Source organism: Bufo gargarizans, chromosome 3 (assembly GCF_014858855.1).
Source record: "Bufo gargarizans isolate SCDJY-AF-19 chromosome 3, ASM1485885v1, whole genome shotgun sequence".
NCBI lineage: Eukaryota > Metazoa > Chordata > Amphibia > Anura > Bufonidae > Bufo > Bufo gargarizans.
In genome coordinates, this window is record NC_058082.1 from 310,015,924 (window position 1) to 310,160,102 (window position 144,179).

General features: G+C 42.8%; 2 protein-coding genes across 5 annotated transcripts; both read right to left on the reverse strand.

The window, feature by feature from the left end:
* Positions 1–2,098: 2,098 nt before the first annotated feature.
* Positions 2,099–3,933, reverse strand: LOC122931166. Of its 2 annotated transcripts, XM_044285171.1 has the most exons (3): positions 3,503–3,933; positions 3,170–3,257; positions 2,099–2,954 (listed from the first exon to the last, which is right to left on the reverse strand). In XM_044285171.1, the coding sequence occupies exons 1-3, from the start codon at positions 3,600–3,602 to the stop codon at positions 2,147–2,149; spliced, it is 996 nt and encodes a 331-aa protein (XP_044141106.1). In that variant the 5' UTR covers positions 3,603–3,933; the 3' UTR covers positions 2,099–2,146. The 2 variants fall into 2 exon arrangements, with proteins under 2 accessions (XP_044141106.1, XP_044141107.1); XM_044285172.1 differs by having other exon boundaries at positions 3,175–3,933.
* Positions 3,934–20,355: 16,422 nt separating this feature from the next.
* On the reverse strand, positions 20,356–120,590 carry LOC122932433 (cytochrome P450 4F22). Of its 3 annotated transcripts, XM_044286826.1 has the most exons (13): positions 120,526–120,590; positions 74,191–74,418; positions 67,868–68,012; positions 58,376–58,429; positions 52,740–52,867; positions 52,171–52,292; positions 51,403–51,670; positions 48,236–48,302; positions 47,270–47,396; positions 39,087–39,220; positions 36,850–36,914; positions 36,677–36,759; positions 20,356–20,607 (listed from the first exon to the last, which is right to left on the reverse strand). In XM_044286826.1, the coding sequence occupies exons 2-13, from the start codon at positions 74,410–74,412 to the stop codon at positions 20,436–20,438; spliced, it is 1,587 nt and encodes a 528-aa protein (XP_044142761.1). In that variant the 5' UTR covers positions 74,413–74,418; positions 120,526–120,590; the 3' UTR covers positions 20,356–20,435. The 3 variants fall into 3 exon arrangements, with proteins under 3 accessions (XP_044142761.1, XP_044142762.1, XP_044142760.1); XM_044286827.1 differs by lacking the exons at positions 67,868–68,012; positions 120,526–120,590 and adding an exon at positions 77,133–77,179; XM_044286825.1 differs by lacking the exons at positions 67,868–68,012; positions 120,526–120,590 and adding an exon at positions 60,297–60,441.
* Positions 120,591–144,179: the final 23,589 nt, after the last annotated feature.

The following is a 144,179-nucleotide window of genomic DNA, read 5'->3' on the forward strand; positions in this document are numbered from 1 at the left end:
CAAGGGCCTGCTGCCGCTTTGGTGACTCTAGATAACCTGGGCCCGATCGCACATCCGCTTGACGGCGACAATCCATTCAGATGCCTGCCCTATCAACTTTCGATGTTATTTTCAGCGCGAACCACGGTGACCATGGGTAACGGGGAATCAGAGTTTGATTCCAGAGAGGGAGCCTGAGAAACAGCTACGGCTACCACTTCCAAGCAAGGCAGCATGTGCGCAAATTACCTATTAGGTATAATTAGGTGAGGGCCTGAAGGTGAGCTAACCCTGAAAAAGATTATCGGTGAGGGCCTGCTGGTGAGCTGACCCTGTAAAAGATTGTAGGTGAGGGCCTGCTGGTGAGCTGACCCTCTAAAAAATTATATGCGAGGGCCTGCAGATAACCTTACCCTGTAAAACATTATATGCGTGGACCTGCAGGTGAGCTGACCCTGTAAAAGGTTTTAGGTGAGGGCCTGCTGGTGAGCTGACCCTGTAAAACATTATATGCGAGGGCCTGCTAGTGAGCTGACCATTTAAAGGATTTTTGGGGCGGGCCTGCTGGTGAGCTGACCCTGTAAAACATTATATACAAGGGCCTGATGGTGAGCTGACCCGGTAAAACATTGTAGGTGAGGGCCTGCTGGTGAGCTGACCCTCCCAAAAATTATATGCGAGGTCCTGCTGGTGAGCTGACCCTGTAAAACATTGTAGGCGAGGGCCTTCTGGTGAGCTGACCCTCTAAAAAATTATATGTGATGGCCTGCTGGTGAGCTGATCCTGTAAAACACTGTAGGTTGTCGGGTATATAAAGCAAATGCTTTATATAAATATTTTTTAAAAAATTATCGGGTCAAAAGAAAAATTATGCAAACTATATTGACCCAGTTAGATGGACATAAACATCTTAAAGAGTTCAATCAAGAACCTGATTATTTTGTGCAATCAGTAAAACAGCGTACAAGCGTCTATGCAAAAATATAAATGGTTTATTATACAATAGGTTAAAATACAAACAAAAATGAATCAACCTAAATTTCAATAATATACAATGATATGCAGTACCCAGAATTCACCACTATATGATACCAACAAAACACTACTCAACCAACACAAGAATATTATGCAATACAGCTTTAAATTTGTGAGAGATATACAATCAATGGATTATGCGGAAAACTCAATCAAGAAGATGACAGATACGAGCCCTTGCTCCGCCCAAAAATGATGACCAATCTTTCAGATAATGGTAGTATTGCAACAAAACGTATAAATTATTGGCTTGATATAAAACTAGGGAATTCAAAGATTCCCAACAAAGAGTTTCTCCAATATTATCCCCTTGTTTCAGTTATATGCATCGTAACTGAAATCAGAGAAAATACGGATGTAGCAACTAACGTTACACGTCCGCAAGTGAGCGGGTATCTGGCTAAGTATCAAGCCAATTAATTTAGATCAATACTACATAAAACAAAATATACATTACCCAAGGGTCAAGTGATGTGCAGAGTCTTGGGGCAGCCAGCTCTCAAGAGTTTTTCCCGATAATCCAAATGATTTTCCAGAGATCTATAATCCAAATGTTTGTTTCTCTTTTTTTTTTTTCTTCTCCTTCCTCCTTTTTTTTTGGTAACTGGTTTCTTAACCCAAAACTTATCAGATGAACACGCCCTCCGAGTTTGGAACTTTCCAATCATTGTTGGAGGGGTGTGTGCATTGATAAGGAACATGACGTCATAATACTACCCAGAATGCAATTTTGCTACTGATGTAGTATTAACCGCTTATATCTAGATGGCACTGTTGTATAAGCAATAAGCATCATACCATTAAGGGTTAACTCATACATGCCTAATATTTTCACTACTTCACACCTCTGACATCTAGAGGCCTTGTCTCAGGGCTGAGGGACAAACTTTGATACATGAATATATACTTTGAGGAACATCTAGACCATTCTCACACTGTAGAATTCATGTTCAGATAGGAAAAACAATGAAGCCTCAGAATCTGCAGATGCGGTGTATCTTCTAACTTTCTAAATGTATAATATATTGTTACAATAACAGTAGCTTTTGAACAGTACAGTAATCTTCTCATGGACTTACTTTGGCCTACATGAAACTTCATACAAAACAGTGAATATAAATCAACATTGCTCTTAAAGGCAATGAATACCCATTATAACTAAAATAAGTAAATATAACTGTTTAAACTTATGAAAAAGCACAACAAAATCCCCCTTCATTACAATGTAATCCAATAGAGATGTTGGGTTACATTGGAATGTCACAATGGGGTTTTCATTCAGAGTCTTTAGAGACATTAGTTCTTGTTTAAACTGTTCGTGACTCTCATGAAGATTCATTGAATGAGTCAATAACTTTGAGTGAAAGTCGGTGGTGACGACAGTATCCTCTACAACGGAATATAAGTCCGATAAATGTTTTTTCTGGTTCTCCATCTCTGCATGAATACTCATTAGGTTCCTTTTCAGTGAACCGATCTCAAGTTCCAATGTCTTAACGGAGATGGAATTAACAGCTGATACACCGGTGGCAATGACAGTGCCCACTACGGCAAAGATTATGGCGGCTGTAATTGCAGAAATGAACCGCTTTGGTCGTCGACTTGTTGAAAACTGTTCTCTGGTCATGGTTTTCCTTGTCTGTTCCAGGATCTGTGTAACTCTTTCTTGGGAATAGCCGATGTGCATTTGATACCAAATCTTTATCTCCGGAGACGAAATCTCAGAAATGTTGAACTGTCTCTCGACGAAGACACGTGGGTCCAAACTGACGTAGATCTTTTGGGATAGAATCCTCTTATTCGTCAAGATGAATCCCGTGGTATCCTGTAGCATGATCCCAGATGAAGGGCCTGGTACAGCAATCGGCTCGGCCTGGAACTCCTTCCCCAAGATCAGGACGATGTAGATAACGGCAACAACCCTCCGTGCCATTTTGCACCTGTAATATATTGTATGACAAATATAAGTACATACATCTTCCACTTTTTATCACTCCTGCAAGAAAAGAGTTAATACTACCATACATCTTTGATTTGGTAACATTTCTTTTCTTGGACAGAGCAAGTTCTCGATACAAAAGTGAGTCAAGAGATAATTAGTTACAGAGGAAAATACATGAGGATAGGTTAGTTCATTTGTATGTTCATACTATACCAATCCTGGGTTTCCGTCTTTAGCTGGAACCTTGTTATCTCTTTACTCTTCATCATCCGGCAATCCTTCCATTTGGCGAAGTTGTGACCTAGGATGACAAACACGTAATTGATTAATGTGCACCCATTTCTCTATAAATTCATCCCCCTTAGGAATTTTGATCTTGTAGACCACAGGTGACAATTTGTCAGTGACGACATAGGGTCCCTTCCAGGAAGGCAGGAACTTCCTTTCCTTCACCTGATCCCGGGCGAAGTTATAGAGATAAACCTGATCAGAAATTTGGTACTCCTTTTGAGTAGTCTTCAGATCATAGTAGGTTTTGGCACTCACGGCTGCTTTCTCCAGATTCTTCTGGGCAAATAACTATATGACAATATAGTGGCTTGTGATCCTGTGTCAAGTAAACCCCTGATTGGTCCGATAAGTTCATCTTGGAGATAGGAATCAAGAAAATATCGGCCTTCTATCTGAAACAAATCACATAAAAAATTAGGGTGATCACTTATTTGACATTTGTTAAGGATTTGACCTTTCTGCAGCGTCGCGACCTCTGATGAATTCTTGGAATTCCTGCTGCTCGCGGTGGCAGCAGCAGCAGCCCCCACCTTCGGAGAACACTGGATCACATCACAGCTTACAGGCGGCAGCTCACAGGTGGACGCTGAGATGATAGGATCACTCACTGGCAGCAGCAGCAGCCCCCACCTTCGGAGAACACTGGATCACATCACAGCTTACAGACGGCAGCTCGCAGGTGGACGCTGAGATGATAGGATCACTCACTGGAGAAGACACATTAGTGCAGGAATCATCGTGATTAGACTGTAACATAGACAACATGTTAGACATCTCCTCCTTGGCCTCAATTTTAGGGTCAGGAACACTGCAAGGCAAAGTAGGATTAGAAATCACATCAGATTCTTTTACAACCATCTCAGTAGCCTTGCACCGGCCTGGGCTCTGACCCTGCCCTGCCTGCATTATGGGGCTGAGCTGGGTCCTGCAGTTGCCCCTAAAAAAGACTCAGGCTGTTTTCCAGTTGACACCTGGGACATTTTACTAACGATCTCCTGTAATTTGGCCACTTGATCTGCCAACTGATCCAAACGATTGTTTGGTTTGCGCACAGTTTGGACCTCTGGTGCGCCCTTATTAGAAGTGGGTGACCGACTTCTAGGTGAGGTAGGGGATTCAGGCCTATTTTCCTTCTGTTGTCTGGGCCTGTTGTTCCAGCGTCTGTATCCCCCCTGGGGACCCCTATTGTAATATTGGGGACGGTAGTTAAACCTGCCAGCACTGGAGTTATCCCCCTCTGGCCCATTGGGGCTCTGAGGTCTTGTTTGCTTGGGTCCTAACTGTTGTCGCTGGGTTTGTTGGACAGGTCCTGTAGACTGAGGGTGCTTACGTGGCTGCGTTTCAAATTTGAAGCTAGGGTTTACCTTAGCTTCTGCTATGCTTTGTTCTGGGGACTTTTTATATCTCCTCTCACCTGTAGCATGGCATTCACTGATGTTATACAGTGAGGTGGCAGCCGTCACCAACCTGTCCAAGGGAGCTTTGAGATCAAGGTCTCTAGCCAAGCTAAGTTTAATTTGCATGGGCATTGCATCATAAAACAACTGTTTGAACTCCTCAGACTCCCAGTTTGGGGATCTATACGCCAACCCATAGGTATTTTTAAGGATGGGGAGGAATTCCCGGGGACTCTGATTGGGTCTACATGTGAGTTTATAGATATCACGTTTTGCAGCAGTCACAGTACGGTAAGGTCCAAATTCTAATTTGACCTCATGCAAAACATCCTGCCAATCCTGAATTCCCCTCTCCCTAAATGAAATAAAGTAGTGGCGATATTTACCATCAAATGCCCATGGTAGGAACCTGATCCTGTCCGCATCAGAATACAATTTTAAAGAATCCATGGTGGACTGGTACAGTTCTAAGTGATTGGCAATTTCAGGAGAACCCTTTTTAGAGAATTTGGGCACAGTGACATTTAGAAACTTAATGATACTCGAGGAGTTCTGATCCTTTTCTGAACACTGGGTATTTTTCTTTCTAGAGACCACCTCAGCATATGTTGGTCGTCTGAAACTCTCATCCCCCTGATGGGCAATCTTATGCCTGCATGGTAGGGAATGGATCACACGCTTTCCCACATCACTGTCACAATCACTCACGCTCCGCTCACTTCCATCAGACCCACTTGGCACAGGTGACTTAACCCTAACATTCCTCTCTATAGGAGGAGGACGTGGAGGGGCACTTCTGCGGCCTTTTGCGTCGCTAGCGCCTAGTAAGGCGGTTACAGCTTGACACGCCTGACTGAAATGGGTTAAGACCTCCTGTGTAATCATGCCATCACCCTCAGGGGGCTTAAGGTCTCGGATGGATTGCGCTTTAAGAGCATGTGATGATGACATATCTATATTTTGGGGTGTGAGAATTGGAGGGTCTGGATATCCCTCATGATCAGACAGATCACCTTGAACATCAGCTACAGTTTGGCTTAGTTCATTTGTTTGCTGCAGGCTGCTATAATGGATGTGCAGCTCCTCTGCCTCACTTTTTAATTTGTGATAGGCAGCATGGCTGTGATCGAGCTCACATTTTAAGTCCTCGATCGATGCATTTGCAGATTCTAATCTTTCTTCCATATGGGATATATATGCTTTCATTTTCGTTATATGCATATGTCTACTCTCTGAGAAAATGCTGACCTCTAATAATGCATACAAAATTGATGGCAACATCTTTAAGAGGTGTTGGTTTTTACCTGCGGTATTTCTAAGCACATCAAGATAAGTTAGTTGTCTCCTGACTGTGCCAAGTGGCGTCCATACATCCACACATTCTCTCTTGGCTTCTGCCTGCAACTCACTTATCCATGCAGCCACATCATGATCCAAATCTAAATGTGAATTTACATATTCAACAACGTTATGGATTAACTGCTCCGGGCTAGATGGACAATCTCCTGTTGCAACATCACAACCGGCTTCACTACCGGCTGCACTCATTTTCTTACAATAAAGTTATACACAGATCTATGAATAATCTGGTTAGCCAAGAAACGTATGGAACGGTTTACTATTTGCACAAATAATCAAAGAATTAACTCGATCTCGCTACCGGGGCCTCCATTTTATGTCGGGTATATAAAGCAAACGCTTTATATAAATATTTTTAAAAAAATTATCGGGTCAAAAGAAAAATTATGCAAACTATATTGACCCAGTTAGATGGACATAAACATCTTAAAGAGTTCAATCAAGAACCTGATTATTTTGTGCAATCAGTAAAACAGCGTACAAGCGTCTATGCAAAAATATAAATGGTTTATTATACAATAGGTTAAAATACAAACAAAAATGAATCAACCTAAATTTCAATAATATACAATGATATGCAGTACCCAGAATTCACCACTATATGATACCAACAAAACACTACTCAACCAACACAAGAATATTATGCAATACAGCTTTAAATTTGTGAGAGATATACAATCAATGGATTATGCGGAAAACTCAATCAAGAAGATGACAGATACGAGCCCTTGCTCCGCCCAAAAATGATGACCAATCTTTCAGATAATGGTAGTATTGCAACAAAACGTATAAATTATTGGCTTGATATAAAACTAGGGAATTCAAAGATTCCCAACAAAGAGTTTCTCCAATATTATCCCCTTGTTTCAGTTATATGCATCGTAACTGAAATCAGAGAAAATACGGATGTAGCAACTAACGTTACACGTCCGCAAGTGAGCGGGTATCTGGCTAAGTATCAAGCCAATTAATTTAGATCAATACTACATAAAACAAAATATACATTACCCAAGGGTCAAGTGATGTGCAGAGTCTTGGGGCAGCCAGCTCTCAAGAGTTTTTCCCGATAATCCAAATGATTTTCCAGAGATCTATAATCCAAATGTTTGTTTCTCTTATTTTTTTTTTCTTCTCCTTCCTCCTTTTTTTTTGGTAACTGGTTTCTTAACCCAAAACTTATCAGATGAACACGCCCTCCGAGTTTGGAACTTTCCAATCATTGTTGGAGGGGTGTGTGCATTGATAAGGAACATGACGTCATAATACTACCCAGAATGCAATTTTGCTACTGATGTAGTATTAACCGCTTATATCTAGATGGCACTGTTGTATAAGCAATAAGCATCATACCATTAAGGGTTAACTCATACATGCCTAATATTTTCACTACTTCACACCTCTGACATCTAGAGGCCTTGTCTCAGGGCTGAGGGACAAACTTTGATACATGAATATATACTTTGAGGAACATCTAGACCATTCTCACACTGTAGAATTCATGTTCAGATAGGAAAAACAATGAAGCCTCAGAATCTGCAGGTGCGGTGTATCTTCTAACTTTCTAAATGTATAATATATTGTTACAATAACAGTAGCTTTTGAACAGTACAGTAATCTTCTCATGGACTTACTTTGGCCTACATGAAACTTCATACAAAACAGTGAATATAAATCAACATTGCTCTTAAAGGCAATGAATACCCATTATAACTAAAATAAGTAAATATAACTGTTTAAACTTATGAAAAAGCACAACAAGGTGAGGGCCTGCTGGTGAGCTGACCCACTAAAAAATTATATGCAAGGGCTTGCTGGTGAGCTGACCCTGTAAAACATTGTAGGTGAGGGCCTTCTGGTGAGCTGACCCTCTAAAGAATTATATGCAATGGCCTGCTGGTGAGCTGACCCTGTAAAACATTGTAGGTGAGGGCCTGCTGGTGAGCCGACCATCTAAAAAATTATATGCAAGGGCCTGCTGGTGAGCTGACCCTGTAAAACATTGTAGTTGAGAGCCTGCTGGTTAGCTGACCCTTTAAAAAATTATATGTGAGGGCCTGCAGCTCAGCTGACCCTGTAAAACATTATATGCGAAGGGCATATATGTGAGGGCATTATATGCGACGAATAAGCATGTTGATATGATGGAAGAGGAGGAGGAGGATGAGAAAAAGAATATTCAACCATATACCCTTGTTTCTGGTGGAAGGGGTGAGTGGGAATATAGTGTATTCAGTACATTATAAACAACACATTTAAAGTGCCTTTAAGTTAAGCCACTTTCCACTGGTGGAGTAGAGAAGTCATGGTAAATCCAGGCCTTGTTCATTTTTATAAGAGTCAACCTGTCAGCATTTTCAATTGACAGGCGGATACGCTTTTCTGTTTTAATGCCACCAGCAGCACTAAATACCCGCTTAGACAAAACGCTGGCGGCAGGGCAGTCCAGCACCTCCAAAGTGTAGAGCACCAGTTCGTGCCACATGTCCAGCTTGGACATCCAGTAGTTGTAAGTCACTGAGGGATCATTGAGGACGCTGACACTGTCTGCTATCAACTCCTTCACCATCTTCCCAAATTTTTCCCTCCTTGTGACACTAGGCCATGCATCAGGGTGAGGATGCTGGCGGGGTGTCATGAAACTATCCCAGGCTTTGGAAAGTGTTAACCTGCCTCTGTTGGAACTGCTGTGTGTTTCCCTGGTCTCCCCTCCTCGGTTGGCCAAGGAACTATGGGCTCTGCCGTCAGCGTTGTCAGATGGAAATTTCTGGAGCAATTTTTCAACAAGGATCTTGTGGTATTGCACCGTTTTGCTCGTCCTCTCCACCAGAGGAATGAGAGATGAGAAGTTTTCTTTTTAGCGGGGGTCGAGAAGGGTAAACAACCATTTAATCCGTGTTGTCTAAAATGCATAACGAGCGGGTCGCTGGAAAGGCGGCCTAACATGAAGTCAGCCATGTGTGCCAGAGTACCAACAGCCAAGACTTTGCTGTCATTATCAGGAGGATCATTCTCAATCTCCTCATCCTGTTCCTTCTCTTCTGCCCACCGTCGCTGAACAGATGAAATTAAACTTCCATGGGTACTACCCTCTGTAGCGGAGGCAACCGTCTCCTGCTCCTCCTCCTCCTCCAATTTGCGCTGAAAAGATGAACTGAGGGTGGTCTGGCTATCACCCTGTGTAATGTCTTCTCCCATTTCCACCTCTTCCACATGCAAAGTGTCGTCCTTAATTGTTAGCAGCGAGCCTTTGTGTAGACACAGAAGTGGGATGGTTACGCTAATAATAACGTTATTGCTGCTCACCATCTGAGTTGATTCCTCAAAGTTTCTTAAAACCTCACAGAGGTCAGACATCCATGCCCACTCCTCGCTTGTGAATAGCAGAAGCTGACTGAAAAGGCGACGACCATGTTGCAGCTGGTATTCCACTAGTGCCCTCTGCTGCTCAAAAAGCCTGGCCAACATGTGGAACATGGAGTTCGAGCGCGTGTTCACATCGCACAACAATTTCAAGTGCTGCTGCAGCATTGACAGACCGGCTGAAGCTGTTGATTACTTGCGGAAATGTGCACACACGCGACGCACCTTCACCAGTAGCTCAGGTAAATTGAGGTAGGTTTTGAGAAACCGCTGAACCACTAAGTTTAAGACGTGGGCTAGGCATGGGATGTGTCTGAGCTTGCTGAGCTCTAAAGCCGCCACCAAGTTACAGCCATACACAACCATGCCTGGTTCTAGGTTGAGTGGCAAGAGCCACAGCTCAGTCTGGTCTCTTATCCCCTGCCATAGCTCTACGGTGGTGTGCTGTTTGTCCCCTAAGCATATCAGCTTCAGTCCGGCCTGTTGCCGCTTCCCCACTGCAGTGCTACACTGCTTCCAGCTATCGACTGATGACTGACTGGTGCTGCACGTGGATAATTCAGAGGTGGAAGTGGAGGAGGCGGAGGAGGAGAAGTGGGGGTTAGAGCCACTAACGTAGGTGCTAGCGGAAACCCTGATCGACGTAGGGCCCGCAATCCTTGGCGTCGGTAGCACCTGTGCCATCCCAGGGTACGACTTACTCCCGGCCTCCACAACCCAGTGTTCCATCAGGGAAATGTATTATCCCTGGCCGAATGCACTTGTCCATGTGTCCGTGGTTAAGTAGACCTTCCCAGTAACTGCGTTGGTCAGGGCACGTGTAATGTTATGGGACACATGTTGGTGTAAGGCAGGCATGGCACACCTTGAATAATAGTGGAGGCTGGGGACTGCGTAACGTGGGACGGCCGCCGACATCAGGCTGCGGAAGGCCTCAGTGTCCACAAACCTAAATGGCAACGTTTCCAGGGCCAATAATTTTGAAAGCTGCGCATTTAGTGCTATGACCTGTGGGTGGGTGACTGGGTATTTGCGCTTGCGTTCAAATGCCTGGGGTAAGGACATTTGTACGGTGCGCTGGGACACGGAAGTGGATGTGGACTCTGATGGTGCTTGCGAAGGTCCATGTGCAGGGCGGGAGGTATCCCGGCCTGCGTCTTGGACAGGTGATTGGCCAGCATGTAATACCGGGGAAGAGGAAGCAGTGGTGTAACCCACAGACACAGATTGTGGACCCAGGCGTTCGGCCCACCTATTACGGTGCTTTGATGCCATGTGGCGGACCATGCTGGTGGTGGTGAGGTTGCTAGTGTTCATGCCCCTGCTCATTTTTGTATGGCACAGGTTGAAAATTACAATTATTTTGTTGTCTGCAGTTTCCTCAAAAAAAGCGCCAGACTGCAGAACACCTGCCCCTTGGCAAGGGAGATTTCCGCAAAGGAGTGCTCCGTGGAACAGTCGCGGGCCTGTTTGGTGTGGCCCGCCTTCTCCTTTTTGCCACCCCACTGCCTCTTCCAGCTTGTTGAGGTACTGCAGATCCCTCCCCCTCTGTACTGCTGTCCTTGCTTGGCTTTCCACCTTACCAGGTTGGATTAGTGACTTCATCGTCCGCCACCTCCTCTTCCACTTCCTCACTCTGCTCATCCTCCTGACTTGTTGACCTAACCACAACCTCAGTGATTGACAACTGTGTCTCATCTTCTTCCTCAACCTCTTGAGACAGTAATTGCCGTTTAAATATTGGCAACTGTGTCTGATCATCATCCACCTCATTAAACAGTAATTGCCGTTCCCCACTGTCATCTTCTTGTGACTGTGGATGCTCAAGAATTTGGGAATCAGGGCACAAGATCTGTCCTCTTCAAGTGTGCTTGGCGAAAGGGCCAAATCAAAGAATGGCAAGGAAAAGAGGTCCTCGGAATATCCGAGTGTGGCAAGACTCTCCATGGTGGGAGGAAGGAGTATCAAGACTGGAGTTGGTGGAAGACAGGGTGGTGCTTAACTGACTAGAAGCATTATATGCATTGGTCTGACTTCAAGAGTGGTGTCCTGCGCCACCCTGCAAACTGGGATATGAATCTAGGTATCGTGGATGACTGTTTTTCTTGTGCTCTAACAGCAGGCACAGTTTCAACGCACCAGGGCCACGACCCCTGCGTGCACCATCAGCATCACGGCCAATTCCCTGTCCCTTACTGCTCGCCTTATTCATTTTAAATGTAATATATGCTTAAAAATTATGTCACACGTACAGTAGCGTAGGATTTGGAAGTGTATGGCAAAATTTTTTTAAAAGGTATTTGGGATGTGGAAACATCACACAGGAGATATTCCGCAGATAATGTCAATGCTGTCACCAGCGGCTAATAAAAAATTACAGTGAATGTCACAGGTATTTGGGATGAGGAAACTTTATACATGAGAGGTATCACCGGTAATGTCACTGTCCAAAGCCTCTACGTAAAAACTACACTGTATGTCACAGATAAAAAATTTAGACGCACACCCTACACTGGAGATGTGGCACTGGTAATGTCACTGTCTGCAGCAGACACCGTCTATTGAAAAAGTACACTGGATGTCAGATTTTTGGGGATGCTCACACTTTACACTGGAGATGTGGCACAGCTAATCTCACTGTCTGCAGCGGACACCATCTATTGAAAAAGTACACTGGATGTCACAGATATTTTTGGGATGCGCACACTTTACACAGGAGATGTGGTGCGGATAATTTAACTGTCCGCAGCGGACACTGTCTACGGAAAAAGTACACTGGATGTCACTGATATTTTAGGGATGCGCACACTTTACACAGATTTGGCGTGGAAAATTTAACTGTCTGCAACGGCCTATTAGACGGTATTTAGCGCAGGATGCGCTAAAAATATATTTTGCTGCTGTCACACACAATAGTCCTTAAAAGGACTTTTGGGCCTCTGAAAAGTTTTTCTAATAAAAATCTTCCAATAATACTCCCTACACTTTGTCCCTTCCTATGCACAGCTCTCCCTAAGATTGATCAATTTAGTGCAGGTTGCGCTACAAACGTATATTGCTGCTGTCACACACAATAGTTTTTAAAGGACTTTTTGGTCTCTGAAAAGTTTTTGTAATAAAAAATCTTCTAATGACACTCCCTACACTGTCTTTCCCTTCCTATGCTCAGCTCTCCCTGACTAAGACTGAGCCGAACACGTGTCATCGGGTGCTTTATAGTACCCGATGACGCTTTCCGGCCAGCCAACCACTGTAATGCCAGTAGCCAACATGGCTACAGCATTACAGTGCATGACAGTGCATGACAGGTGTACGGCTGAGAATGCTCGATCATCACTAATGTAGAACAGAAGGTGGGCCAGTCCTTGAGCCTGTCAGTGTCTGCCAAAGTGCACAGCAGCACAGACATGTGGAGCTATAACTACGGTCAGGGAAAATACATGTCCTTTACTGCCCAGTGGGTGAATGTGGTTCCTGCACAGCCACACCAGCAACGTGGCTAGGTAACTCCGCTTCTGCCTCCACATTCTCATGCCGTTGGTCCTGCGACAATGTACGACTCTGCCTCCTCATCCTCCACCGTGTCTTTAGCCTCCACTGCAGGGACAATTCACAGTGCTCCTCCAGCATACCATATGTAAAGGGCATGGCGGTGTCACGCTGTTCTGCACCTCGTTTGCCTGGGCGAACGGAATCACACAGGGGAGGAACTGCTCCGTGTCCTTCATCAAGAAATCCCGACAACTCAAAATCGGAACCATCGTGACTGACAACAGGAAGAATATGGTGTTGGCGCTGCATCAAGGAGGGCTAAGCCATGCGCCCTGCAGGGCACACATGTTCAATCTGGTTGTCAAGCGGTTCCTGAAGTCTTCCACCCATCTGCAAGACATCCTAAAAATGGCCAGGAAATTTTGCATGCACTTCAGCCACTTGCACACCACAAAGCACACCCTCCTTGAGCTGCAGCGGCAGAAGGGCATCCCCCAACATAGGCTGATATGCGACGTTTCCACCCGTTGGAATTCCACCCTCCATATGTTGGACCGACTATACGAACAGACAAAGGCCATAAACGATTTCTTGATGATCCAAGCGGACAGGAGTACTCCCCTGCGTAACTTCGATGTCAGCCAGTGGCAGCTCATGCGTGACACCTGCTGTTTGCTCAGGCCCTTTGAGGATGAACAACGTAATTCCACTGCTTCATGTCCTGGAACAGATGCTGGTACATCTGGATGGTCAGAGGACTGGAGAAGTGGCACCTAGATCTCATGGCCACATTAGCCCTGTGGGGGGTGAACTGGAGGAGGAGGAGGACATTGGAGCATAAGCAATGTGTAGCGAAATTGGTGGTTTTTCTACACAGGTGACAGGAGAGGAGGAGCAGGAGCAGCCAGAGGAGCTACAGGGTGATGAGGAAGATGAGGCAGAGTACCCAGACACACCGTGCAGTATGCAGTGGAGATGGAAGCAGGGAGTCCCTCCAAGTCACTTGCACAAATGGCCAAACTGGCAGAGTTTGCCCTGGAAAAGCTGTCCTGCCCGGCCAGTAGTGTGGCATCAGAGAGGGTGTTTAGTGCGGCGGGACCATAGTTACCCCAAGAAGAACTTCCCTGTCCACCCAAAATGTGTAGAGACTGACTTTTGTCAATATGAATCAGGCGTGGATAAGCCAGGATTTCCACCCACCAATGCCTGATGCATCAGACTCGATCATCCATGGTGCCACACCAACACTTTGACAAAAGAGACCGGTTTCTTCTGGCTACCTGCCTCAGCTACTATTCTGATGCTGCCACCCGTCTGATGCCACACATCTGATGCCAAGTGCTCCTTCTTTCACCCACCATCTTCAGCTGGTACTGGTAATGCCACCCACCTCCCAACTCTGTCAACGGCTCACTCTGTGGTCTCCTGAAGCTGCTGTCACTTTACCACTCATGTCTCCTGATGCTGCTGCCACCACCACACTCTGTCATGGTGCCACCCTGTGGCCTACTCCTGATGCTGCTGCTGCCGCCACACTGTCATTGTGCCACCCTGTGGCCTCCCCCTGATGCTACTGCCACCTCCACACTCTGTCATTGTGCCACTTTGTAGCCTCCTACTTATGCTGCTGCCACCTCCAGACTCTGTCATTGGGCCACTCTGTGGTCTCCTCATGCTGCTTCCACCTCATCACTATGTCATAGGGCCACTCTGTGGCCTCCTCATTCTGTTCCCACCCTCCCCACTACAAGACTGGGCCACTATTTTGCCTTTCGGCCTGGCTGACATCATCATTAATTTGACCCTTCTTCTGTCATCTCCAGTTATAGTCAACAACAATGAAGAGCAATGTTTGGTAATGCTTTCTAAACTAAGCCATGACAAATGATTAGTTTGTTTTTCTCACACTCACGCTTTGTGCATTATAATATGGAGTCTTTTAGAAAAGTAAAATATCTCGCTTTCAAACCTTTTCCTTTCTACACAATATCTGCACCAGTTCAACTTGTGACATTTTCTGTCTTTAGCTTTTTTATACTATAAACATTTGAAAAGTTATTTAACCTCTTAGTAACCAGCTTGTTTGGGGCCTTTTTGTCACGTTCCAAGAGCTTTATTTTTCAGTCAATGTAGTCATATAAGACTTGTTTTTTGCGGGACAAGGTATAGTTTTTAATGGCACCATTTGGGGGGACATATAGCTTCCTGATTACTGGTAACTTACTGTTAACTTTTATTAACTATTTTTTGAGGGAGTGGGAAAAAAACAGTAATGCTGCCATTGAGTTTTTATACAATGCCAAATCTATAGTTTTTTTTTACTTTTTATTACTAAAACAAAAAATTTTTTGCATTGCCGCATCCCAAGACCCATAACTTTTTGTTCTACAGAGCTACATGAGGGCTTGATTTTTGCGGGACAACTTGTAGTTTTCATTGGTATCATTTTGGGATACATAGCATACTTACATACTTTGATCTCTTTTTATACCATTTATTTTTGTGGCAATAGGAATAAATATAGCTATTTTGGAATTATTTGTTTATTAACTTTTTTGGCGTTCACCATATGGGATAAATTACATGAAAATTGTGTAGTGCAAGTTATTAAGGACACGGCGATACCAAATATGTGGTGAAGATTTTACTTTTGTAATTTTTCCATCTAAATGCTTTTTTTTATATGGAAAAAGGTGTATTTTTTAACTTGGAGATTTGCTTTTATTTGATAACACTTCATTTAACTTTAATCAGCGATCTTTTGATCGCTTCTATAATACCCTGTACTGCTTATGCAGTAAATCGTATTATACTGTCAGTGCTATACAGATACAGTCACCAGCAGGCTGTATATCCTGTATATCCTTATATGGATATACTGCAGGCAGTCCTGGGGCCTAATTAGGCCCCAGGCTGCCATGCAACTACATTGGTATCCCATGATCTAAGCCACTTACATGCTATGGTCAGTATTGACTTCAGCATCTAAGGGGTTAAATGGCCCGGATCAGTGCTTCTGTCAATCTGGGCCATTAAAGCAATAGCCCAGCTCTCATGTGAGGGCTCAGCCCTGGATTTCCACTGTAGAAAGGCAGAGGCCTAGCCTAAGGCCCCTTAAGCTAGGACTCTGCCCACTATTGGTGGTTACTAAAGGGTTAAATAATTTGATACATTTCAACAAAATGACCATGGAAATGTGTAGTGAAGACCACTGGTAGACGGGTGAAGTTAAAGGCTATGTACACTTTTGGGGCAAATGTTTTTATGATTTATGATTGTATTTACTTGTTTTGGGCTAATAATATTAAAAGAAATTGGTCTTTATTAAAAATATTGAGCTGTTGTGTCATAGTAACATAGTACATAAGGCCGAAAAAAGACATTTGTCCATCCAGTTCGGCCTGTTATCCTGCAAGTTGATCCAGTGGGAGGAAAAAAAAAACCTGTGAGGTAGAAGCCAATTTTCCCCACTTTAGGGGAATAAAAAATTCCTTCCTGACTCCAATCAGGCAATCAGAATAACTCCCTGATTCAACGACCCCTCTTTAGTAGCTATAGCCTGTAATATTTTTACGCTCCAGAAATACATCCAGGCCCCTCTTGAATTCCTTTATTGTACTCACCATCGCCACCTCCTCAGGCAGAGAGTTCCATAGTCTCACTGCTCTTACTGTAAAGAATCCTCTTCTATGTTTGTGTACAAACCTTCTTTCCTCCAGACGCAGAGGATGTCCCCTCGTCACAGTCCTGGGGATAAATAGATGATGGGATAGATCTCTGTACTGACCCCTGATATATTTATACATATTAATTAGATCTCCCCTCAGTCGTCTTTTTTCTAAAGTGAATAACCTTAATTTTGATAATCTTTCAGGGTACTGTAGTTGCCCCATTCCAGTTATTACTTTAGTTGCCCTCCTCTGGACCATCTCCAGCTCTGCTATGTCTGCCTTGTTTACAGGAGCCCAGAACTGTACACAGTACTCCATGTGTGGTCTGACTAGCGATTTGTAAAGTGGTAGGACTATGTTCTTATCACGGGCATCTATGCCCCTTCTGATGCAACCCATTATCTTATTGGCCTTGGCAGCAGCTGCCTGTCACAAAGGGTTAACTGTTTTTTCTAGCTATGTGAATCCAACTTTCACTTTCACTTTGTGACGTTCATCTTATAACCCTTATCTCTAAATTACCAAAAGGTCATAAACACTTATTTAAGCCACATTCTTATGAGTAAGATAAGGATTGAGCTATATAATGAGTGTTTATAAGGTTAGAGATCAGAGATAAGGAGCCCATCAGGTGAGCTGGCTGACAGAACAGAGAAAATTCAGATCCTGCTAATAGAGCATCTCAGCCCTGTACAGAGAAAAGTGCTCCAAATTTTAAATAAAGACCAACTGAAAAAAATAATTTTAGCTCAAAATGAGTACAATGCAATAATAATAAAAATTGCCCCTAAAGGTGTACATAGATTTTAAATGCATTGGAATTTACTATCATCATTGCATAATAAAACAAGTGAAACAGAATTAATAGCAAATTTCATCTTTATTCCTATGCATTATACATAACAAATCATGCGTTTATTTGTTTTAGCATTTGCATTTGACACGGCAGAGCTTTCTAGAACTACATGCATATGTGATATAGACAAAGAAACTAAAGGCTCTTTAGTCTGAACCTTGTTTTGGGGATTTTAAGTTATCAGAACTAAATTTGAAACACCTTCCCACTAATATAAAATATAAAACTTTTAATATTTCCTTTAAAAATAAGCTCAGATCAAGCCCAGACCCCGTGGGTCATGAATACAGATACACCTGACATCCTAGAAGCCTGCATCCTATTATGTGGAGAAAGTTAATACAAGGCACTTACTAATGTATTGTTATTATCCATATTGCCTCCTTTGCTGGCTGGATTCATTTTTCCATTGCATTATACACTGCTTGTTTCCATGGTTACGACCACCCTGTAATCCAGCATCAGTGGCCATGCTTGCACACTATAGAAGAAAGCATCAGCCTATGTGCGCTCCCACGTTCCCGGCCACTTTTTCATATAGTGTGCAAGCATGGCCACAGCTGATGGATTGCAGGGTGGTCGTAACCATGGAAACTAGCAGTGTGACGCTAGTGATGGAAACATAAATCCAGCCAGCAAAGGAAGGAATATGGACAATCACAATACTTAGTAAGTGGCTTGTATTAACTTTCTCTATGATAAATGTCACTTGCTGAAGTGATACAACCCCTTTAAGGAGGTAGGATCAGGGATGACCATACACATTTTACTCCATATTGGCCATTGCAGTTGTTCAAACTCCATACATGTTCAGTGACACCTGGTGAAGGAAGAAAGATATTTCTGGGAATGTTCTTCCAAAGAAAGATCTTTCGTCCATGAATGATCTTTCTTTGACCAAAAGTTATTTCATCTGACTTTCTGCTGAAAATGTTAAACCAGACTGACTTCTTTTCAGATGATGATGGTGGTCTGTCATCGGTGGGCTACAGCGATCTTTGGTTTTTAAATATCACCAGACAAATGATCATTTTTATTGAAATTGATCATTTAGCTCAACTTTACACTAATGTCTATAGGTAACTTTAGGAGAGCAATAAGGGACTGAGGAAGTTTGGTGACATAGACACATATGGGGTGGTGAGTCAAGAAAAAACTAATGTGTATTAGGTGCTTTATGTGCAAATAGATGTTTACCTACTTGTTACATAGCATAGTACTGTAGTACTTGTCTGTTCTGATATTTGACGATCCTCTTAACAATACAGTACCTTTGGGGTGAGGCCTAATAGCATAATGGCAAAGGTGACATCACTTTTGATGTGGTACTAAATTTTCTGACATGCAAAGAATTGGAAAGGTCAGATAATATGACAGAAAACACAAATATGTAAAATATGTAACGGGCTGAACTTTCACAGATGGACTCGATATAAATGAACTAACAGTAGTACCATTGGCAATTTACTTATCAACTTTGTAGGCTCAGTCCATATGCAGTCTTTCAGTCTAATAGATACAAATAACTAGTGTTGGGCACGAATATTCGAATCGCAAATTTCAATCACGAATATCGCCACTTTGAGAATTTGCGATATATATATATATATATATATATATATATATATATATATATATAGTGCTATATATTCTTATTTGCGAATATTCAAATTTTTTTTTTCATCTGAACCCATGATCCCTCCCTGCTTCTTGTTAGTGGGAGATAGTCAGTGTAGGTTATATCCTGATATAGTGTAGCTGTTCTCCTGTCCATACATACATGTTACAGACACAGTGCTGTGATGTCACAAGTTCACCACAATACTTAGTGCACCAATCAGTAATATGTAGTCAGACCTGCTAAAATGTTTCAAGTATTGCACCAAAATATGCGCATCATTAATTTCTGATTCGCGCAATTGCAAATATATTGGAGCACTCTATCTGCATATAAAGCTATTGTAATGTTCTGCCATGCCAACCATTTTCTCCAGTCTCAGGAAACTTCTAGCAGCTTGAAAAATGTAGGAAAATTGACCCACGTCTGTATTGCGCGTGCAACACGCGCATATCACATTGCCGATTTTCACAATCAAGAAAATAATAGCGAATTCTTGAATTCGCTAATTTATCATGAATATTCGCCCAAATATTCGTGAAATATCGCAAATTCGAATATTGCCCCTGCCGCTCATCACTACAAATAGCACCTTACAAAATAAAGAGGTTTTATGAGATTAGAGAAAAACATATTTTGTCCACAGAAAGCGTGTCCCTCTTGAGGCTGTGTATGGCACTGCGGTCCAGCCCCACTCACTTGAAGGCTGAGCAGCAATACCAACTCCAGTGCATGGACAGGAAAGCAGAGCCTTGCTTTGTTGCTTTCTCTTCATATTAGTTATGTTCACAAACGATTTATGAGGGTGACAGATGATTCTAAGCGATACAGTTTAAGGCTACATTCACACGTCAGTATTTTTCTATAATCCGAATTTCGGTCCGTTTTTTGCGGATCCGTTGTTCCTGAAAATGTTTCCGTATGTCATCCGTATGTCATCCGTTTTTTGTGGATCCGCAAAAAACGGAAACATGTATACATTTCAATAATCAAATAAAGTTGTTTGGATTTCTTTGAAAAAAAATTTAAAAAATAAAAAATAAAAAATATTTGCTATGTGTTTCCAGGAACGGATTCCGCAAAAAACGGAAGACATACGGAATGACATCCGAATGTCTTCCGTTTTTTGCGGAACCATTGACTTTGCATTGTACCAGGATCCGATTTTTCAGGAACATAATAGGACATGTCTTATATTTAAACGGACATGCGGAACGGAACAATGGAAACGGACAGCACACATTGTGCTGTCCGATTTTTTCCAGGACCCATTGAAAATGAATGGGTCCTGATCTGGTCCTGATCTGTTCCGCAAAAAACGGAACAGATCAGGAAAGAAAAAACGGACGTGTGAATGGACCCTAATGCTGATTACAGTGTTAAAGCTATTGTTACAGTATAAAAGTCTAATCTGCAGATTTCTTCTTCTCTAACTTTAAGATTTTAGAGCTTCCACTTGAAGCCACAGTCCACCCTCTGCTCTTAAGATCAACTCCGGCTTCCTGCGGACTACTTTATTGGGATCCAAGGCCACCTTAAAGTTGAGAAGTGTAAGAGCAAGCACCACTTTCATTTCAGCCATGGCAAAGTTTTGGCCAATACAATTCCTACAAATTAAAAAGCGTAAGTTATATTAAGAAATTTTTGGGGGAAAATAGAGGACATTGTACTGTAGTCTTTTAATTATGTACATTTGTGCAAGTATAATGTTACCCTAAACACTGCAACTTTATGGTATTAAATTTGATGATCAATCTGATGTAGGAAGTATTTAATGATTTGCCACTGCACAAAAAATTGAGCATCTGGCACCCATATTCTAATCCAATACCTATCTAGTAATTCGTGAGAGCATATTCTAAACCGTATCTATAGGTTATAACTGGAAATCCTATGGAGTAGCCCATAACAAGCTGTACAAGGTAGCTAAGTAAGCTAATTTTGAGCACAAATAGGTAATATCATTGTAGCTTAGAAATGGTCATGATTAAATGTGTTTTCCAGGACTCCTATACTGTTGACCTATCCTCAGGTTAGGTCATCAATATCTCCTGGTACGGTTTCAATAGTCGAGGACTATAATTCCTGTTTCTGGCCTTTTCTCTAGTTTTTTTATTATTAAAATATAACTTTTATTTTTCTTTTAATAAACAATATAGCCACAAAAAACATATAAGTTTAAAACTCGATATGGAGGGCAAACTATTAGGGGCTGTAGGCTTAACACCCACTGCTCGTCTATGGATGAACTAAGAGTCTTAGTTATCTCTTGCAAGGGATTGCGAGGTGCGTGTCTGTAATGTCAGCCGACATCAGACACCTTGCAGCTATCGCTTTTGGGATTAATACCCTACCTAAAGTGCTTTATTTAACCAAGTGCGATATTTTTATCTAGCACTCACAGCGGCTCCTACCGCCCACACTTATACCTATTAGCTGACCCTATAGTATACGTATCTATGCGGCGTCTGCAGATCACCGTTCAGTTATCATTCTTTTGCCCTGTCATAATCATTTAAAAGCTATTGGTGCAGCTCCCCCGACATGTTTCACCGCGAGATGCGGCTTCTTCAGGGGGGTAAGGAGCTACTGACAACACGAGTGTTTCATTTGTAAGGACTTATATATCCATGGGGCGGGTTTCCGCTCAGTAGTATCCAATAGGATTATCTCTCATGTTGAAGAGCATGCAATTGGACCATTCAAATGCGGTTTCGTCAGTCAAGATGGTATGGTTGTCAGCTAATTACAATGTTACGTATGCGCTTGCGTTTGGTACTTAGTTGCTTTTTTATTGTAACTGTTAAGTGCGCTTGCGTCGGGACTTTGTGTGTTTTTATGTGACTGTTATGTGCGCTTGCGTCGGGACTTTGTGTGTTTTTATGTGACTGTTATGTGCGCTTGCGTCGGGACTTAGTGTGTTTTTGTGTAACTGTTATGTGCTCTTGCGTCGGGACTTAGTGTCTTTTTATTATAACTATTATATGCGCTTGCGTCATGACTTAGTATCTTTCATATATGACTGTTATGTGCGCTTGCGTCGGAACTTAGTATCATTTTTATAGCTATAATATGCGCTTGCGTTGGGGACTTGTGTATTTGTTATATACAGACGTGGACAAAATTGTTGGTACCCTTTGGTCAATGAAAGAAAAAGTCACAATGGTCACAGAAATAACTTTAATCTGACAAAAGTAATAATAAATTAAAATTCTATAAATGTTAACCAATGAAAGTCAGACATTGTTTTTCAACCATGCTTCAACAGAATTATGTAAAAAAATAAACTCATGAAACAGGCATGGACAAAAATGATGGTACCCCTAGAAAACACAGAACATAATGTGACCAAAGGGACATGTTAATTCAAGGTGTGTCCACTAATTAGCATCACAGGTGTCTACAACCTTGTAATCAGCCATTGGGCCTATATATATGGCTCCAGGTAATCACTGTGTTGTTTGGTGATATGGTGTGTACCACACTCGACATGGACCAGAGGAAGCAAAGGAAAGAGCTGTCTCAAGAGATCAGAAAGAAAATTATAGACAAGCATGTTAAAGGTAAAGGCTATAAGACCATCTCCAAGCAACTAGATGTTCCTGTGAGTACAGTTGCACATATTATTCATAAGTTTAAGATCCATGGGACTGTAGCCAACCTCCCTGGACGTGGCCGCAGGAGGAAAATTGATGACAAATCTAAGAGACGGATAATCCGAATGGTAACAAAAGAGCCTAGAAAGACTTCTAAAGAGATTCAAGGTGAACTTCATGCTCAAGGAACATCAGTGTCAGATCGCACCATCCGTCGTTGTTTGAGCCAAAGTGGACTACATGGGAGACGACCAAGGAGGACACCATTGTTGAAAACGAATCATAAAAAAGCAAGACTGGAATATGCCAAACTACATGTTGACAAGCCACAAAGCTTCTGGGAGAATGTCCTGTGGACAGATGAGACAAAAATCGAAGTTTTTGCCAAGGCACATCAGCTGTATGTTCACAGACGAAAAAATGAAGCATATCAAGAAAAGAACACTGTCCCTACTGTGAAACATGGAGGAGGCTCTGTTATGTTCTGGGGCTGCTTTGCTGCGTCTGGCACAGGGTGTCTTGAATCTGTGCAGGGTACAATGAAATCTCAAGACTATCAAGGAATTCTAGAGAGAAATGTACTAGCCAGTGTCAGAAAGCTTGGTCTCAGTCGCAGGTCATGGGTCTTGCAACAGGACAATGACCCAAAACACACCGCTAAAAACACCCAAGAATGGCTAAGAGGAAAAAATTGGACTATTCTAAAGTGGCCTTCTATGAGCCCTGACCTCAATCCTATTGAGCATCTTTGGAAGGAGCTGAAACATGCAGTCTGGAAAAGGCACCCTTCAAACCGGACACAACTGGAGCAGTTTGCTCATGAGGAGTGGGCCAAAATACCTGCTGAGAGGTGCAGATGTCTCATTGACAGTTACAGGAAGCGTTTGATTGCAGTGATTGCCTCAAAAGGTTGCGCAACAAAATATTAAGTTAGGGGTACCATCATTTTTGTCCATGCCTGTTTCATGAGTTTATTTTTTTACATAATTCTGTTGAAGCATGGTTGAAAAACAATGTCTGACTTTCATTGGTTAACATTTATAGAATTTTAATTTATTATTACTTTTGTCAGATTAAAGTTATTTCTGTGACCATTGTGACTTTTTCTTTCATTGACCAAAGGGTACCAACAATTTTGTCCACGTCTGTATATGCTATAGTGTGCGCTTACGTCGGGACTTGTGTCTTTTTTCTAGTGACTATTATGTGCACTTGCGTCTGAGCTTTGATTTGATACTTAATTTTAGTGTCATCAATGCGCATATATAGTTACTTTGGATTTTTTGCGCATATATAAGAACTTATAATTTTTCTTTTTTTCTCCTTTAGAGATCTATTTACATCTAGATGAGTGCACATGGAATTCTTTCCCGATCCCCAAAGCTTAAGTAACGTATGTCGGGGTTTAGATTTATTTATTTTTTTATTTTTTATTTTTAAATTTAATTATCTTTATTGATTAGTATATCAAAACATTACAGATAGAGGACAAAAAATACAGTTTCCCCCCAACCCCAATTCCCTAAAGAAGCCCTCCCCTCCCCCCCCTACCTGTGGTGCGTCAAAATAAGTCCTTTATCATTAAGAAAATTAAACACAACTAATCAAGCTCTCCAACCACCCCATATCTTAATCCACTTCTCCTCAGCCTCCCTCTGTTTGTACATGATTTTCTCATAATTTTTTACCTTAGCAATTAAATTCATCCATGTAATTATATCTGGAGTATATCGAGCAAACCAGGTTCGACTGAGCAACACTCTAGCCAACATCAATATCCTGCCCAGAAGGATCTTTTGATACTTATGATTATTTAATTTAGAGAGATCATTAAGCACGAATACTTGTGGTTCAAAAGGGATTCGTATTTTTAGTTTATGCCTAATACAATTATTTATAGTATTCCAGAAGTTTGTGAGTTCTGGACAAGTCCATATCATATGAAGAAAATCCGCTCCTACAGTATCGCATTTAGGGCAACTAGACTTGTCTCTTAATCCACATTTATTCATCCATAAAGGAGTAATATAGAATCTATGGCAAATATAAAATTGTATTAGAACATGATTGAAGTTCTGGGATAGTGAAACTAAGTTCCCAAAAATATTCTCCCATCCTTCTACCTGTAAATTCGGACAATCCACCTCCCACGCTTTTTGTTTTGGTGACTGTGTGTCACTAAACCGTGCCTTAAGTAATAACTTATATATATTTGAAATTTTTATTCTAGACCGTGTACCCCCTACCCAATCATTCAAAAAGGATGAATTATCTATATCTAGCACCAATTTATCATCCAAACTGGATAGGACTGATCGCAATTGAAAATACCTAAACCAAGAAAGGTTTGTTATACTGTGTGTCATCTCTATAAATGGTTTAATTTCTCTATCTTTAACTACCTGTGAAATATACAGAATTTTATTCTTCTGCCAAAATGTGTCAGCTGCAATATCATCTAGCTTTTGTAAGTACAGATTGTACCAAAGAGGTGTAAATGTAAGTGAACCCTTGACCTTCAACCATGTTCTAGTTGTAGCCCATACTTTCAGGAGTAATTTTATGGTCTCTCTGTAGCCCCACTCATAACTCTTTAATAGACCAGATTCCAACAAGGTAAAAATATTATTGTGGGCATGGCTAGTTACCAACTTCCCCAACAGTGCACTATTCTCTGATTCATAGCATCTCAATAACTGGGCTGCAATAAAATACCCTTTAAAATAGGGGAGATTTAAACCCCCGCACTCCACAGATTTATACAGATATTCCAGCTTTATTCGAACTCGCTTTCTTCCCCATATTAAATCATTGATTATTTTTTCAATGAGTTTAAAATATTTGTCTTGTATCCAGATAGGTGTATTCCTGAGGACATAAAGAAATTGTGGTAATATCACCATTTTAACTAGTGAAACTCGATCAGCTCTGGATAGGGGCAGTCTCAACCAGATCCCTATTTTAGCTCTAGTCCTTATCACTATGGGAATCAAATTAAGTTGTACGAAATTTTCAACCCGAGGTGATATAGTCAAACCCAGGTATTGAAAGGTGTCAACAATATCTAACTGTGTCCCGAGAACCTCTTCCTGTGGCAGGGGGTCTATTGGCATCAAGCTGGTCTTGGTCCAGTTTATAAGAAGACCAGACACCTCACCAAATGCTTTAACCATTTGAATAATCCTAGGAAGAGTGATTTCCGTATGGTCTATAAAAAACAGAACATCATCCGCATATAAGGAGATCCGGTCTTGTACTCCTAGCGTACCAAATCCTTTAACCTGATCATCCTGCCTAATGGCCATCGCAAGGGGTTCAATATAAATATCGAATATAGGGGAGACAGTGGACAGCCCTGCCGTGTGCCTCTTTTTAAATCAATACTACTACTCAAGATTCCATTAAGACTCAATTTTGCCCTTGGGGATCTATACAATAACTTAAGAGTACGTATAAACTTTTCCCCAACGCCCATCCTTGCCAGAACCTTCCAGAGGAAGCACCACTCCACCCTGTCAAAGGCCTTGGAGGCATCCAGCGACAGGATGGAGCGAGTGGTCCCCCCAGGGGCCTGAATATTAGAAAAAAGCCGATGTAAATTATGGTGTGTGCCCTTGTTTTGGACAAAGCCACTCTGATCCGGATGGACAATAGAAGAAATAACCCTAGAAAGCCTTGTAGCCAGGACCCTCGCAAGAAGCTTTACATCTGCATTAAGCAGTGAGATTGGTCTATAAGATTCTAAATCTAAAGGGTCCTTGCCTTTTTTTGGAATTAATATTATTGCAGCCTCCATCATTGAGTCTGGGAGCTTCCCATCCTCCATTGATTCAGAAAAGACCTCCAACAGTCTCGGGAGAATGCAATCCCTATATTTACTATAAAATTCATATGGGAGCCCATCTGAACCAGGAGTGGAATTGGCTGAACATAATTTAATAGCTCCCTCAAGTTCTTGAATTGAGACCTCTAGCTCAAGTGCTTTCTTTTGCGTCTCAGTAATAGTTGGAAAGATGATCTTATCAAGATAGGAATCTATCTTATTATCTGTGATGTTAGATTCGGCTTTATACAAATCAAGGAAATAATCAACAAAGGCCTTCTCTACCGGGCCCTGTCCAGTGACCATCCTACCATCAATCAATCGAACCTTATCTATATAAATTTTTAGATTGTTGACTTGAAATTACTCTAGACAGAAGTTTACCGGGTCGCCCTGACTCTGTAAAGTATTTTTGCCCTTTAAAGAAAAGGCTCTGTTGGGCCTTATCCAGTAAAAAATTAGAATATATTTGTGTGGCTCTTTGCATGTTTTCCCTATTCTGCTCCGACTTATTCCTGTAAAAGGATTCTGTCGCCTGTGCAGCACGTTCTTCTAGATTTTTCTGTTTTTTCCCATACTCCCTTCTGAGGTTCGCGATATTACTAACCATCAATCCCCTCATATACGCCTTAAACGTATCCCATACCACTTGAATTTTTGCTGAACCGTAATTATTATCCCAGAATCGGCCAATTTCATTTTGGATTATTTCATGTGTCTTTATAACTGATAGCCAGTAAGGATTTAGTCTAAAAGGGGGTTTTGATGTATATCCTTGCTGAGATAAGGAGAATTCAAGTAGTAACGGAGAATGATCCGATATTGACCTCGTTTCATATTTCATTCGCTTTAGTAATTTCACATGTTTACTACTGATCAATGCAAGATCTATTCTAGACATTGATTTACCTGCTTTACTAAAGCATGAAAAAGCCCTCTTCCCCTGTCCTAAATATTCCCAAGCATCTTCAAAACCAGCCTCCAGGCAGAACCGTGCCAGGGGAGACCCCTGGACCGGGCTGTCGCTCCTGACACTCGTAGAGACCCTATCACGTACGGGATCAATGACACAGTTAAAGTCGCCAATAATCAGTGTTGGACACTCTGGCCATTTATCCATAAATAATACCAAGGAATTAAGGACCGAAAAGGAAAATGGCGGTGGGATATAGACAAACGCCAAAATACATATCTTCCCCCTTAACCTGCAATATAAAAAGATAAATCTCCCCTGTTGGTCGACAGAGGATGCCTCGCAGACCAAATCAATAAGTCTATGTATCAAGACAGTAACACCTCTCGAGTAGTTAGAGAAAGTAGAATGATAAGTGTGCGCAGCCCATCCCCTGTCGACCACCCTAGAGGTCTCCTCAGTGAGGTGGGTCTCTAACAGGCATACTATTGCTGGTAGATGGACCTGAATCAAGTCAGAAATCGCTTGTCTCTTTCCTCTATCCCCCAAACCACGTATATTCCAGGCAATAATTCTAGTCAACATTATCAACAGCGGCTAAGTGGGAAAAAGGAGATGGAAAGAAAGAAGTACAACAAAGAAAGAACAAAAAGGAAAAAAGAGGAAAAAAACACACCCATTTTGACGCACCACAGCCCAACCCCAAACCCCCCCCCCCCCACCTACAGATAATCTACCACGTATTGTAGTAGATTTCCTTCCTATGACCATCCCTCCCACTCTCCCCCCACTCGGCCACCCTCATTAGGAAGCGAAGAGAAATAAATTTAGGGGGATAAGCCCCCTTATAGCAATTATTATTCCCGCCAGATCATAGGACAATTAAATCATAAATTGTTTCGATCAAGCCAATCCGCGGCTTCTTCCGATGTATCAAAAAAAAGAGTTTTGTCATTAAAAATAATCCGCAATTTTGCTGGGAATATGAGAGAATATTTAATGTCCTTTTCTCTTAGCTTCTTTTTGACCTTTTCTTGTATATCTTTTGAAAAATCCGGAAAAAAAGCCAATCTATTCCCGTTGTATACAACCGGTGAACATTCTCTCGCCCTTCTCAAAAGGATATCTTTATCCCCTGTAGTCAATAGCTTGACAAGAAATGTCCGAGGTTGTCTCCCTGGAATTGGTTTACCCCCTGGGACCCGGTGAGCTCTTTCAATCATAAAAAAAGAGGAAAACAAATCTTTCCCAAACTTCTCAAAGATTAACTTCTGTATATATTGAGTTGGGTTCTTCTCTTCCGCACCCTCTGGAATCCCTATTATTCTCACGTTGTATCTTCGTGACCTATCCTCGAGGTCCGCTACCTTTTTCTTCAAAAGGTTATACTCTAATTTGAATGTGGAGACTTCAGTATTTATTTTTTTGGATTCATTTTGTATCAGGGCAACGGAACTCTCAAGGTTATTAACTCTGTCTCGCATTTTTGACAAATCGTCTTTTATTAGTCCCACATCAACTTGGATAAACCCAAGTTGGGTTGTGACAGCCTGTATTAAATCCCCATTTTGTTTAACCGCTAGCAATATTTCTTCTAGCGGAGAGGAGTTGTCATTAGGGATAACTTCCCCCATTATACCATCTTCTTCTTCGGGGTATCTAGAGGCTTTTTGTGGTTCTAACTCAGTCATCTCCGGATCGTCAATTTTTTTTGTGACAGGTTCCTTTTGTGCGCCCCTCGTATTAACCCTCGGAGACCTCAGAAACTGATCTATTTTTGTTATTTCAGCGGCTTTAGACCCAGGTTTCTGGCTTGAGAGGTCAGCCGAGCGCCTACTGGCTTTGGGAGCCATACCTTGTTCCTGCACTCTATATATATATATATTTTTTTTTTTTTTCGTTATTCCGCCTCTTTCTTTCCTTTTGTATGTGTGTCACTTCTTCCTTCTTCTTCCTTTTTAGTTATTTATTATTGTTATATTTTTTTTTTTTTCCTTCCCTTTTTTTTTTTTACAAAAATTTTTTATTTTTTTTTTCCTCTCTCTTCTTATTTGTTCTTATTCTCTCTTAGAGATAAACCATGTAAAAAGGTAGATTACGTATACTCTGGTGGAGTGTAGTTCTTTTTACTTGGGTTCGTTAGTAGTTAGTGTAGTTAGTATAGTAGGAGAAGAAGTCATAGGAGAACCAATTGAGACAAGCAGGAACATAGATGCAGGAGCAAACAGGAACAATCTCACCAGCTTTTTTCCGTTCCTTCGGATGTCCACGAAGATCCCACCTGGATATCCAAAAGGAGACCCCTCGATCCCAGGAATCTCTGAAGGGGAGGCAGAGCAGAGGGGAGTAGTGGCCGCCAGAGAAAGACACTAATGTCCGGAGCAGACGAAGCAGCCAACCTCACTCCATAGCCAGGAATCTCTGAAGGGGAGGCAGAGCAGAGGGGAGTAGTGGCCGCCAGAGAAGACACTAATGTCCGGAGCAGACGAAGCAGCCAACCTCACTCCTTAGCCGCCACAATCGACTCCTACCACCGGAATCAAGGCCGGCACACAGAGCGGAGGAGAAGAAGCGCTATCACCAACAAAAACAGAAGAGTCCGAAAGCGCACCCGCAGTCGAGAAATCCAGGATCCCAGGTACACAAGAAGCCAGCCAGCCGACTGCGCTCCAGATAATCCCCACAAGCTGAGTCCCGGAGGCAAGCGAAAGAGGCAGACAGTCCAGGAAAGCCGGAGACACAAACAGCGCCGGGCAGCAAGCGGAGTCAGGAGTCAGAAGCTAGATGAATAGCGTGCCCCCCAGGTCCATGGAGGCAGGAACGGCCATAGAGACGCCAAAGGCAGCAGGATAGCGAGGTAGCCAAGCCACGGGGAGAGAGGAGAGCGTGACGTACTACGTCTACGTCATCACGTCATCACCGAGAATGTATGATAGATTTTTCTTAATAGTATCATTCCTTATATTTCCTACTCAGTGCAAAATCTAAATAGGAGGTTTATTCTGTCGATTCCACTATTAAGGGTCATCTTGACATCTACTCTACTAGAGCGTATTTATGTTATATTTGTACTAGAGGAATCTCCTTAAAGTTATCAGGAAGATATTATCATTGCAGTCCAAGCCGTACAGTTATAATTGATTTGGTTATCGTGCCCAAGTTTCAAAATATATAATATACTTCTGACCTTCTTCATTACCTCAATATAATTTAGGCACACATAATGCTGACTCTGATTAAACCTGCCAACTTGATTATGATTATTTACAATTATGACCGCATATTTTATATAGTCTAGATAGGTATGCTCTATTATATTTTTGCTGCTACATATTAGTTTATTAGTAGTTATTTTCTATATTATCTTATATAGAATTACTTTTGTTAACAAGAGTGATAATTTATCTTATACTAATTATTTATTTTCTTATAATAATTCAGTTTTATTCATATAAACGCTGTGAAGGTGAATCCTTCATTCAATCCATTGGGGCTCATGGTGTTTAGCCTCTGGATCCATCTCGCCTCACTCTGTAGGAGTTTTCTATCCAGGTTGCCTCCTCTGGGACCCATATTTAGTTTTTCTATGCCCCAGAAACGTAGGATTTTATTATTGTTGCCATGCATATATTTAACATGCCTGGCAATTGGTGTATCTTTCCCTGTTTCTATCAAGCTCATATGACCAGAGATACGGCGCCTCAATTCCTGGATAGTTTTGCCCACGTACAGTTTAGGACATGGGCACGATGCTATATATATCACTCCTTTGGTCTTACAGGTGATCAGTTGTCTAATTGTATATTCCTTTCCATCTGACGGGTTTGTACATTTTTTGATACGTGGGATATATCTGCAGAAGGAGCAATCCCCACACGGTGTGGATCCACAATATTTTCCTCTGATTAGATTTCTTTCTTTTCCTTTTTCTTTTAGGTGGCTATGTACTAGATGATCTTTTAGATTGGAGCTCCTTCTATATGTCACGCTTGGGTTAACGGTAAGTACTTCTCTAAGGTCTCTCTCCGTCTGTATGATATACCAGTATTTTTGAAGTATACTGTATATTTCCTTATCATATCCATCAAAAGTGCCAATGCACCGAATAGTCTAATTTTTCTTGGGAGGGATAGTTATAAGTAGTTCATCCCTACTTATAGCTTTTGCTCTATTATAAGCTCTTTTTAAGGGGGCTGCAGGATAGCCTCTTTTTTTTAAACTGGTGTAGAGGTGTCTACTCTCTTTTTCAAAGGTTATTACATCGGAGCAATTCCTACGGGCCCTCAAATATTGGCCCGTGGGTATGCCTCTCTTCAGTGGTAGAGGATGCCAACTCTCCCAATGTAAATAACTATTTGTGGAGGTTGGTTTTCTATATACCTTAGTACCAAGATGTCCATTGTCCATAATCCTAATTTTCAGATCTAAAAACACAATTTCTCTCTCCTGTAGTTCGTACGTAAATCTCATTCCTATGTTGTTTTCGTTTAGCGCCTGGGCGAATTCCCTGAAAAGTGTTTGTGCTCCATCCCATAGGATAAGGATGTCGTCGATATATCTGCCCCAATAGAGAATGTGTCAGGTATATCGCGACATACCCTCCGTAAATACAGTGTCATTTTCCCACCACCCCCAAAATAAATTAGCGTAAGTGGGGGCGCAAGATGTCCCCATAGCGGTACCATTAATCTGTTTATAGTATTTCCCTTGGAATATAAAATAATTGTGCTCTAAAACAAATTTTAACATAGATATTACAAAGTGATTGTGCTGGTGAAAAATACTACTTTTTGTACTAAGAAACTGGTGAACTGCATTTATTCCCAGTGTGTGTTGTATATTACTGTACAGGGATTCGACATCCAAGCTAGCTAGTATAGCATTTGGTGTCATCGTCATATCATTCATTTTTAGGAGGAGATCTTTTGTGTCTTTAATATAGGACGGTAAGGTGGTTACAAAAGGCCTCAGTATTTGGTCAACATACTGGCTTGCCCCCTGTGTCAGATTATTATTCCCAGAAACTATCGGTCTCCCTGGGATTGGAGTTTTCCCCTTGTGCACTTTTGGAAGTGCATAAAAGGTAGAGATGGTAGGATCTTTTTTAAGGAGATAGGTAAATTCGTATTTTGTTATTATTTCTCTGGACTTTGCCTCTTGCAGCAAAACCTTCAATTCAGTAGTATATTCACTGGTCGGGTCATTGGGGAGTATTTTGTAAGTCTTTTTATCTTTTAGAAGTCTCTGCACCATATCTACATAGTCATCTCTATCCTGAATGACTATGATCCCCCCCTTATCACTGGGCTTTATAACAATGTCCTCATTGTTCTTGAGTTCTTCCAGAGCTTTCAACTCCTGGATATCCATATTTTGATCTATGTGATCTTTTCTCATTTTTAGTGCTTTTATATCCTGAGTAACCAGGTTAACAAAGGTATCAATCTCTTTGAATTGTGCAAATGGCGGAGTGGTCTTTGATTTTGGTTTTAAAGTAGAGAACGGGGGGTCTGGGATAACGCCTTGTCCTTCATTCTCCTTCAGGAGATCCTCCAAGGTCTGGATACATTTTTCCTCGTTTTCTTGCGTTTTTCTCAGATCCCATTCTGCTTGTTTGTGTACTTTATGTAAAGATAATTTGCGCGCAAAGAGATTGATATCCTTTATCCACAAGAACTTGTCGCTCTGTGGAACTGGAGAGAAAGTAAGACCTCTATCCAAAAGTGTTCTCTGTGCCGTTGTTAGGGGGTATGTGGACAGATTTATAATCCGTCTATCATTATCTTCCTCTATTCGTGCATTTTCTCCTATTTGCTATATCCCCATTTCTCCCGATCCCGTAATTGTATCCCTGCCTGTCCTAAAAAAAGGGGGGCTATAGGTGTATTCATCTGGGTATTCATCTGTGTTGATGTTGTTTGGGAAGTAGGAGGGTTTACATTCCCAATAGTTGTCCCATTCACTGTCTGCCCAAAGGCAAATGGTTGTGCATAGGTAGAAGTGGAATAAGATCCACTAAATGGACCAGTGGTTGTATTGGTCATTGTTGTATTTAGACCTGTTTGGTACTGTTTTCCCATTGCCGATGGACATATTTTTGGCGTTTGTCTGGCTTCTTGAGTGACTTTTTTGGGGGGCTGATATCTCCCTTTCTTAATTTTTCGTTTTGTCCATGTTCTTGAATTGGAATAATTCCCACTGTATGTTGAACCCTCTGCTCCAGAGGTATCAGTATCAGAGTACTCAGTATTTCTTTGATAGATATTCCTGGTGATATTTCTATTTTTCCAGATGTATACCCTATCCGTCTCAAAATCCTGACGATCTCTGATATATTTTTTCTGTTTACGTTCCTTGATTTCCTTTTGTAACAAATCTGTTTTCTTAATTTGCTGTTCCAGATTATTAAATTCTGGATGTTGGTTAAAGTCCTGTATCTCTTTTATTTCCTTCTCCAGTTGTTGGTCTAATTTAGTAAAGGAGCTCTTCTCGTATTCTAGTAGATAACTTATTAATCTTTGTGAGCATTCGGTTAATAGTTGCTCCCAACCTTTAGTGAATACTATATCTTCCAAGTGTGTATTTGGTCGTAGGGGGATGCGTGACCCTCTGTATACTATTCCCTGCTGTAGATATGTATCCAGGCTCGCTATTTCCCACCAGGCTCTGATATGTTGACTGTATGTTTTGTTCAAATTCCTGAACTTAATGTTTATGTCAGTTTGATTTAATGGAATATTGGTATTAGAAAATACTTGGCTAGCCTCTAAAGTTAGATTTTCCAGACTAGGTTTCTGCTTGAGAAAACCTGCCATTACAGAACATTAGGCAAGGACAAATTAATGGATTGAACAAACTATGCAAATCTTGATGATTGGCACAGAAACACAGCTGAAAATCACTATAATTAGGGATCAAAATTTAGAGGGTTCCCCTAAATTTAAACAATAATATTTACAAGTGATCCTCTGGACCCAGGAGGTCAAAAGTACGGTTTCAATAGTCGAGGACTATAATTCCTGTTTCTGGCCTTTTCTCTAGTTTTTTTATTATTAAAATATAACTTTTATTTTTCTTTTAATAAACAATATAGCCACAAAAAACATATAAGTTTAAAACTCGATATGGAGGGCAAACTATTAGGGGGCTGTAGGCTTAACACCCACTGCTTGTCTATGTGTGAACTAAGAGTCTTAGTTATCTCTTGCAAGGGATTGCGAGGTGCGTGTCTGTAATGTCAGCCGACATCAGACACCTTGCAGCTATCGCTTTTGGGATTAATACCCTACCTAAAGTGCTTTATTTAACCAAGTGCGATATTTTTATCTAGCACTCACAGCGGCTCCTACCGCCCACACTTATACCTATTAGCTGACCCTATAGTATACGTATCTATGCGGCGTCTGCAGATCGCCGTTCAGTTATCATTCTTTTGCCCTGTCATAATCATATAAAAGCTATTGGTGCAGCTCCCCCGACATGTTTCACCGCGAGATGCGGCTTCTTCAGGGGGGTAAGGAGCTACTGACAACACGAGTGTTTCGTTTGTAAGGACTTATATATCCATGGGGCGGGTTTCCGCTCAGTAGTATCCAATAGGATTATCTCTCATGTTGAAGAGCATGCAATTGGACCATTCAAATGCGGTTTCGTCAGTCAAGATGGTATGGTTGTCAGCTAATTACAATGTTACTTATGCGCTTGCGTTTGGTACTTAGTTGCTTTTTTATTGTAACTGTTAAGTGCGCTTGCGTCGGGACTTTGTGTGTTTTTATGTGACTGTTATGTGCGCTTGCGTCGGGACTTAGTGTGTTTTTGTGTAACTGTTATGTGCGCTTGCGTCGGGACTTAGTGTCTTTTTATTATAACTATTATATGCGCTTGTGTCAGGATTTAGCGCACATAACAGTCATATATGAAAGATACTAAGTCCTGACGCAAGCGCATATAATAGTTATAATAAAAAGACACTAAGTCCCGACGCAAGCGCACATAACAGTTACACAAAAACACACTAAGTCCCGACGCAAGCGCACATAACAGTCACATAAAAACACACAAAGTCCCGACGCAAGCGCACTTAACAGTTACAATAAAAAAGCAACTAAGTACCGAACGCAAGCGCATAAGTAACATTGTAATTAGCTGACAACCATACTATCTTGACTGACGAAACCGCATTTGAATGGTCCAATTGGATGCTCTTCAACATGAGAGATAATCCTATTGGATACTACTGAGCGGAAACCCGCCCCATGGATATATAAGTCCTTACAAACGAAACACTCGTGTTGTCAGTAGCTCCTTACCCCCCTGAAGAAGCCGCATCTCGCGGTGAAACATGTCAGGGGAGCTACACCAATAGCTTTTAAATGATTATGACAGGGCAAAAGAATGATAACTGCAAGGGCGATCTGCAGACGCCGCATAGATACGTATACTATAGGGTCAGCTAATATGTATAAGTGTGGGCGGTAGGAGCCGCTGTGAGTGCTAGATAAAAATATCGCACTTGGTTAAATAAAGCACTTTTGGTAGTGCTATCAAAAGCGATAGCTGCAAGGTGTCTGATGTCGGCTGACATTACAGACACGCACCTCGCAATCCCTTGCAAGAGATAACTAAGACTCTTAGTTCACCCATAGACAAGCAGTGGGTATTAAGCCTACAGCCCCCTAATAGTTTGCCCTCCATATCGAGTTTTAAACTTATATGTTTTTTGTGGCTATATTGTTTATTAAAAGAAAAATAAAAGTTATATTTTAATAATAAAAAAACTAGAGAAAAGGCCAGAAACAAGAATTATAGTCCTCGACTATTGAAACCGTACTTTTGACCTCCTGGGTCCAGAGGATCACTTGTAAATATCAATATCTCCTGGCACTCCACCAATCAGTTGTTTGAAGAGGCAGTGGTGCTATGGTGAACGCTGCCGACTTCTCACGCTATGCCAAGCTCAGCACTGTCCATTGTATAGCGGCTGTGCTTGGTATTGCAGCCCAGATCTATTCACTTGAATGGGACTGTGCTGCAACTAGAACATTTGACCAATGAACGTGATGTCACTGACCTAGGTAGAGGCCTCAGAGCTCACTGGAGCACCACAACCTCTTCAAATGCCCAGAGTCGGACCCCCACCAATCAGATATTGACAACCTACCATATCCTGAGGATTGGTTCACCAGTATATGAATTTCAGAAAACCCCTTTAATAAATCAACATTGATGCCTAGAGATTATCACCATGAAAATTTGTGATAAACAGAAGAGCCATTTAAGGATAAACAGCAAAGGTCTTTAATTGCTACGAATAAAAAAAATATAATTCCTTGTATAATCCTTACCTAGGTCCAGCAGAGAAAGGTACAAAAGCATGTGAGGACCGCTGATCTGTGGAGCTGGGATCAAATCGATAAGGATCATAGACCTAAAAGAAGAGAGGTGGTAGTTCTGGTAAACGTTTTAATAAATGGTAGCAAAGTAATATGAATATGAATAAAAGCAAAAACATTTGTACCTCTGGATTCGGCCAAACTGCAGGGTTGTGGTGAGTTCCATAAATACTGATCAGGCTGATGTTCCCTGAATTTGACAAGCATTAGCAAGTAGTTGGTGAGATTAAAAACAAAAAATCTCCTTCCATATGAATGCATATATAATATTTGCACAAGTGGTATAAAAAGAGACAGACTTTTGTATTTTCTGCTATTTTTTTGATTAAATGGGTCAGAAGATCCCTGGCTGGCTTTTTTTGATTATTCTATTGATTTAATTAATTTTGTACAAGAGTTTTCTTGGTCACATCTTTACATGTGTTTTTTCCAGTCCTATAGAGAAGCCTATAAAAGCCACGCTGTGTTTTGAAAAAAATGCCACTTACCCAAAAAGTGAAGAAAACCCCTACAAAAAACCTTCGAATGCATTTTATATTCCCCTATTGACTTACAGATAACATCTGGCAGCAGCATTTTTTAACCCCCTTAAGAGCACCTGTTACCACTAAATGCAGTACAATCTGCAGGCAGCAGACTATAGAGCAGGAAAAGTTGAGGAGATTGATATATAGTTTTGTGGGAAAAGGTTCAGTAAAACCTGTATACATTAAACACCTGATCTTTCTATACTTAAAGGGGTTGTCACACTTCAGCAAGTGGCAGTTATCATGTAGAGAAAGTTAATAGGCACTAATATATTGTGATTGTCCATATTGCTTCCTTTGTTGGCTGAATTCATTTTTCCATCACATTATACACTGCTCATTTCATGGTTACTACCACCCAATCCAGCAGCAGTGGCCGTGCTTACACGCTATAGGAAAAAAGTGTCGGCCTCTCTGGTGGCCGGGACCATGGAAGCTCACAGCTGGTGCTTTTTTCTATAGTGTGCAATATTTTGGGGGAAATGGAGACCAGAAATTGAGAATTGTACATTTTTACTTTTTCAGCTACAGCATTCACCGCACAGGGAATGTATTTCTAAGTTTTAATAGTTCATAAATTTTTGGAAACAGCTATACTCATGTTTTTTTTTTATTGTTTATTTATTTTAAATGTAAAATTGGGAAAGGGGAGTAATTTGAATATTTATCTATATTTTTACTGTCTCTTTTAGTTCCCTTAGGGGACTTGCACATGTGATTTTCTGATCATTTGTACCATAGACTGCAATAGAATACTATTGTGCTCTATGGTATTTTTACAGGCTGCCTGTCAGGCTGTGTCTCCGATACCAGCCGAACGGAGCTCAGCAATTTCACCATTGGGGCTCCAGTCGCAGGACACAGGAAGCCCCTATCTAACCACTCATATGTCGCAGTTACTATTGACCGAGGCGTTAATTAACTTGGTTAAATGACTGGGAACAAAATTATATCCTATCCTGCTCATTACAGCTGTATTATACAGCTGGTACCTACTCCATATGGAGTGAGCTCAGCTTGTGAGCCTTCTGCATATATTCCCTTAAAGAAAATGACATACATGTACAACATTTTATATGAAGGGGTTAAATGCAAGGAAAAGCACTGCAAAAAAACCCTGCATTTTTCCTAAAAATTGTATATGTGAAATGACCCAAATTCAGGCTAATATTCTTGCAAATGCTGAATTAATGCATTGTTACAGTTGAATATCCACTCATAGGTTGAACAACCTACTGTGCTTACAGGAGTATTGTGCTGGTACCTATAAGATACTATGTGTTGAGCTTTTATCCACCTAAGGCCTAGTTCACACAATCATTTTTTTGCGAGTGTACGGGCCGTTTTTTGTGTTCCGTATACGAAACCATTCATTTCAAAGGTTCCGCATTAAAAACGGAATGTGTTCCGTAAGCATTCCATTTCCATATTTCAGTTTTTCCTATATCCTATTATTGCCCGCAAATCACGTTCCGTGGCTCCATTCAAGTCAATAGGTCCACAAAAAAACTGAACACATATGGAAATGCATCCGTATGTCTTCCGTAGCCGTTCCGTTTTTGCGGAACCATCTATTGAAAATGTTATGCCCAGCCCAATAATTTTCTATGTAATTACTGTATACTGTATATGCCATACTGAAAAACGGAACAGAAAAACAGAACGGAAACGGAAACACAACGGAACTCAAAAACGGAACAACGGATCCGTGAAAAACGGACCGTGAAAAACTATAAAAGCCATACGTTCATGTGAACTAGGCCTAACATTGTTGTAGATATCATAATTTGAAATGATTACTTCATGAACCTGTAGTGATACAAACTAGACTATACCTTTTGGAATTACTTTCCCATCAGGCATCGCAATATCCTCAGTACATCGTCTAGACACTGCTGTTACAGGGGGATGTAATCGGAGGCTTTCCTTGATGCACATGGTGGTAAATGGCAGCAGGGACAAGTCATCCCTAAAGAGCAAAATGAATGGCATAATTGATCAAGAGAACTACAAAACTCACAAATAAAATTGGGGTGTACTAGTAGCTCCTACATTTATATGAAGTTCTTTGTAGGGCACGAAAGAAACAATTAACACACAGATTTAGTCATGTATTACCCAGTGACATGACGCATGGGGGACACATCACCGCAGTGGCTAGTCATTGGCTGCAGCGGCCACGTGACCCACGTCAAACCAGATGTTGAAGCGGGGAGACCGGAGAGCCGTGAGGGAGCAAAGATACCTGAATCCACTGGCGGGGATCAGGTGAGTATGATTTCCTCCACAGGACCATGTTGTGGGGGTCCAAAGATGATGATAAAACGGGTGCTTACATAGAAGTATACATCAGTCTTTAGTTGAAGGTTCATTTTAGGTCCAATTACCTTCTTGGCATATCTTTATAGGGGTTGTGGTGTGACGTTGTTTGAGGTTCACGGTTTTTTTGAGGTTCACGGTTTTTTTATGTCCGGACCGTTGTTTGCGAAAATACAGGTCGTATGTGAGCTTTGGGGGGGGTGGAGCCCTTTTGAGGCACGAGAACGGGTCGTTCCTGTCGCGTTTCCAATTTGTGGCAGTTTTTAGGAAATGTTTATGAGCTTTGGGAATGGACTCTAGGGATTTTACGGGTCATTCGTTCCGGATTGGTGTGGCAACGGAGGCGGCCATGTTGGGCATGAGCGAGGAGGTAATTAAGAGAATTGGGAGGTGGGAATCTTCACGTTTTAAGTCTCATGCTTGGTTGGATGGGCGTTGACTGGTTGAGTCATTAATAATTTGCTGATTTGTTTTGTATTGCAGGTGCTGCGGTTTTGGTGTGGATTCTCGGGCACTCCTTCGTTTTTGGGGTGCTCTGCGTGCGGACAGGCGACCCAACGGGCGGCAGTTAGGTTTTAGTAGGGACATTGCGGTAATGCGGTGGCTCGAGTGCAGAGGTATGTTGTGGAGTAGTGCGTTGAGGGAAGTGCACGGTTTTGCACGCCTGGATCGTCCTTTAGACATCTTGGTGTTGCATGTTGGGGGTAATGACTTGGGGGTTAGGTCCTGCAGGCAATTGATTAAAGATATAAAATTAGATTTGTTGTGTCTGGGGTCCTTGTTTCTGGGTTTGATAACGGTCTGGTCCGATATAGTTCCTCGGTAAACTTGGCGGGAGGCACATTCGGTGAAGCGCCTTAATAAGGAGTGGATTAAGGTAAACAGGGCGAGATTTGTGGCTCGGAATGGCCAGTGGCGGTCAGGCATCCTGATTTGGAGTTGGGGTGTGGAGGATTTTGGAGGGCGGATGGTGTCCACTTGAACGCGGTGGGCATTGATTTGTGGTCCTTGGATTTGCAAGGAGGAATTGAAAGTGCGTTACAGTTGTGGAGGAACGCACAGGCTTGAGGGAGGAAGGGGTCAAGCTGCGCGTTGTTGGCGGTGGGAGATCCTAGAAGCTGGTGGTATAGGATGGTATTGAAAAATGGGAGGGCCTCAATGGTGGGGCTGGACTCTCATAGTTGAGGCACTTGGTTGGTCCGGAGAGGCGTCCATCAGTTGGTGCCTTCGAGCTGGTGTTTAACGGCTGGAGGCAAGATGGAAGTGCCATGTTGGGTTTTTATGGATGGTAAATTTTGGGGCTTCTACGATCTCCCTAGTCAGGGTTAATGTTATTTTATTTACAAGTTAGCGGAAAATGATGATTATTTATTTTTTATTTTTTTCTTACGAAGTCTCATATTCCACTAACTTGCGACAAAAAATAAAAAATTCTAGGAACTCGCCATGCCCCTCACAGAATACCTTGGGGTGTCTTCTTTCCAAAATGGGGTCACTTGTGGCGTAGTTATACTGCCCTGGCAATTTAGGGGCCCATATGTGTGAGAAGTAGTTTGCAATCAAAATGTGTAAAAAATATCTTGGCAAAAGACAACTTTTCCCATTTTTTATACAAAGTTGGCATTTGACTAAGATATTCTTCTCACCCAGCATGGGTATATGTAAAATGACACCCCAAAACACATTCCCCAACTTCTCCTGAGTACGGCGATACCAGATGTGTGACACTTTTTTGCTGCCAAGGTGGGCAAAGGGGCACATATTCCAAAGTGCACCTTTCGGATTTCGCAGGCCATTTTTTACACATTTTGATTGCAAAGTACTTCTCACACATATGGGCCCCTAAATTGCCAGGGCAGTATAACTACCCCACAAGTGACCCCATTTTGGAAAGAAGACACCCCAAGGTATTCCGTGAGGGGCACGGCGAGTTCCTAGAATTTTTTTTTTTGTCACAAGTTAGCGGAAAATGATGATTTTTTTTTCTCTTTTTTCCTTACAAAGTCTCATATTCCACTAACTTGCGACAAAAAATAAAAAATTCTAGGAACTCGCCATGCCCCTCACGGAATACCTTGGGGTGTCTTCTTTCCAAAATGGGGTCACTTGTGGCGTAGTTATACTGCCCTGGCAATTTAGGGGCCCATATGTGTGAGAAGTAGTTTGCAATCAAAATCTGTAAAAAATGACCGGTGAAATCCAAAAGGTGCACTTTGGAATGTGGGTCCCTTTGCCCACCTAGGCTGCAAAAAAGTGTCACACATCTGGTATCGCCGTACTCAGGAGAAGTAGGGGAATGTGTTTTGGGGTGTCATTTTACATATACCCATGCTGGGTGAGAGAAATATCTTGGCAAAAGACAACTTTTCCCATTTTTTTATACAAAGTTGGCATTTGACCAAGATATTTTTCTCACCCAGCATGGGTATATGTAAAATGACACCCCAAAACACATTCCCCAACTTCTACTGAGTAGGGCGATACCAGATGTGTGACACTTTTTTGCTGCCAAGGTGGGCAAAGGGGCACATATTCCAAAGTGCACCTTTCGGATTTCGCAGGCCATTTTTTACACATTTTGATTGCAAAGTACTTCTCACACATTAGGGCCCCTAAATTGCCAGGGAAGTATAACTACCCCACAAGTGACCCCATTTTGGAAAGAAGACACCCCAAGGTATTCCGTGAGGGGCACAGCGAGTTCCTAGAATTTTTTATTTTTTGTCACAAGTTAGCGGAAAATGATGATTTTTTTTATTTTTTATTTTTTTCCTTACAAAGTCTCATATTCCACTAACTTGCGACAAAAAATAAAAAATTCTAGGAACTCGCCATGCCCCTCACGGAATACCTTGGGGTGTCTTCTTTCCAAAATGGGGTCACTTGTGGCGTAGTTATACTGCCCTGGCAATTTAGGGGCCCTAATGTGTGAGAAGTACTTTGCAATCAAAATGTGTAAAAAATGGCCTGCGAAATCCGAAAGGTGCACTTTGGAATATGTGCCCCTTTGCCCACCTTGGCAGCAAAAAAGTGTCACACATCTGGTATCGCCGTACTCAGGAGAAGTTGGGGAATGTGTTTTGGGGTGTCATTTTACATATACCCATGCTGGGTAAGAGAAATATCTTGGCAAAAGACAACTTTTCCAATTTTTTTATACAAAGTTGGCATTTGACCAAGATATTTATCTCACCCAGCATGGGTATATGTAAAATGACACCCCAAAACACATTCCCCAACTTCTCCTGAGTACGGCGATACCAGATGTGTGACACTTTTTTGCAGCCTAGATGCGCAAAGGTGCCCAAATTCCTTTTAGGAGGGCATTTTTAGACATTTGGATCCCAGACTTCTTCTCACGCTTTAGGGCCCCTAAAAAGCCAGGGCAGTATAAATACCCCACATGTGACCCCACTTTGGAAAGAAGACACCCCAAGGTATCCAATGAGGGGCCTGGCAAGTTCATAGAAATATTTTTTTTGGCATAAGTTAGCGGAAATTTATTTATTTTTTTCTCACAAAGTCTCACTTTCCGCTAACTTAGGACAAAAATTGTAATCTTTCATGGACTCAATATGCCCCTCAGCAAATACCTTGGGGTGTCTTCTTTCCAAAATGGGGTCAGTTGTGGGGTTTTTGTACTGCCCTGGCATTTGAGGGTCTCCGCAATCATTACATGTATGGCCAGCATTAGGAGTTTCTGCTATTCTCCTTATATTGAGCATACAGGTAATGAGATTTTTTTTTCCGTTCAGCCTCTGGGCTGAAAGAAAAAAATGAACGGCACAAATTTCTTCATTCGCATCGATCAATGTGGATGAAAAAATCTCTGCCAAAAAAAAAAAAGGAGGGGAAAGGCGTCTGCCAGGACATAGGAGCTCCGCCCAACATCCATACCCACTTAGCTCGTATGCCCTGGCAAACCAGATTTCTCCATTCACATCAATCGATGTGGATGAATAAATCATTGCCGGGATTTTTTATTTTTTTTTTATATACAAAGTGTTTGCCAAAGCATAGGAACGCCGCCTCCTCCTCAGCTCGTATGCCTCGGCAAACGTATCTGTTACTGCAGAGGAGAAATCTCGTCTTGCAGCGCCGCATACACCGACTTGCGTGTAATCTGACAGCAGCGCAATGCTTCTGTCAGAATGCACATCAGTGCTGCAGCTAGTCGATCGGTTGGTCCACCTGGAAGGTAAAAAAAAAAACAGGCCGCAACGCAATAATTTTATTAACTTTGGAACAGAATATATAAACTTTAACTTTTTGAACTAAACATTAACCTTTTTGCTTACTGTTTTTTTTTTTACCTTTATGGAACAAACCTCTCCTTCCCCATGGGTCAATGTGCAAAGCGCAAATCGCCCAAAGATGTGGCGAAGTGCGTTATGCACTTTGTCCCAGGTGAAAGGAGAGGTTTGCAGCAGCTGTGTAAGTGAATGGGCCCTAATAGCCCTGTGTGCCTGTCCTGGTGAGATGATCCCTATGCTAATAGTGTACCTGTGAGTGGTACTTCCGGAAACACTCTCCAAAGCATAGGGCAGGGTGGTCAGGACAGTCAGGACAGAAATAGCGGGTGTCACGCCTTATTCCACTCCTGCTACAGACACGACATCTTTTTCGGGGTGACTGTTGGGTTGAGGTACCAGGAACGACATTGGGGAAATGTCGCTCGTGTAGACGGCTAACTACACTGGTGGATGGGGCCACGGAACCTCCTGGGTACAGGAGGTTCTCGATGATCTCTTCCTGAAATTTGAGGAAGGATCCAGTTCTCCCAGCCTTACTGTAAAGAACAAAACTATTATACAGAGCCAATTGAATTAAATATACAGACACCTTCTTATACCAGCGTCTGGTTCTGCGGGAAACTAAATACGGAGGCAACATCTGGTCATTGAAGTCCACCCCTCCCATGAGCAAATTATAGTCGTGGACTGAGAGGGGCTTTTCAATGACACGGGTTGCTCGCTCAATTTGTATTGTCGTGTCTGCGTGAATGGAGGAGAGCATGTAAACGTCACGCTTGTCTCTCCATTTCACCGCGAGCAGTTCTTCGTTACACAGTGCGGCCCTCTGCCCCCTTGCAAGACGGGTGGTAACGAGCCGTTGGGGGAAGCCCGCGTGACTAGTTCGCGCGGTGCCACAGGCGCCAATCCGTTCTAGAAACAAATGCCTAAAGAGGGCCACACTTGTGTAAAAATTGTCCACATAAAGATGGTACCCCTTGCCGAATAAGGGTGACACCAAGTCCCAAACTGTCTTCCCACTGCTCCCCAGGTAGTCAGGGCAACTGACCGGCTCCAAGGTCTGATCTTTTCCCTCATAGATCCGAAATTTGTGGGTATAGCCTGTGGCCCTTTCACAGAGCTTATACAATTTGACCCCATACCGGGCGCGCTTGCTTGGGATGTATTGTTTGAAGCCAAGGCGCCCGGTAAAATGTATCAGGGACTCGTCTACGCAGATGTTTTGCTCTGGGGTATACAAATCTGCAAATTTCAGTTTGAAATGGTCTATGAGGGGCCGAATTTTGTGGAGCCGGTCAAAAGCAGGGTGGCCTCTGGGACGGGAGGCGGTGTTGTCGCTAAAGTGCAGGAAACGCAGGATGGCCTCAAAACGTGCCCTGGACATAGCAGCAGAGAACATGGGCATGTGATGAATTGGGTTCGTGGACCAATATGACCGCAATTCATGCTTTTTAGTTAGACCCATGTTGAGGAGGAGGCCCAGAAAAGTTTTAATTTCGGAAACTTGGACTGGTTTCCACCGGAAAGGCTGGGCATAAAAGCTTCCCGGGTTAGCGGTTATAAATTTTGTGGCATACAGGTTTGTTTCGGCCACAACTATGTCTAAGAGCTCTGCAGTCAAGAACAGCTCAAAAAATCCCAGGGCCGAACTGATCTGAGCTGTCTCAACTCAAACTCCAGACTGGGCAGTAAAAGGGAAAACTACAGGTGCGGCTGAAGTTGGGGACTGCCAATCAGGGTTTGCCAGCACCTCAGGGATTCTAGGGGCTCTACGGGCACGTCTTTGCGGTGGCTGCGACGGGGTCACTACTGCACGTGCCACCGTACCAGCTTCAACTGCCCTTCTGGTGCTCGCTACTTCACCATGTTCTACGGCAGTGCTGGTACTAGGTCCAGGGAGGGCTGCGCTGCTGGTGTATGCCTCAATACGTAATCCGACAGCAGCAGCCCCACTCTGCTGCTCTTGAAGCGGATCCTGCGCAACCTGCGGTCTAGCGACACGGGACGGGGTACGCCTGGTGCTATCAGGGACCTCAGCCTCCTCGTCCGAACTTTGGGTCAGAGAGCCACTGCTTTCTACAGGTTCGTATTCTGACCCGCTAGATTCATCAGATGAGGGTTCCCATTCCTCATCCAACTGGGTCAGAAGCCTGTAGGCCTCTTCAGAAGAATAACCCCTGTTTGACATTTGGGCAACAAAATTTAGGGGTATTCCCTGAGACTACCCAAGAAAAAAAAGCAAGCCTGTCTTACAAAGGGGAGGCTAGCGAAGTACCGGAGGCCGCTGCGGTTGATAAAAAATATCAAAACTGATCTTTTTTTATCGCCGCAGCGCGTGTAAAGTGAATGTGCAGTGATAAAAAATAAAAAAAATTGTCACTGCGGTGGGGCGGGTGTTGGCGAACGCACGTGTGGGCGACCGATCAGGCTTGATCGGGCAAACACTGCGTTTTGGGTGGAGGGCGAACTAAAGTGACACTAATGCAATTATAGATCTGACCGTGATCAGTTTTGATCACTTCCAGATACTATAAAAGTACAAATGCTGATTAGCGATACACTAATCAGCGAATCAGTGACTGCGGTGCGGTGGGCTGGGCGCTAACTGATCCCTAAACTACCTAACCAAGGGGCCTAAACTATCCCTAAAACCTAACGGTCAATACCAGTGAAAAAAAAAAGTGACAGTTTACACTGATCACTTTTTTCCTTTCACTAGTGATTGACAGGGGCGATCAAAGGGGTGATCAAAGGGTTAATTGGGGTTCAGGGGGGTGATCTGGGGCTAGTATGAGGTGTTTGGTGTACTCACTGTGTAGCCTGCTCCTCTGCTGGATCCAACCGACGAAAAGGACCAGCAGAGGAGCAGGGCAGCCATATAACAGATCATATTTACTAATATGATCTGCTATATGGCTTCTGATTGGATTTTTAAAAAATCATCAGCTTGCCAGCCGCGATCATTGGCTGGCAAGCTGATGACGAAATACTCCTCGACGAAATGCTGGCCCGAACTGCGCATGCGCGGGACGGCAAAGCGCGTATATGCGTGACTGTGTGCAGCGCTGCCGCCTCCGGACCGCACATCTGCATTAGGCGGTCCGGAGGCGGTTAAGAAAGAAGTCCCTGTTTTATCTTTACTAAGAACATATTAGGAACCGGGTATGTTCAAAGTTGCGTTTCTAAATCTGGCAAGCTCTTCCAGTAGCCTGTTCTGGAATTCATGCTGGCTGTCAACCAGACAAAAAAACTGCACCAGCATTTATGCTGGAAAGCGGCCAGATCATCACCAGATCCCATTATAGTCAATGAGGATCCGCTGGTGAATGGTAGAATTTGGCAATGCTGGATCTGGTAAACTCCTGCCAGAACAGACTGCCGGATCAGGATACCCATGATGTGAACAAGCACTTACATGATATAAAAATATCATGAAAGGTACTCACCATTCCAAGTGTGTTGATTCTCCTTTTAATAACTGTGTTACCTCCTCTCTGCATTTTTCTTGATATTCGGGGTGAGAGGCCAAGTTATACAAGATCCAGGAGAGTCCACTGGCTGTGGTGTCATGTCCTAGGTGGAGAGAACACAACGTATGAATATACTGCAAGGTTACTGCTCATTAAAATTAAAAATCGAATTAAAGACCACCTTTTAGCAGGGCCAACCATACTAAAACAGACATACTATCTGGTAGGGTTGACATCTGTCTTGTGAAAATCAGTTGCTACATTTCTGAGGAAAAAAAATGAGTACACTGACCAGCATGGCAACCATTCAAAAGCTGAGGAGCTGAGATGTACAGAGGGTCTGAAGTCCTAATGTGCATAAAGAATAGAAGTGTTTTATTGGTATTGGCTCAACCAATTTTCACAAAATAGGTATCATAGTCTGCATGGATTAACCCTACCAGGTGGCATGTCTGGTGTAATTGAGTTGATTCTGCTGATGAATGTTCTTTAAATTATTGTCAAAGAAGGTTAATTTATTGCATCATACCATTGATGTCCATTGTTGCAATGTATTCATGTATATTAGAAAAATGATATGCAACATTAAAGGGGTTGTCCAGGTTCAGAGCTGAACCCAGAAATACCCCGATTTTCACGGCTAGGTCAGCTCTGAAGCCCGCCCATCAGAGCCGGTGACGTCACCGAACACACTGCCGGGCAGAAGTTTCCGCCCAGCAGTGTGTTATGATAAACAAAAGAGCCTTTTCCCTGCGTAATCTAGCGCAGGGCAAGGGAGCACATCGGAGCATGATATGCTACGATGCTAGCCTTAGGGATGCTGCCGGGGTGAAAATAAGGGTATGTCAGGGTTCAACTCTGAACCCGGACAACCTCTTTAATTTATGCCAAATAACCATTGACACAATAAGCGAAAGAGCAGTGCATTACGGTGTTTCATACCTTCAAACATGAATGTGTCTACTTCATCTCTCAACTCTTGATCTGATAATGTATTGCCATCTTCATCCTGAGCCAAAAGAAAAATTAAAGTAAGTGTAAATGACTTAAGTGATTATGTTTTAAATAGGGTAAGAATGTATGGATCCCACCCATGCACAATGGACATTATCCGAAATTACAATACATAATCCATCCTCCAGTAGTTTTTGTTTATTCAGCTTAAATCCTTTAAAATCAAGACTGGACATATAATTTTTACAACCTGTACAGTAATGGCTTCCCCTGTAGGCAAGGAGGATTCACCATCTTTATTTAAATAAAAATAAGTACTTTCTTCTAGATGGCACGTAAAGGACAATGCAAATTATTCCCATGATTTATGCTTTGCAGTCCACAGATGATGGTTTTGCAAGACTGCCAACAGGGTGTTGTAGACCAAAGGGCCCCAATACAGTTCTACACAGGGTGCCTTGCTGCTTTTGTCAGTAAACTGATTCTTATTACCGTCAATATGACCATTTATGTACATGTTTTGGCTTGGATATGCATACTAATCCCACTAAATGAGCAATTAAAAATCATATATCATAGATTAAACCTTCTGTCTGAGTGTAAAAGTCTGAGAATATCTGGTGGATTCCATATCGATCAACCTAATGTGTACTGTATGAGTAGTTTTACAAGTACTGTACAAAGTATTGCTTTGCCCCCAAGTGCACATGTTAATTATTTTCTGAAGCAGTGGAGGGATATTGTAAAATTAAATGGATAACCACAGATGGCATAAATCTGCATGGGGCATGTATGGAGAGGGCTCATGAGCTGAGCTTGCTCCATGCGCGGCAGGTGTTGGCTGTGTAATACAGCTGACACCAGTCCGCAATGACCAGGATTGGAGATAACTCAATAGACTGCAGGGTTCTAATCATTTACTATGGCAATCTGGGGCTTTGTGAAGGCTCCCAAGCCTGCCACAGTAAATCAGAAGATTGTATCCTCCCCAAAGGAAACTAAAATATAAAAAATTCAAATCACCCCACCCTTTCCCAATTTTACATATAAAAAATAAACATAATTCACATCACCACACCAAAAATGTTCAAACTATTAAAAGTGAGCGTTATAACAGAAAAAAATAAAAATGATTTGCTGCTTTTTTTAGTCACTACTCACCCCCAAAAAGAAAATGGAACAAATAAATTATCAAAAAGTCATATGTACTGTACGCTAAAACAGTGCATATAAAAAACAATCCCTCACCCAGCAAAAAAACAAATCCTCAAATAGCTCTGCAGATGCAAATGTAAAAATATAATCTGACAGTTATGACTGTCAGAATATGCAATGTAAAGAATTTGTTCTTCTAAGTTTAATATAAAAAGTAGCCAAACATAATAAAAGTATGGTATAGCTATAATTACACTAACGTGCAGAATAACGTGCCATGTAATTTTTAGTGCATAGTGAATGCCATAAAAACCCTAACAAATCCTATGTTTTCTTTTTTTCAGTTTCACCCTTCAAAGAATTGTTTCCCTTTTTACAATACATATGGTTAATTAAATTTGTCATTAAAAATTACTACTTTCCCGCAAAACATAAGCCCTCATATGACTATATGAGGAGCAAATAAAAAAAATGTATGGCTTTTGGAAGATGGAGAGGAAAAATCAAAAATGGAAAATCAAAATTTTGCTTGTACCTAGGGAACCTGTTACCTGGTTTGGGATCACTAAACCACTAGAATGTCATTATGCATCTGGGCTTTAGGGTCCCAAACCTGTCTGTAGCAGATCCATCCCCCCACAAAATAAAATAAATAAAATTACCGGGAGAAGAGTCTGGAACACTATTCCAGTGGTATCAGGTACATGCGCGCTGCTCTAATGAGACTGAGGATGTTAGACTATACCATCAGCTTCAATGGTGCAGTGTAAGTTTAAAGAGTAACTAAACTTTTTACAGTTTTCTTTTAAACTGTTTTAAATAGCTAAAAAAATCATTTTTTGTGATATACTTTATTAATTATGTTGTTTTCCATCTTAAAAAAGGACCCAAAGTTCTGGATTTTGCTGCTTCCTAAAATCATCATTCTGGCAAAGCGTTAGCTTGTCAGCGCTGTACTGGTGTATGGATTACTGGCTGCTGTGAAGAACACTGCCCAGGACGGAGCACAGATCACTGCTCCTGCCTGTGCTCCCCTCAAGCTAATTCTGGCACAATACATCGGTATCCTGTGTCGCTTCATGTAATGCTTCTTTCCCAACAATCGCCTTCTACATCTGCTGGTGTAATAGGGCCTTTAGCCCAAGTACAACGCTTCTGACATTGTCTCTGGGTTATGAGTGGCTTGACACAAGGAATGCAGCAGTTGTAGGGTATGTCCCACATATGTCTGTGTGTGGCGGCTCTTGAAGGAATGACTCCAGCCGCAGTCCACTCCTTGTGACAATCTTGACAATCCTTTCAAGGCTGCGGTTATCCCTGTTGCTTGTGCACCTTTTTCTACCACACTTTTTCCTTCCATTCAACTATTAATTAATATGCCAGATTCTTTAGCAATGACCTTTTGAGGCTTACACTCCTTGTGTCTATGACTGTCTTCTGGACAACTATCAAGTCAGCAGTCTTCCACATGATTGTGTAGCCTACTGAACAAGACTGAAGGACCATTTAAAGGATTAGCTGATGCCATGAGTCTACAATATTGAACTTTTTCACAATATTATAATTTTCTGAGATAGTGATTTTTAGTTTTTTCTTAGCTGTAAGCCATAATCAACATTAAAAGAAATAAATGCTTGAAATAGATCACTATGTGTGTAATGAATCTATATAATGTTTGAGTTTCACTTTTTAAATTGAATTACTGAAAATAATTAACTTTTCGATGAAACTATAATTTATTGAGAAGCACCTATAGACCGCAGCATTTAAAGGATTAGACAGTGGTCTGATTATTGCAGTTACAGTGAAAGCCCAGTGGTCAATCACCGATAGTCTACCACTGTTGATCAAAAAGACATGGCCACTATGTCCATGAAACCCCATGATGTACATGCATGGCATGGAGCCTTTAGCCAAAGCATTCCATTTCCGTTACAAATACACGTCATAATGCATTAGGGTTAATAAAATTCACATTGATAGATGACACTTGACCTGACCTTTGACAGTAGTAAAATGTCAATGAAATCCTGTGTTTTTCCTTTCTTGGACTTGATCCAGTTCTCTGACCCCTTCTGCTGTAAAGCCTTCTTTCTCTGTTGCACTACATTTGCAGTAAACTCATGCACAATTCCACAGGCACGTTGGAATTTTCTCCCATTGGAGGAAAAGCGGTAGATGAAATCAAAGTGATGAGGTAGGCAGTGTTCACGTTCTACAATCAATTGGCTCAAATCGTAAATTGCAGCAATATAATCACTTGGCTTCCTGTAAAGATAACATTTAACAAATGAGTACGAGTACTGTAGTCAATATTCTGATAGGTAGCATTGCTTGTGGGCCATAATGAATTTGATAAACTGCTTGAATGTGTTCATTACGCACCTACTGTGTCCTTCTCCCATACCATGTAGATTGTAAGCCCTCACGGGCAGGGCCCTCTCTCCTTCTGTACCAGTTTGTAACTCGTCTTGTTTATGATTAGTGCAATTGTCTGTATTATGTATGTGTACCCCTTATCATATGTACAGAGCTATGGAATGAATGGCGCTTTGATAATAAATAATAATTATCCATTGAAGGGTTTGTTTAAGATCAGAGAAAAGGGGTCAGCTTTATTTTCATAAATAGCTCCTCTCCTGTTCATGTTTGGTATTGCAGCTCATCACCATTTACCAATATCATTGTGAGTCTCTTGAAAGACTAATCTTATCTTGTTAGAGAAAGAAAATCATTTTAAAGCAAAGGATATATAGAAATTGACATACTCTTGGCAGTCACTGTCATAGCTAAATGTACATTTCAGCAAGCTGTCTAAAGTCATAAGGCTGATGTGTTCAAACATATCCAGGCATACCGGGCCTTTAGTACATAATCTGCGCCATTTAGCCTGTGAAAACATACACAAATACATGAATTAAATAAAATGTATATCTAAAATAAAAACAAATTTCTAGAAAAAATGAAATTTTCCTTATTTTGTGAGTTTAAATATTTTAATTAGCTTTGTATGAGCTACTTAAGGGTTGGCACTTGGCAACAATTACAGCACCCACACAGGTTGTCACCCAGACTTTCTCACATCCTGTGTTGCTTGCACATATAACTGTATTATAATTATAGTTATAGGGGCATTTATACCCCTCACAAATTTACTTCTCCAATGTTCTGCCAAAGTACCTTGTAAAAGAGTTCTGGTATTTCGTTAGTCAATACATTACATTCATGACCTAAAAGGTTTAGGCTGACTGTCCTGGGTGCCTCTCAGTTGCACTGCATGGCAATAGGAGGATGCAAAAAAATGGAAATTAAATACTAAGACCAAGCTTAAACTCACATGCATGATATCGGTGCTCTGGTTAAAAATCTTCACATAATGTTTTAAAATATCAAAGTGAAACGCAGGTGTCAATAGGCGTCGGTGCCTGACCCATTTCTCTCCACGGCTGAGCAAAAGGCCATCTCCTAAAAAGTAAAGATTATTCATTGTTAAAAAAGTTTTCTGAGATCTAAACACCAATGACCTATCCTCTCGATTGTCCGACACCTGGGATCCCTGCCAATCAGCTATTTGAGAAGGCACTGGCGCTCCTCTGAGCCCCGCATCCTTCTCCATGCTCACCAAGCACAGGCCAATACATTGTATAGCGGCTGTGCTTGGTATCAAGCCGGTGCCTTCTCAAACAACTGATTGGCGGGGGTCCCGGGTGACAGACTCCCAACGATCTGATACAAATCCAGAGGATAGGTCATCAGTATTTAAGTCTCGTAAAACCCCTTTAATGTAAAACATAATTTACTACCCAAAAAGCATCTGTCAGCAAGATCCACCCTGTTTAACCAACCATAATGCTTAGTAGGACTGACCCTGCTGATTAAAAAGTCTCTATAGCTCAAAATAATTAAATAATTTTATAATGTAACAAGATTCGCAGAGATGAAAAATCACACTAAAAAGAAGTGCTGTTCCCCTGAGGGATGGTATAATAATATAATAACAATTAATTATCTATAGGAGTAGCTATAAGTAGTAAAAATCTATTAGTCCAATGCAACATAAGCAAATAATTGCTAAATTACAATAAAGACAAGTGCCAGGTGATTAAAAGCATACCCTCCCCAATCCGTTGCTGTGTTTCAGAGAAATATGTGCTTTTAAAAGCATGCAAATTAGGGATTAAGTGCACTGAGGGCAGGTTGTAGGCACTAGGTGCACCTCAGCTCCTCCGCTCTGCTTCCCTGGACACTCCCTTTCCCCTTGAGTGACAGGGCCAGAAATCAGAAAGTGGAAAAGGGAAGTGTCCAGGGAAACAGAGCAGAAAAAGGCCAGAAATCCAAGTGGAAGAGGGAAGTGTCCAGGGAAACAGAGCAGAAAAGAGCAAGAAATCCAAGTGGAAGAGGGAAGTGTCCAGGGAAACAGAGCAAAAAAGCCAAGTGACTACGGCTCACGCTCAGTGTACTTACGCTGTAATTTGCATATTTAAAAAAAAAAAACATTTCTCCTAAACACAGAAACAAAGGGAAGAAAGGTATGATTTTAATAAACTTGGTCACCCTTTCCTGGTATTATACATGGGTTAATAGGCTGATCCTGGTAACAGATGCCCTATTTTATGACTTAAAGGGGTTTTCCAGTTTGTATCAACATCTTTTAAAATAATCATTTATGAAGCTGGCTATAGTTTTGTAATCCATTTATTTTACCTTTATTGCGTCTACCTTCCATTCTGGGCTGTGGACACATGACCATGTCCATGCAGCTCTTTCTTATTTCCTGTGATGTTATGTCCATGGGTGTGTCAAAGCAGCAACAGGGGCAGTGATAGGGGAGTGTTTATGTAAATAGCTGGATGGGAGAAGCTATAAAGTAGATGGGTATTGTTAGAATGGTGCTGTAGGTATGGCAGAAAAAGGAGAACTGCACCATGGGTTAGGTTGGATACAGCAACAGGAAGTGAACAAACCAGTGATTGGGTTACATGGTGAAAACTGGTCAGGAGAGATCAAATAATAAAAAACTAAAAAAACATGTACATGAGGTAAACAACCACATGAGAATATATCTGTAGAAAATCATAGTGATCCCAGAGAACCCCTTTAAGGTTCTAACATCATTTGGTTGAACTTGATGGACTTGTGCCTTTTTTTCAATCTTACTCTGTAACTCTGTAAGACCTCCCAGTACTTGTGTTTGCTTAATGTTTTTTTTTCTATTTGCTATTCATGTTTTTATTTTACATATGTTGTTATTTTTATAATTACATTTTTCTTGAATTTGTACTCTATAAATGTGGATGAATACATGCGGCCTTATGACATAAACCTTCTTTCATTAAATATTATGTGTGGGTTACTATTTTAAGGACATTGCTAATGCAAGTGAAATCCATACAGTGAGTACTTTTATTTGCCTTATTAAGTTTTACCTGTTTATGTTTAATTTTAAAAAGAAAAACTAACTGATTTAAAATCTGAAGAATAATCAAAACTATACAAGAAAAGTGACCTTGCTGCCCACATAAAGCATTCAGTGTTTTCATGTTTTGAATTAGTAAATAATGAAACAACTTTATTCTCCGATTCCTGTGGATAACAATTTTGATAAATAAGGTGTATTGTCTCCCCCTAGTGCCAATGTCTAGAAGCAAATGAACAATGATAGCAGATTTATATACTGTATATGTATACGTTTCTATATGTTTCATTACAATTTCAAGTGTCACAAACTTCTAGTGAAGTTGCTGAAAACTCAACTGTAAATTGTAGTTGTAATTTTCAGGATCAAAGTAGTGTGCAAGAGCAAAACATAAAGGAGCACACTTTTTAAGACCAGCGTTTTAATCGTCGATCTTAATAAAGCCCTAAGCTGGCGGTGGTTCCGCCGAAGTTATGAAGAGGTGCCGGGCTCTTCATAACTTCGGCAGACCCTCCACCAGTTCTAAATGTAAACTAGCTTCCGAGCTGTCTTACATTTAGACCTTTTCCTATGCCCTAAAAAAGGCCTAGAAAATGGTAAATGAGAAGGGCCTGTCCCCTTCCCCGTCCACGCCACTCCCAGAATTTTAGACCTGGCGTGAGCAGGGAGAAGTCGTAGATTGAGGCGCTACTAACCGCTGTGCCGCAATCTGCGTCTGAAATACGCCTAATTTAGGTGTATTTCAGATTAATAGATGACCCCCAAAGAATTGTAATTCTAGAACTCTGCCAAAGCAATTGATACAAAACATACATTGGGGTTCTAGGGTTGCTCATCTGCATTTAGTCAGCAAGTAGGCCGCACTGCCATTGCAATCTGTGTGCAGGTAAGACACCATCAGGAGGAATGTCTGTTTGCCATGACAATTAGAAACACGTCAATTTCTGTTGACCTCCTGACCTTTTCCTGAGTAGCCATCTGATCATGTGTTATGTATCTACACTCTGCCTCTTGTCTAGCCTTTGGCTTGTTGCCTTGACCTTTGGCTGAAATTTGACCTCTGACCTCTCCTGTTTGTCTCTCTAGTTTGACCTCTGGCTGGGACTTCTGATTCTTCTCCCCTGTGCTGACACAAATACTGATCTGTTTGTGTGATTTATTCTTCCTTCCCCAGCAGATTCTGCCATGGGTTTTCTTCTATGTCTACACTAATGTTGCCTGTGAGACCCCACCTCGTACAGACTTTGCTTGTACTCCATCTTCTCTAGTACAGTTTGCTCTGCTGTGCACAATCTCATCCCTGATATCTCAGACACTAAAAGAAGAGATGGGGAGGACTGATAAAGAATATGACTTCAGCTGTGAGTTTACAGCAATCAGGGGCAGTGTGCTGTCAGATCTATGTATGAAGCAGCATCACAGCGAGCTATGTAAAGGAGTTGCACATTCTCTACAGTAGCACAATAGTAGGACATTTTTAATCTAGAAAGTTGTCTTTAGCAGGCTGATGCGCTGATGCACTTTGATCTAGAGATCTGGCTGAAGGTCTCCGAGATATTTACAGGCCATGTCAGGCCTCATTAGCATTTTCTAGTCATGCTCTATATAATAAAGTTGCTTTTCATCTTTCTACTAAGGGGCACACTTTTGCCACACTTGCAGTTGCCATTGGCAACGTGTTGCTTGTTGGCTGGTGTGTGCACTTCCCCTTTTAGTGGTATCCTCCCTCTGTCTAGTGCTGAAAGGGTTAACTCCCTGACTGGGTGTGGCCACTAGGGTTTTATCCCCTGTGGCTCCCTGGCTGGAGTCAGTTGTACTTCAGCTGTCGTTGGTGCTGGAGCTCTGCTCCAGTCCAGGGTGTTCTATCTGCCTAGTCCTTAAGGGACACCTTGTAGGACATTGATGTCATCTGCAATGTAATTCCTTTGTACTTATGCACGGGTTCCAGTCGTGGTCGCTGCTGCAGGTAAGTGTGTTTCTGGCGTTCTTACCTGCCGACTCCTTTGCTGCATATGGTCTTTTCCTTTCCCTGCTGCTAGGCAATTTGAGACTCCTGTTCATCCATGTCTGGGAAGAACAGGTCGTCTCTTCCCTGCTCTTATGTGAGGGATTATCAGGGCGACTCAGGTCCAAAGGTATCCTGGTGTAAGCCGTCCTACCATCCAGGTCCGCTCATATGGTGAGGAGTTAGGGTGACGATTAGGGATGCTTTAGGAGGTGACCTGTTCCCTGATTTCGGCATCCTGGCCTAGCTGCTTCCCCTTTATACCTGACATTGTACGGTGGGGGGTTTTCCCCACTCCCCACCGTGACACTCGCTCAGCCGGCAAGTACAGACTGAACAGGATCAGCAACACAAGTACAGGAGGCGGGCAAACTACATAATGGAGGGAAGTCTGGGGGCAAAGTTAACTTGTGTGGGGGCAAAATTACTTGGTGGGGGGCAAATTACATATTGGAGGGAAGTGTGGGGGGTAAACAACATAATGTGGGGCAGTGTGGGGGGCAAATTAGTGTCCGGCAGTGTGGGGGACAAATTACATAATGTGGGGCAGTGTGGGGGGCAAATTACTTAATGTCAGGCAGTGTGGGGGCAAATTACATAATGTGAGCCAGTGTGGGGGGCAAATTACTTAATGTCAGGCAGTGTGGGGGCAAATTACATAATGTGAGCCAGTGTGGGGGGCAAATTACTTAATGTGGGGCATTGTGGGGGGCAAATTACATAATGTGGGGCAGTGTGGGGGACAAATTACATAATGTGGGGCAGTGTGGGGGGGGGGAATTATGTAATGCGAGGCAGTGAGGGGGGCATATTAGTGGCTCAGTGTAGGGGGCAGTATTACTAATGAAGGCATTCTAGAAGGGAATTACTATTGGTGGGACTATGAGGAGCACTATTTCTATGGGGGCACTATTATTTCTTCAGGATAGTATTTGTGGTATTGGGGCCGGGGCACAGCGAGCAGCAGGATAACACTGTGGGGACTCCAAGTTGGGGGATGATGATAGAAAAGTGAGACGAGGCGGCTGAGAGAAGTGTCCGGACCGAATGGAGAAGATGATGACAGAAAAGATCTACATTGGAGGAGACATCACCTGGAGGCCCTGGATGTGAGAGTTACGTGCTGCTGTATATGTGCAATGCTTCTATTTTATGTTTTGCATACGAGAAAATTTTACAATTAAAATGTTTTAATTAAATGTTCTATTTTACCATTTTTATTATTTGGGGAGGGGGGATTGTAACGGGACTGCTGTAGAATATCTAAAATTAGCTTGTCAAGTAAAATGTTGCATGCAACAATTATTAAATAGGTGTCCGACAAAAAAGGGACGGTCAAAAGGCGTGGTCAAAGGGTGGAGTCAAGGGGCGGCAAAATTATCTTTTGCCTAGGGTGGCAAAAATCCTTGCACCAGCCCTGGGTAAATATGATCCTTTTGGTAGGGGAGGCAGGCTGTCAGCACCTGCTAGAAATTATGTATTCCCAGACAACCCCTTTAACTTTATGAATCAAAATGAATCAACCTTATGAAAAACAAAAAATATAACTTACCCAACCATGGTTCAAGAAAGCCATAAAATAATTTATCTTTAGGTGCAATGGAAGCTGTGAACAGAAAAAAAATCTAATTACTAGAGCAAAATAAAACTGCAATCCACATATATTATAGTGAATATTTGTGCTGTACATGTGAGGGATGTTGAAGTTAAGAAAAAGTGAATAAAGAAAATTGTGTAGTATGTGACATGATAAGGCTCCTTTCACATCACCGTTTCTCCTTTCCGTTCTCCGGCTTCGTTGACGGATTCTGCAGATAACTGAGCGTAACGGAGCCTAAAGACCCCATAGACTATAATGGGGTCCTTTTGGTGTCCGCTCAGAACATGATTTTTGAGCGGAGACGAAAGTCATGCATGATGTGAAAGGAGCCTAATTGTGAGGGAGAAGTAACTGTGTCTATAATTGTACAATATGTTCTTCTTTTTTTAAAGATTTGCCTTTTTGTGTGTCCAGGTCCAGTTCATGCTCTTTGTAGAAAGGACCAGTCATGATGGGTATAATGTATATGGTAGTGTTATTTTAAATGTGAGCCAAGAGTAATACAAAGTATGAGGAGACATTTATAAGCATGGTATAGGACACAATACAGGAGAAACAAAAACACACAAATACAACTTTGAAGAACAAAAGGCAACATAAACAGTTGCAAATTATATTGCCATAGCACAGGGCAACATCACAAGCTATCATAGTCAAAGCACTGCCTCATCTCCCTCTACCCACAGGTGCTGTATGACAGCTTATAACCCCAAGAACAAGAGGATTGGGCATGTTGAAGTCTAGCTGTCTGATCCTTCTCTCCACCAGCTGCTGCCTCGGAGGAAAGCTCATTTGGGATGAAAGGTTGCATGTGTGAATAAAGCCGTTCATTAATTGTACAGCTGCTTCAACTTCTAATTGTAGGACAATTGGGAGATTTCCATAAACATTAGATGGTCTACTAATTCTACTAAAGTCAACCAGTCTGGCCAACATTAATGCGTATGGCCTGCATAAGATATAATGTGGCCATACACACTAGATAGGATGATGGTTGAATAACCATTGAATAAACAATCGTCTGGTCACTGATCCTTAGGCCAACAGAGCCATACACATTTAAGTCAATATTGGCTTTTTATTACATTGTACAAACTTCCCATACATGTTCACTACACTGGGAGAAGGATGAATAATCTTCCTGGGAATGTCCTTTGAATGTTCTTTAACGTAAACATCATTTGTGGAGGAATGACTGTTTTGCAATCAGACTGCTAAAACTATTGCTTATTGTTAAATTTCCCCCTATGAACAATCGGTTTGGTGGAAGTCATCTGTTTTAGACAGATATGTAGGCTGACTTAATAGGACACTTTATTTTAAATGTTCTTTTTTATATTTTATGTGATCATGTTTATTAAAATTGAGTATATGGTTTTATAGATATAATTTTTTTTAAATCACTCCACGTATTCTTTGGCATAGTACAGCCCAAATGGAAAACAACAACAAAAAAAAAAGATTTCCATGAATACTGTAGAGGGAAGTCAATATTCGCATAATATTGGTGATTAATATTCTCCCTTTACAAATACTGAGTTTAAAAAATTCCTCAGAATTTTTTTTATTGAATATATATTGTATATATTTAATTTGAACTGTATTCATAATACTTTTTGTGGGATAATCCCTTTATCCCTTTAACAGGATGTACATGACCAATAGATGTTTTGAATATAAACCCTACATCTCAAACACAAGCAAAACCCATTAGATATTATGGGAGTGATCACAACAAGTATTTTAATATTCAATAGCTAATGCTGTACATTAACATGAAGGTTTGTGGAAATACCTCTTTTATCCGCACATGTAAAGCAAAGCATACACATTCTTGAAGCTGAGAGCAGGAGCTTTAGAAAGAATAGACTACCTGGAAGCTGAAGTACAGGCTTAATGTAACTAGGATTGAAAAGCCTTACGATGGGATAATAAAGACTAAACCACCAGGAACAGCCATAGATGTACTGCTTCACCAACTCGTTTACCACCAGTAATCCTTCTTCTGTGTTCCTAATCTAGAGTGATGGGAAGTCACAGTCAGATAGTTGGACACATATGGTATTTGCTATCTGGAACCAATCAACCAGAAGGCCAACAAAGATAAGAAAACTTGGTGGAATGGTGTTATGTCAGAGCTCCAGAGTTACGTAAAGTTGTGATGGATGGCGGCAATATTAATGTATCTAATTATATCTCATGCTTCAGATTACCAAGATAAAAACCTAAAATCAAGCAATGCAGGTAACAGATCCCATACCTGAACATGAGTTGAAGTTGCAACATACAGTATACTGTAGATACTAGATGTAATTGTAAGATATATATCTTATAGAAATACATTTTGAACATATTTCCATGAGAGTAATTATAAAAGAAATACTGTACAATCTAATAATGAATGTACCAATTTTGCAAAGCAGGCTACAAATGCACCATGATCGATCCATAGTAAATGAAAATGACCAACTTTTTACAGACTGAAAATGGCTGCATTTCAGCTATGTATATGTTCATCTGGTTCTGTTCTTTGCTTAGTGCACAAATTTATGCTGATACAAAACGTGCAAGCCTTAAACATTGTAAAGGGAAAGGTTTGGGTTACTTCCAATAGTTTCCATAATGTTGGAAGATCTGTGTGAGCAATAACAAGCCCTACCAGTATAAAACCAGTTGTCATTACCAACATTGTCTGACAATATTTCGGTTTGCAAAAAACAGATCCACAAAATACTGTTAGCTTCTGTATGCACTCCGTATTTTTCTCACTCCTATCAATAAAAAGGACTATTCTAGTCTGCAAATACGGACAAGAATAAGTTCTTTAATTTATGTAGCGGCCGTGTGGATCCGCAAAAAAACAAAACAAAAAAAAACGTGCACATGGTCACGTACAAATGAATGGATCTATTCATAAAAAATGCGGATACCACACTGAAGAAAACTACAGTGGTGTGCATGTGGCCTAAGCCATAGAATAGAAAAAACAGATCCTTGATGAAAATTGCATCCATTTGTGCACATTTTAAATGCATTAGTTTTCCTGTAGCTTTACTGTAAATGTATCACAACAGGGAATATTCATTTTCAATGGCTATTACAGATGCTTTGATGTGGTATCTGATTTACAGTTGTCCCAAAGAGTGAAACATAGTCATTGTGCTGTTTGTTAACATAATGTGTTATACACTAAACATGAACCAAAGAAAGCTAAGAAGAGAGTTGTCCCAGGATATTAGAAAGAAAATTCTAGACAAACATGTTAAAGGTAAAGGCTATAAGACCATCTCCGAACAGCTTGAAGTTCCTGTTACTACAATTTCACATGTTATTCAAATGTTTAAGGTCTATAGGACTGTAGCCAACCTCCCTGAACATGGCCATAAGAGGAAAATTGATAGCAAATTGAAGAGATAAATTATATGAATGGTAACCAAAGAGCCTGGAATAACTTCCAAAGTGATTAGAGGTGAACTCCTACGTTGCTGTCTTATCCAAAATGGACTAAATGAAAGACGACAGAGGAAGAAACTACTGTTGAAAGCAAATTGTAAAAAAGAAAATGCATATTGAAAAGCCTCAAAGCTTCTGGGAGAATGTCATTTGGACAAATGAAACAAAACTGGAGCTTTTTGGCAAGTCACATGCATCTGGCATAGGATGTCTTGAATCTATGCAGGGTAAGATGAAATCTCAAGACTATCAAGGCATTCTGGGGATCGAAATGTGCTGCCAAGTGTGAGAAAGATTGGTCGCAAGTCGTGGGTTCTCCAACAGGATAATGACTCAAAACACACAGCTAAAAACATCCAAAAATGGCTAAGAGCAAAGTGCTGAAGTGGCCTTCTATGAGCCCTGATCTAAATTCAATTGAACATGTCTGGAAGGAGCTGAACTATGCAGTCTGGAGAAAGCATCCTTCAAACCTGAGACAGCTGGAGCAGTTTGCTCACGAGGAGTGGGCCAGAATTCCAGTGGACAGGTGCAGAAGTTTCATTGAGAGTTAGAGAAATCGTTTGATTGCAGTAATTGCCTCAAAAGGTTGTGCAATAAAATATTAGGGGTACCATCATTTTTATCCAGGCCAGTTTCATTGGTTTGCTTTATAATTTTTTCTGTTGAACCATAATTCAACAGCAATGTCTGGTTTTCATTTGTTAATTTTCGGCACATTTTTATTTATTACTAGCAGAATCTATTGCATTTAATGTTTGTGCATGTCATTAAAAGATATCGACAGTATCCACTATAACAGTAACATCTACAGTACTCCACCCCTTTACCAGTGACCTCCACAGCACCCTGCCCCTTTACCAGTGACCTCCACAACGGCCGCCCCTTCATTAGTGACCTCCACAATACCCCATCTCCTTAAGAGTGATTTCCACAACACCCTGTCCCCTTAACAGTGACCTCCACAGCAGCCTGCCCCTAGGGTGGCCAGAGGTCCGGTTTTAGGCCGGACAGTTCGGCTTTCAGACTTCCTATCCTCCGTCTGGCGCAGGGACTGGACGGACACAGGGATGTTCTTTTGAACAGCTCACTCTCAGACAGCAGCACTGTGCTGTCTGTGCATGAGCTTGAGGGAGAAAGTCACCCTTCCTTGATCCCCTGCAGCTGACAAAAGTAGATTTTTACCTTCATTTTTTCAATCCCTGATGGCTGCGAAGTGGGAGGGGGCATGGCTTAGCGGGACCTGGAGGCGGGGGTTTTAAGTCCATCTTTTGAGGGTGGCCTGAATGGCCACCCTACCTGCCCCCTGAACTGTCACCTCCACAGCACTCCGCTCCCTTAACAGTGTCATCCACAGCGCCCTGCCACTTTAAAGTTAACCTGCAGCAGTGAAAAAAAATGGCTGGGTTGTTATGGAAACCTGGTGTAAAACTGTGTGTATGTGAAGACTAAGGACCTGCGAGCTTCTATTGGCTGATAAGGGACATGTGACCAAGTGTCTGGCAGTTGGGATATGAAGAGAAAGACTTGCAGGCTTGTATTGGCTAATGTAGGTCATGTGATGTGCCATATTTGCATTTTTTGGGAATATCTCAGGAACGGTACGTCCTAGAGAGCTGTGACCCCCACAGGATTTCTTTCCAGGTAGCAAGGGATACGTATACCAAGTTTCATTGCAATTGATGGTTGCATTTTTGAGTGATTGCGGAACATACACACACACACATACATACAGTCATGTGAAAAAATTAGGACACCCTTTGAAAGCATGTGGTTTTTTGTAACATTTTTAATAAAAGGTTATTTCATCTCCGTTTCAACAATACAGAGAGATTAAAGTAATCCAACTAAACAAAGAAAACTGAAGAAAAGTCTTTTCAAGATCTTCTGTAAATGTCATTCTACAAAAATGCCTATTCTAACTGAGGAAAAAGATAGGACACCCTCACATGTATTCCCTCTTAAATTGGCTCAGATCTCACACAGGTATATCACACCAGGTGCACATAATTAGTAGATCGTTACTCTGCATGTTGAATGAGGCTTGCCCTATTTAAACCTCAGACATTTAGTTTGGTGTGCTCCTGACTGTTGAAGTGAGAGTGAGCACCATGGTGAGAGCAAAAGAGCTGTCAGAGGACTTCAGAAAAAAGATTGTAGCAGCCTATGAGTCTGGGAAGGGATTTAAAAAGATCTCAAAAGATTTTGAAATCAGCCATTCCACTGTCCGGAAGATAGTCTACAAGTGGAGGGCTTTCAAAACAACTGCCAACATGCCCAGGACTGGTCGCCCCAGAAAGTTCACCCCAAGAGCAGACCGCAAGATGCTAAAAGAGGTCTCCAAAAACCCTAAAGTGTCATCTCGAGAACTACAGCAGGCTCTGGCTACTGTTGATGTAGAAGTACATGCCTCTACAATCAGAAAGAGACTGTACAAGTTTAACTTGCATGGGAGGTGTGCAAGGAGGAAACCTTTGCTTTCCAAGAGAAACATCGAGGCCAGACTGACATTTGCCAGAGATAAAGTTGACAAAGACCAGGACTTCTGGAATAATGTTCTTTGGACAGATGAGTCCAAAATTGAATTATTTGGACACAACAGCAGAGGACATGTTTGGCGTAAACCAAACACAGCATTCCAAGAAAAGAACCTCATACCAACTGTGAAGCATGGAGGTGGAAGTGTCATGGTTTGGGGCTGCTTTGCTGCAGCAGGACCTGGTCAGCTCACCATCATAGAATCCACGATGAATTCTACTGTGTATCAGAAGGTGCTTGAAGAACATGTGAGACCATCAGTTAGAAAATTAAAGCTGAAGCGGAACTGGACCATGCAACATGACAATGACCCAAAACATACTAGTAAATCAACCAAAGATTGGCTGAAAAAGAAGAAATGGAGAGTCCTGGAATGGCCAAGTCAAAGTCCAGATTTGAATCCCATTGAGATGCTGTGGGGTGACTTGAAAAGGGCTGTACGTGCAAGAAACCCCTCAAACATCTCACAGCTGAAAAAGTTCTGCATTGAGGAGTGGGGTAAAATTTCCTCAGACCGATGTCGAAGACTGGTAGATGGCTACAAGAACCGTCTCACTGCAGTTATTTCAGCCAAAGGAGGTAACACTCGCTATTAGGGGCAAGGGTGTCCTATCTTTTTCCTCAGTTAGAATAGGCATTTTTGGAGAATGACATTTACAGAAGATCTTGAAAAGACTTTTCTTCAAGTATGTCATGAATGAATGGTCTGGGTCCTCCAAAATGTGAGATGCTTTTTTGTAGGATTTGAGTTCACATCTGCGTTGAGTTTTCCATAATTTTGAGCATCAATTGTGCTCAATTTGCATCAGTTTTGTTAGACATTAGTTATTTTTTTGACGGGAATAAATGCCCTGCGTGAAGGACTTTTTCTCCCGTCAAAAATAACTGATGCCTGACGGAACTGACAAAATCTGATGCAAACTGAGCACAACTGATTCCCAAAATAACATATCCGATTTTCTTTTCTTTTTTTCTCAGTTTTTCTGGCGGATCAGAAGAACAGAAAGCTCAACACAGATGTGAATTCGGTCTAACAGATAAGATTCCTGCGACACTTTTTTTCTATTCCCCAATCTTGTGTGTGTGTGTATATATATATATATATATATATATAATGTGGAAGGCAAATAGATTGTGTGAGGGGAGGCCCGTAGCCAAGGACGCACTGCTCATCGTATTTCCGGCCAGGTTCTCTTCCGGTTCGGTCATCTTCGGCAGCAGACAAGCGCAGCTGCAGCGTCAGCACCATTCAGGCTTCACGCTCCGGCTGCAGCTCCAGCTCTGAATTTCTCCCGCCACAAAACGTCCGACCAAGGTGACATGGTATTAGGTGGGGGGGGGGGGGTGGCGGGGGGGGATGCGATACAGGGCACAGGGGAGTCTTTGTTACGCATCAAACATGAGTGCTGCGGTCACGTATTTACCGCCAGGATCTTGCGAACTAACAGCCGATTCATCTCAGCCGCCGCCTCTGCTTCTCCTCAGGGTAAATGTCAGGTCGCGGAGTCTGTCATGCTCCATCACCTGTGGGTGCAGCCATGCTGCATGCGCCCTCCCTGGTCAGCATGTGGCCGACTGTCTAGGTGTACTTGGAGACTGGGGTTCTTGTGCTGGGGCCACAGTCACGCGGGTGCCTGGCAGGGCAGTGTCTATAGAACCGCCCAGTGCATCCAGTCTAAGGGTTCCTGATGCAGAGTGGTCGACAATGTGTCCTAACCATGCCACTTTTAAAATTTGAGTTTTTTAAATATAAATTTGATTATCCGCCTATTTTCCACGATTTGTGACATTTTAACGCCAACAGCACTGAAATGTGACCTTTTTAAACCGAAAGGTGCCATTTCAGCCACCCCTGCCAGATCACATTTTCGGCTTTTAAAGGGAACCTGTCACCGGGATTTTGTGTATAGAGCTGAGGACATAGGTTGCTAGATGGCCGCTAGCACATCTGCAATACCCAGTCCCCATAGCTCTGTGTGCTTTTATTGTGTAAAAAAAACTATTTGATACATATGCAAATTAACCTGAGATGAGTCCTGTCCCTGACTCATCTCACATACAGGACTCATCTCAGGTTAATTTGCATATGTATCAAATCGTTTTTTTTACACAATAAAAGCACACAGAGCTATGGGGACTGGGTATTGCGGATGTGCTAGCGGGGATCTAGCAACCCATGTCCTCAGCTCTATACACAAAATCCCGGTGACAGGTTCCCTTTAAATTATATTTGCCACTTTTAAAGCATATTTGTGACATTTCTAGTGGTAAATTGCAGCTTTTGTCTCAGACTTGGGACTTCTTTGCTATTGTTTTGTTTTTGTTAAATCTGAGTTTACTAACAGAACCCTGCTGATAAAAATAAATGCATCCTGTTTTAATACTTACCTGTCACTTGTTCCCACCACAAGTTAGTTTTTCTTTTCATAAATGCGTCTTTTTGACAAAAAGTTGCATCTTTATGCCTTAAAGGGACACTGACAGGCCGAATAAGCATAATTAGCTGTACATATGCATGCACAGGTCTTCTAATGTGCATTAAAAACATATAAGTCTAACCCCTGTCCACCTTATGAAGACTGTAAAATGATGTTTTATAACCTGATAGAATTGCTCGTCTTTCTGCCCAAGGGGCGGCGTTTCAGCTTTACTTCTGCCCAGGCAGCCGCCCCCCAACCGCCATTCTGAAGCACCGCCCAGCTCGTCAATATTCACTTCGCTGGGCGGCTTCTGCGCTGCTGAGAAAAGTGTCCGGCGCAGGCGCAAAACGCAGAGGCTGAAGCGGCCTCAAAGAAGCAGAGGGGACGCAGCCGCGATGTGATCCCGGCCAGTGAGGGTGTCGGGCGCCGGATCTCGGAACGTCGGGGACAGTAGAAGCCGCCCAGCGAAGTGAATATTGATGAGCTGGGCAGCGCTTCAGAACGGCAGTTGGGGGGAGGCTGCCTGGGCAGAAGTGAAGCAGAAACGCCGCCCCTTGGGCAGAAAGACGAGCAATTCTATCAGGTAATAAAACATCATTTTACAGTATTCATAAGGTGGACAGGGGTTAGACTTATATGTTTTTATTACACAATAGAAGACCTCTGCATACATATATACAGCTAATTATGCTTATTCGGCCTGTCAGTGTCCCTTTAAATTAAGCTTTTTACACAAAACACCACCACAAAAGCTGGCTTAATTGTCTGCAACAATCTGAATAATTTCTGACGATAAGAGAATGATAAATGAGGTGTAATATGCACCAATTTGATAGCCGCGCCAACTTTGACATTTATGACTCATTTCTGGCGTCATGCATTCTTAATGGTGAAAATTCTTGGGAAAAGAGTTTATATATTTGGCACAAATCAAAACACCATTCTTTTTGAGGCATTTTACGCCATAATTCTGATGCAACATGCTTAGTATATGTCCCCTTGTGTGTTTCTTCGAAGGCCCCTAATACAGTACCTGAAGCTGCAACAACAGGTTTGATGGTGTCTGGATGAATGAGTGATATTAAAGGGATGACTGGTCCCATCCATGTCTTCATATAGTGGGTAAACTTGCTGACTTGCTTGCTGATTTCCTGCATTCCCTCTTCATTTGGTAAAAACTACAAGTAATGATAGGCATAATGCAAAGTTACACTGCAGCAAGAGGCGGAAGTTGGTTAGGACTGAAGCATACAGAAAGCATTAGGAAAGTAACAAACAGAAACCATGTGCAACTTTGTGGCTTCTGTGCAAGAGCACTGAAAGCGTATTCCCAGTTATTTCTTTAGTATCTTGCAGAACTATAGCACATCTAGGGTTGCCATATTAAAATGCCAAAATTTGTATTTCAAACCAGCACCTGGATCTGAATACTTTTGTAACTGCATATAACTAATAAATTTAGTATAGCCCCTGTGCTATTCAATAAAATATATATGTATATCACCCCCTGCTGTTTGTTCTTTTGCTTATTTCTCTGTATGCCTTGCTGAGGTGGTCACACATGCTCAGTCCCATCCTTCAACTTTCACCAACTATATCTACTGTTAGAATTTGTGCCACTAAGGCTCCATTCACACGTCCATATAATGGGTCCGCATCCGTTACGCTAATTGCGGAACGGGTGCGGACCCATTTATTCTCTATGGGGACGGAATGGATGCGGAGAGCACACTATATGCTGTCCGCATCCGCATTTCTGGAGCGCGCTGCCGATCTTCTGCGGTTCCGGAAAAAAATAGAACATGTCCTATTCATGTCCGGAAGACAAGAATAGGCATTTCTATGGTGGTACCGGCCGGGTGTATTGCGGATCCGCAATTTGCGAATCCACAATGCACTACAATGCACTATGGACATCTCGCCCCTTTCACACGGGCGAGATTTCAGAGCGGGTGCAATGCGTGAGGTGAATGCATTGCACCCGCACCGAATCGGGACCCATTCAATTCTATGGGGCTGTGCAAGTGAGCGTTGGTTTTCACGCATCACTTGCATTGCATTAATGTTCTATATTCAGCGTTTTTGACGCAACGCAAGCCCCATAGAAATGAATGGGGCTGCGTGAAAATCGCAAGCATCCGCAAGCAAGTGCGGAAGTTGTGCGATTTTCATGCACGGTTGCTAGGAGACGATCGGGATGGAGACCCAATCATTATTATTTTCCCTTATAACATGGTTATAAGGGAAAATAATAGCATTCTTAATACAGAATGAATAGTACATACAATAGGATTTTAGGGGTTAAAAAAAATAAAAAATGTTTTAACTCAACTTAATCCACTTGCTCACGCAGCCCAGCTTCTCTTCTGTCTTCATCTTTGCTGTGCACAGGAAAAGGACCTTTGATGACGTCACTGCGCTCATCACATGGTCCATCACATGATCCATCACCATTGTGATGGATCATGTGATGGACCATGTGATGAGCACAGTGACGTCTTCAAAGGCCCTTTTCCTCAAAGAAGAAGACAGAAGAGAAGCCGGGCTGCGCAAGCAAGTGGATTAAGGTGAGTTAAATTATTATTATTATTATTATTTTAACCCCTCCAGCCCTATTGTACTATGCATTCTGTATTTAGAATGCTATTATTTTCCCTTATAACCATGTTATAAGGGAAAATAATACAGTCTATACAACACCGAACCCAAACCCGAACTTTTGTGAAGAAGTTCGGGTTTGGGTACCAAACATGCCGATTTTTCTCACGCCCGTTCAAAACGCATTACAATGTTTTGCACTCACGCAGAAAAATCACGCATGCTCCCACAACGCACCCGCATCTTTTTCCGCAACGCCTGTGTGAAACCATCCTAAGGGTGCATTCACATGACCGTATTTTGAGCCCGTGTCCGATCTGCGTTTTTTGCGGCTTGCACGTGGACCCATTCATTTCTATCAGTCTGCAAAAATCTGTGTGCTTTCTGCATCTGTGGGGCCAAGATGCAAATTATACATGGGTAAATGTGGACTGTCATGTGGATGTGCCTTTCTTATTGTAAGTCTGCCTATCAGTGTACTCATCCAAGTAGGTATAAAAAGAACTAAATTGTGACTATACATGACAACAGTGCAGAGAGAATGGAACTGTCTATGACACCATGGACCTCATTTACCAAAACAGTTTCTTGTTGCTGAAAGCAACCAATCACAATGCATATTTTATTTTTCCAGCGCACTTAGGGAAAAGAAAGACTAGCTATGATTGGCTGCTATGAGCAACTAGGACAGTTTTTCTGCTAAGGCTACTTTCACACTGCCGTTTTGGCTTTCCGTTTGTAAAATCCGTTCAGGGATCTCACAAGTGGTCCAGAGCGGATCAGCTTTGCCCTAATGCATTCTGAATGGAAAAGGATCCGCTCAGAATGCATCAGTTTAGCTCAGTTTGGCTCCGTTCCACCTCCATTCCGCTTTTGAGGCGGACACCAGCGTTTTGGTGTCCGTCTGACGAAACTGAGCCAAACGGATCTGTTCTGGCACACAATGTAAGTCAATGGGGACGGATCCGTTTTCACGGACACAATCTGGCAAAATAGAAAAAGGATCATTTCCCCATTGACTTTTAATGGTGTTCAAGACGGATCCGTTTTGGCAATGTTAAAGATAATACAAACGGATCCGTTCTTAACGGATGCATGCGGTTGTATTATCGGTGCGGATCCGTCTGTGCTGATCCATGACGGAAATGCACCAAATGGCAGTGTGAAAGTAGCCTAAGACAGTTTTGATAAGGCCTCCTGCACACGACCATATGGCTTTATCAGTGTTTTGCAGTTTGTTTTTTTACGGATCCGTAGACGGAAAAAAAAAACGGACATGTGAAAGAGGCCTAAGTGTTCCAAAGTAGCCTTCAAAATTACTCTGTTACTTTCTGTTCAACCTCACAAACTACTGCTTTAACACGTAAAATATTTTGCAGACAAATAGAAAATATACATTTATTGGCACATGAGTTACATTATTATTTGGGGTGAGATGCAGTATTAGCACATTTACACAAGCACAAATATATAGCATGATCTGCACATTGCCTTCACATGACTGGCTTTTTTTAGAAAGCAATATTAATATAAAGCAGAACTGCAGCTTCAGCAAGATCTGAATGTTATTCCTATGCAGAAGGGCGCTTGAAAGCAGAAATAGAAGGCATCTAATAATAATGGTTACCAGTATGGGACTGTTGGGAGAGCTGAAGGGGATTGGTCAGGGGCATGAATACTGATCTTAAGCAGCCTATATGCTTAAAGTGTGACTGGTGTTTTGGGTTTAAAGAGTCTTCTATCGCAGCTGTAACTGAGCACAAGAAGAGTCTGTCATCAGTTTTCAGTGTTTTACTGAGCACTAAAGATGCCTGTGTGTAACCTTTCAGATAGGCAGGAGACCGCGGTGGTGACAATAGGTGGCTGCATGTTACACCCAGGCATCTTCAGCACTCAGTAGAACTGAAGACTGAAGACAGATTCTCCTTAGTAACGCTGTTACAGCTTTGCTAAGAAGACTCTTTACACCCTGTTTTCTAGTAGAAAGTATAATACAAAAATGTTTAACACCACTGTCCTTACACTATATTAAAAATAAACCAAAACAACAGTTACGCTAAGATTTTTATTGGCCACGGCCGCGATATCGTTCATAGGCAACAAAGGTGACTTGGTAAAAATAAACTGACTTCCTGGGGCTTGAGCAAGGTGAAAAAAATGGTCTGCTAAATTTTCATCCAATCATGCCATACACTTACTTTTAGACAACTGAAATTATTACATTTTCCACCCTGGTCGATCACACTTCCAGCCGACCGAAATCTACCGTTGGCCATCAGGAACGATGGTTGGCCAAAATAACCAAAACCGTACATTTTGGCCAACTATTATCTTATGTGTATGAATTATTTGGTGGGTTCAGGAGCACTAACAAGCTTGTATTCGATAGACATCTTATTCTCCTTGGACTAGCATACCTAAAGTGTTTTTTTGGGGAATAATTAGCTAATAACTGAAGGCCTGCATGGCCTATTGAAAAATGCATACTTACCTGTTCCCCTCTGCTCTGGTCTTGAGTGCTGACTCTTGCGCCTCAATCTTTTGGTCGCAGCTTGTTTACTTCCAGCTCACAGATGGATATGGTTACCTGCATCACTGCAGCTGATGACTTCGTTAAGTGGTGACATGTTGCTTGGGGACACGTCACCACTGAAGCCAGTCATTGACTGCAGTGGCACACATGACTACATCCATGCCCCAGCTGGAAGAAATCAAGATGGAGGGATGAGAGTCACCACTCAGGACCAGAGCAGCGGAGAACAGATGCAAATGAATCTTTTAATAGGCAAAGCAGGCTAGGGGCCTTCATTTAATAGTTAATTATTCCCTTATAATTATGTCTTAATTACACAAATTGTAGGATAACATTAGAATTATAGCTACAAAAAAGACAAATGAAAAGCACAGGATTAGACTCATAATATATAACCTGCCAGCATGAACAACCAAAATGAGCATTAGGCTCCTGATTCATACATAGTAAATTGAGGGTAAAAAAAGGTGTTCCTCTGATCCAGTAGATTTTCTTTTTTACCGGAAACATACATGAGACCTTGAGAAAGAAGCCTGCGGTTTGAAGAATAGATGATTTCCTCTCCCACATGTCCATGCCAGTTTAGAGTTTACATGGATACATCTCTGCCCCAAGTGGCCGCAGATCCCACACCGCGCCAAGAAGGGACATGTCCCATGGTCATGTCTTTAAACTGCGGGCCTGCGAACTGTAGAGCTGCCTCTCATTGAAAACGATAAAAGGAACACACTACATGGCCCCCTCCAGAATTTTGACGTGTTGTGGCACCAAAATTCTGACAGCCATGTGAATGTCAATGTTGAAACATAACGTAATGACGCAAGCGTCAAGAAATGAGAAGCAACTCATTGCACCAGTTGGCGTTAAATAACTTTGAAAGATAATCGCCCATGCAGTAATTATCTAATAGGAGGTTCATAATTATTTGCTTAGTTAAATCCAGGTGGGAAAGGCAGTGTAGTTTGGCCAGCCATATATTAATTATGTAGCTCTCAGCCAGGAATTACAGAACCTAGATCAAAAACCTAAATTGCATGCCTAAAGTTTTGAAGAGGGAAAAGGAAAGGATACACTGTGTTTTATGCAGAATCCTCCATCGTTGCACCTACACTGCCTGCCTTGCACTCAGACCAACATTCAACACCAAGGGCACCCTAACTACAACCATGTAGGAGTCCCAACACCAGGGTGAGCCGCGTGGGAAGAAAGGGTGCATCCTCCTATCACTGCACGACTCTAAGGTATTGGTGTGAGGATTGTCACAGTGATCTTTGTATACAACCATCCTTGCCAGAGTAACAACCAGAGTAACAACCACCCTCATCTGCTGCCCGGCCCTCCTGGACTGCCACTGCACCTGCTGCGCAACCACAACACGACCATGCTGTGTGGTTGCACCCTTGTACAAAAATGTACAGCATGCAAAATGTACACACATACAGCTATGTAGTACATACTTTATACATACACAGCTATGCAGCACACATTATACAGCACACAGGCAGGCCCGTCTCATTCATCATTTTCTACGCCTGGTTTAGGCATAGAAAATGGTCTAAATGTAAGACAGTTAGGAAGCTGTCTTACATTTAGGAGCGGTGGTGGATATGCCGAAGTTATGTAGTGGCCTGCATAACTGTGGCAGATCCACCGCCAGCGCAGGGCCTTACTAAGTCAGGGCCTTTTCATAAAAGATATAGGGGCACATTTACCGGTCTACATCTTTTATAAAAATAACATTTATCAACTCTGTTACCCACTGAATTGTCTTCCTGGTCTTACTCTTCCTAGTAGGACCTTTCATTTTCCCGCTGACTCCTACCATAGTGACATTATTAAAAGTCTTTTAGCTACACTAAGCCAGATGCCTCCTGGGGACCTTCAGCATGAGGAGGTCTGTATTTCTCACAACCCTTTCTTTGAGCTGAATGATCACTTACCGTCCTCTTCTGCCTGAACTGATCACACAGATTGGTGTCGGACAGGGACAGAGAGAAGTGTATAGACTCATAGATCTCCGATCATGCATTGGGCAAAGCACTGTAGGAGGCTTTGTCGGATCATTAAGGAAGCATTTAGAGGTGTCTGGCACTGATGGACCACCCTGACTATGGACAATAAGACTCAGACACTTATAGTATGCGACTTATAGTTGGAAGAATACAGCATGTTTGCTTTCATGATCTTTTAGTTTGTTGAGATACCTTTATTTTTTTTGAGCTTACCAGTCCTAGGTGTCCAAAAATCCAGCTGCGCCTTGGAGGCTCTGGAAAACAGCGTAATCTTTTGGCATTTGCAGAATATTCGTGAATGTACAGCATAATCTTTATAAGAGCACGAACAATGATGCCAACAAAGAGCAGAAGTAAAGCAGTAACTGCATAGGTCCTGAAGGGTGTGTGCTCTAAATTGAGCACATCCAGCAGATGATCCACTATGGGCAGCATCCTGATCTAAAAAAGAAGGACACAGCAGTAATTAGTAGATAAAAAAAACATTTTATGCTTTAGAAATAACAACTAATACTGTACATATTGGGGGCCATTTACTAAAGACGGGTGTTTCACATGCTAGTGAAAACCACGCTGGATGAAGATCTGACCAATTTATCAAGAGGAGCACATCTCTTAATAAATTTGTCATATCTTTTGCTGTCCATGTGTCAGAACTGAAACCTACTCCAATCAGGAGCTGGAGCATTCTGAAAATATACATGTTGTTAAATAAGTTGAGTCAAGGAGGTCCTGCTGCTGACCACCTCCTCTTGCTGGAAAACTGGCGTACAGTTGTAATAAACAGGGGCGCACCGCCAAGGAGGAAATGTGAGACGACTGCCTCAGGAGGTACAACCTAGAGAAAAGTAAGGGCGGCGGCAGGGCCATGGGCAATGAGCGCTACCATTGAGGCAGTGCTCATCTCTTGATATTCAACTGTATCGCTGTGCTTAGGCAGCATACCATTAGGCCTTTATAAGGGAGTCATTATTATAACTGGGGGGGCACTATGGGGACATTGGTTCTACTGGGGACACTAAAAAGGGGCATTTTTTGTACTGCCACACATTATAAGCGGGAATTTTTTAACTGGCACACATAATGGGGCATTTTTGTACTGGCACACATAATGGGGCATTTTTGTACTGGCACACATATTGGGGCATTTTTGTATTTGCACACATAATGGGACATTTTTGTACTGGCGCACATAATGGGGCATTTTTGTACTGGCACTCATTATAAGGCGGTATATGAGAACATGATTACTAGAATGGGCACTATGGGGGCATTATTACTTTTAGGGCACAATGGGGGCATTATTACTATCGGGGGCACTGTTAACACTAAGGGCACTCTGGCAGAGAATTATTACTGTTGATGGGACTTGGCAGCAATATTACTGTGGGAACACATTGGCACATTATCAGCTTAGCACAATTATTTTTGGGGGCACTATGTTTACAACACTATTAGTGACAGGCTGGGTGCAGTTATCTTTGAGGGCACTGTGTGTCAAAAATTATTGAAGGGGGCACTATCTGTTAAATACTAGTATTTTCAGGGGTATTTTCTGTTTCTGCAGTATGGAGCACAGTATTAGGGGTGGCAAGATAGGGTGTTCAGATGGTGGGGAGGATTATGGAAAAGTAGGAAACTAATATGTCTGTGTGTCAAACTCTGCAGAGACAAGAAATGGCTAAAAGAAATCATCATTGCGGTATAGTGTGAATGGAGAAGATAAAGAAAGAGAACGTCTACATCAGAGGAGACAACACTGAATGAAAGAGTTATACAGTACTGTATTATCCTGTATGTTTTGTAGAGCTGTATGTAATGTATGTCTTTAACAGTAGGGTTAGAAGGAAGGGGTTAGGTTAAGAATTTGGCATGGGGGGCCGTCATTTCAATTTTTGCCTCAGGCAGCAGAAAGGCTAGGTGCACCCCTGGTCATAACCTCAATTTGTGTATCTATCTAGCTATTTATACTGTGTGAATATATGGTTATACACTGAATTCAGATTTCATTAGTGAAAAAGTTATTTTTTTGTAAATTCTTTATTTTTGAGAGAATTTTCATAGATAAAAGAACAATGATACATACACTCTTGTACTAATACAGAATTACTATAAAAGAATACAAGAAAATATTTCCAACATCTCATATTAAGGCACACATTGTGACTGCAGGCAGTTTATACAAGAATAGTCCTATCCTATGGATGTGAGAATAAAGGCCAATATAGACATAACCAGTATAGTTATTACAAGTCAGCGATGTAGTTGTATCTCTTGTAGTATTTATATATAGACAGTATAAGAATACATTTAAATGAGATCACACTTTTATGGTGGATGTCATGTTAGAGGCTTCTAAGAGAATCATGTATCAAGAAAGCAAGAAGAAATAAGGTAGTATAAGTTGAAACAGAAACAAAACAAGAACCAGGGTCATCAAATAGCATCTAAGGCCTTTCCTATAGAGGGCTATAATCATATCTGTTGTTCACTGGAAGGGTGAACAATTCGATAAGTTACGGGTTAGTGTTATTTGACAAATATGGGCACTGTATAGTGAGTTACGAAGGTAAAAGTGATTAACGCCTTGGGCGCTGATAAATGTATGTAGGTAGAAGTAAATGTAAAATAGTCATAAATAAGGAATACAATGAATCTGAGTCATCTGTATTTTTGGGGACAATCTTAGGTTTGTATTTCTATTTTATAAAAATCTAACCAAGGTTGCCACGTTGCTAAAAAAGCTCTTCTGCAACCTCTGTCCCATCCCACCATTTCTTCCATGAGACAAATTTGGTGAACTCTGTCCACCCACTCCCCTAGGGTAGGGGGTTCTAAATCCCGCCATTTGGTGGGTATGATATATTTTGCAGCTGCGATCAAGTGTGTAATTAGGCAGTTGGCTTTGGGTTTGAAATCTTTCTGCGGATTCCACAACAGAACAAGTTCCGGTGTGAGGGTTAAGTGCCTCTTCAACACTTTTCCAGAACACCTTGATTTTATTACATAGCCACCAAATGTGAGACATAGTTCCTGACTCATTCATGCACCTCCAGCACTCATCAGTAGGGGCGAGTTTAATGCTATGGAGAAAGCTAGGAGTCCTGTACCATCTTGAGATAATCTTGTATGAGTTTTCTTGTAGGCAGACACACCTAGAAAAACCATGTGAATGTCTAAGTATAAAGCTGCTATCTTCATCTGACAAGGATATCTGAAGTTCCCTTTCCCACATCCGAAGAAAATATGATCTAGTAGAAGAGAGGCCAAAAGTTAATTGAGAGTATAGATGAGATAACATCTTGGGCGGGGGAGAGGGAAGTAAAGTATAATTTTCTACCCATGTTGGATCTGGAAGATTTGCAAAAAGTTTCTTACATTTTCTACATGTGAGGCTGATATCTAGATCAACAAGGTCTGATCTTATATGTTTAGGAATATGCATTAAAGCATTCTGAAGGAATTCAGATATGTCTGTGGCTTTTTTAAATTCAGAGATTTTAATATTAGAGAGACAGAGCCAAGATTTATGGAATCCACTTATCTTTGGATTAAGGAAAAACGGGAGCACTGATAAAGAGGCTAAAGGGGATAATAAGTTAGCTGAGAGATTTAAGTCACTAGTTCCCACACAGTATTGTAGCATGCACCGGGTGATGTCACTAAGCGGATTTATTTTGCTAAGTGAAGGGGCTTTAACCCATAGAAGGTGTATGTTTTCTTCTCCCATTAAGGCCTTCTCTAAGTCAGCGTATAGAGAGTTATTGTTAGATCTAGCTAGGTCTATCCACCTTTCTAGTTGGATGGCATGCAAATAGGTTTTGATGTCTGGCAATGATAGACCTCCTCTTTTATTTTTCCTTATAATAAGGGAATAGGCCAAACGTGGCTTTTTATTTTGCCAGAGGTAAGTTGTGAAGAGACTTATGAGATCTGATAGGTATTTATTAGAGAGCTGGACAGGGAGGCATCTCAGTGTGTACAGTATTTGAGGTAATACGTATGTGGTGAGCAGATTTTTCCTGCCAATCCAGGAAAGGAAAGGGAGTTTAATTGAGTTCAGAAAGGATTTTACTTTGGAGAAAAGTGGTATATAGTTGAGCCTAAAAAGGTTTTTTGGATTCGCTGGTAACATAATACCTAGGTGTTTGATAGCTTCCGTTGGCCACTGGAATGAAGTGGAAGACTTAATCTCCGCCATGTGTTGTGTGTTGGCTGAGATATTCAATATCTCTGATTTGTCATAATTAACTTTGAAATTTGAGATTTCTCCATAATCCGTCAAAATCTTCAAAATTTCCGGGATAGCTTCTTTGGGATTAGTTATAAATAATAATAAATCGTCGGCAAAAGCTGCTAGAGAGTGAGTCCTCCCCTTGACTTGCAAACCTCTAATCACCTCAGAAGATCTGATTTTGCTTAGAAGCAATTCCAGAGTTAAGATGAATAAGGTCGGGGACAAAGGGCAGCCTTGTCTCATCCCATTTAATATACTAAATGGTGGAGACAATGTGCCATTAACTAAGACTCTGGCTGATGGGTTACGGTATAATGAGAAAACTGCAGTTATAAGCATTGGTGGGAAGCCAAAGTGTCGCAAAGCACCCTCCATAAAAGCCCAGTTGACCCTATCAAAGGCTTTTTCTGCGTCCGTTACCAAAAGTGTTAAGGGGGCGTTATGTTCTTTTGCGTAGTAAATAGCATGTAGGACTCTACTTACATTATGTTTACCCTCCCTGCCCTTGACAAAGCCAATCTGCTCTTCATTTATTAATTTAGGGAGGAGCCTTGCGACACGATGGCTTAACAGCTTAGCCCAAAGCTTAACATCTACGTTAAGTAGTGAGATTGGTCTATAGCTACTACATTTGGTGGGATCCTTCCCTTCTTTGGGGATAATTGAAATATGGGCAATAAGCGATTGTGGGGGGAGTGAGCCTCCCTTTAGTAGGAAGTTACACATACTTGTAAATTGCGGGATGAGAGATTTCTGGAATTTCCTGTAATAAATGACAGGGAGTCCGTCTGGGCCTGGGCATTTCCCGGGGGGGGGGGGGACACTCGCGAGTACCTCTGTTACCTCGTTTACAGTTATCGGTGAGAGCAATGCATTCCTATCAATTTCAGTTAGTTTTGGGACATGAACCGACTTAAGAAATGAATTTATTTTTTCGGTCAATTGGGAAGGGTCAATTTGTTTTAAATTGTATAGCTAAAAAGGTTTAAACATTTAGACATACAAAAATGGATGCATGAGCACAACATACATTAAAGGGAACCTAAACCTTTGTTGAAACCATGATTGTGCAGCAGCGGTTCTCAAAGCACTTTGCACTGTTGGGTTTCATCAGCTCAGTTTCCAGCATACGGAGCACGGATCCACAGAAAATATATGGGATCCATGCTCATATGCTGCAGGAACCAAGTAGAACAGATGAAACCCAATAGTGCAAAGTGCTCTGAAAAATGCTGCTGCACGATCCTGGTATCACCAAAGATTTAGGTCCCCTTTAAAGAGCTCCTCCCATCAAAAAGTCAGAACTCTGCAACGATTCTCCTTTTGATCTGTGAATACCTATAGGAGAACATACACTCACCTAAAGAATTATTAGGAACACCTGTTCTATTTCTCATTAATGCGATTATCTAGTCTAGTGTTTCCCAACCAGTGTGCCTCCAGCTGTTGCAAAACCACAACTCCCAGCATGCCCGCACAGACAAAGGCTGTCCAGGCATGCTGGGAGTTGTAGTTTTGCAACAGCTGGAGGCACACTGGTTGAGAAACACTGAGTCAACCAATCACATGGCAGTTGCTTCAATGCATGTAGGGTTGTGGTCCTGGTCAAGACAATCTCCTGAACTCCAAACTGAATGTCAGAATGGGAAAGAAAGGTGGGCTACAACAGCAGAAGACCCCACCGGGTACCACTGATCTCCACTACAATTAGGAAAAAGAGGCTACAATTTGCATAAGCTCACCAAAATTAGACTGTTGAAGACGGGGAAAATGTTGCCTGGTCTGATGAGTCTCGATTTCTGTTGAGACATTCTAGGCCCCTTAATGCCAATTGGCCATCGTTTAAATGCCACGGGCTACCTGAGCATTGTTTCTGACCATGTCCATCCTTTCATGACCACCATGTTCCCATCCTCTGATGGCTACTTCCAGCAGGATAATGCAACATGTCACAAAGCTCGAATCATTTCAAATTGGTTTCTTTCTTGAACATGACAATGAGTTCACTGTACCAAAATGGCCCCCACAGTCACCAGATCTCAACCCAATAGAGCATCTTTGGGATGTGGTGGAAAGGGAGCTTCGTGCCCTGGATGTGCATCCTCAAATCTCTATCAACTGCAAGATGCTATCCTATCAATATGGGCCAACATTTCTAAAGAATGCTATCAGCCTAAACTGATGGATCCGGTTTTAAGCAAAAATATGGACAAAAATAAGGACAAGATCAAAGGAAGAAATGTGTTTGCTCGATCTCTCCAAATAATTTTACACTGACAGGTGTACAAAAGGGGAGAGGACACAAATTTTTATTTTGAAGCCAAAAATATTTATGGTGTTACACTCATTGACAAAGAAATAATGCACCAAGTAGGAGTTTTTAGAATCAAATGAAACTTTCTATTTCTGAATGTAATGATGATATACTGTATGTAAGTGATTACAATATTAGTGAGTACGTTTATTGGGGAAAACTGTACAATTGACAGCAGGCTCTAGTACATTATTGGATTGTTGCAAGCCTAGATACAAAATGAGATATGGATGGGCATGGAGGTTGTGAAGGACTTTGATGCAATTGCCTATATGCTTCAGTTTAATTCTCTCCCTGCTATTTTAAGGTCTATATTGTTCGGTTCCAAATGTCAAGAATGAATGTATTTGTGTACCGAACAGGGAGGTTGAAATTATGTTTGTATGTGAGATAGAAAGTACTTTTCTGAAAGTGTTAAAAATTGTAAATGTTCTGGCCAGCAGACAATTGGAGCTGTGTGTATTGTTAAAACTCAATTATCTAGCCTGGCCCAGAGGAGGAGTTTTATGCTGCATAAATTGTGAGTTCTGTGTGCCAGTAAAGTGGAGTCTCGTTTTGTTCCAGCATTAAGTTTTGACTCATGTGTGGATTATTCGGCGATTCCAGGGATATTCCTACTCGTGGAATATTGGGTGATTTTCTTTTATGGGAAGAAGGGAATGCTTGACGGGGATATTTTCTACTACCGTCACAACTGGTTGGCAGCAGCGGGATTTTCCCTTCTACTTTCCTTTACACCAGGATTCCAAGCAGACGCTGGGAACAGAGAATGGAAGGATGCTACACCCTGCTTAAAAGAAATACACTGAAAGAACTACTGGAAGTCCGTGGAAGGATTGCTAGCAACAAAACCAAGCGGGTCATTATAGCAGAATTAATGGAGCTAGACCAGGAGAACTTGGTTGCAGCAACACCAGCAGTACAAGATATGGGGACACCAGTGATTCAGGAGGAGGAATCACCAGCCAACAAGGCAATGAGAGAGAAGCTAGCATGGTTCGGTCCGAACCCAACGGCGGATGTGGTACTGAAAGTGATGAACCTGTTAGCGGAGGAGGCTAAACAAATAAGAGACGCAGAGCTACAGTTAAAACTGGCAGCAGTCCAACAAGCAGCCGCACATTCTCCAAACAGTGAGTACAGTACAGCAGACACAAGGAAGATTCCGTTTAGCGCTTTTAAAGCTTTTGATGAAAAAGACTGTGAAATTGATAATTACTTGGCAGATTTTGAGCGACAATGTAACCTGCACCGAATAGATAGAGGAGAGTGGGTCTCAATATTGTCAGGCAAACTGTCAGGCAAAGCTTCTGATGCTTTCCGGACCGTGCCAGAGCAGGAGATCCATAGCTACGCCAGGGTTAAAGAAGTAACCCCGGAGTCCTACCGACAAAAATTCAGGACCTCACGCAAAACCACGAAAGACTCTTACGTGGAATGGGCATGCCAGTTATCCCTGTCGGCCTCTAACTGGGTCAACAGCAGCCAGGCCACCACTGCAGAGGACATTTTGCAACTAATGCTCCTGGAACAATTTTACGATCACATCTAGACGGATGTCAAAGACTGGGTGAGAGATCGCCGGCCCATGACTCTACCAGAGGCCGCTAAGTTGGCAGATAAATATGCGGATACTCGCAAGACGAACCCGGTCACACTACGGGTACAACCTCCACGACCAACGGTGCCCTCATACCCACCCTCCGCTAGATACCAACCTCCTAACAGACCGGTGACATCTAGCCCTCGCTATCCACGCCAGGAGGACAATGAATAACGCTGCTTCCGGTACAAACAGCTGGGTCACTACAAGCAGAATTGCCCCATGGACAACAACACCAGGTCAAATTGGTCTCGACCTGGGTACCGCCCCCCAGCAGCAGCCCATTGTGTAGACTCGGCTTGGGATCCCCAGGAACTGGGTCAGGAAGAACCATTGGGCACCCTTTACGAAGCCCTCATGGTACAATCTGTTATTACGGACAACAGGAAACACCATTGTCAGCTGGTCATGGTTAACGGAAAAACCGCCCGGGGATTAAGAGACAGTGGGGCAACCATCACGTTGGTACAAAGACACCTTATTAAGGCATCAGAGAAACCGGGGAAATCAAATGCTGTGAGAGTGGCAGGGGGGGCAGTATACCGTATTCCTACTGCACAGGTACACCTAGACTGGGAGGCGGGAGCTGGCAATGTTCATGTGGGCATCATGAAAGACTTACCTTCTGAAGTCATCTTGGGCAACGACATTGGCCCCCTGACTTCGGCGTTCGCCTCTACCCCCGCTCAGGAGGCCCACGCAGTAACCACCAGAGCACAAAGTCGCGCTGCCGAGAGCCATCCACTTCCTACTGAGACCCAGGTAAGCCAACCCAACCTACCCTTGACTGTAGAACCCCTACCCTGGGACACCCCAGAGGACTTTGGGCGGGAGGTGACCGGAGACCCTTCTCTCAGAAAGTATCGAGAGAAAGCCAGGAGGGGCCAAGGGGGATTAGAGAAGGAGCAATTTATCTGGGAGAAAGGCCGCTTGTACAGGCTCACCGAGACGCGGGGTAATGCACCAGGGCCTAAGCAAAAACGCCAGCTGGTAGTTCCCCGGAAATACCGGCAGAAGTTATTGAGGATTGGGCACAATGTACCCTTGGCAGGCCATTTGGGAATACGCAAGACAGGGTATCGGATAACCCAGAACTTCTTCTGGCCTGGGGTATCCGACGACGTCAGGGCGTATTGTCAAACGTGCGAGGTATGCCAACGTATAGGTAAAAAGGGAGACCACCCAAAGGCTAAACTAGTTTCCATGCCCATTATTGAAGAACAAGGGTAGCCGTGGACATTATAGGGCCCCTGGCCCAACCTAGCCGTTCCGGCAAGCGGTATATACTCACCATAGTAGACTACGCCACCCGTTACCCCGAAGCGGTAGCTCTCTCTAACATACAGGCTGAGACCGTAGCAGAGGCCCTAGTTAAAGTATTTTCCCGAGTAGGCTTTCCCAAGGAGGTTCTGTCCGACCAAGGTACCCAATTCACGGCCGAGGTAACCCAGCGAATATGGAAAACCTGTGGAGTTAAATCCCTGACTAGCTCCCCATACCATCCCCAGACTAACGGCCTGTGCGAGCGCTTCAACGGAACGCTAAAGCAAATGTTGAAGTCGTTCACGGGGGCATACAAGGATAGGGAGCGATTCCTGCCACACCTTCTCTTTGCCTACCGAGAGGTGCCACAGGAATCGACCGGATTCTCACCCTTCGAACTTCTCTATGGGAGGCGGGTGAGGGGGCCCTTAGATCTCATCAAGGATCACTGGGAGGGGCAGACAGAGATTGAGGGGACCCCGGTTGTATCTTATGTCCTGGGGGTGAGGGACCGCATGGAGGAATTAGCCCAGACAGTGCGAGAGAACCTCCGGGCGGCCCAGCAGCGCCAGAGGGTATGGTATGACTGACAGGCTAGGCACCGGAGCTTTCAGATAGGCCAAAAGGTCATGGTATTAAGGCCGGTCCGAACAGACAAGCTCCAGGCTGCCTGGCAGGGCCCCTATAAAGTTATAGGACAGATATGCGACACGACCTACACGATAGCCAGCTGCGAGGATGAAGATGTGAAACGAACCTTTCACATCAACATGCTCAAGGCCTATCAGGAACGGGCAGAGGAGGTAGCCGCTATCTGTGCACCAGCAGGAGAAGACACAGAGACCCTACCCCTTCCCGACCTATTGGGCAGTAATGAAGGGATGACCCAGATAAAGAAAGTCCAGCTAGGTGAACAGCTGGAGCCGCAAGAGCGGGCTCAAGCTGTCCGCTTACTAGAAACAAAACAGGCCACATTCTCTCAGGAGCCTGGATACACACTCCTAGCCATACACAAGGTAGAGACTCCAGGACAGGCACCCCTGAGACAGCCTCCCTACCGTATCCCCGAAGCAGTCCGGGAAGGGATACGGAAGGAAATAGATGAGATGCTTCGGCTAGGCGTAATCGAACCCTCAGAAAGTCCTTGGGCCTCGCCGGTAGTCTTAGTGCCAAAGAAGGATGGGACAACAAGCTTCTGTGTAGATTACCGGCGCCTCAACGACAAGACAGTTACGGACGCCTATCCGATGCCACGGATGGACGAGCTGCTTGACCGTATCTCTGCAGGGAAGTATCTGACCACAATAGACCTATGCAAGGGATATTGGCAGATTCCCCTAGCAGAAGATGCCATACCCAAGTCGGCCTTCATCACCCCGTTCGGCCTATACCAATTCCGGGTTATGCCGTTCGGGATGAAGAACGCCCCGGCCACCTTCCAACGGATGGTGGATCAGTTACTTGGGGGTCTCCAGAGCTTTGCATGCGCTTACCTGGATGACATTGCCATCCACAGCGATACCTGGGAAGCGCACCTAGAGCACATAGGGGTAGTATTAGATAGGATCAGGGGGGCCGGGCTGACCCTGAAACCCGACAAATGTCACTTGGGTATGGCGGAGGTACAATATTTGGGCCACCGAGTAGGATGTGGTAAGCAACGGCCGGAGCCGGCTAAGATCGAGGCCGTTGCCAATTGGCCCACTCCCCACACCAAGACACAAGTCATGGCTTTCTTAGGCACAGCCGGCTATTACAGACGCTTTGTACCCGACTATAGCGCCCTGGCCAAACCCCTGACCGACTTGACCAAAAAGAAGCTACCCCGACAAGTCCTGTGGTCCCCGGAATGCGAGGTGGCTTTCCGAGCACTAAAGACTGCTCTGGGTAATGCTCCGGTGTTGGTTACCCCAGATCCTAACAAAAGATTTATTGTCCACACAGACGCTTCAATGTTTGGACTGGGGGCAGTACTAAGCCAGATCGGGGAGGATGGAGGCGAGCACCCGGTGGCATACCTGAGTCGGAAGCTGTTGCCAAGGGAGGTCAGCTATGCCACCATTGAAAAAGAGTGTTTGGCCTTGGTATGGGCACTCAAAAAGCTCACACCTTACCTTTATGGCCGGGCGTTCATCACCGATCACAACCCCTTGGTGTGGCTTAACCGGGTTTCAGGGGACAACAGCCCTATGACTTTACGATTCATTATCGCCCAGGCAAGCAAAACGGGAATGCCGATGGATTGTCACGCCAAACGGATTTAACCTCGGACTAAAAGCTCTGAACCCGTCAACCCTACTGGACCAGGAAAGGTCTAACCGAGTTGCCGGAGCAGGGAGAAAAAGGGGGGCCATTGTGAAGGACTTTGATGCAATTGCCTATATGCTTCAGTTTAATTCTCTCCCTGCTATTTTAAGGTCTATATTGTACGGTTCCAAATGTCAAGAATGAATGTATTCGTGTACCAAACAGGAAGGTTGAAATTATGTTTGTATGTGGGATAGAAAGTACTTTTCTGAAAGTGTTAAAAATTGTAAATGTTCTGGCCAGCAGACAATTGAGCTGTGTGTATTCTGAAAGTGTTAAAAATTGTAAATGTTCTGGCCAGCAGACAATTGAGCTGTGTGTATTGTTAAAACTCAATTATCTAGCCTGGCCCAGAGGAGGAGTTTTATGCTGCATAAATTGTTCTGTGTGCCAGTAAAGTGGAGTCTCGTTTTGTTCCAGCATTAAGTTTTGACTCATGTGTGGATTATTCAGCGATTCCAGGGATATTCCTACTCGTGGAATATTGGGTGATTTTCTTTTATGGGAAGAAGGGAATGCTTGACGGGGATATTTTCTACTACCGTCACAGAGGTATTGAGGTTTCATATGGTATCTTGCAGTACATTTATCGACAGATATTGTAGCTGGGTCTGTAGATCCTACACATTCATAGGTTGCCCAAGCTGCATCACAGCTGGTCCCATGAATGCTCAATTGGCGATAAATCTGGTGACCGTGTAGGCCAAGGAAGTGTTGCATTCTGGTGGATACGTTTCTGGGAATCCTTTGCTGTCTGTGGGCGAGCATTATCCTGGCACTTGAACAAAGGCTATGGTGGCAGTGTCACAATCAGTGTGGGTGGGAAACTCCACACTGAACACAGGAGGGAAGGGGAACAGTAACTGGACCTGGAAACTAGGGAAGAAACAGGTCACCTCCTAGACAACCCTAATCCGGACCCTAACTATCTATCAATATGAATAGACCCTGAAGGTAGGAATATTTATATGCAGGATACCTAGGCCTTTATATCCCTATAAGGCCCTGGAAAAGGTTAGGACCAGAGACAACCCATTCCTCCCCAGATGGACGAATGGAAGTCTCTGTCTCAGGCCCAGATACAAACAGGGAATATAACAAACACAAACAAACGCGACACTTAACTTATGAAGAGACGGACGAGCAGGAACACCAGTGACAACCTCATACCAGCTCAGCCAAACCCAAATGAAGCTACCTACCGCATAGTCAGAAGGGTGGGGTCAGACTATAAAGGGTAGAATTGATGACCACTGAGCAACATCTGAGAAAAAGTGGTCATTAACTCTATCAACACTGAATCAAGAGAAATCAAGGAGGTTATTAGAGTCCTCCACACTCAGCCAATCTCCTTGATTTCCTGACATCAGTCACCTGAGGGATTGTGACAGGCAGCATTTTAATGGCAGGAAACAAAAGGGACAAAGTAATGCCAGATTTTCTATGGATAAGCACCTAGAAATGGTCCAGGTAGACACAGCAATGTGTAATTAAGGTACCACATTTGTCTGAATAGTGGACAGCAAAATTGTGGGAGCAGCTTGTTCTTGTTAGCAGATCAAACGATCCTCTCCCATTGTGGTCTGTCTAGGCCATTCGGAGCCTGTTCGCCGAGTGTGTACCCTCACGTAACCACTGCTCCCAACACATGCTAACAGCTTCGTCAGAACAGCCTAGACAGTGGGCATTTCATCAAAACTTCCTTCTTCTCTCAGTTCAATAATGTGCCACCTCTTAAAGTCTGTCAACTAGGCAAAATGTCTTTAACCACTTAAGGACCACAGGCTTATACCCCCCTAGTGACCAGGCCCTTTTTTACAAATCAGCACTCCACAACTTTAGCGGTTTATTGCTCGGTCATGCAACTTACCACCCAAATGAATTTTACCTCCTTTTCTTCTCACTAATAGAGCTTTCATTTGGTGGTATTTCATTGCTGCTGACATTTTTACTTTTTTTGTTATTAATCGAAATTTAACGATTTTTTTGCAAAAAAATGACATTTTTCACTTTCAGTTGTAAAATTTTGCAAAAAAAACGACATCCATATACAAATTTTTCGCTAAATTTATTGTTCTACATGTCTTTGATAAAAAAAATGTTTGGGTAAAAAAAATGGTTTGGGTAAAAGTTATAGCGTTTACAAACTATGGTACAAAAATGTGAATTTCCGCTTTTTAAAGCAGCTCTGACTTTCTGAGCACCTGTCATGTTTCCTGAGGTTCTACAATGCCCAAACAGTAGAAAACCCCCACAAATGACCCCATTTCGGAAAGTAGACACCCTAAGGTATTCACTGATGGGCATAGTGAGTTCATAAAACTTTTTATTTTTTGTCACAAGTTAGCGTAAAATGATGATTTTTTATTTATTTTTTTCCTTACAAAGTCTCATATTTTGTGACAAAAAATAAAAACTTCCATGAACTCACTATGCCCATCACAAAATACATTGGGGGGTCTTCTTTCCAAAATGGGGTCACTTGTGGGGTAGTTATACTGCCCTGGCATTTTAGGGGCCCAGATGCGTGAGAAGAAGTTTGAAATCAAAATCTGTAAAAAATGACCTGTGAAATCCTAAAGGTGCTCTTTGGAATGTGGGCCCCTTTGCCCACCTAGGCTGCAAAAAAGTGTCACACATCTGGTATCGCCGTACTCAGGAGAAGTTGGGCAATGTGTTTTGGGGTGTCAGTTTACATATACCCATGCTGGGTGAGAGAAATATCTCGGTCAAATGCCAACTTTTGTATAAAAAAATGGGAAAAGTTGTCTTTTGACGAGATATTTATCTCACCCAGCATGGGTATATGTAAAATGACACCCCAAAACACATTGCCCAACTTCTCCTGAGTACGGCGATACCAGATGAGTTCATGTGAGATTTTATTTTTTGACACAAGTTAGTGGAATATCAGACTTTGTAAGAAAAAAAAAGAAAAAAAAAAACAAAAAAAAAATATTTCCGCTAACTTGGGCCAAAAAAATGTCTGAATGGAGCCTTACAGGGGGGTGATCAATGACAGGGGGGTGATCAGGGAGTGTATATGGGGTGATCACCCCCCTGTCACTGATCACCCCTCTGTCATTGATCACCCCCCTGAAAGGCTCCATTCAGACGTCCATATGTTTTTTACGGATCCACGGATACATGGATCGGATCCGCAAAACACATACGGACGTCTGAATGGAGCCTTACAGGGGGGTGATCAATGACAGGAGGGTGATTAATGACAGGGGGTGATCAGGGAGTGTATATGGGGTGATCAGCCCCCTGTCATTGATCACCCCCCTGTAAGGCTCCATTCAGACGTCCGTATGCGTTTTGCGGATCCGAAAAACACATATGGGCGTCTGAATGGAGCCTTACAGGGGGGTGATCAATGACAGGGGGGTGATCAATGACAGGGGGGTGATCAATGACAGGGGGGTGATCAGGGAGTCTATATGGGGTGATCAGGGGTTCATAAGGGGTTAATAAGTGACAGGGGGGGTGTAGTGTAGTGGTGGTTGGTGCTACTTTACACAGCTACCTGTGTCCTCTGGTGGTCGATCCAAACAAAAGGGACCACCAGAGGACCAGGTAGCAGGTATATTAGACGCTGTTATCAAAACAGCGTCTAATATACCTGTTAGGGGTTAAAAAAATCGCATCTCCAGCCTGCCAGCGAACATCGCCGCTGGCAGGCTGGAGTTCCACTCGCTTACCTTCCGTTCCTGTGAACGCACGCGCCTGTGTGCGCGCGTTCACAGGAAATCTCGGCTCACGCGAGATGACGCCAATCGGCGTTAGTGTGACCTGGGAGAGCCGCCGCAATGACGCCTTTCGGCGTTAGCGCGGCGGCAGGTGGTTAAGTGCATCATAGAGGCATGTCTAGCAGTCAATAATGTCTCACCAAGAGGTACACTACCTCAATATAGCCTCTGAGAGCTTTTTTTTTGTGCCTTCACATGCGGCCGATTTTGTGGCAGAAAATTCTGCAACTTAAAATCAGTTCCATTCACCATAATGGAGCTTGCAGAAATCCATGTGCTTGCTGCCCCATTCAAATAAATGGAACTGATTTTCAGTTGCAGAATTATCTACCACAAAATGTGCCGCGTGTGAAGGTGTCCTTGTGCCCTCTTGTGGCAAAAGTCTTGTGTCTAATAAGATCACACCTGTAATCATTTACATATCTGCCTGAGACATAACTGCATGCCGAGCTTTGCAATAATCGGACATTTCTATCTGGGTGCATTATATAACACAACTGAAACTGTTTTAAGGACAGCCTTTCCAACTTGCAAAAACTGCTCCAGGCTTCAATACTGTTTCTAAAAGTATTTACTCCTACAGATGATGGTTACGCAAAATGCTAATGAAGTTCCAGTTATTCTTCCTCTTTCTGGTAAAAAATTACAAAACAAACTGTCTAACATGAAACACCTACCCAGCCACAAAAAAATCATTGCTAAATGTAAAAGTGGTGTGTGCAGAGGTTTGTTGTACCTATGCATGAAACTGGCTATGAAAAGTACAACAAAAAATCATAGAGCAATTATATTATTTAGGAAAGGCATGAGAAGGGGTTTTTGATGGGAAACTCCATAAAGATGTCCTCCCACTAAATCATAATAACATTGTAATATACTCTCCTTACAATTCTCCACACTGGCCTATATGGATCCCATCTGCTACATGTTATGACCATTTAACACAATGAAGTAACATGACAACGACGTCTAGTAGATGCCAGACATGTCATCTTTTTTTGTGTTGACGTCAATTGTTTGGTGACATCATTGTGGACACTACTTCATCATGTTTTCTCCATACCATGGAGCCAAAACTAAGAACAATACCAGCCATGGGGAAAATGGGGGAAAAGATGGAGAATTTGAAAAGTAAATAGCAGACAATTATGATTTATGTATATATATGGTTGCATGCAAAAACAAAAAAACAAATTCAGCATATCCTATAAAATAAATGCACGGGTGTGAGTGAAAATACAAAATCATAAACACAATGCAACAACACTGTAGATATAAAATATATGAACTAATGCTATGCTCACCATATATATGAATATGAGGTACTTAGCAAATGTATTTTGATCAAAATCAATTGTTTCCATCCACCACGGCAAGGTGACCTCTTTAGATGGGACCTTACACTATAATGATACCTGTCCTTGTGCTAACAAGCCTCAAATGAACAGCCTTTTGGAAAGACGGGTGGTTAAGAGTGCAAGACCAAAATGGAGGCAGCCACATGTTCACATGAACAATGTAAAAGCAACAAAATGCAGTTAGTAAGCAAATCCTATAAAACAAAACTAATGTGCAGCCGGGCACCGCTGTGGCTGATAATACAGAAGCACAGTATTGGCCATTGGCCATAGGACCATGTTAATATTACACTTCAGCAGTCAGCTTAGCAGGTGTTCAATGGTTTGGAGATCTGGACTAAAGTCCATCTTCCACACAGTAAACTATTTTAAGAGAAAACAAAACAAACCTTTCCTGAATTGCTGCTATTGTACCACGACAACAGGTAAAAGCACCCATACAGAATAGCTGTTGGATGAATACTTATTCAGCTGACGGCCATCTCACCAGGAGACCCCACCATCATGCACTCTTGGGTCATGAGCATGTATGAGTTTTCAATGAGAGAAACAAAACACCTATGGCGGAGGCTTATATCCTAGGAGGATATAAGGATTGAGCATTGAAATTCAATGCACTCGATCCTTCTCTTCCTGACATTAAGTTGTTGGCTTGCCCCGACAAAAAGTGGCAGTTGCCTAATCATAGCCTAATGTGTATGGGGACATTAATGAAGTATTCCATCACAATACAAAAGCTCTGCAAAGTTTAAACTCACTTCACCAATCTTCTGCCACCGATATTCTAATGGTGCATGGGTCCCCACTGGACCCACTTCTTGCTGCATCCCAACATGGCAGGAAATGGCTAGGAATGCCACACAATATTTTGCTTAGTTAGACCATGGCACAGTTGGAATGGCAGCAGTAGGGGATTGACGTGCTGACATTAGGCTTCTTTTTATTTGACCACTTGGAGGTCTTGAGAGAGGTTTTGTCCTGTGCTCGAGTTCCCCTTTAAGACTTTTTAAGACTGTTTTTAAGAATGGCAACACCCATTAAAGGGAACCTGTCACCAGTTTTATGGTGTCCTAACTAAGGGCAACATAAATAAGTGACTGATTCTCTTAGCAAAATGCTGAGTCACTTTCTTTAATTGACCCAGTCAATCTGCCAACATCTTGTATTAAAAAGCTCCAGCTGATAATGATAAGTCATAAATATTCATGAGCTCCTGACTCTTCCCGCCTACCTACTGCTGATTGACAGTTATTTTCCATATGAATCAGCAGCAGGTGGGCAGGGGAGTGGCTATAGCTGTTAATTAAATAAATGCTGGACTCAATGACATCACGCTGGACTCAAATCAGCTCATTAGCATGCAGCATGTGGCATCTTTGTGTGTATATTATGAGGTAACCATCTGTCACACCAGTAAGTGAATACATCTAAGGTACTTTTTAGTAGTTAATGATTGTATATAATTAGTTAGATTATAATCAAATATCCACATGACAGGTTCCCTTTAAAAGGATATTCTACTTGTAACAATTTATAACATCCACAGGATATGTTTTAACTGTTAGATTGGTAGGGATCTGACTTCTGGAACCCCCACAACCAGGAGAACTACAGTAGGACCCCATACCCTACAGGGCCAACCTCGCCCCCCCCCCCCCCCCACCACCGCCACCCAAAAAAATGGAGCGACAGACCAAGCATATCTCAAAGGTATCTCAATTTATTGGTCTTGGGTAATTTTTAGATTCATCGAGGACATTGTGTGTTAAATGTCAGAACTTCATATTTCTCAGCTTACAGTGTGTGTATGTATGTCCATGTATGAGTTCTACTGTATGTTATAAGAACAGTCCCTGAGTTTAAATAAAACATTTGACATTTACTAAGCTATGGCCGTGAGAAAACTTTAAGGCAGTGAGAAGGTATTTAATTTTTGAGGAACAGCAAGTATGGATGACAGTAAAAGAGAAAAGATGATGAATGACAACTGAGTGCCTGTTTTCTTCACCTTCCTTAGCTTGGAGTTAAGACTGAGTTCACACCAGTTATTTTGTCAGTTACTGTATTTTTATCAGTTATTGTGAGCCAAAACCACTAGTGAAGCCTATTTAGAGATAAGGTGTAATGATTTGATTTGCACCTCTTCTGTGTTTTTGACTTACAATAACTTATCGAAATAACTGTGTGAATTCAGCCTATACATCTAAGCAACTCTACAAGCCGCTGTACCCTTCCGTAATCATTAATGTCAGATAGGTTTTTCTGAGAAAGGATGTTGCACAACATATCATTACATGAATCAGCAAGCTGAAATATGACCTGGTTTGAGCATTTTGGGATGCAGCAGTGCATATTATCTTTATTTTTATTAATGTTTATTTATTTTTATCTTTATTATAAAGAAATGCGGGGGGGGGGGGATTTGGATCTTTTTTATTTTTATTTAATGTTAAAAATGTTCCTTGAAAGGGAATATGGTGTCATTGACAATGAATGGGGACAAAACAGATCTGCCAGATCTATAAACCGGAAAGCCACAATGCAAGTGTGAAACAGGCCTTAGTCTTAAGTCAATGGCTGAACAGAGAGCAGGATGGTAGACAAAATGAGGGCCGAGATGTAGGAGGTCCGGCACTGTGGATAGCTTTGTGGATGAGAATGAGCAGTTTAAATTGAAGCTTATACTGTATGGAGAATTAAGGTCCCTTTAGGCTACTTTCACACTAGGGTTTTTTGCTGGATCCGGCAGGGTTCAGCAAAAACGCTTCCGCAACTAATAATACAACCATCTGCATCCGTTATGAACGGATCTGGTTAAATTATTTTTAACATTGCCAAGACGGATCCGTCATGAACTCCATTGAAAGTCAATGGAGGACGGATCCGTTTTCGATTGTGGCAGATTGTGGCAGAGAAAACGAATACGTCCCCATTGACTTGCATTAGGGGTCATGCCGGATCCGTCTTGCTCAGCATCACATGACGGAAAGCAAACTACGGTATGGGAACGCAACTCAACAGAACGTAAGGTATTTTGGGGCATTCTGTTCTGTTCAGTTCAGTTTTGTCCCCATTGACAATGAATGGGGACAAAATTGAAGTTTTTTTTTCCAGTATTGAGCCCCTATGATGGATCTCATTACCGGAAAACTAAAACGGTAGTGTGAAAGTAGCCTTACTCGGGAAGACTATCTATCAGATTGTAGGCAAGGAAGCGTTCCTTCCCAACAATCTGCTGATCTCTAGCGGAGGAAACTGGTGCATTTAAATGCAGCGATCTCCTCCAGAGTATGGGGAGGAGCGATCGCTAATGTCACCGATCTTCCCCATACTGTCTTGTTGTTTCCCGGAAGCAGATCACGTTTACACAGCACGATTTGCCACTGGGAAACAATGATCTTTTTTGCTTCACAAAAGATCGAATTACCCATTGAGTGAGTGTTTCGCTCATTCATCCGGTAATCAACGGTGCATTTACACCACCAGATCACCGCTAACGAGCGTTACTAGTAACGCTTGTTAGCAATAATCTGTTCAATTAGCCCTTTAGTGAAGTTAGAAACAGAACAGAGCCTGAGGAAGACAAGGTCAAATATGCTACCATCTTTATGCGTCTGAGAATTAGAAGGTTGTGAAAGGCCAAGAGAGGAGGTTAGAGATGAAATAAAGCAAAGAGCACAGAAAATCAACAAAGACCATATTTGAAAGTGTGACATAGTTATCTTATATACACTTTGCTTAACAGTAGCCAAAAAGTACCCAGCCCCTTTAAATAACTAAACGTCATTATATTCTGGTAATAACCCCCCCCCCCCCTCCCTCTCCACCCATGTTTGTACAAGTGACAGTATAAGTATAATTACACTATGAGAAAAACTAGGCGAGTATGCGCTAGTGTGGGTGTAGGATAACTTGTACTTTAGGTATTTGGCAGCTTTCAGAATCAGATAACAGACATAAAACTCCTCAACCTTTATACTACAGACTATAAAAGTGCTATCGATGACAGTAATCTCGATCTTGCTTACCTTGTATTTTCATTGCACTCCAACGTTTAAAGCAGTTACAGTAGATTGGCTGCCTCAGGTTTACCTTAAGGGCTCACATATTTCATATCACTTTTGTATAATATTTATTATCATTTACTCCAGGAAATTATATATTTGGGAGCAATACAGCCCCGTGTATTACCATACAGGTCTCATGCCTGTGTGCAGAGTAGCTTTATACTCATCAGATCACTGGGCTATTACCATATTGCAAAAACTCATGGCTACAGGTATGAACATGTTTTGAATTTTTCCCCACATATTTCCCTTCAATGTAGGCAAAAAAAAAAGGTCCAAAAAAAAAGCCCACATGTACAGCACATACAGGTTGCCATTGCAGTTTAGTAATGTTAAAGCAAATTGCCGCATCATAAGTACAAAGTGTGAATATGCCCTAACAGTGCAGCATATCTTCACATCTCATTATATCCTACGGGGGCAGATTCACTCGAATACAAAATATGACTGCACCCAGATCCCTTGAAGAAGCCGTGAGGTGAAACTGGTCAGGCTGGCATCTTGCTATGTTTTAATAAAGGCCTATTCTAATCTTTTATTCTGTAGAAAATAAAAGCTGCGTTTATTGCACACCACGCAGACCTACCTATGGTGTTAGTTTTTCCCTCTTTCCTGGTGTTTCTGTCTATATATGAAGATATAGGAAGAAACAGCACGCTACAGGATTTCCATTAAGTAGTGGAGCATGTCTCTTACCTGTGAGCAAGACGTGTAAAGGAAGGAGAACTGGATCAGCTTTAGCCTAATCTGCTACTGCAATAAAGGCTCATTTGGTTAAGAGGAGTTCGCGGACCTGGAGGGTAGTGAGACCATAACACATAAAAGACACTACCTGTTTTAAGTCACTCCAAGTCCTTCTATTTGATTGAATACCGAATATGGCTGAAATCTCAGATCCATAGATATATTGCATTGGTGTTGCTTAGCTGAACTACGTTAGAAGCAGCACATACAATACATGCAATCAATCTGAACCAATGGCGGTAGACATTAGTCTGAATTAAAAAACAGCATACATAATATAAATATTTCATTTTTCTTGTGTGTGAGTTATCATCTTTGCTTTATTCTGTGTAGGCATCAGATATTTTTAATTACTCTTGCTAGGAAAGAAGATATGTATTATTTTTTCCAAAACTCCACATTGTCTTCTATCAATTTAGTCACTTCTGAAAGATTTTATGCAGGTTGGTGGAGTTAAGCCCTGATAAAAAGAGATGCTGGGGATAGATTTAAAAACTACCTATAATCTGGTTATGAGTAAGAGATCACATCTGTTGTTGCTATTCTTCAAGAAGGGGATTATCTAGCTACCATAGACTTGAATGACATTTATATCCATATTCCAGTTTTGAGATCTCATAGGTACTTCCTCAGAAATTTATTTTAGAAGAGTGGTTCAACATTTCTAGTTTGCATGCCTACCATTCATCCTCTCATCAGCTCACTGGGTGTTCATGAAGGTTTCCATCACATTTGCGGCAGCCCTCAGACTTCAAGTGGTTTTACTAATGCCATATTTAGATGACTGGCTGATCAAGTCTGCTTCAGAAGAGCCTGCATTTCACCATGTGGAGCTAACCATTTGGATGTTTCAGCAACATACAGTATCTCCCTAGTCAACCATATGAAGTCACTCCTAGAGCCTAACAGGGCTCGCCAGTTCCTGGGGTTTGTAAGCTATGACACTTTGAAAAGTCAGTCCGGATTATATCTATATATAACTTCTGTGCAACTGCTGTATCCCAATTTGGGTCTAATGATATGATCACTGGATGCAGTTATTTAGGCACAGCTTATATAAGGCTTCTTCTTCAGTAGATGATCTCCACCAATGAAACACATGTCCAGGGGACCTGGTCTGCCTCATGACTACTTCTTGACAGACAGCAAAACACCTCAGCTGGTGTTAATTTGGCACCTTAGTGGCTTCTAATGATGAATGTTTCAAGCTCAGGTTGGGGAGCCCACTTGGAAGACGTTTGTATCCAATGCAAGTGGTTCAGGAAGTAGTCTGTCATGAAATCTCAGAGAACTATGTGCCATTCACCTAGCCCTAGCATATTTTCAGGACAAACTGAAGGGTTTCAATGTCCTGGTCCAGTTGGACAACTTGATCTAAGTATTCTACCAAGAAAAATGAGGGAACCAGGTTATTTCAGTTGGCTGCAGAATGCCAGCAGATCATGGAATGGGCAGAAAATACCCTCTAAGACCTCAGAGCAGTGCAGATAAACGGATCATCCAATCTGCAAGTGGACTGATTTACCAGGAACTTGCTTTTGCCATCAGATTGAAGCATCCAGTTGGAGCAAATGGTTTTCCAGATTGGCAAAATACTCAGTCTTCCTTGAAAAGTTTTTCAAGAAAGACTATCCAGATCAACTAAACAGTCTGTCTCTGCCATGAAGAAGGATCAAGGTGTATGTGTTCCCTCCACTTCCTTTAATTGAATAAAGTCATAGAGGACCAAGCCACAGTCTCATTTTCTTTATTTTGTGGCACCATCGGGTCTATCCTCCTGCTCCGAAGCTCTTGACAGGAGTCTTCTGGAGAATTTCTGTCCGTTCGGGCGTGATGATCCAGAAGGGTCCGAATCCAGGGTGTTTCATTTGTCAGTTTGGAGACTGGTCAGAGCTTCCTAGAAGACCTAGGTTAAGGAATGATGTGATACAGATTCTGCTTTCCTCAAGAAGACGTTTCACTGTTCACATATATAGTCAGATTCTGAAATGTTTTTCATTTTGGTGTGTGCAGCATCAGGTCTATTCTATGGTTCTAGATGTGCTGAAATTAGAGGAAGGTTTTTCTATGGTTTGAAGTTTAATACCCTGAAAGATCAACTGCTATAAACTCCTCCTCTGATGGTAGATTCTCCAACTATTATAGGGCCATTCAGATTCTATACCCTAGTCTAGTTCCTTCCTGGGGGTCGTCATACAGCTTTAGAAGGTCTCACACAGGCCCCTTTCGCACCCCTGGCTGGGGTGGATTTCAAGTGCTTGTCCTTTTTTTCTGGTGGCCATAGCTTCTGCCAAAAGTATTGGGGAAATTTAAGCCTTCTCTTGCAGAGGACCTTTCTTCAGAATCTCCATGGATACACTGGTCTTCAGATTTGTTGCAAAGATGTGTGCCTAAGGTCCCTTCTTCTTGATGAAGTATACTTACCCAGATTTTATCCTGTACCTGCATGCACGACTTTTGTCTCCACGTAAAAAAATCTTCCTCTGAGCAGAAACCATTATAGCCTAGGAGGTCCATATGCTCCGTTTGGCTTAGTTATGAGGTGAAACAGTCTTTTCCGTTTTTTTGTTCCTATAACGGAGCAGAAGAACGGAAAGGCTGAATGCTGATGTACCTGGAAACAATACAAAACACTACTGTCATCCTAAAATTCTACATCTATTATACTATAGTATACAGCTCTCATAGCTGTGTGGGTAAATGCCTTGCCTCTGATGTGAAAGGTCGCGAGTTTGAATCCCAGGAAAAACTGATACAGCTCTCATAGCTGTGTGGGTAAATGCCTTGCCTCTGATGTGAAAGGTTGCGAGTTCGAATCTATTATACTAGTAGATAACATATTTCCCTCACAGCAGACAAAATTTACAATGGGACCCCTATCTATATAGAAGGATTATCATTTTGTGCAGACTGCTATAGGATAATATTTTCTATTTAATTTTCATGAACATAGTGCTAAAATAAAAAAGAAAATCTTTTTAAAATTCTTAAAATAATTTGATATTATTGAATTAAAAAATATACCACTATCTGACTAAAGTGTTCCTTTAAACTTGCTGCTTTAAACTTGTGTACAGGGGGCCTAAAGGGTACAGCTACATGATCAGCTTTCCTAATGTTGCTTTGGAAGCCAAAATCACCCCATTTTAGAAACTACACCCCTCAAGCTTTGCAAAACTGATTTTACAAACTTAGTTAACCCTTTAGGTGTCCCACAAGAATTAAAGGAAAATGGGAAATTATAAAGAAGAGTTGTGATGTCTTCTCTTTTTCCTTCACTCCTGGTTTTGGCTTCCAAAACTGCATTAGTAAACCTAACTTTGAGGCTATCAACTTAGGGAACCTTTACACTGTGATTTTGTGTCACATGCCCACATATCACTGTGAGACTTGCACATTTGCCACGAGCTCATCATGAAAATCGCAAAAAATCGATAGTGTTGGATTTTTTGCAAGTAGCGTGTCGCAGGAAACCTGCGAGTTGTGCTGCAACCCCATTTATTCCTATGGCTAGCCCTGCTAGGTGGGAGCTTGACATGTTTTGCGCCCAAAATGTCATGTAGCCGTACCCTTAGGGTATTTACTTATTTGATTTATTTATTAACTTCTTTTTTTCTGTTCTAGTAAGAAAGGGAGTGGATTAAACCTTATTTTGTGCTGCTTCGGGACTTATGAAAAGAAGACATTTCACTGAGTAAATCTGAACTATAACTGCAAAAGTAAGGTTTCCATACTTTCTAAGCCTGCCTCAGAGGTTTTTAAAAGCACAGTACTTTTCAGACTATAAGACACACTTTTTCCCCCTAAACGTGGGGGGAAAGTGGCAGTGTGTCTTATAGTCCGAATGCTAATGACCGCTTCCATTATGGAGGGTCTGATAGGGGTCTGAGGCTGATGGAGGCAGGGGGGGTCTGATCTGAGGTTGATGAATGCTAGGGGTCGAGTGGGACTAATCTGAGGCTTATGGAGGCTGGGGGGGGTCAAATGGGAGGCTGATGGAAGTTAGGGGGGTCTTATCCGAGACTGATGGAGTTTGGGGGTCTGATCCAAGGCTGATGGATCTTGGGGGCCTAATTTGGGGTCTGATTTGAGGTCTGTTGAAGAATGGGGGTCTGAACAATATGGCTGCTTTGCTTTAGAACAGGAGCAGACCTGTTAATAAGTAATGCCTCATGGCGTGGCTGAGTACCGCGCTGCCATGAAAGCTGCAGCAGGCTCCAATTAACTAGGACCTCACTATTTAACCCCTTCAGGACCCTGCTATTTTTCACCTTAAGGACCAGGCCATTTTTTGCTAATCTAACGTTATGTGGTTATAACTTTATATAATTTTAATACGCTTTTACTTATCCAAGCCATTCTGAGATTGTTTTCCCGTCACATATTGTACTTCATGACAGTGGTAAATTTGAGTCAAAATATTTCATTTTTATTTATAAAAATAAAATAAAAAATTTACTAGAAATTTGGAAAAATTTGCAACTTTCCAAATTTCTATTTCTATACTTGTAAACTAAATAGTAATACCTCCTAAAATATTTATTACTTTACATTTCCCATATGTCTACTTTGTGTTTGGATCATTTTGTAAATGACATTTTCTTTTTTTGGGAAGTTAGAAGGCTTAGAAGTTTAGTTTATTTTTAAGAAAATTTCCAAAACCCAATTTTTTAAGGATCGGTTCAGATATGAAGTCACTTGTGGGGCTTACATATTAGAAACCACCCATAAATCACCCCATTTTAGAAACTACACCCCTCAAGCTTTTCAAAACTGATTTTACCAACTTAGTTAACCCTTTAGGTGTCCCACAATAATTAAAGGAAAATGGGAATGAAATTTCAAAATGTAATATTTTTTTAGCAGATTTTCCATTTTAAAAGCCAAACAAAACTCAAAATATATTACCCTGATTCTGGAGTTTACAGAAACACCCCATATGTTCTCAAAAACTGATGTATGGGCGCACAGCAGGCTTCAGAGTGGAAGGAGCACCATATGGCTTTTGGAGAGCGGATTTAGCTGGAATGGTAATTGAGAGCTATGTTGCATATAAAGACACCCTTGAGGTGGAAACCCAAAAGAAGTGACCCCATTTTGGAAACTACATCCCCCTCAAGGAATCTTTCAAGGTGTGTAGTGAGCACTTTGACCTAAAAGGATTAGTGGTAGATTTTTTTTGGTGCGTCCGAGCAGACACCTCAGTATAAAAATTTAATACAGTTGCTGCATTTACAAAAAAAAGAACACTAGCTAAAAATTAACTATAATTTGACTTTCACAGTGACTGCCCCTTTAACAGTGACTTTCACAGTGCCCGCCCCTTTAACAGTGATTTTCACAGTGCCCGCCCCTTTAACAGTGACCACCCCTTTAACCACCTCCGGACCGCCTAACGCAGATGTGCGGTCCGGAGGTGGCAGCGCTGCGCAGAGTCACGCATATACGCGTTATCTCGCGAGACGCGAGATGACGCGAATATGCGCCCGCGCATGCGCAGTTCGCGCCGGCATTTCGCACAGAAGTATTTCGTCAGCAACCTGCCAGCCGTGATCATTGGCTGGCAGGTTGCTGATTTTTAAAAAATCCAATCAGAGAGCCGAATAACAGATCATATTTGTAAATATGATCTGTTATATGGCTGCCTGCTCCTCTGCTGGTTCTTTTCGTCGGTTGGATCCAGCAGAGGAGCAGGCTTCACAGTGAGTACACCAACACTACACACTTAGCCCCAGATCACCCCCCTGAACCCCAATTAACCCTTTGATCACCCCTTTGATCGCCCCTGTCAATCACAAGTGAAAAGAAAAAAGTGATCAGTGCAAACTGTCACTTTTTTTTTTCACTGGTATTGACCGTTAGGTTTCAGTATAGTTTAGGCCCCTTGGTTAGGTAGTTTAGGGATCGGTTAGCGCCCGGCCCACCGCACCGCAGTCCGTTATTCGCTGATTAGCGTATCGCTAATCAGCATTTGTACTTTTATAGTATCTGGAAGTGATCAAAACTGATCACGGTCAGATCTATAATTGTACTAGTGTCACTTTAGTTCTCCCTCCACCCAAAACGCAGTGTTTGCCCGATCAGGCCTGATCGCTCGCCCACACGTGCGTTCGCCCACACCCGCCCCACCGCAGTGACAAAAAAAAAATTTTTTTTGATCGCTGCACATTCAATTTACACGCACTGCGGCGATAAAAAAATCAGTTTTGATATTTTTTATCAACCGCAGCGGCCTCCGGTACTTCGCTAGGCTCCCCTTTGTAAGACAGGCTTGCTTTTTTTTCTTGGGTAGTCTCAGGGAATACCCCTAAATTTAGTTGCCCACATGTCTAACAGGGGGTATTCTTCTGAAGAGGCCTACAGGCTTCTGACCCAGTCGGATGAGGAGTGGGAACCCTCATCTGATGAATCCAGCGGGTCAGAATACGAACCTGTAGAAAGCAGTGGCTCTCTGACCCAAAGTTCGGACGAGGAGGCTGAGGTCCCTGATAGAACCAGGCGTACCCGGCCCTGTGTCGCTAGACCGCAGGTTGCGCAGGATCCGCTTCAAGAGCAGCAGAGTGGGGCTGGTGCTGTCGGATTACGTGGTGAGGCATACACCAGCAGCCCAGCCCTTCCTGGACCTAGTACCAGCACTGCCGTACAACCTGGTGAAGTAGCGAGCACCAGAAGGGCAGTTGAAGCTGGTACGGTGGCACGTGCAGTAGTGACCCCGTCGCAGCCACCGCAAAGACGTGCCCGTAGAGCCCCTAGAATCCCAGAGGTGCTGGCAAACCCTGATTGGCAGTCCCCAACTTCAGCCGCACCTGTAGTTTTCCCTTTCACCGCCCAGTCTGGAGTTCGGGTTGAGACAGCTCAGATCGGTTCGGCCCTGGGATTTTTTGAGCTGTTCTTGACTGCGGAGCTTTTAGACTTAGTTGTGGCAGAAACAAATCGGTATGCCACACAATTTATAACCGCTAACCCGGGAAGCTATTATGCCCAGCCTTTCCGGTGGAAACCAGTCCAAGTTTCCGAAATTAAAACTTTTCTGGGCCTCCTCCTCAACATGGGCCTGACAAAAAAGCATGAATTGCGGTCATATTGGTCCACGAACCCGATTCATCACATGCCCATGTTCTCTGCTGCTATGTCCAGGACACGATTTGAGGTCATCCTGCGTTTCCTGCACTTTAGTGACAACACCGCCTCCCGTCCCAGGGGCCACCCTGCTTTTGACCGGCTCCACAAAATTCGGCCCCTCATAGACCATTTCAACCTGAAATTTGCAGATATTTATACCCCAGAGCAAAACATCTGCATAGACGAGTCCCTAATACATTTTACCGGGCGCCTTGGCTTCAAACAATACATCCCAAGCAAGCGCGCCCGGTATGGGGTCAAATTGTATAAGCTCTGTGAAAGGGCCACAGGCTATACCCACAAATTTCGTGTCTATGAGGGAAAAGATCAGACCCTGGAGCCGGTCGGTTGCCCTGACTACCTGGGGAGCAGTGGGAAGACAGTTTGGGACTTGGTGTCACCCTTATTCGGCAAGGGGTACCATCTTTATGTGGACAATTTTTACACAAGTGTGGCCCTCTTTAGGCATTTGTTTCTAGAACGGATTGGCGCCTGTGGTACCGCGCGAACTAGTCGCGCGGGCTTCCCCCAACGGCTCGTTAGCACCCGTCTTGCAAGGGGGCAGAGGGCCGCACTGTGTAACGAAGAACTGCTCGCGGTGAAATGGAGAGACAAGCGTGACGTTTACATGCTCTCCTCCATTCACGCAGACACGACAATACAAATTGAGCGAGCAACCCGTGTCATTGAAAAGCCCCTCTCAGTCCACGACTATAACCTCCACATGGGAGGGGTGGACTTCAATGACCAGATGTTGTCTCCGTATTTAGTTTCCCGCAGAACCAGACGCTGGTATAAGAAGGTGTCTGTATATTTAATTCAATTGGCTCTGTACAATAGTTTTGTTCTCTACAGTAAGGCTGGGAGAACTGGATCCTTCCTCAAATTTCAGGAAGAGATCATCGAGAACCTCCTGTACCCAGGAGGTTCCGTGGCCCCATCCACCAGTGTAGTTAGCCGTCTACACGAGCGACATTTCCCCAATGTCGTTCCTGGTACCTCAACCCAACCGTCACCCCGAAAAAGATGTCGTGTCTGTAGCAGGAGTGGAATAAGGTGTGACACCCGCTATTTCTGTCCTGACTGTCCTGACCACCCTGCCCTATGCTTTGGAGAGTGTTTCCGGAAGTACCACTCACAGGTACACTATTAGCATAGGGATCATCTCATCAGGATAGGCACACAGGGCTATTAGGGCCCATTCACTCACTGCTGCTGCAAACGTCTCCTTTCACATGGGACAAAGTGCATAACGCACTTCGCCACATCTTTGGGCGATTTGCGCTTTGCACATTGACCCATGGGGAAGGAGAGGTTTGTTCTATAAAGGTAAAAAAAAAAAAAAAACAACACACCAGTAAGCAAACACATTAATGTTCAGTTCAAAAAGTTAAAGTTACATGTTCTGTTGCAAAGTTAATAAAATTATTGCGTTGCGGCTAGAGTTGAGCGAACACCTGGATGTTCGGGTTCGAGAAGTTCGGCCGAACATCCCGGAAATGTTCGGGTTCGGGATCCGAACCCGATCCGAACTTCGTCCCGAACCCGAACCCCATTGAAGTCAATGGGGACCCGAACTTTTCGGCACTAAAAAGGCTGTAAAACAGCCCAGGAAAGAGCTAGAGGGCTGCAAAAGGCAGCAACATGTAGGTAAATCCCCTGCAAACAAATGTGGATAGGGAAATGAATTAAAATAAAAATTAAATAAATAAAAATTAACCAAAATCAATTGGAGAGAGGTTCCATAGCAGAGAATCTGGCTTCCCGTCACCCACCACTGGAACAGTCCATTCTCAGATATTTAGGCCCCGGCACCCAGGCAGAGGAGAGAGGTCCCGTAACAGAGAATCTGTCTTCATGTCAGCAGAGAATTAGTCTGCATGTCATAGCAGAGAATGAGGCTTCACGTCAGCCACCACTGCAACAGTCCATTGGCATATATTTAGGCCCAGCACACACACAGGCAGAGGAGAGAGGTCCCGTAACAGAGAATCTGGCTTCATGTCAGCAGAGAATCAGTCTGCATGTCATAGCAGAGAATCAGGCTTCACGTCAGCCACCACTGCAACAGTCCATTGTCATAAATTTAGGCCCAGCACCCAGGCAGAGGAGAGAGGTCCCGTAACAGAGAATCTGGCTTCATGTCAGCAGAGAATCAGTCTTCATATCATAGCAGAGAATCAGGCTTCACGTCACCCACCACTGTAAGAGTCAATTTTCATAAATTTAGGCCCAGAACCCAGGCAGAGGAGAAAGGTCCCGTAACAGACAATCTGGCTTCATGTCAGCAGAGAATCAGTCTTCATATCATAGCAGAGAATCAGGCTTCACGTCACCCACCACTGTAAGAGTCAATTTTCATAAATTTAGGCCCAGAACCCAGGCAGAGGAGAAAGGTCCCGTAACAGACAATCTGGCTTCATGTCAGCAGAGAATCAGTCTTCATATCATAGCAGAGAATCAGGCTTCACGTCACCCACCACTGTAAGAGTCAATTTTCATAAATTTAGGCCCAGAACCCAGGCAGAGGAGAAAGGTCCCGTAACAGACAATCTGGCTTCATGTCAGCAGAGAATCAGTCTTCATATCATAGCAGAGAATCAGGCTTCACGTCACCCACCACTGTAAGAGTCAATTTTCATAAATTTAGGCCCAGAACCCAGGCAGAGGAGAAAGGTCCCGTAACAGACAATCTGGCTTCATGTCAGCAGAGAATCAGTCTTCATATCATAGCAGAGAATCAGGCTTCACGTCACCCACCACTGTAAGAGTCAATTTTCATAAATTTAGGCCCAGAACCCAGGCAGAGGAGAAAGGTCCCGTAACAGACAATCTGGCTTCATGTCAGCAGAGAATCAGTCTTCATATCATAGCAGAGAATCAGGCTTCACGTCACCCACCACTGTAAGAGTCAATTTTCATAAATTTAGGCCCAGAACCCAGGCAGAGGAGAAAGGTCCCGTAACAGACAATCTGGCTTCATGTCAGCAGAGAATCAGTCTTCATATCATAGCAGAGAATCAGGCTTCACGTCACCCACCACTGTAAGAGTCAATTTTCATAAATTTAGGCCCAGAACCCAGGTAGAGGAGAAAGGTCCCGTAACAGACAATCTGGCTTCATGACAGCAGAGAATCAGTCTGCATGTCATAGCAGAGAATCAGGCTTCACGTCAGCCACCACTGCAACAGTCCATTGTCATAAATTTAGGCCCAGCACCCAGGCAGAGGAGAGAGGTCCCGTAACAGAGGATCTGGCTTCATGTCAGCAGAGAATCAGTCTGCATGTCATAGCAGAGAATGAGGCTTCACGTCAGCCACCACTGCAACAGTCCATTGGCATATATTTAGGCCCAGCACACACACAGGCAGAGGAGAGAGGTCCCGTAACAGACAATCTGGCTTCATGTCAGCAGAGAATTAGTCTGCATGTCATAGCAGAGAATGAGGCTTCACGTCACCCACCACTGCAACAGTCCATTGGCATATATTCAGGCCCAGCACCCAGGCAGAGGAGAGAGGTCCCGTAACAGAGGATCTGGCTTCATGTCAGCAGAGAATCAGTCTGCATGTCATAGCAGAGAATGAGGCTTCACGTCAGCCACCACTGCAACAGTCCATTGTCATAAATTTAGGCCCAGCACCCAGGCAGAGGAGAGAGGTCCCGTAAAAGAGGATCTGGCTTCATGTCAGCAGAGAATCAGTCTGCATGTCATAGCAGAGAATCAGGCTTCACGTCAGCCACCACTGCAACAGTCCATTGTCATAAATTTAGGCCCAGCACCCAGGCAGAGGAGAGAGGTCCCGTAAAAGAGGATCTGGCTTCATGTCAGCAGAGAATCAGTCTGCATGTCATAGCAGAGAATCAGGCTTCACGTCAGCCACCACTGCAACAGTCCATTGTCATAAATTTAGGCCCAGCACCCAGGCAGAGGAGAGAGGTCCCGTAACAGAGGATCTGGCTTCATGTCAGCAGAGAATCAGTCTGCATGTCATAGCAGAGAATCAGGCTTCACGTCAGCCACCACTGCAACAGTCCATTGTCATAAATTTAGGCCCAGCACCCAGGCAGAGGAGAGAGGTCCCGTAACAGACAATCTGGCTTCATGTCAGCAGAGAATTAGTCTGCATGTCATAGCAGAGAATCAGGCTTCATGTCAGCCACCACTGCAACAGTCCATTGGCATATATTTAGGCCTAGCACACAGGCAGAGGAGAGGTTCATTCAACTTTGGGTAGCATCGCAATATAATGGTAAAATGAAAATAAAAATAGGATTGAATGAGGAAGTGCCCTGGAGTCCAATAATATATGGTTATGGGGAGGTAGTTAATGTCTAATCTGGACAAGGGACGGACAGGTCCTGTGGGATCCATGCCTGGTTCATTTTTATGAACGTCAGCTTGTCCACATTGGCTGTAGACAGGCGGCTGCGTTTGTCTGTAATGACGCCCCCTGCCGTGCTGAATACACGTTCAGACAAAACGCTGGCTGCCGGGCAGGCCAGCACCTCCAAGGCATAAAAGGCTAGCTCTGGCCACGTGGACAATTTAGAGACCCAGAAGTTGAATGGGGCCGAACCATCAGTCAGTACGTGGAGGGGTGTGCACACGTACTGTTCCACCATGTTAGTGAAATGTTGCCTCCTGCTAACACGTTGCGTATCAGGTGGTGGTGCAGTTAGCTGTGGCGTGTTGACAAAAGTTTTCCACATCTCTGCCATGCTAACCCTGCCCTCAGAGGAGCTGGCCGTGACACAGCTGCCTTGGCGACCTCTTGCTCCTCCTCTGCCTTGGCCTTGGGCTTCCACTTGTTCCCCTGTGACATTTGGGAATGCTCTCAGTAGCGCGTCTACCAACGTGCGCTTGTACTCGCGCATCTTCCTATCACGCTCCAGTGCAGGAAGTAAGGTGGGCACATTGTCTTTGTAGCGTGGATCCAGCAGGGTGGCAACCCAGTAGTCCGCACAGGTTAAAATGTGGGCAACTCTGCTGTCGTTGCGCAGGCACTGCAGCATGTAGTCGCTCATGTGTGCCAGGCTGCCCAGGGGTAAGGACAAGCTGTCCTCTGTGGGAGGCGTATCGTCATCGTCCTGCCTTTCCCCCCAGCCACGCACCAGTGATGGACCCGAGCTGCGTTGGGTGCCACCCCGCTGTGACCATGCTTCATCCTCATCCTCCTCCACCTCCTCCTCATCCTCGTCCTCCTCGTCCTCCAGTAGTGGGCCCTGGCTGGCCACATTTGTACCTGGCCTCTGCTGTTGCAAAAAACCTCCCTCTGAGTCACTTCGAAGAGACTGGCCTGAAAGTGCTAAAAATGACCCCTCTTCCTCATCCTCCTCCTCCTCCTCCTGGGCCACCTCCTGTTCCATCATCGCCCTAAGTGTTTTCTCAAGGAGACATAGAAGTGGTATTGTAACGCTGATAACGGTGTCATCGCCACTGGCCATGTTGGTGGAGTACTCGAAACAGCGCAACAGGGCACACAGGTCTCGCATGGAGGCCCAGTCATTGGTGGTGAAGTGGTGCTGTTCTGTAGTGCGACTGACCCGTGCGTGCTGCAGCTGAAACTCCACTATGGCCTGCTGCTGCTCGCACAGTCTGTCCAGCATGTGCAAGGTGGAGTTCCACCTGGTGGGCACGTCGCATATGAGGCGGTGAGCGGGAAGGCCGAAGTTACGCTGTAGCGCAGACAGGCGAGCAGCGGCAGGATGTGAACGCCGGAAGCGCGAACAGACGGCCCGCACTTTATGCAGCAGCTCTGACATGTCGGGGTAGTTGTGAATGAACTTCTGCACCACCAAATTCAGCACATGCGCCAAGCAAGGGATGTGCGTCAAATTGGCTAGTCCCAGAGCTGCAACGAGATTTCGCCCATTATCACACACCACCAGGCCGGGCTTGAGGCTCACCGGCAGCAACCACTCGTCGGTCTGTTGTTCAATACCCCGCCACAACTCCTGTGCGGTGTGGGGCCTGTCCCCCAAACATATGAGTTTCAGAATGGCCTGCTGACGTTTACCCCGGGCTGTGCTGAAGTTGGTGGTGAAGGTGTGTGGCTGACTGGATGAGCAGGTGGAAGAAGAGGAGGAGGAAGCCGAGAAGGAGGAGGTGGCAACAGGAGGCAAAGAATGTTGCCCTGCGATCCTTGGCGGCGGCAGGACGTGCGCCAAACAGCTCTCCGCCTGGGGCCCAGCTGCCACTACATTTACCCAGTGTGCAGTTAGGGAGATATAGCGTCCCTGGCCGTGCTTACTGGTCCACGTATCTGTGGTTAGGTGGACCTTGCTACAGATGGCGTTGCGCAGTGCACACTTGATTTTATCGGATACTTGGTTGTGCAGGGAAGGCACGGCTCTCTTGGAGAAGTAGTGCCGGCTGGGAACAACATACTGTGGGACAGCAAGCGACATGAGCTGTTTGAAGCTGTCTGTGTCCACCAGCCTAAATGACAGCATTTCATAGGCCAGTAGTTTAGAAATGCTGGCATTCAGGGCCAGGGATCGAGGGTGGCTAGGTGGGAATTTACGCTTTCTATCAAATGTTTGTGAGATGGAGAGCTGAACGCTGGCGTGTGACATGGTTGAGACGCTTGGTGACGGAGGTGGTGGTGGTGGTGTTGGTGGTACATCCCCTGTTTGCTGGGCGGCAGGTGCCAACGTTCCTCCAGAGGCGGAGGAAGAGGCCGAGGCGGCAGCAGCAGAATAGGCCGAGGCGGCAGCAGCAGAAGAGGTAGCAGGGGGAGCCTGAGTGACTTCCTTGGTTTTAAGGTGTTTACTCCACTGCAGTTCATGCTTTGCATGCAGGTGCCTGGTCATGCAGGTTGTGCTCAGGTTCAGAACGTTAATGCCTCGCTTCAGGCTCTGATGGCACAGCGTGCAAACCACTCGGGTCTTGTCGTCAGCACATTGTTTGAAGAAGTGCCATGCCAGGGAACTCCTTGAAGCTGCCTTTGGGGTGCTCGGTCCCAGATGGCGGCGGTCAGTAGCAGGCGGAGTCTCTTGGCGGCGGGTGTTCTGCTTTTGCCCACTGCTCCCTCTTTTGCTACGCTGTTGGCTCGGTCTCACCACTGCCTCTTCCTCCGAACTGTGAAAGTCAGTGGCACGACCTTCATTCCATGTGGGGTCTAGGACCTCATCGTCCCCTGCATCGTCTTCCACCCAGTCTTGATCCCTGACCTCCTGTTCAGTCTGCACACTGCAGAAAGACGCAGCAGTTGGCACCTGTGTTTCGTCATCATCAGAGACATACTGAGGTGGTATTCCCATGTCCTCATCATCAGGAAACATAAGTGGTTGTGCGTCAGTGCATTCTATGTCTTTCACCGCTGGGGAAGGGCTAGGTGGATGCCCTTGTGAAACCCTGCCAGCGGAGTCTTCAAACAGCATAAGAGACTGCTGCATAACTTGAGGCTGAGACAGTTTCCCTGGTATGCATGGGGGTGATGTGACAGACTGATGGGGTTGGTTTTCAGGCGCCATCTGTGCGCTTTCTGCAGAAGACTGGGTGGGAGATAATGTGAACGTGCTGGATCCACTGTCGGCCACCCAATTGACTAATGCCTGTACCTGCTCAGGCCTTACCATCCTTAGAACGGCATTGGGCCCCACCATATATCGCTGTAAATTCTGGCGGCTACTGGGACCTGAGGTAGTTGGTACACTAGGACGTGTGGATGTGGCAGAACGGCCACGTCCTCTCCCAGCACCAGAGGGTCCACTAACACCACCACGACCATGTCCACGTCCGCGTCCCTTACTAGATGTTTTTCTCATTGTTATGGTTCACCACAACAACAAATATATTATTTGGCCCAATGTATTGTATTCAAATTCAGCGGGATATAAATTTGAGGCCTAGTATTTAGGCGCTGGGTGACCGGTATGGATTTAGTGACAGAATTAGACTTGGAAATGCACAGAAGCGTGTGTGTGAAGTTATTCTGAATGACCCAATGTGCACCTTGAATATTATATACCCTTTTTGGGATAGATTTCAAATAGCTCTGATATAGCAGGAACCACTAAATTATGAAATTGCTAAATTGGGAATTGTACTTCAACCCAGAACAAAAAATGTGCTTTGACGGGCACTAAATAACTTTCCCAGCTACAACAGGACAGCGGTAACGAGAGATTTAGAGGGATTTAAATTTGAGGCCTAGTATTTAGGCGCTGGGTGACAGGTATGGGTTTAGTGACAGAATTAGACTTGGAAATACACAGTAGCGGGTGTGTGTGAAGTTATTCTGAATGACCCAATGTGCACCTTCAATATTATATACCCTTTTTGGGATAGATTTCAAATAGCTCTGATATAGCAGGAACCACTAAATTATGAAATTGCTAAATTGGGAATTGTACTTCAACCCAGAACAAAAAATGTGCTTTGACGGACACTAAATATCTTGCCCAGCAACAACAGTACAGCGGTAACGAGAGATTTAGCGGGATATAAATTTGAGGCCTAGTATTTAGGCGCTGGGTCACCGGTATGGATTTAGTGACAGAATTAGACTTGGAAATGCACAGAAGCGTGTGTGTGAAGTTATTCTGAATGACCCTATGTGCACCTTCAATATTATATACCCTTTTAGGGATAGATTTCAAATAGCTCTGATATAGCAGAAACCACTAAATTATGAAATTGCTAAATTGGGAATTGTACTTCAACCCAGAACAAAAAATGTGCTTTGACGGACACTAAATATCTTGCCCAGCAACAACAGTACAGCGGTGGGTAACGAGAGATTTAGAGGGATTTAAATTTGAGGCCTAGTATTTAGGCGCTGGGTCACCGGTATGGATTTAGTGACAGAATTAGACTTGGAAATGCACAGAAGCGTGTGTGTGAAGTTATTCTGAATGACCCTATGTGCACCTTCAATATTATATACCCTTTTAGGGATAGATTTCAAATAGCTCTGATATAGCAGAAACCACTAAATTATGAAATTGCTAAATTGGGAATTGTACTTCAACCCAGAACAAAAAATGTGCTTTGACGGACACTAAATATCTTGCCCAGCAACAACAGTACAGCGGTGGGTAACGAGAGATTTAGAGGGATTTAAATTTGAGGCCTAGTATTTAGGCGCTGGGTCACCGGTATGGATTTAGTGACAGAATTAGACTTGGAAATGCACAGAAGCGTGTGTGTGAAGTTATTCTGAATGACCCTATGTGCACCTTCAATATTATATACCCTTTTAGGGATAGATTTCAAATAGCTCTGATATAGCAGAAACCACTAAATTATGAAATTGCTAAATTGGGAATTGTACTTCAACCCAGAACAAAAAATGTGCTTTGACGGACACTAAATATCTTGCCCAGCAACAACAGTACAGCGGTGGGTAACGAGAGATTTAGAGGGATTTAAATTTGAGGCCTAGTATTTAGGCGCTGGGTCACCGGTATGGATTTAGTGACAGAATTAGACTTGGAAATGCACAGAAGCGTGTGTGTGAAGTTATTCTGAATGACCCTATGTGCACCTTCAATATTATATACCCTTTTAGGGATAGATTTCAAATAGCTCTGATATAGCAGAAACCACTAAATTATGAAATTGCTAAATTGGGAATTGTACTTCAACCCAGAACAAAAAATGTGCTTTGACGGACACTAAATATCTTGCCCAGCAACAACAGTACAGCGGTGGGTAACGAGAGATTTAGAGGGATTTAAATTTGAGGCCTAGTATTTAGGCGCTGGGTCACCGGTATGGATTTAGTGACAGAATTAGACTTGGAAATGCACAGAAGCGTGTGTGTGAAGTTATTCTGAATGACCCAATGTGCACCTTCAATATTATATACCCTTTTAGGGATAGATTTCAAATAGCTCTGATATAGCAGAAACCACTAAATTATGAAATTGCTAAATTGGGAATTGTACTTCAACCCAGAACAAAAAATGTGCTTTGACGGACACTAAATATCTTGCCCAGCAACAACAGTACAGCGGTAACGAGAGATTTAGAGGGATTTAAATTTGAGGCCTAGTATTTAGGCGCTGGGTGACAGGTATGGGTTTAGTGACAGAATTAGACTTGGAAATACACAGTAGCGGGTGTGTGTGAAGTTATTCTGAATGACCCTATGTGCACCTTCAATATTATATACCCTTTTAGGGATAGATTTCAAATAGCTCTGATATAGCAGAAACCACTAAATTATGAAATTGCTAAATTGGGAATTGTACTTCAACCCAGAACAAAAAATGTGCTTTGACGGACACTAAATATCTTGCCCAGCAACAACAGTACAGCGGTGGGTAACGAGAGATTTAGAGGGATTTAAATTTGAGGCCTAGTATTTAGGCGCTGGGTCACCGGTATGGATTTAGTGACAGAATTAGACTTGGAAATGCACAGAAGCGTGTGTGTGAAGTTATTCTGAATGACCCAATGTGCACCTTCAATATTATATACCCTTTTAGGGATAGATTTCAAATAGCTCTGATATAGCAGAAACCACTAAATTATGAAATTGCTAAATTGGGAATTGTACTTCAACCCAGAACAAAAAATGTGCTTTGACGGACACTAAATATCTTGCCCAGCAACAACAGTACAGCGGTAACGAGAGATTTAGAGGGATTTAAATTTGAGGCCTAGTATTTAGGCGCTGGGTGACAGGTATGGGTTTAGTGACAGAATTAGACTTGGAAATACACAGTAGCGGGTGTGTGTGAAGTTATTCTGAATGACCCAATGTGCACCTTCAATATTATATACCCTTTTTGGGATAGATTTCAAATAGCTCTGATATAGCAGGAACCACTAAATTATGAAATTGCTAAATTGGGAATTGTATTTCAACCCAGAACAAGAAATGTGCTTGAACGGACACTAAATAACTCGCCCAGCTACAGCACTAGGGACAGATTTAGCTGGATATAAATTTGAGGCCTAGTATTTAGGCGCTGGGTGACCGGTATGGATTTAGTGACAGAATTAGACTGGGATATGGCCAAAAAATAAACAGACTATTGCTGGTTAAATGCACTTGGTGTGACAGCTTCACCCTGATGTAGGCTTTAGCCAAAAAACAACCACACCATTGAGGGTTAAATGCACTTGGTGACAGGCGCAGCTTGCCCCTGATTTTGTATATGGCCAAAAAATGAACAGACTATTGCTGGTTAAATGCACTTGGTGTGACAGCTTCACCCTGATGTAGGCTTTAGCCAAAAAACAACCACACCATTGAGGGTTAAATGCACTTGGTGACAGGCGCAGCTTGCCCCTGATTTTGTATATGGCCAAAAAATGAACAGACTATTGCTGGTTAAATGCACTTGGTGTCACAGCTTCACCCTGATGTAGGCTTTAGCCAAAAAACAACCACACCATTGAGGGTTAAATGCACTTGGTGACAGGCGCAGCTTGCCCCTGATTTTGTATATGGCCAAAAAATGAACAGACTATTGCTGGTTAAATGCACTTGGTGTGACAGCTTCACCCTGATGTAGGCTTTAGCCAAAAAACAACCACACCATTGAGGGTTAAATGCACTTGGTCGCAGCTTGTGCTGGCGCACCACAAGACACAAAATGGCCGCCGATCACCCCAGAAAAATGAGACTGACAAACGGTCTGTGCAGCCTAAAAACAGTGAGCAATTGAGGATCAGCAGCTCAATGATCCACAGCTGCAGATCGATCAGTTAATCAAGTCCTTTGGAGGAGTTAATCTGCCTAATCTCGCCCTACTGTCGCAGCCGCAACCTCTCCCTACGCTAATCAGAGCAGAGTGACGGGCGGCGCTATGTGACTCCAGCTTAAATAGAGGCTGGGTCACATGGTGCTCTGGCCAATCACAGCCATGCCAATAGTAGGCATGGCTGTGATGGCCTCTTGGGGCAAGTAGTATGACGCTTGTTGATTGGCTGCTTTGCAGCCTTTCAAAAAGCGCCAAGAAAGCGTCACAAAAGCGCCAAGAAAGCGACGAACACCGAACCCGAACCCGGACTTTTACGAAAATGTCCGGGTTCGGGTCCGTGTCACGGACACCCCAAAATTCGGTACGAACCCGAACTATACAGTTCGAGTTCGCTCATCCCTAGTTGCGGCCTGTTTTTTTCTTTTTTTACCTTCCAGGTGGACCAACCGATCGACCAGCTGCAGCACCGATGTGCATTCTGACAGAAGCATTGCGCTGCTGTCAGATTACACGCAAGTCGGTGTATGCGGCGCTGCAAGACGGGATTTTCTCCTCTGCAGTGACAGATACGTTTGCCAAGGCATACGAGCTGAGGAGGAGGCGGCGTTCCTATGCTTTGGCAAACACTTTGTATATATATAAAAAAAATAAAAAATAAAAATCCCGGCAATGATTTATTCATCCACATCGATTGATGCGAATGGAGAAATCTGGTTTGCCAGGGCATACGAGCTAAGTGGGTATGGATGTAGGGCGGAGCTCCTATGTCCTGGCAGACGCCTTTCCCCTCCATTTTTTTTTTTTGGCAGAGATTTTTTCATCCACATTGATCAATGCGAATGAAGAAATCTGTGCCTTTCATTTTTTTCTTTCAGCCCAGGGGCTGAACGGAAAAAAAAATCTCATTACCTGTATGCTCAATATAAGGAGAATAGCAGAAACTCCTAATGCTGGCCATACATGTAATGATTGCGGAGACCCTCAAATGCCAGGGCAGTACAAACACCCCACAACTGACCCCATTTTGGAAAGAAGACACCCCAAGGTATTTGCTGAGGGGCATATTGAGTCCATGAAAGATTGAAATTTTTGTCCTAAGTTAGCGGAAAGTGAGACTTTGTGAGAAAAACCCCCAAAAAAATCAATTTCCGCTAACTTTTGCGGAAAAAAAAAAATTCTATGAACTTGCCAGGCCCCTCATTGGATACCTTGGGGTGTCTTCTTTCCAAAGTGGGGTCACATGTGGGGTATTTATACTGCCCTGGCTTTTTAGGGGCCCTAAAGCGTGAGAAGAAGTCTGGGATCCAAATGTCTAAAAATGCCCTCCTAAAAGGAATTTGGGCACCTTTGCGCAGCTAGGCTGCAAAAAAGTGTGACACATCTGGTATCGCCGTACTCAGGAGAAGTTGGGGAATGTGTTTTGGGGTGTCATTTTACATATACCCATGCTGGGTGAGATAAATATCTTGGTCAAATGCCAACTTTGTATAAAAAAAATGGGAAAAGTTGTCTTTTGCCAAGATATTTCTCTCACCCAGCATGGGTATATGTAAAATGACACCCCAAAACACAATCCCCAACTTCTCCTGAGTACGGCGATACCAGATGTGTGACATTTTTTTGATGCCAAGGTGGGCAAAGGGACCCATATTCCAAAGTGCACCTTTCGGATTTCACCAGTCATTTTTTACAGATTTTGATTGCAAAGTACTTCTCACACATATGGGCCCCTAAATTGCCAGGGCAGTATAACTACGCCACAAGTGACCCCATTTTGGAAAGAAGACACCCCAAGGTATTCTGTGAGGGGCATGGCGAGTTCCTAGAATTTTTTATTTTTTGTCGCAAGTTAGTGGAATATGAGACTTTGTAAGGAAAAAAGAGAAAAAAAAAAAATCATCATTTTCCGCTAACTTGTGACAAAAAAAATAAAAAATCTAGGAACTCGCAGTGCCCCTCACGGAATACCTTGGGGTGTCTTCTTTCCAAAATGGGGTCATTAGTAGCGTAGTTATACTGCCCTGGCAATTTAGGGGCCCAAATGTGTGAGAAGTACCTTGCAATCAAAATGTGTAAAAAATGGCCTGCAAAATCTGAAAGGTGCACTTTGGAATATGTGCCCCTTTGCCCACCTTGGCTGCAATAAAGTGTCACACATGTGGTATCGGCGTACTCAGGAGAAGTTGGGGAATGTGTTTTGGGGTGTCATTTTACATATACCCATGCTGGGTGAGAAAAATATCTTGGTCAAATGCCAACTTTGTATAAAAAAAATGGGAAAAGTTGTCTTTTGCCAAGATATTTCTCTCACCCAGCATAGGTATATGTAAAATGACACCCCAAAACACATTCCCCAACTTCTCCTGAGTACGGCGATACCAGATGTGTGACACTTTTTTGCTGCCAAGGTGGGCAAAGGGGCACATATTCCAAAGTGCACCTTTCGGATTTCACCGGTCATTTTTTACACATTTTGATTGCAAAGTTCTTCTCACACATTTGGACCCCTAAATTGCCAGGGCAGTATAACTACCCCACAAGTGACCCCATTTTGGAAAGAAGACACCCCAAGGTATTCTGTGAGGGGCATGGTGAGTTCCTAGAATTTTTAATTTTTTGTCGCAAGTTAGTGGAATATGAGACTTTGTAAGAAAAAAAATAAAAGAAAAAATCATCATCATTTTCCGCTAACTTGTGACAAAAAATAAAAAGTTCTATGAACTCACTATGCCCATCAGCGAATACCTTAGGGTGTCTACTTTCCGAAATGGGGTCATTTGTGGGGTTTTTCTACTGTCTGGGCATTGTAGAACCTCAGGAAACATGACAGGTGCTCAGAAAATCAGAGCTGTTTCAAAAAGCGGAAATTCACATTTTTGTACCATAGTTTGTAAACGCTATAACTTTTACCCAAACCATTTTTTTTTTTTCCCAAACATTTTTTTTTTATCAAAGACATGTAGAACAATAAATTTGGCGAAAAATTTATATATGGATGTCGTTTTTTTTGCAAAATTTTACAGCTGAAAGTGAAAAATGTCATTTTTTTGCAAAAAAATCGTTATATTTTGATTAATAACAAAAAAAGTAAAAATGTCAGCAGCAATGAAATACCACCAAATGAAAGCTCCATTAGTGAGAAGAAAAGGAGGTAAAATTCATTTGGGTGGTAAGTTGCATGACCGAGCGATAAACGGTGAAAGGAGTGTAGTGCCGAAGTGTAAAAAGTGGCCTGGTCATTAAGGGGGTTTCAGCTAGCGGGGCTGAAGTGGTTAATAGTGACTTTCACAGTGACCACCCCTTTAACAGTGACTTTGACAGTGACTGCCCTTTTACCACTAACTGCCCCTTTAATAGTGAATTTCACAGTGCCCGCCCCTTTAACAGTGACTTTTACAGTGCCCGCGCCTTTAACAGGGACCTTCATAGCGCCTGCCCCTTTAATAATAGTGACCTCCACAGTGCCCATCCCTTTAATAACAGTGACTTCCACAGTGCCCGCCCCTTTAAGCAGTAAAGAAAAATGGCTAGGTTGTTATGGAAACCTGAAGTAAACCTGTGTTTATGGCAGTTGGGATTTGAAGAGAAAGACTTGCAGACTTGTATTGGCTAATGTGGGTCATTATTTGGGAATATCTCAGGAACGGTACGTCCTAGAGAGCTGAGAGTCTAAAACCTTCTCGAACACCTGATGTAACTGTGTGCCAAATTTGGTGAAGATCGGTCCAGTCGTTTGGTCGGTCATAAAGAACGTCCAGACAGACAGACAGAGACAGACAGACAGAAATTAATTTTTATATATATATAAGAGATATAAGCTTCTATTACTTAAAAAAAAGGCACAGATGAAAAAAAAAAAAAATCTGCACCAGACAGGGACAGGAATTAGGGAAGGATGGGGGAGGGGGGATATTAGGGATCTGGAACTTCTGCTGAAAAAAAATAAATGAAAAAAATCACTGCAGCAGATGTTCCAGGTGTTCTTTTCTTTCCACAGGTACCAGTAAGCAGTGGTGGTGGGCCACAAGTCCCAGCAAGCAGATACAGCACAAAGGGGCACATGTCAACTCTGCATGCAGTCTCCTGCTAGAATGGCTGCATGCAGAGGGATTCTTCCGATTCCCTTTGCTGCTGTAGCGCTGCCATTGGCTGTAGCGTTGTTCCAGCCAATCGCAGCGCTGGCAGGGGAAGCCAAACACTGGAGTCCCCTGCCTGACCTCGGAGAAGACAGGGGCAGACTAGTTCAGCACTGGTCACCTCCACATGACCCCCCCCCCCCCCCCCCCCCGCAGCTCCATACTGCTTCCAGTGCTGCGATGTGCCGGTCTTCATTGAGGGAGGTAATCAGTTCTCATTGCTAATGACCGCAAAAGCCACAAAACTACGCGACCATTAACAATGAAGACCGACTAAGACTACTTGCACACTGGCGTTTTGGCTTTCCGTTTGTGAGATCCGTTCAGGGCTCTCACAAGCGGTCCAAAATGGATCAGTTTTGCCCCAATGCATTCTGAATGGAAAAGGATCCGCTCAGAATGCATCAGTTTGCCTCCGGTCAGTCTCCATTCCGCTTTGGTCTGACGAAACTGAGCCAAACGGAACCCTCCTGGCACACAATGTAAGTCAATGGGAACGGATCAGTTTTCTATGACACAATATGGCACAATAGAAAACGGATCCATCCTCCATTGACTTTCAATGGTGTTCAAGATGGATCCTTCTTGGCTATGTTAAAGAGAATACAAACGGATCCGTTCTGAATGGATGCATGCGGTTGTATTATCTGAACGGATCCGTCTGTGCAGATCCATGACGGATCCGAACCAAACGCGAGTGTGAAAGTAGCCCTAACAATGTGGTTCTAATTAGTTATTTGAAGCCTACTGCTGCTCGTATGGCTACATGATTCTTATAACTTAAGGTGGTTGTACCCTAACGGTGAACCATATTAATAATCCTGGCCCCATTTTTCATAATTTTTACATAAATTCAGCCATTGTCAGACTGGGATGCCTAGGGCCCACCAGTAAAATACATTCAGGGGGCCCATTGTACAGCTACATGCAAAAAATACCTTACCCCCATTTGCAAATCCCGATAATACATATGGGATCATTTATCAAACAGTTGTAAAGTAGAACTAGCTTTGTTGCCCATAGCAACCAATCAGATTCAACCTTTTATTTTTGAGAGCTCCTTTGGAAAATGAAAGGTGGAATGGGATTGGTTGCTATAGGCACCTAAACCAGTTCTACTTTACACCAGTTTGATAAATGACCCGAATATTTTTTCAGTAGTAGCCGCTACCTATCGTGTGCATCAGACTGTTCTGTCCTGGAGACCTTTTCAGTATTCTGCTAACTAGCTTTTTCCTTGGACATGGGCCCTATTGGCTATGTAAACCTGGAAAACGTGCCAACACAGAAGCAACCAGCAGCAGCACCCTGCACGATAATTAATGATGAGGGGCCCTGCAGGGTTGCTGAGAAGGTGGGTTCCTAGGAAAGAGGATACTGGCTGGTCTGTTTCTGTACCTCCTGATGATTCTCTGATAATATAATGGGTGGTTTGCCTTTATATGAAGGACTTGTCTGGTTCAGATGCTGTCTGCTGCCTATCTGTATGTATTATTGTCAAGTGCCACTTGTGTAGGTGGTGGGGGATTGAGGGCCCACCAGTGGACACATCTGCTCCCCTGTGGGCCAGTCTGAGCCCAAATTCAAGCATCCCACTTTACTAACAGCAAGTCTCCTCCTTATTCTATAAATGACCAGAACATCCTATAACAAATGAAAAGTGCAGACTTGCTGAAAATTGTAATTTCACAACAGCCAGAGAGTCAGGGATAGCAGACAAAGATAACACATCGTTCATCCAGTACTACAGCAAATAAGACATATTGTAAGCTTCTGTCATTAAGGGTGCAGCCACACCATCAGGTTTCTGCATGTAGTTTTGGAGACCAAAATCAGAAGTGGATCATAAAAGGAGAGAAAGTATAAAGTACAGATACAACTTCTCCTCCTTTTTGAATTCACTCCTGGTTTTGGCTTCCAAAACTGCATGCAGAAACCTGACCATGTAGCTGTTTTCTAATAGAGAAAAGGGGGACCTTACCTGAGCAGAACACCAGATAAGTCTGCAGTACAAACTTCAGCAGTAACACTTCCTGTAACCACAGGCTTGTCATCTGGGCTCGCCCATATCTGTGACCAATAAATAGCTGTAGTAGAATGGCAAGTGTCCAAAAACTATTCATTGTAGTGTGTCTCCACCAAGGGGTCAAATGCTGGAACTCCTTGCTTTTTTTTAACCCCTTACTGACCAGCCTGTTTTGGGCCTTAATGACTAAGAGTTTTTGTTCCTTTTTTTCATCGTCGCCTTCTAAGAGATTTACCTTTTTTATCTTTCCATCTATGTAGCTGTATGAGAGCTTGTTTTTCGTACAAGTTGTACTTCTTAATGGTGCCATTTTGGGGTATACATAACTTTCTGATTAACTCTTTCTGGGAGGGAGAAGAGAGTTTTTACAGTATAAATTTTACGGCGTTCATTTTTCGGTATAAATACCAAATACGTATAGTTTTTTGTGCAAGAAAATCTTCTTGAATTGCCGCTTCCCAAGACCCATAACTTTTTTTATTTTTATTTCTATGGAGTTGTGTGAGGGCTTGATTTTTGCAGAACGGCTTGTAGTTTTTATTGGTATCATTTTGGAGTAAAGTACTCCCTTTGATCGCTTGCTATTACATTTTTTTGGTGGCAACTAAGCATAAATTAGAAATTATGCCATAAAAAAAAAAAAAATTGGGGGCATTTACCGTAGAGAATTAATTACATGATATTTCTGTAGTGCTGGTCATTATGTACGTGGCAATACCAAACATATGGGGGATAATTGTTTTTGCAATTTTTTTCATTGAAAAATGTTTCAATGGAAAAAAAAACAGTTTTTACTGGAATTTGGTTTTTTAAAATGTTTTTTTTTCTTTCCTTTTTTTTACCACTGACTGAAATAGGTGCAACCACATTTCATTTGCACCAAATGTATAGGGTGGCCCACAAAAAAGTAGCCCGCATTCAGCGATAGTATGACAAGATGAACAAGCAAGTGGATTTATTTATTTTTTATTACCGTCACAAAAGTCACAAAAGATGCTGAAAGTGGTCGCCGTTCAGGTTTATGCATCTTTGGGCACATCAGATTATGTTGGCTGATACTGCTTGTGATGCTTTCCTTGAGTTCATCCAGGGACTGTGGATTGTTAGTGTACACTTTCTGTTTTAGATTTCTCCACAGATAAAAATGTGGACAAGTCTGTGGAATGTGGTGGCCATAACCCCTTTCTCACAATTCTCTTCTCCATAAACAGTTCACGAACCAGTGCCAGTGAGTTCTGTGAGCTGTAGCATGTTGCACCATCTTTTTGGAAAAAGCTGGACCTTTTTTTTTCTGGTGTTAGTTGGTTGTAAAACTGTTCAAAGATGTCCAGGTAAATTGCGGTATTCAGTCAATTTGAAGAAAATTGGGCCTACTATTCGGGTTCCTGACACTCCGCACCAAACACCAATTTTTTGTGAAGTGGTGTTTCGTAAGCAGGGCCGTCTTTAATATTTATTTGGACCCTGGGCAAAAATTTACTTGGGCCCCCTGGATCCCACCTTCCCACACCTTAGCAGACAATCACGCCCTCCACAACAACACACACACAAAAAATCCACACATCTGGTAGAGTACAGTGAATGACTGTAAATACTTTCAGTTCTGAAGACTCCAGCGGCTCAGTATCAGTGCTCTGGGCAGCTGGGCTCAGGCTGGAAGTGGGCACCGCTCTGCAGGAAGGAGACCAGGGCTCGGCTCACCCTAGTGTTACAGTGCACCCCAGCACCCCACAGTATGCAGTATAGCACCCTATAGTATACAGCAACCCACAGTATGCAATATAGCACCCTATAGTATACAGCATCACACAGTATGCAGTATAGCAGCCCACAGTATACAGCAACCCACAGTATACAACACCTCACAGTATACAGTAGAGCAGTATAACACCTCACCGTATACAGCACCCCAAACTTTACACGATACAGCATCCCACACTTATACAGCCCCCCACACTATACAGTACAGCAGTATAGCACTCCACAATATATAGGACCCACAGTATACAGTATACAGACCCCCACAGTATACAGCCCCCCACAGTGTACAGTACAGCAGTATAGCACTCCACAATATACAGCACCCACAATATACAGTATACAACCCCCCACACTATACAGTACAGCAGTGTAGCACTCCACAATATACAGCACCCACAGTGAGAGCTGCTACACTCCTCTTTTTCTTTACAGCACCCACAGTATACAGTATACAGCTCCCCACAAAATACAGGCCCCCACACTATACAGGCCCCCACACTATACAGCACCCCACTATACAGTAGTTTACAGTATACTAGCATAACAGCCCCTGTCACCTTTTTCTGATGTAATCTTCACAAAAAAAGCTCCACAGTTAAGGCAAATTCTACAGCAACACTCCTGGTAGAAAGGACCTTGATGACCTCATAACCATGTGATTAGTAATATTGCTAGGTTACTGGTAACATGGTGATGATGTCATCTAAGGTCCTAGAGAATTACCGCTCTCACAGTACGTTGCCTGGAGTGCCGGCAGGCATGGCAGCACCCCCTGTGTAGCTGACAGCCTGACACCTGGGGCAGAGGCTAGCAGGGCTCAATAGGCAGCTGCCTTGGGCCCCCCAGGAGCAACTGGGCCCGGGGCAGCTGCCCCTTTTGCCCCTTGTTAAAGACGGCCCTGTTCGTAAGTCAAATGGGGATTTTGACCTCGTATTCTGGGAATTTATGTGACCTGATAAATGAAACCAAGCTTCCTCTGTCATGAAGTACAGTAATAGGTCTAAATGTCTGTCAGCAATTGCAGCAATCGGGTCTGCAGGAGCAACACGTGAGGCACGGTGGGCCGATGGGGCAAGTAGTTAATTTACTCACGATTAGCGGAGCCTCCCTGGGCCGGCATGCAGTTATGGGAAGGACAGCACCAGTTCCTTCAGGGTACTCTCTGTTTGTCCAGGGAATCCCGCCAGATGGTGTTCGAGGTGTTCGAGTGGAATCGTTTTTTGTTAAGGTGCCTTGGCGGCAGGATCCCTGGTGTTCGTGACGCCAGCACTGTTAGGTGCAAAAGAAAAGTAATAAACTGAGTCCAGTGAGCTGAACTAACTCTAACTAAACTAGCCTCCTCCTCTCTTTAGAGAGGGCATGTAGAATGGAAAGAAGGGTTCCATCCTCAGCAAAATTAGCAGTGAAATGTTTGCTGCCACCTCTGGTGAACCAGGTACATTACATCTGAACATAACAGTTACAAGAAATAGATCAGCACATTGTGACAGACCTGAAATAAATACACAAATTACATGAAATTATCCTATAGGAGACAGTAGCTAGGTGCGGAAATGGTAATGGCACTCTGGGTCATTACATACACCATTACTTAAGAACCAAGCTGCCCTTGGGTCTAAGGGTACTAGGGAAAAATTGTAATTGCTGCATGAGAATATACATACATAGACTGACATAGAGACGGCTACCTATGGAGTCTTGCCTGTATGAGTAGGGTGTCTAACCACTGTTTTCCCTCTTGCAGTGAACTAATAAACCAAAAATACTGCACCAAGCGCTCAAATACTCCACGACATGGCCACAGTTGTATGTGCAGTGTGGGGGTGCCATGTACTGTAATCCCTCCACGATACTATGAGATGCCCGCAAATAGAAGGGTGGCTTCATCCTGTATTCCCTTCCAGCACCAAGGTCTAATCATGCTTTATGCTTCATCACCATGATGTCTGAACAGATAGCTACAGAATTTCCTTAAGGCGGTGCACAAGGCCTTAGGACACACTAAATTAGGAGATGGAGGCAATGCACTCTCATACCTCTAAGAGGACTAATTCCTCCAGACACATATTAGCAGCAGGTTACCCTTGACATTGTTAGATCTGCTTGTGACTTACCACTTGGTTCCCCCTGTGTAGCAATTATACAAAACAGTATAATACATAGGCTGTCTAGCTAGCACAAGGCAAAGTAAAAACCATTAGTATTTAAAATCCTCAGAGGCAGTCCATATGAGCAATGAAGATGTTAGACCTGCTTGTGACGTAGAGGCAGTCCATATTGACCTGTAAAAGTAAGGTGCTGACTATCTGGCTAACAAAATAAAAATGCAGAGTCCATATAAAAGTGCATAGAAACACATTGCGGCACCTGTAAGGAAACACACACAATGTGCACAATACTTTAACGTTGCCGAAATGGTAAAAGCGTTAGTGCAAATATATAAAGCACATAAAATAATGCAAGTATATAATGCAATTAATAGTGCAAAAAAATTATGCAATTAAATCACTTTTGAGTCCTTTTCTTCAGTGCTTGAGGATAAAGTGCACCAAACAGGAACATGCAACAAAGTCCTTTGTAATCCAAGGGAAATAGCAATGTCATTATTTGTAATCCAATAGGTCGATTAAAGTACAAGTATAGGAAAATAGATAGTGGCTCCACTAGTTGGGTAGACAAGGAATTATTACAAGTAGGTTAAGCAAAACATAGACATACACATAAACAGTAATAAAATATACTATGTTAAATAGACCCGGAAAAAGTAAGTAAAAACCCACTCAGTGTACATAGATACACCAAACAACGAGAATGAACTGAGATTAAACGGGTATATCATCAAAAATAAATCCTTTATTGAATAAATAACATATAGATGAGAATGTGAGACAACAGATAAAAAATGGCTACATCTGAGGAGGCATATCAGTACAAGTAAGACATAAAGGGGAGGGATGGAGTACAAGAACGGAGGCAGAAAAAGAGAGTACAATACCTCACTAAATTCTGCAGGTACTTCTGTAACCACAATTACTCAGTATATGGGGCAAAAAAAAACGTGAAAATACTAAAGTGCAAATGATAAAACACCACATCAGTAAATGGTTACAGACTACACCGCAACATATGGATGTGTAATAGTTCCAATAGATGTATGGCAACATACATCAGCCAAGAGAAAATGAAAGTGCAAGTACATAAGGAGTCACCGCATAAATGGTCCAATATCACAATGGAAACTGTGGTGACAACTTAAAACTCCATATACATAAAGATATGGCTCAGGTGCACGGCAATATCCACCTATGGATAACCCAAGTGAGTATAGCTAAGCACCAGAGCCAGTAAACACATCCCCCAAAATCCACAAGAGCATTACATATCTACATACCCATAATATGGGGATATACACCTCAGGAGAACCACGTAACCCCGACGCGTAACCCCGACGGATGCCTTCCCCCAGATGCCTTCTGGGGGAAGGCATCCGCCTAAACGCGCGTCGGGGTTACGTGGTTCTCCTGTATAGGTGTGCTACAGAGCCATGTAAGCACTGTATATGGCCATATGGAGGTGACAGACTCCCTTTAATTTTCTCTTGGCTGTTGTATGTTCCCATACATCTATTGGAACTATTACACATCCATATGTTGCGGTGTAGTTTGTAACCATTTACTGATGTGGTGTTTTATCATTTGCACTTTAGTATTTTCAAGTTTTTTTTGCCCCCATATACTGAGTAATTGTGGTTACAGAAGTACATGCAGAATTTAGTGAGGTAGTGTACTCTCTTTTTCTGCCTCCGTTCTTGTACTCCATCCCTCCCCTTTATGTCTTACTTGTACTGATATGCCTCCTCAGATGTAGCCATTTTTTATCTGTTGTCTCACGTTCTCGTCTATATGTTATTTATTCAATAAAGGATTTATTTTTGATGATATACCCGTTTAATCTCAGTTCATTCTCGTTGTTTGGGGTAGACAAGGAAGTTGCTGAGGAATGGAAAGAGAATGGTATGCTAATTGGAAGGCACACCAAATATTTGGTGTCACATGGACAATATAACATTTCCCATTAAAAAAAATTAAAGCATAAAACAAAGGAGATCAACAAACAGGACAAAAATACATAAACAATAAAAAAAAAAGTATAAAATGCTGAGGCAATTATATTGCTCTAATGGAGTCCGGCATATACCGTATATCCAAATGTCTCAGTAATTATAGAAACTTAATCCACTGTATTTATCAACTTTCAAGTTATGGATCTCTTTGCCGGATTTATAGATCTCTATACGCAGACCATAGATTAAAGCGTAAATGAAACTTGAGTATATATACACTCCAACCCAATATATGTTTCTCAAAGATCTCTTTTGATTAGTAGAGTATTAAAGTTCACTTGTTATACTCCATGGAGAATTTGTTAGCAACATATATCTTAAATACTATGGCTATAGTGCCATACATTACCAGTCCTGCGCCCATCTTTGCACCTGTTTCTGCACCCCGTCTCAGTCCGCGTTGTATGTTCAGGTCTGCTCACTGTCTGTATGTATCGGTCTTCACACGTGGTGTCCCACGCGTTCCCGGCGTCCCATGTGGCGTCCTACGTGGTTTCTTTACTCCAGCACTATTGGTCCTATATTCAGACTGCTGCGGTATTACTCGTTGCAAACTCAGGGTTAGTCAGGGCAATTGTGTTCATATACAGGATGGAGACGGCACATATAGATATATTTCCAGTTGATCTTCTTATATCATTGCTGCACGCCAAATGCGTTTCGGAACTTAAATGTTCCTTCTTCAGTGGCTTAACAGCAATTAAATCAAATCTCACCCTTTTTTATAGGGTGTATATTCAATTTAGAGGAGGTATCTTGTCTATCCGCACATCCATATGTCAGGTTATGTCACAAAAAAAGTCTATTATCATAATTCACAGGGCATTCTATGGTCATATAATTTGCCCAATATCTGACTCACTTTACAAAGTAAACCAAATGTTTTGTAAGAAAAATGCACATGCGTGCGATCTATGTGCGTTTTCCAATAATGTAATGTAATGATGTAATAAATCGCATCCCCATTATCTCAAGAGACCCGTATCTTTTATATAGAACCCTCCAAATGTAGACTTATATAGTCATACTCAATATGTAGTCCAAAGGTATTACAGATCTGAGGGACATTAACAATATACTTAATGGAAAACGCATGTATATCTTTACATCACACAGAAGATCGAAATGATATTAAATCATGATCTCAAAAATAATCCTAAACAAAATTCCTCTATACTGAAATCATTTCATTTTGGTATGGCACATGACAGACATATCTCAAAGATCTGATGTATCAAGACGGTTAGGCCTCTTTCACACGGGCGTCAGTTTTTTTGCCCGGATAAGAGGCGGGTGCGTTGCGGGAAAATGCACGATTTTTCCGCGCGAGTGCAAAACATTGTCATGCGTTGCACTCGCGTAAGAAAAATCACGCATGTTTGGTACCCAAACCCGAACTTCTTCACAGAAGTTCGGGCTTGGGATTGATGTTCTGAAGATTGTATTATTTTCCCTTATAACATGGTTATAAGGGAAAATAATAGCATTCTGAATACAGAATGCATAGTAAAAGGGGTTAAATTTTTTTTTACATTTTTTAACTCACCTTAGTCCACTTGATTGCGAAGCCCGGCATCTCCTTGTGTCTCCTCTGATGAACAGGACCTGGGGTGAGCTGCTGCATTAAATAGAGGTTAAGGACCTTTGATGACGTCACTCCGGTCATCACATGGTACGTCACATGGTCTTTTACCATGGTGATTCACCATGGTAAAAGACTATGTGATGACCGGAGTGACGTCATCAAAGGTCCTTAACCTCTATTTAATACAGCAGCTCACCCCAGGTCCTGTTCATCAGCAGAGGAGACACAAGGAGATGCCGGCTTCGCGATCAAGTGGACTAAGGTGAGTTAAATATTTTATTTTATTTTTTAACCCCTCTAGTGCTGTTTTACTATGCATTCTGTATTCAGAATGCTATTATTTTCCCTTATAACCATGTTATAAGGGAAAATAATAATGATCGGGTCTCCATCCCGATCGTCTCCTAGCAACCGTGCGTGAAAATCGCACCGCATCCGTACTTGCATGCGGATGCTATGCGATTTTCACGCTTCCCATTCACTTCTATGGGGCCTGCGTCGCGTGAAAATCGGACAATATAGAGCATGCTGCGATTTTCACTCAACGCACAAGTGATGCGTGAAAATCACCGCTCATGTGCACAGCCCCATAGAAATGAATGGGTCAGGATTCAGTGCGGGTGCAATACGTACCGCACCGCACGCATCGCACCCGCACGGAAAACTCGCCTGTGTGAAAGGGGCCTTAAAGTGCAAATTCTCTGATGGGCAAAACACGAGCTTTCCATAGGACAAAATGCAGAAAAATTTCTTTCTGGGCACCTAAATAAATAAATAATATAGTCTCTGGTACGTTGCCTTTTTCTGCGTCGCAGGTCCCAATCGTGAAGTGGGTACAGTTTACATAAATCTCAATCCTTTTTCCAGTTGGACCGCGCTGCTCCACAAGGCAGGAAAAACACCACTTTAGACTCCTTCCAATAATCTGTGGATATAGGGAAGCAAAAGACCACATAAAACAGCAGAGTCTCCACTCATTTGCCTAAAAGTGAATAGAATACAAGCAGTATAAAATTGCATACACCCGCCCCGCATCCTCAGAATCTCCTCCTTGCTCCCCAACGTCAGACAGCCAGAGCGCCGTAATCTCGCAATGCGCGAGCTAGCGCATGCGCTGTTCCTTCCCTGAGGCTGATGCCAGCACAGGGAAGGAACACTATGAGGACACTGCACATGGCGAGATTACGGCGCTCTGGCTGTCTGACGTTGGGGAGTAAGGAGGAGATTCTGAGGATGTGGGGCGGTGCTGCGCTCCTTCACGCTGGACTCATCTCACGTTTTTTTTTCACAATAAAAGTACACAGAGCTATTAGCAGGGCCTCCCTGGGCCGGCATGCAGTGATAGGAAGGACAGCACCAATTCCTTCGGGGCACTCTCTGTTTGTCCAGGGAATCGTGACAGATAGTGTTTGAGGTGCCCTGAGTGGAATTGGTTTTTGTTAAGGTGCCTTGGCGGCAGGATCCCTGGTGTTTGCGACGCCAGCACTGTTAGGTGCAAAAAAAGTTATAAACTGAGTCCAGACCTTGTGTGAAGTTCAATAACAGCTTTACTTCGGATAGACGTTTCTCCCAACTGTTTACAGACTTTATCTTGACTCCAGCAAGTGTTAGCATTAAGGCCCCTTTCACACGGGCGAGATTTCCGTGCGGGTGCGATGCGTGAGTTGAACGCATTGCACCCGCACTGAATCCTGACCCATTCATTTCTATGGGGCTGTTCACATGAGCGGTGATTTTCACGCAACACTTATGCGTTGCGTGAAAATCGCAGCATGTTCTATATTCTGCGTTTTTCACGTAACGCAGGTCCCATAGAAATGAATGGGGTTGCGTGAAAATCGCAAGCATCCGCAAGCAAGTGCGGATGCGGTGCGATTTCCACGCATGGGTTCTAGGTGACAGTCTATTCACTGTATTATTTTCCCTTATAACATGGTTATAAGGGAAAATAATAGCATTCTGACTACAGAATGCTTAGTATAATAGTGCTGGGAGGGTTAAAAAAAATAAAAAAGTTAACTCACCTTATCCCCATGATCGCCTAGTTCCCGGTCGGTCTCTTCTTTAGCTGTGACTAAAGGACCTGTGGTGATGTCAGATCACATGCTCCATCACCATGGTGATGGACCATGTGATTGGAGCATGTGATCTGACATCACCAAAGGTCATTCAGCCCAAGCCCACAGCTAAAGAAGAGACCGACCGGGAACTACACGATCATGGGGATAAGGTGAGTTAACGTTTTTATTATTTTTTTAACCCTTCCAGCGCTATTATACTAAGCATTCTGTATTCAGAATGCTATTATTTTCCCTTATAACCATGTTATAAGGGAAAATAATAGAATCTACAGAACATCAATCCCAAGCCCGAACTTCTTTGAAGAAGTTCGGGTTTGGGTACCAAACATGCGCGATTTTTCTCACGCGAGTGCAAAACGCATGACAATGTTTTGCACTCGCGCGGAAAAATCGCGGGTGTTTCCGCAACGCACCCGCACATTTTTCCGCAACGCCCGTGTGAAACCAGCCTTACTCTGGCAGGCAAACAAACTCAACTCTGCTACATCTGTTGCTCTCTGGCACTGTTGTGCTGACACTCAAATGGAATCTTTTCTTTAGCTGTATGCTGCAACTTCTCTCTCTGTAGTCTGACTCTAGCTTAATCCAGGGAACCTTTCCTCCTGGCTTCAGAGGCTCCAAGATGTGGCCCCCACATCCAGCAGAGCTGAAGGTGCTCTAACTGGCTTAGGCGGCACACGTCCAGGAGGGACAGGGACCTGCTTCCTCCCTTGGAAGGGGGTGAGCTGAACTAACTCTAACTAACTAAACTAGTCTCCTCTTCTCTCTAGAGAGGGGGCGTGTAGAATGTAAATAAGGGTTCCATCCTCAGCAAAATTAGCACTGTGATGTTTGCTGTCACCTCTGGTGAACCAGGTACATTACATCTGAACATAAGTTACAAGAAATAGATCGGCACATTGTGACGGACCCGAAATAAATACACAGATGACATGGAATTAGCCCATAGGAAACAGTAGCGGGGTGCGGAAGTGGTAATGGCACTCTGGGTCATTACACGATCATAATCAGCAGTCCAGTAATTTCCGCTGTTAGCTTTGTCAGATTGTTTCAGTTCCTGCACACAAGTTATTTGGTACAGTTTCAGGTTCAGAGAATTCAGCACTCGCTGACACGTCGTTCGTGATACATCAACTTGCTGATATGGTCTTCGAGTTGATTTTTGGGGGCTACTTGCAATCCGCTGCTGAATTTTATTAACAACCTTAGCCGCCCTGATCGATGGAAGCCTCGGTTTCTTCATGTTTGCAACAGAGCCAGTTTGATGCCATTTCCAAACCAGACTCTGAATTCAACATTTAGCTGGTGGTTCTGTTCCTGGGTATTTTTCGGCAAAGTTTTCTTGCATTTCCCTAATCGATCTGCTTTACACATAGCTTCCCACAATCACTATTCGCTGTTCCAGGGAGAACACCATCTTTCTTACACAATAGGCCACTTTTATAAAACTGAATAATAAATCTGTCTTAGTTCAAAATCCAAAAGCTTCAACATGCTGCGTTAAAAAATAAGAGACAAAATTAAACCAATTATAGACAAAAGCTATTAGGCAAAAAAAGTTGCTGCATTTCATATTTCCGATAGACTTTCAGCTAACATCAGTAAAACTTTACCAAAACCTGCCTGTAAAAAAATTCCACTAATACTGCAAAAGTGCCAAAAAATTCTATTTTTTTTCAAGTTTTTTTTTGCAGTGCGGAGGCACAGACTGAAACCTGGGCTTCCGTGGGGTTCTGTGCATCCGTTCTGCACCAAACATTCTGGATTGCGGACCCATTAAAATGTCCGGTGCCCGTACATTTTGGACCCGCTGTTTGCGGGCCACAATTCCTGCACTGACTAACAATGGTCATGTGCATAAGCCCAAATACTGATGAAAAATCCTGACCATGTGAACGTGGCCTAAATACAAATCTATAACAGGGCATACCCCCTTAACCTTAAAAGTGTTCTCCGGACTACAGATGTTGATGACTAGTGATGAGCCAGGGTTTTAAAAAGTCGATTTGGCAGCTTTGCCGAACTTCGTCAAGACATTTGTTTTGTTACGAGAGGCCGTCCACTTCCGTCTTGATTGAAGAAAGCCTGGCAAAGGACCTTCGGCAAGCAAGATGACGTCACCACATGAAGACACTGCCCGCGTGGTGTGCCTGATAATGTGAATGCATCTTTACGCTCGCCGCAGGTCCTTTGGCAGCTTTTCTTCAAGTAAGATGGAGTGAATGGCCTCTCCGCGATCAAGTGGATGAGATGAACTAATTCATTACCCCAAAGCGCAATGAAATTCGGCTTCGCAAAATTAAATTTTTCCTAAACTTCAGATCGAGTTCTGCTTTGGATGCTTTGATTCGATCACCTCTATTAAAGACCTATTCTCCGGATAGGTCATCAGTATCATATTGGTGGTGGTCCGATACCCAGCATCCCCACCCATCAGCTGTTTTTTAATGCAGTGGCGCTCAAAAATATACAGTGTATGAAGCAGAAGCAGAAGACTCTTTGGACTGTGTAGTGGCCATGCTGGGGTACTGGAGCTCCTCTCCGTTCAAATAAATGGGAGCGGAGCTTCAGTACACAGGCGCAGGAAACTACACAGTGTATCAAGCCTTCTGCTTCCGCTTTGTACAATATTAGTGCACAGCCCAATACAACTGATCAGTGAGGGTGCCAACTGACAGATTCCCACTGATATGATATTGATGACTTATTCAGAGGTTAGGTCGTCAATATTTGTAGCCCAGAGAAACCCTTTAACCAAAAGGATCTAAGATACTCTTTTCTGTTGCGTTGAGGTTGCTGGGGTATTCTACGGTGTAATTTGGCTGTAAGTTGCATGCGGTTTAGGATTAGCAACAACTTTTGTTGAGTGGTACTATCTGTCCTAAATCGACGTGAGGAGACTTATAGGCCATACATGCTCCTCTGGAATTCTGGGGAGAAAGTGATGCAAATAAACTCTTAACAAGCTCTGCCTCTAATGCCACCAGATGTAAGGCAGCTATCCTATATGTCAATGTTCAACCCTTTAAATAGGTCTTGAGACATGACTTAGATATTAAATAAGCCAGCACCTCATCTGCAGACAGCTGTTTTAGGGTGATTGCCCCTCATCAGTGCAGAGCAGAGAGTACTGGCTTAACTGGATTTGGGGGACTTCTTGCGATGGTGTGTATGATGACAAAGCCACACACAAGGCACCATTGCAGAAAGATGGAGGTGTATCATCTACTCTTTGCCCATGAGACTGAGAGAGTACATTTGAGCTGCCTGCATGTTCACCAGTTCATCAAATAGCAGTTTTCATTAAAGGATCAGAATTTTCATGATATTTATGATCTATACCTCCAGACAGGCTATAAATATCAGATTAGTGGGGGTCGTGACGATCAGCTGTTTGAAGGTGTTTGAGTCAAACCCCTATCAATCTGATATTGATGACCTATGCTGAGGGTAAGTCATTAGTATCATGAAATTGGAATAACCCCTTTAAGACAATGGAATAACCACTTTAAAGCATTACATAGATGCTTTATACATGGGGGGTCTTAGTTATGAAGAAAGATTAAAAACATTTAATTTATTTAGTCTTGAGAAGAGATGTCTAAGGGGGGGGGGGGCATGATTAACCACCTCCCGACCGCCTAACGCGCCGATGCATCCGGGAGGTGGTTGATTTACTCCTCCTGGACGCATCGGCGCGTCATCTCGCGATACCCGAGATTTCCTGTGAACGCGCGCACGCAGGCGCGCGCGCTCACAGGAACAGAAGGTAAGCGATGCGGATCTCCAGCCTGCCAGCGGCGATCGCTCGCTGGCAGGCTGGAGATGTGATTTTTTTTAACCCCTAACAGGTATATTAGACGCTGTTTTGATAACAGCGTCTAATATACCTGCTACCTGCTCCTCTGGTGGTCCCTTTTGTTTGGATCGACCACCAGAGGACACAGGTAGCTCAGTAAAGTCGCACCAAACACCACACTACACTACACCCCCCCCCGTCACTTATTAACCCCTTATAAACCCCTGATCACCCATGATCACCCCATATAAACTCCCTGATCACCCCCCCTGTCATTGATCACCCCCCTGTCATTGATCACCCCCTGTCAGGCTCCGTTCAGACGTCCGTATGATTTTTACGGATCCACAGATACATGGATCGGATCCGCAAAACACATACGGACGTCTGAATGGAGCCTTACAGGGGGGGTGATCAATGACAGGCGGGTTATCACCCATATAGATTCCCTGATCACCCCCTGTCATTGATCACCCCCCTGTCATTGATCACCCCCCTGTAAGGCTCCATTCAGACGTCCGTATGATTTTTACGGATACATGGATACATGGATCGGATCCGCAAAACACATGCGGACGTCTGAATGGAGCCTTACAGGGGGGTGATCAATGACAGGCGGGTGATCACCCATATACACTCCCTGATCACCCCCCTGTCATTGATCACCCCCCTGTAACGCTCCATTCAGACATCCGCATGTGTTTTGCGGATCCGATCCATGTATCCATGGATCCGTAAAAATCATACGGACGTCTGAATGGAGCCTTACAGGGGGGTGATCAATGACAAGGGGGGTGACCACCCATATACACTCCCTGATCACCCCCTGTCATTGATCACCCCCCTGTAAGGCTCCATTCAGACGTCCGCATGTGTTTTGCGGATCCGATCCATGTTATCCATGGATCCGTAAAAATCATACGGACGTCTGAATGGAGCCTTACCAGGGGGGTGATCAATGACAGGGGGGTGATCAGGGAGTCTATATGGGTGATCACCCACCTGTCATTGATCACCCCCCTGTCATTGATCACCCCCCTGGTAAGGCTCCATTCAGACGTCCGTATGATTTTTACGGATCCATGGATACATGGATCGGATCCGCAAAACACATGCGGACGTCTGAATGGATCCTTACAGGGGGGTGATCAATGATGGAGGTGATTAGGGAGTCTATATGGGTGATCACCCCCCTGTCATTGATCACCCCCCTGTCATTGATCACCCCCCCTGTAAGGCTCCATTCAGACATTTTTTTGGCCCAAGTTAGCGGAAATATATATATTTTTTTGTTAGTTTTTTCTTACTAAGTCTCATATTCCACTAACTTGTGTCAAAAAATAAAATCTCACATGAACTCACCATACCCCTCACGGAATCCAAATGCGTAAACATTTTTAGACATTTATATTCCAGACTTCTTCTCACGTTTTAGGGCCCCTAAAAAGCCAGGGCAGTATAAATACCCCACATGTGACCCCATTTCGGAAAGAAGACACCCCAAGGTATTCCGTGAGGGGCATATTGAGTCCATGAAAGATTGAAATTTTTGTCCTAAGTTAGCGGAAAGTGAGACTTTGTGAGAAAAAAACAAAAAAAAAATCAATTTCCGCTAACTTATGCAAAAAAAAATAATAATTCTATGAACTCGCCAGGCCCCTCATTGAATACCTTGGGGTGTCTTCTTTCCAAAGTGGGGTCACATGTGGGGTATTTATACTGCCCTGGCTTTTTAGGGGCCCGAAAGTGTGAGAAGAAGTCTGGGATCCAAATGTCTAAAAATGCCCTCCTAAAAGGAATTTGGGCACCTTTGCGCATCTAGGCTGCAAAAAAGTGTCACACATCTGGTATCGCCGTACTCAGGAGAAGTTGGGGAATGTGTTTTTGGGTGTCATTTTACATATACCCATGCTGGGTGAGAAAAATATCTTGGTCAAATGCCAACTTTGTATAAAAAAATGGGAAAAGTTGTCTTTTGCCAAGATATTTCCCTCACCCAGCATGGGTATATGTAAAATGACACCCCAAAACACATTCCCCAACTTCTCCTGAGTACGGCGATACCAGATGTGTGACACTTTTTTGCAGCCAAGGTGGGCAAAGGGGCACACATTCCAAAGTGCACCTTTCGGATTTCGCAGGCCATTTTTTACACATTTTGATTGCAAGGTACTTCTCACACATTTGGGCCCCTAAATTGCCAGGGCAGTATAACTACGCCACAAGTGACCCCATTTTGGAAAGAAGACACCCCAAGGTATTCCGTGAGGGGCACGGCGAGTTCCTAGAATTTTTTATTTTTTGTCACAAGTTAGCGGAAAATGATGATTTTTCTTTCTTTTCCTTTTTTCCTTACAAAGTCTCATATTCTACTAACTTGCGACAAAAAAAAAAAATTCTAGGAACTCGCCATGCCCCTCACGGAATACCTTGGGGTGTCTTCTTTCCAAAATGGGGTCACTTGTGGCGTAGTTATACTGCCCTGGCAATTTAGGGGCCCAAATGTGTAAGAAGTACCTTGCAATCAAAATGTGTAAAAAATGGCCTGCGAAATCCGAAAGGTGCACTTTGGAATATGTGCCCCTTTGCCCACCTTGGCTGCAAAAAAGTGTCACACATCTGGTATCGCCGTACTCAGGAGAAGTTGGGGAATGTGTTTTGGGGTGTCATTTTACATATACCCATGCTGGGTGAGAAAAATATCTTGGTCAAATGCCAACTTTGTATAAAAAAATGGGAAAAGTTGTCTTTTGCCAAGATATTTCTCTCACCCAGCATGGGTATATGTAAAATGACACCCCAAAACACATTCCCCAACTCCTCCTGAGTACGGCGATACCAGATGTGTCACACTTTTTTGCAGCCAAGGTGGGCAAAGGGGCACATATTCCAAAGTGCACCTTTCGGATTTCGCAGGCCATTTTTTGCACATTTTGATTGCAAAGTACTTCTCACACATTTGGGCCCCTAAATTGCTAGGGCAGTATAACTACCCCACAAGTGACCCCATTTTGGAAAGAAGACACCCCAAGGTATTCTGTGAGGGGCATGGCGAGTTCCTAGAATTTTTTATTTTTTGTCGCAAGTTAGTGGAATATGAGACTTTGTAAGAAAAAAATCAAATAAAATAAAAATCATAATTTTCCGCTAACTTGTGACAAAAAAGTTCTATGAACTCACTATGCCCATCAGCGAATACCTTAGGGTGCCTACTTTCCGAAATGGGTTCATTTGTGGGGGTTTTCTACTGTTTGGGCATTGTAGAACCTCAGGAAACATGACAGGTGCTCAGAAAGTCAGAGCTGCTTCAAAAAGCGGAAATTCACATTTTTGTACCATAGTTTGTAAACGCTATAACTTTTACCCAAACCATTTTTTTTTGCCCAAACATTTTTTTTAATCAAAGACATGTAGAACTATAAATTTAGCGAAAAATGTATATATGGATGTCGTTTTTTTTGCAAAATTTTACAGCTGAAATTGAAAAATGTCATTTTTTTGCAAAAAAATTGTTACATTTTGATTAATAACAAAAAAAGTAAAAATCTCAGCAGCAATGAAATACCACCAAATGAAAGCTCTATTAGTGAGAAGAAAAGGATTTAAAATTCATTTGGGTGGTAAGTTGCATGACCGAGCGATAAACGGTGAAAGTAGGGTAGTGCAGAAGTGTAAAAAGTGGCCTGGTCATGAAGGGGGTTTTAGCTAGCGGGGCTGAAGTGGTTAACCTATACAAATATATAAATGGACCATACAAAAAAATATGGTGAAAAGATGTTTCATGTAAAATGCCCTCAAAAGACGATCGGGGCACTGCTATCAACTATGTAACAGTGCAATGCATACTGTACACACTCAGATTAAAGGTCTGAAATTATAATAGCTGGCAGACATTCTACAACACTCTTAACCCCTTCCTGTCTTCAAAAAGCCATAACTTTTTTTATCTGTTGCTTTCCCAGGGAAGTTTAACATTTTTTATAGCTCCATTTAATGTTCCATATAATGTAATGTAAAACAGTCGAAAGAAATATTGCGGGTTGGAAAAGGGAGAAAAACACAATCCACCATTGTTTTTAGGGTTTAGTTTTCACAATGTTCAATATGCTGTTAAATTGATGTGACAATCCGGTGGTAACCCAAACTACAAGGAGGGATGCACATGGGATTCTAGTTATCCTGTGTGGATCCCTCAGATGGTGTTGACAGGAAGTGGTTTGCCAACACTGGGCATAGTTGCTCAGGGTGGCAGTGGGTGGTGACTGGGCTTTAATTTCGCCAAATCTGTTTCTGTTGCTGGGGAAGATCCATTGACAGAACCATTGATAAGTATGTAATTAGGAAAAGGTGAGAGCATGTGACTTGGTTTCAAAGAATAAATATAGGGCTGCCAAGGGCTCCGGTCAATTCTCCTGTGAAGATAGAAGACTGGACAGATTGTCCTCCTACCACCTTTTTTATTGCATGCTATCATTCTTTGTGATTATCCAGCGATGAAATTGCTTTGTGAGCAGATTCTGAAGTGTTCTAGCTTGCGATTATGTCTAAGTTAATTGGCAGTGTCATAAAGTTATTGACTAATGAGTTCATTACATGTTGATGGTTATTAATAGTAAAGGTTAGTGTATAAAAAGCAATGGCCAAATCATTTTCCAAATATAGTGCTTGTGTTTCTTAAAAAATGCTTTGTATGGCCATATTCTTATACACATAACATTTTAATTAATAGGTTGGACATTTATAGATGTGGCCATACCAATTTTGTTTATTTATTTTTTAATATTATTAATGGTTAAAGTGGGTGTTTAGAATTTTACTGTAAATGTATACTTTTTTAGATTTAAAAAAATTGTATTAGAATGATTTTTACTTTATTTTAAGCACCATAAACATGTGATTACTTATATTATACATAGAGGAGCAGTAATATGGCAGGCATGCCTGGGAGCCTTCACAAAGCTCCTGGCTTCCATGACAACTGCTCAGCAACCAATGATTTTGAGCTCCCTCCCTCTGTCTAACCGCACAGATATGTCGGTCACTATTGACTGTGGCACCTGAGGAGTTAGATGACTGAGAACAGAGTTGTCTCTGATCCCGGTCACCGTAGGAGGGTGTCACCTGTAGTGTTTCTGTATTAGAGTGGGTTGAGCTCCTGAGGCTGCTCCATGTACTTCTTTCACCATTATGAATTTTGGGAAGGAGTTCAAGTTGCAGTACCTAAAGGTGCAGTACATAAACATTGCAGTAAATGGTAGAAGTGCCCTTGAAATATCTAACAATGACAAAAGTCTCATAGATTCTGTCCTGGCCAGAAGTTTTGCTGTGCAAGTAAATACTGTAATGGAGCATTAATACTTAAAAAGGTTATCAAATGAAAAATAAAATGTCTTGAGTACTGCATACCATTATTTTAACAATAATGCAAAACAATGCAGTAATACAAAAAAGCACTGCTTTGTAGTGTAATCTTCATCCTTTTTTACTCACCTTTCTGCACCTCTTCTATATTCAGTTTTTGTGGCAGAGCAGCAGCTCGATCCATGTGACAAGTAAATGCATGTCCCAGGAGTGCGTTGCAGTTATCTTTTGGTAACCTTTTTATTCCCCTCTCCAGTAACCAAAGCTTTTGTTCTTCTGTGTTCCTTCCCCTTTAGAATATAGTCCCTTATGCACAGCCAGAGTGATTCCACTAATAAATAGCACTATGGTATAACCCACCCCGCATTTCATTCTCCACTTGTCTAGGAATGAAAGAAAGGTGTTTGTGCTGCTTCACCCACAGTACTTAAAGGGAACCTGTCATCAACTTTATGCTGACCTCACTGAGGGCAGCATAAAATAGTGACAGAAATGCTGATTTCAGCAGTGTGTCACTCATGAGCTAAAAGTAAGTGGTTGCCGAGAACCAGCATCATAATCATTGCAGCCCAGGCCCAGACAAGAGTCAAATCTACCAGAGAAGAGTCCTGGTTATTCATAATCTCTTGCTCTCCCCGCCAATCTGCTGATGATTGGCAGTTCTCTCCTAGAGAGAAAGAGAGAAATCTAGGTAGAAGACTGTCAGTCATCAGCAGGTGGGCAGGGAGAGCAGGAATTCATGAATTACCAGGACTCTTCTCAGGTGGCCGGGACTCTTTTCCAGGCCCAGTCTCTAATGATTGTGATGTTGGTTCTCAGCAACCACTTACTTTTAACTTATAAATGACAGACCGCTGAAATCAACTCACCTGTCTCTACTTTATGCTGCCTTTAGTATGGACAGCATAAAGTTGATGATAGGTTCCCTTTAAGTATGAGAATTATGCTGTTGCTCAGAGGAGGAACAGAGCAGGGAAGCTGCTGAGTATGTCGGTCCACCACTGAATGCTGGAGAAGGTGGACCAGAATTCCTGCCACAGGAGAAACCGCACAGAGGAAAATATGCAGTACAACAGAAGGACTACTGCAAAGAGTTAATTAATATCAACAGAGTTAATGCAATGTTTCTTGAGTCAAATGTCGTGATTTGTTATGTATTTGCACTTAATCACACAGCATGAACAACTAATTGTAAGGAACTTGGCAAACTGATGAAGGACCAGATCCACCCCATGGCTAGTTAGAGAGAGAGAGAGAATATAGTCTGAAGCACTTTGGAGGAACTAGGCCTAAGTTCAGAGAAATCTAGTCTCTGAGCCTACAACTGCTCAGAAAGCAGCTATACTACTAGAGTACTCCAGATAGAAGGAGATTAGAAGTCTAGAACCCACAAGGCTGTGATATGTAATCAGACAGCAAGGTATTGTGCTTGTTTCTGATAGAAAGGGTTTGCTGCTGTGAAAAGGAATATTGCTAAAACATGCCCCATACTTTGAGACTGATTGGCCACCCATATCTTAGTTCTACATCCCTCAGTCCGGGAACTACAGATGGACTTAACAAAAGACTTTTTGCATTTGAGAAACTTTAAAGAGAGGGAGTACTGTAAGCACTATCCTTGTTGCTGTTCATACTCTACTACTGAGAGAATATTGTGCAGCGAACAGACCGGCGGGGCAATGAGTGTGTGTTGGCTTAATGGGAGTAGTAGTTGGTTCTCAAGGTTTTCTGAAGCTCCCTGTCACAAAGTGGGGGGAGGGGAGGAACAGCAGAATGACAACAGAAGGAAAATGACCAGATATTAGGCCTCACGGCTAGGGAAAGGGAAGAGGACACCACCTAGGAAACCCTAAACCTAGCCATAACTCCTGTCAGTATGACTAGACCTTGAAGGTGGAAATATTCATACACCGGAAACCTAGGCCCTAGCAACCCTAGCCCTAGGAGTAGTGACAGCGTCTGAGACCACTGGTTCCTTCCCAGATGAACGAACCAGCGTCTCTCTGAGGCCTAGTAAACAACAAGCAAATGGGAACGACAAAATACAAAGGGAAGTACACTTATCTTCAATAGGAAATGGATGAGCAGGAACACAGATGAGGAACTCTGCTCTTCCAACTCCAGGCAGATGAAGTGTGAGTCCAGACTAAATAGAGGAGCAGTAATGACCACAAGCTACACCTGAGATAAGAGGTATGGTGATTACCAACAACAACACTGCAACAAGTGAAAACAGATAGGCAGTCAGATAACCTAACGTGCAGACAGTCTCTGAGATATTCTAACCTCTGTCACAGGAGGGACTTGACACCCACTGGGCTGGCTTGCAGTGACAGGAAGGATTGCACCGCATCCCTTCGGGGCACACCCTGGTGTTAAGGGATCCTGCTGGATGTTGGTAGAGGTGCCTTTGATGGTAGTGGGTTTAAGGTGCAGGGAAGTCATGGTCCCTGATGTCGTGATGCCAGAACTCTTGGGTGCAAATGAGGTGGTAGAATAAAGAGGGGTCAGTTTGAATAAATAACTGGAACATTTACTGAGAATCATTTGCCTTGAGGTAGATGTACAGATTATTGCAATGCAACGCTGTATTTGTAATCCATTCAAAAGACATCACAAGTTAGTTATATCTGTAATCCTAATAACAGGCTCTTGGTGAGGTATTGATTCTGGTTACACTCAGGCTATTGTAACTTCTGGCTGACGGTCTATCTTCCAGATGTGGAGTATACAACAGTATTACATCAATAACGTTCTGTGTTTCACACGGCCAATACTTGTATCTTGCCTTCCTGGCTTACTCACATTTTCCATTAATACATCCACACTGTCCATAGAGGAATGTGGCTCTAAATACAGCTTGAACTTCACTGTAGACTGTGAACAGGCACCTTAGGCTAAGTTCTGTCTCACATTGGGTGCCAATGGAGTCTATAGGCTGAGGTAGCACTCTTGTCTCCACTAGTCTCTCCTTATACTCTTAACCACTTGCCTACTGCTGCACGACTTTCTAAGTCACGGCAGTAGGCTCTTATCTGTAACCCTTCGTATAAAAGCTGTGGGTTACATTGCGATCTACCGAAGCAGATTGCTGTGAACGCACTGTCATTAGACAACTGCGGTCACAGGGAGGTGTGCTGTGGCCAGCGGGAGTGGTCAGGCAGTAATAGACGCTTGCTTGTAGCTGGATGCATTGTAAAATCTAAAAGCCAGCAGGGAGCACTTTTTGTTAGGTAAGAGCGCCACCTGCTGGTTTTAAAATAAAATGTCAGCCTGCAGGCTGGGAATTAACCTCTTCCTGCCTTGACTGTGGCAGAAAGGGGTTAATTCACTTTTAAAAAAAAGTTTATAAAAAAAATTAAATAAAAAATAAATTTAATTAATTAATAATTTAAATGTCCAAATTTCCCTAAGATTAATAACAACAAAAAAGTCATTTTTAAGGGGCTTGTTGCGTTTTGGCGCTATACAAGATTCTGGCAATACGGTGCTATAAAACCAGCACTAGAAAAATAGTCTTGCGGCGGGCCCAGTGAGAAGATAAATTACATAAATAGCATCCATTTTCAGGGTACAAGAGTACAGGAATGGTTTTAGAAATGTTTTGTCTTGAAACCTTTTGTAATAGTTAGAAAAGAAATTGATAAGAAAGGAAAAATATATATTTTTTTCATAATTTTCAGTTTTTCCTTAAATATATATTTTTTTATATTATATCCATAATCTAATGGCACAAAAAAAAGGTCTAAGGTGTCCTGTGAAAAATTTATATTAAATACATGTTGTCTGGCTCAGAAATGAATCAGTTATTTGCAGTTAGATAGACGCTTTGCTACAACTGAAAAGCTGGCCTGGTAAGGAATGGGGGGTCAACACTCCAGTAATGAAGTGGTTAAACACTCTGGGTAGTCTTCTCTTGAGGCCTACACAGATCAGAGGGGTAGCTACTTGTCAGCTTACTTGTATTCTGAGTTCAGCAGGTTCAGCCCTAGCTTTGGTAAGCTGGCTCTTTTTGTCTGACTCTGCAATCTGGCTGTGGTGACTGACTTTTGTGTCGGACTCTGGGGTTAGCTTTCCTTGGCTTCAGACAAAACATGTGCTGACCTGGGTGCACTGCTCTCAACTGCTGCACTTTACTTCATAACTTTGTCTGCACTACACTTTCTGCATACTACACACAAGGTGTAAACAACCTTTTAGAAGGAATTACAGCAATATGCATACATGTTATAAAATGACACTCTGCAAACACCCTTATGGATACGGGCCCAATTACTATTACGGTATGGGACACTACAATTGCACTCTGATATACTTTGGAACTATGCCTTTCACTGTTATTTCTACTTCAATCCCTATTATCAACCTAAAGAGAGACTTTATTACGACCAATGGGCCTGATTATTGTCTCCAGTATCCACCAGTCCTGCTTTGCACCCAACCAAACAAAGCCATGACTACCACCCTCCACACACTCATCCTGTACCACTGAAAATGTAATGTACATAAAAAACCCTAACAATATTTTTATTGCTTGTATATTGCAATATTTCATTTGAAGTGTCCTATTCTATACATTGGAATATGTATCCTTTTAAAGTCCATGGACACCTTTTAACTGAATTTTTTTTTGCTTCCTAAATACAAAATTAAAGGCTACCTATATAATTATATTACTTTTAGATAAAGTCCCTCATTTTGGAATCTAATTATCTAAGTAGTCCCATGATGAAATTAACCACCAGGGGCCTCGGCAATGTCTGTCATGAGGTTAGCACTAATGTGAACATTTCAATATACCACTGGAGGTTTGTAGTAGTTAAAGGGGTATGACGATGATAATGAGTGATACCATATGGCGGGTACTGGCTGTACAATACAGCTGACACCTTCCGGCAG

What these genes read in the sequence shown, in the direction of transcription:
- LOC122931166 (XM_044285171.1), bottom strand. Translation starts at nt 3,602, where the DNA reads ATGAACTTATCGGACCAATCAGGGGTTTACTTGACACAGGATCACAAG. An exon ending in AGAATCTGGAGAAAGCAGCC is followed by an intron (nt 3,258 to 3,502) that starts GTGAGTGCCAAA and finishes TTGTCATCCTAG; the next exon opens with GTCACAACTTCGCCAAATGG. An exon ending in AAGACGGAAACCCAGGATTG is followed by an intron (nt 2,955 to 3,169) that starts GTATAGTATGAA and finishes AATATATTACAG; the next exon opens with GTGCAAAATGGCACGGAGGG.
- LOC122932433 (XM_044286826.1), bottom strand. Translation starts at nt 74,412, where the DNA reads ATGCTGCCCATAGTGGATCATCTGCTGGATGTGCTCAATTTAGAGCAC. An exon ending in ACCTGTTGTTGCAGCTTCAG is followed by an intron (nt 58,430 to 67,867) that starts GTACTGTATTAG and finishes TTCTGTTCACAG; the next exon opens with CTTCCATTGCACCTAAAGAT. An exon ending in TATGACAGTGACTGCCAAGA is followed by an intron (nt 51,671 to 52,170) that starts GTATGTCAATTT and finishes TTATCTTTACAG; the next exon opens with GAAGCCAAGTGATTATATTG.